Source organism: Jaculus jaculus, chromosome 4 (assembly GCF_020740685.1).
Source record: "Jaculus jaculus isolate mJacJac1 chromosome 4, mJacJac1.mat.Y.cur, whole genome shotgun sequence".
NCBI classification, from domain to species: domain Eukaryota; kingdom Metazoa; phylum Chordata; class Mammalia; order Rodentia; family Dipodidae; genus Jaculus; species Jaculus jaculus.
The window spans coordinates 170,561,890-170,706,068 of record NC_059105.1 but is presented as its reverse complement, the minus strand read 5'-3'; the positions used below and the strand labels follow the sequence as shown (position 1 = coordinate 170,706,068).

The window sequence follows — 144,179 nt, the reverse complement described above, 5'->3', positions numbered from 1 at the left end:
TTTTAAACTGAGGATATGCTTTGCATAGACAGTACATTGTTACTATGCTATGGTGCTCAGTAGGTTTCTGTTTATCAACAAGTAAAATGTTTTCACAATATAATCCCATGAAGAGAGATCATTGTCCATCATCCTCAGTGAGTAATCATCTGTCAGCAGAGGTCAGGACTGACAGCTTCAGGGATCAGGTCTCTTTAGCACCAGGCCAAAGTGAGTAACTGGGTTGGAGAGGGCTGGATGGTGACTAGTAATCTTATGAATTTTCTTTTTTCTTTTTTTTTTCCTTTTCAATTTTTTTCTATTAACAACTTCCATGATTATAAAAAGTCAAAACTAAATTTTATGTCAGCAAAGTAAGAAAGATCATATGTAAAAGAATGTGAAAAATAACATGACCTAATGTACTAAGGTTTGATAGTCATGAAGTGCCAAAATATCTTTCTGTAGAACATGCTAGTCAATGACAGACCACATATACCTCCCATGAACTTATAATGGAGCTGGAAAACACCTATTTTCTGCTGAATCTGTGGCCATAATAAGATTGTGGTACAATATCAGACAGACAGAAAAACTTCTGTACTGCAATCATGCAAAACTACCACCCATGTAACTTTGCACAGTGCATAATAGTGGCAAAAAACGTTACAGGCTTGTATTCTTACTGTGGTACATATTTTTAGTATTAGCATGTAGTCCTTATATTCCTATTTATGTAAGAAAAGGTTACAGGAAAACAGCATGCCATGTTATAATCATTGCCACATCACACATCTTGTGTTTGCCAAGTCCTTTGATGACATCCAGAAGTTATGTTGAGTCACTGACCTAAACTTGTGGAAAACACTGCCTGAGGTTTCCACAATGATAAAATCCCATAACTTTTTTGTTTGTTCATTTTGTTTGTTTTATTGTTTTTTCCAGGTAGGGTCTCATTCTAGCCCAGTTCACTATGTAGTCTCAGAGTAGCCAAGAACTCATGGCAATCCTCATACCTCTGCCTCCTGAGTGCTGGGATTAAAGGCATGTGCCACCACGCCCAGTTTACAATATCATTTTTATTAAATATTTCCAGAATTAAAATCCTATTTAATCCTCAAAATCTTATTTTCTTTTCAATGAAAAACAAATGTATGTGAAACATATTCCTCACCTTGGTGGCAATGACTTCTGCTATTTCAGATCATATTCTCATATTCCAAGAGTCTGCACCATCACCCACGCTACTCTCTATTCATGCTCCTCTCCCATACAATATGGTTCCTTTCCTTACTCTCTTCCATCTTCCATCTGCCAAAATCTGTAGCTTCACACTGGCATTTACATTTTCTTCTATATTCTTACATTTAAAAATACTTTCCAGGATCTGTTTTACTTTATTAATGGATTCTGCTTTTAATAATTCACCAAAGGCATTTATCATAAACAACTTTGATTTCTTCTAGGCTATAACATATTCAATCACTTATATAAAGTCCCCATTTATCTCAGAAACCTAGTTTCTACTGTCATAGTGAAGGTTTATAGTAAGTGTTCGTGAAAATATAAACTCAAACTGATTAGATTTGGTTTTGGCCCTACTAGTTAGCAATGAATTTATATATTATAGTATTGTTTCTGTAAAAGTTTCTTAGCTACTTAGAAGATTCCTCCAAGGTAAATCCCATTTTTGTGTTTATATCATCTGCTGTAGTATTAACTATGGTTGTTTAAAAACAGTAGGCAAGTTGTACATGTACCGTTAAGAATTGGAGGAAAGTGGGGGGCTCGGGACTGTGGTGGTTTGGATGTAAAATGCCCCGTAGCGTCACGTGTTTGAATACACTGGGTGAGGAGGCTGTGAAGTCGCTGGGAGGCGGAACCGCACTCCAGGAGGTGGGCCGCTGAGGTTCTGGTGTCGTGGCCCAGCCCTCCTGGCTTCTCTCAGCCTGCTCTTGCAACTTCCTCCCTGCCTGTGTGAAGCTGCGGGCTCCTGTCATGCTTTCTCTGCCGTGACAACACCCCCATTGAAACTAACACAAAAATGAGCACTTTCCTTCCATAAACGACTTCTGTGCGGAAGTGTTGCCACAGCAGTGAGAAGGTGACCACAGTGGGGATGTGGCTCACGCTTAGCTTGAACTATGTGTTCAATCCCTAACGCTACGAAGATTTTTTTTTTTAAGACAGTCAGTTGTTCTGGCTTTTAATAGTCTACATAATTATGAAGGTCATTTGACATGGATCTTTTCTACTGTTGTTTAGCTTGGTTTCTTTTGATTTGCTTTATTTTGATTTGGCTTCATTTGGTTTGGTCAGTTGAGATAGGATCTTACTTTATATGAGACTGGTACTAAAATCATGGCAATCCTCCTGCCTCCGCTTCTCAAGTGCCAGGCATAGGCATTATTAGTACTATTTTTAACTATATGAACACTATTTTATTTAATAAATGCCTTGTATTTTAATAAGTTATCTGGAAAATACTTTTCCAATATGCTCCATTTTCTTTAAACTTCTGCTCTAACTCACAAGCATTAGCAAACGAAGCGGTTTCTCTAGTGTGTGTACTCAGGCCTTTGTCCTGGCCCTGTCTGCAGGGCTTGTGTTAAGCTAATCCATCCTGGCTGCATGCTGGCATCTTTATGAACACAGTTCAGGAGCATGCTAATAATTAAGGATGTGTCCTTTACCACGAGCCGAGTGCATGTAAATAAAAGTGTATCACTTTCTCCTCTGTAGAAACATTGCAGATTCTAAATTATTACGTAATTTTCCAGAGCCATTTCAAAATATGAACTTTTATAATGTTTATCAATTTTCAAGGAGGCAAGTAAAAAAAGAGTAAGATTGTATATTTTTATTAACCTCTTAATTTTGAGATACTTTTAGATTCTCATGCAGCTATCTGAAATAATACAGAGAGCTCTTCATTAGATTTTTGTAGCATTGTCCCCAATATAACACCTGGCACAACTGCGCTACAACATTACAAAGTTAAAAATAACATTAACACAATTCACTAACCGCATCTTGAGTTCACTATCCTAATTGTGCTTGGTGTGCATATGAGCATTAGTTCAGTGCAGTTTTTTATGTATGTACATTCATGTGCCTATCAACAAAGTCAGCACACAGAACAATACTATCTTGATAACCATTGCTTTTGTTTTCTAAATACTGTAGCTACATTTCAGCTATGGTTCCTTGTTCCAACTCCAGGTGCAGTTAAGCAAAATGTAGTGGGCTTAATTGCAACTGAAATAATCTTTTAAATCTTAAATAATTGTATCAATAAGAACAACACTAATATGAGTAACTAATTTATAACATTACACCTTCTTAAAAGCACATTATTTACAATTTAAGATTTAGGAGGCAGGTTTCCTGCAGGCATCTCTTGCATATAGCATCCAATCACCTTTAAACATAACAGCAAGCAGCTCTTAGTTACCATGAGATTTTTGTAGAATATATACTTGTATATTTTAAAACTTATCAAGAATTTGTGTGTAGCTTTGAAAACTCTTTAGGGGAAAAATATTACAAATTTGTTTCCAGTTCTCCTTTTTCTCTTTAATCAAGACATGAAGAGCTATATCTTAACCTGAACTCTCTTACAGTCCTTTTCCATGAGGCGTTACCCACCAGGCACCCCTCCCACTTAATTCAGAACTCCCTACCCCCACCCCAAGACAAGCATAAAGGCAAGAAATTAAAGAACACATGATGCTGCTGGTCTGCATGAAAAAACCATGATTATCTTTGTCTAATCAGATGGGAGTAATCTTGCTCTCCACCGACTAATTTTCTCCACTCTTTCCCCCTCCCAGTAGGCATCTAGCTGCTCAATGTTTACAGATTAATTTGCATAGAGTGGTCCCATAGCAACAATCACTCACAGGATCAAATTCCTCTGCTCTTTGACAGAGGCTTTTCTCTTCTGACCATACACCTGCTTCTTGAAGATTTAAAACCAAATCCAAATTCCAGAATTTAGCCTACACAGTCCAGTTTTTGAAAGCAATTTTTAAATGCTTATTTTCAGGCTGATACAAAGTGTTTTTATACTCCAGAATGTCTTATGGTAAAGTTTATGTAGGGGTAATGACTTTAAAAATTGCAGTTATGGACACTGGGGAGATGGCTCTATTGTTTAGGGGTGCTTGTTCCACAAACAAAGACCATCTGGGTCCCCCACATCCACGTAAAGCCAGACAAACAGCGGCATTGGTCAGTAATTCCAATGTACCCATGGCAATAGGAGACGAGTCAGGAGCATCCTGAGGCTCACGGATCAGCTAATCTGGCCTTCCCCGCGATGCTGAGGGCCCTATGTGATTAGAGCTCCCACACCAGCAGGTTTCAAGCCAAGAATTGAGAACACAGACTCACAAGAAGTAGAAATTACAAAATTCATCTTAGGGAGAGTTAGGATTAAGAGGGAAGGTAAACAGAAAAGCTGAAGCCAAGAGAAATTGTCCACCTACTCAGGCTGGTGAGGAAAAGGTAGGGGAGACCAAAAAAAATTCCTCTCACACTGGGGGAGAGCAAAGATGGGTAAGGGGTTAAGAGAGAGCAGAGAGACTTACACGGGGGTTTCAGGCCCATTAGTGTGATTCAAACATCCAGTTAGAATTGGTCTCCTCACCAGACTCAAATGTGTAGGGAGAAGCATGATCGGTTGGTGGGCTCAAGAGGAACATTGACTCAGGAATGCCCCACCCAGGGGGCTTAGCCCTCAAACACGAGGAAATATCAGGAAAGTGTTGCTGAGTGGAGATCAGAAGGTTGTTGTAGCCCTCCTAGATGACACTGGATCACACGTTGGTTCTAGTCCTACCAGGGCAGGAAGGAGTCATCCATGCTTCTGTGGACCAATCCCTAGCTACCTAATTACCAGAAAAATGGCTACTTTGTTCTGTAACACCAGTGGCAAACAAGAAAGACCCTGTCACAAACAAGGTGGAAAGAGAGGAACACTCTGAGGTTGTCCTCTGAACTCCACATGCATGCTGTCCATGTCCATATGTTCTTATGCACACAAGGGTGCCCACAGCACACACACACAAACACACACAACAAAAATAACAAGAAGGGGGAACAGAGACAGCCACACCCTGCCGTCAGTGTGGTGTCACCAGGTCACCAGAGTTCTCTGTGTGTCTCTCTCCAAGTCTGATCCCATTCCCACCAGGATGAAGTGACTGATGTTGGGAAAAGTCACAGGGAGAGGAGTAGTGGGCACCGCCTGCAGAAATGAGCTGACCATTTCTACCACAGATGTCTCTGTGCTTTTATGAAACACGTGGCAGTTCAAAGCATTAGCCTCCAGCTCAAATGATTACCCTACTAACATCGTTTACCAGTTGGTTCTAATTCAGAATAATTGTCAATAGAAGGTTATGAAAGACTGGTGCAAAAGCATCCTCAGAACCACATACATAGGCACTGGGACAAAAATGGTGAGTATTTTGCTCTTGGCAAGAAGGAGGTACTTGGTGGAAGCGTGGGTCAGAGAGTCCTAGATTTTGCCTCCGGCCACCACAGCCATGGAGGCCCTTCAGCCACTGTGCACAGCTCAGTCACCAGTTACTGGTTTTGCCAGGAATCCATGATTTTGTTAACCTAATTCCCAGTAAATTAGAGTTTACCGGAAGATTGTTTTAATGTAGTTGTTTCTTGATAATTGATTTTGTTGTAAAAAAAAAAAATGTTCATTTAATGTTTCCAAATAGGTCAAGTTTCATGTAAATTTGTTTTCTAAGAAACAGATGGGTCACCTTTCTGAAGGACTAGAATTAGAGGGTTCTTACAAGAACGAGGTAGTGCCAGTGCTCCCGTGGGCCAAGCTCACACAATTTCACCTAAAGACACTTGTCCTTCAACTGCGTTGTCTCAGTGCTAAGAGTTCCTTTGAGCAGTGGGAAGGAGCACTAGGCGATCTTCACTACCACCATGCATTACCTAGGATACTTACAGGTGTGGGACTTTCTCACACCTACGTACTCCATGCCACAGTCAAGGTGGTACATAAACATTAATCTGCACACTGTTATTTCAACATATGCCTGAGATACTCACCTTTAGAAACTTCTGCAACCCTTCAATCTATTCTGTGTACTTCATATTTACTGATAATAAACCTGGGTTGACAGAGAGGCCAGCAGAGGGATTGTATGACTATTTTGCCTACTTGTAATATATGGTATCACATTCCTAGAGAAAATATTGTTTGGCATAATCCACAGTGCCATCATCTTTCAGATTAATTGTTCTGACCTTGGTCTATAGGCATAAACAGAAATGCATTTCAGATAATGTTAGTTTCATCCATAATTAAATTCTGTGCACATTCAGGTGGAGAGAAGTTAAGAAGCATCTGTGTCTGCCAGCAGGAGCAAGAAACCTTGAACCAAAAGTAAATGCATAAATCTCACACTAGATAGGAAGCTGGGTATTAGATGAACCCTGGTCATCAATACAGTGATGTGCAACTGCAAATCTCCGTCCACCAAACTAGAGCACCCATAAGACAGATTACCATCATCCCCAGCCTACAAAATGGATCATCTGACTTGGCTTGAAAACCTTTGTAGAATTACCTCTGCTCAGTGCTGGATATGATAAACATCTTTTAATATGTTCTAAAAGTTGCCACAGGCTTTCCAGTGTTAAACAAAAACAACTATGGAAAGATTGTGTTGTAGAACTATGAGTCATTGCACTCATCATAAAAACATCCTAAAAATAATAATAATTCTATTTTGGAGACAACCTAAAACAGTGATGACCTGTGATAGTTGAAAATAAAATTAATAAAAGTAACTTTGCAATTTATGAATATTTGACTCCTAAATCTTCACCTGACTTGCTATATATAAGAAATCAATATACAGGTGATTTAAAAAATTCTGCTTGCATGCTTATTTAAAATGTTTATTAAAAATAATCTAACTTGGAAAGGTGGTAAGAACTTTTCAGCTTTCAGAAAACTAAGGGGATGACTGTGGGAAGATTAGCAAAAATAATAATCTAGCAGAGAAAAGTTTTCACGAGACTTGACACAACCAAGAAAGTCCATGAACAAGAAGAATTTTGTTGTTGCTGCTGCTGCTGCTACTGTTGCAGTAGTACTTAACTTTTTACTATTGAGAAAAGAAAAGAAGAGAGATAGAAACACAAACAACACACACACACACACACCCCCCAAGACATGGATAAGAAGGAGAAACTACATATGCCAAGAGTCTCACTTTTTCCCCTTGCAAGGCCTCATTAAAGCAGAAGGCAAATCAAAACTATGTTTCTAAAACTAGTTATCTTAAAACTTTTTTTATTTTCCTAAAATATAAAGATGACTGCAGCATCTAAAAAGACATTTCATTGCAAAGGGTGAAAGGCACAGGAAAAATCAAGTGGAGTTCTGTGTGGACATAAAATTAAATGGGTGAGAAAAGTAAAACACATTTTCATGGGTGAAAATAAAACCCACTATTTAGCTAAGCAATTATTGATAATGCTGTTTCAGTGAGTACACAAGTCATCATTATACTTAGATGCTGGTCTTTAACGTGTACATTGCACTGAATTCTTTCATCCATCAATGTAAGATATGTAGATTTTCTACTACTATTTCACAAGAAAATTTAATTTCAACTTCTCAGTTATATGAGTAATTTATGCATCTTCATACGTAAATCATTCTTCCCTAATATTCACTTCTGAAAAAAAAAAACAGAGGGAATTTCTAAGGGAAAAAATAACCAATTTCTACTAAGCTATTTTGCATTTCTAAGCATGCTAAGTCTCTTTTAGGATACTTTATGTCACATGCAAATTAGACCTAGTTGAAACCAGCTTAAATAAAAAGGAACTGACGGAGTCTTTCTATAACTAGGATTCCAAAAGTAGAATTCAGACATGAGCACACCGAGGGGCTTACTGGCTCGCCACGTGTCATCAGTCGTACTTCCCCGTGCTGCTTGGAGGTTTGCCTCACCCTCTCCCCTGACAGTCTGATTCTCCCTACAGGAAAAGTTATAGGATGGCTCAAACACGTATCTTTACTGCTTCCAACTCAAAAGAAAAGTTCTTTTAATACCCATTGTGGTGTAACCTTTTCATTTCTGGGTTGGAACACCTGAATGGGAGGAAAGGGTTTATTTTGGCTTGCAATCTCAAGGGGAAGTCTCACCGTGACAGGAAGCATGACAGGAGCAGAAGCTAGGCATCATCTCTTGCCACATCAGCAGAGATCAGACAGCAAGAGAGTGACCTGAGCTCTGGCAAGGGGGGCTGAGTTAAAACACCTGGAACCACCCTCAGCAGCGCACCTCCTCCAGGTGGGCTCCACCTCCCAAAGTGCCACCAGCAGGGAACAAGTACTCAAAACACATGAATCTGTGGTAGCATCTGATTCAAACCACCACAACATGTACAGAAATATCATGAACAGGTTCCTAGTGGTCCTGTTACAGACATTTCCATGGCACCAGCACTTAAAAACCGTCATCCACGTACAGAAGTCTGAGCATGGGGTGCAGTGACTGGAAGAGGAGCAATGCCAGCAGAATGGTTTACCACATTTGTTATGTGGTTAAAGAAGACATTTCCCATTGAAAAGAAGACATTGGGAAGGGAAGTCACTACTTTAATTTACAAAAAAAAAAAAAATCCAGGATAAATTAGTTATGTTAATATCTCACTTGACTCCAAATCTTTAGGTTTTATAGGTTTAGGCAATTAGGTTTCAAAATAATGAAGATCGTTACCAGTTATTGAGAACATCATATCAGCCACATGAAGAGTTGTAAGAGAAAGTGAAAATGTTTCCCTTAATGACCCTATGACCTATGAAACTGCCATTGAAAGAAATACTGAAATGAATTTGCATCAAAAATAGTTACATTATAATAAAAAATACCTTTGCAAATAGGTTTTATCACCTTCCACAAAATCAGTCAAAGATCATACACAAACAGAATATTCTCCTTTATAACTATTCAATTTTTTTATTGATAGACAATTAGCTCCCTTCCCTGGAGTTTCAATTGGCAAATTAGCATACCAGGATGTTGAATGGTATTCAGATGATCTGAGAGAATTTAGGTACCTTTCAATTTCTCTGAAAATCAATTTACCCCAAGGTGATCTAATTAAGTAAGTTTCTAAACACTCCCAAGAAAGGCTCATGTTGTCACCAGACAGAAAGCTGTAATACAGGATTCTCTTAAGCAGACCATTGCCCTGTTGGCGTACATAAATTTCCAATCAGTGGAAAACCATGCAAGAATATCCAAGACCAAATGATATCAGTGTAAAAATTCAAACGGCATACCCGAACATATACTTTTTCAACACCATTCTTGCTGCATGTGGTGGTTAGATTAGGTGTCCCCTGTCAACTCATATATTCTGAATGCTAGGTTCTCAGCTGATAGCAACTGGGAAATTTAAGCTTTACTAGGGGAGGGGTGTTGTTGGGGTGGGGTTAGGGGTGGCATTAGGGGCGTTATAACCAGCTTCCCCTTGCCAGTGTTTGGCACACCTTCCTGATGCTCTTGTTCACCTGATGTTGGCCAAGGAGTGATGTCCACCCTCTGCTCATGCCAGCGTTTTCCCCTGATATCATGGAACTTCCCCTCAAGTCTCTAAACCAAAATAAACCCTTTCTTCCCACCATCTTCTTTTGGTCATGGCTTTACGACAGCAACATGAAGTTGGCTGCAACACTTACCTACCTTCTTTCATTAGCCTCTGGACTATGGACTTTTTAAAAGTGACTATTTACCAATATATCAGTAAGTTGCTTAAGTCAGTTATATTTCTCTATCTCTCTCCATCTCTCCATATAATTTTCTTTGTTTCTTTTCTTTCCAAATTGAAATAGAAGGTCATGTCAGAAATTAAAGTACTATCAGGAGAAAATATTTGGACTATAAACTGTTCTGTACTATTGGAGAAAATATTGAAGCAAACATATTACCCACAGAGAAGTCCTGGTGAGCTATCCAGAACAGCTTTTACAAAAATATAATTATCAGGGCTACAAACATATCACCTTAATGGCTGGTACTACACCAACAATTATTAGCACTCCAATTACCTGATGCACAAATACAGCAACAAAGGGCACTGACAGAAGAGGGTTTTTCTTGTCAGTTCTCAATGAGTTCCAGCCATGACTGTTATCTCAGTAATGGAGAGGCCATTAGCCTCATGTCGGTCCACAACCAATCCACACATCAAGTGCCTCTGAGCCCTCCACAACTGTCCCATCACTCTTTTTGTTTTGCCTTTTCTGCCCAGTCGAGTTGTTTTTACTGCTTTTCAAACTTAAAAGTACCAAATGAAGCCACAAGCAACCAGCTAAAATTCTTTTAATTAAAAACCTTCCTTTTAGGGACTTAATAGTCAGAGGAGAAATCAGAAAGGTTAACATTTCTAATGGACATAAATCTCAGCCCAAATGAGTTGGTATCATTAGAGATAACATAGTAAGCACATCTAAATTTGCAAACTTAGGGTCCAAAGTAAATTACTAACAGAAAAAAATAGGCAAATTGTGCAAGACAAAAGATTATGAGCTGACAGTCCCTTCACTACAAGTCCAATGTGTTTCAGATATCCGATCTCTTCAGTGCATCATGGATTGCATGAGCCCCTCCCCTAGCAGGTTGTGGACTAACTTTTGCAATCAAACACTTCCGCAATCTCCATGGAAAGCTATAACTATGCCAGAGGTTCAGATAAGGAAACTGGGGAGAGGTGCATCAGGTTGCTTAAGACTATTCCACCAAATGTGCTTGCAGAAATCCCTCAAAACAGTCTTCGTTTCAGAGCTTTTTCAGTTTGGGATGCAAAACAGGCAAGAGGGCTGTTCAGCTTAGCCAACCTGGTTCCCTTCTGTGCATAGACCTCATTCCAAGGAGTCCAGCTCTGTTAACTGGCTTCTACCTAAACTTGCCTGCATTACAGCCGCCGCCACAGTTCTCTGTCAAACTGGGAATCCTAGTGTACATGTGAGATCTGAGGGAAGTGCTCATTAAATGTGTAAAGCCACCAACCACATCTGTTATAATTTGTGTTAAATCTCCCTGCAGTTTTTATGTTTATCTTTTCACTGATACATTTCATATGCATATATAATGTATTTTGATAATAATCTCTGCCATTACATTCTTTTCCCCCTCTCCACCATCCCTGCAGTTCTTGTATTAATTCCATCCAAAATATCATCAAATAGGAAGTTATGCCCTGTGAATATTCCAGATGAGAGAAGTGAATTCAGAGAAGTGTTACCAAGTTCCTCACTGTTGCCACCATTCGTGACACACAGCCAGTACCCCTGTGCATTTTATACTTTGTGTTCATTGGCCCAAAGGCAGTCGGAGAGCCTAAAAGTAAACACATAAAGCAGACCAGTGGTTATTGACACAGTAACATGCTGAATCAATTCTGAACTTTGAAACAAAACCAGAGAAAAAGGAAATTTATGTGAATAAAGCAGCGAGCTGTGTGGCCATGTTAAGTTAGTCAGCCCGTGTGATCATGACGAGGGAAAGAACTCTTGGTTCCCTTGGCAGGCTTGCACTCCATGGTCCCACATGCACATGTGTGCTGTGGTTATTCTAACACTAGTGTTTAAAGTTACTAGATTTCTTGGTCTGTTTGTGTCATGTAGCTTATAAAAATAAGCCAGCTACTTCATCTTTTGTGCCCTTGGAGAAACAGGAAGGAGAGGCTGGGAAGATGGCTTGGCCAGTAAGAGTGTTTGTCATGCAAGCATGAGGGACTGAGAGAGGCCATAACTGCCCTGAGTCCCATTCCCCAGCACCTTTGTAATTAACCATATATGGCTATGCATGCCTAAAACCCCAGTCCTTGGGGGAATGGAGAATAGAGATTTGCTGGAGCTCACTGGCCACCCAGACTGACCTATTAAACAGGTTCCTGGTTCCCTGAGAGACTGTGTCTCAAGGAAACACGTGGATGTGCAATAGAGGAGGACATCCAATGCTCAACTCTGACTTCCATACATGTACTGCAGGAGTGTACATCTGGACACACATGCGCATGCAACAAGCACACATGCCGCATCATGCATAACATACACACAAAAACATTAAAATACAGCAATGGGTAGGCATTACATGCACTTGTATCTTATTTCTCTGTTTGCACACATCCAAATAATCTTACTGGAACACAGATTCATCCTCAAGTTACTATTCTCATTAAGACTATCAAGGAATGAATCATGGGGATACCAACATCCTTTTGCACAAATTCAGTCATAAATCTGATGTATGAAATAACTTGTGATTTTCTTCCCAATTCTTGGTTACTAACATTAGTTTGGATTGATTCTAGCTTCATGTTTTCTTGGAATTTATGTGAAATACTTTCTTGAGAATTCATCCTTTATAATGTATGCATAATAAGCATTGTCTCAATACCATTAGTCACTTCCTTCAGGTGATATGTGTGAAATCTAGAACATTTTCTTAGTAATGTGGAAAGGGCCAGGGCAAGAGACACAGATATAGTTTACCCACATTGCCTTCAGAACAAACCTTTCAAAATTTAAATGCCTCTGAAGAAAATTCTATTTTCTGTTCCAGAGCAGTTTCATAAGGCCTAATATCTTCTAATACCAAGAAATTCTCTCATATTGTCCAATCTCTCCATATTTTTTTGGCATCATTGTTTTCCCAACTACCCAAGCTTTTGAAACTATTAAGAAAGTTTGAAATGTTAAATGAAGCTACCAAAATAAATAGATAAAACCAAATAAGTTAAGCTAAGATAAGCTTGAGAATATATTATTTTATTTTTGTGGAATGGTAACAATATGTAACTCCTAAACAATATATAAAAATATGATACACTTCTCCTTTTTTTTGTTTTAAAGCAGGTTCTCACTATATAGCCCAGGCTGGCCTAGAATTTGCAGTGAACCTCCAAAATGCTGAGATTATAGAGCTGTGTCACTATGACTAGCAGAAGATGGGCTAATGCTTTACACCTGAAAATATTTTTCATAAGTCTCATCAGATAACTTTTCAAATAGAAGCTCAATTTCCTATAAAGCATTATAATACTAATTTCTCTTTAGTACAAAACAGCTTTTTTTTTGCCTGTATGACATGCCTCTTGGACCCCATACATGACTTTAATTAAGATCTAACTTATTCATGACTATAATTCAGATCTAACAACCAGTCGAGTCAGATCAGGGTAATTAGTCCCAGAGGGTATTGTAAGAGAGCTCATTTTTCTTTTCATCTTTATATTTTGCAAACAAGTTGGTATGCTGGTTCATCTAGAGAATTCTACAATAATTCAGAGAACTTGAAAATGTGGGAGTGAAAAGCTAAGTAAATTATTTTAAAGTGGTTCTTATAAAGAGGTCATATGCTGCTTGATTTGGTTCGTGTGACTTTACTGTTTCCAGAAGAGAAAGAGTGAGGATGATTAACCAGCATCAAGCTCATAAACCCTTAACAGCCCATCACCAAGTTTATTACAAAATTTAAAGGCAAGAAGTTAACCCTTACATGCCAGTCGCTGACTTGAGTTTCATTGGCTTTGAAACTGTTTGTCTCACTCTGATGTCCATTTTTGTTATTGAGGATTTTATTAAGAACTTACTTTTTCAGTGAACTGGAAAGATCAAACATCTTCTACAAATCAGAATGTTAAAAAGCTAAACTATTTTCCCATGTAAACCATTGCTAGCACTCTTTTTTGTTTGTTTGTTTGTTTGTTTGTTTGTTTGTTTGTTTGTTTGTTTTGAGGTAGTGTCTCACTCTAGCCCAGTCTGACTATGTAGTCTCAGGGTGCCCTTGAACTCATGGCGATCCTCCTACCTTCTACCAGCCTCCCAAGTGCTGGTATGAAAGGTGTGCACCACCACACCCAGCCAGTTTTCTTTTTCTCTGCCTTTATCTGATGATGTGTAACATCTGAACTTATTCTTACTATTCACTGTACCAGAAGCCACCTTCAACATTACAGAAACCTCCTTCTTCCCTTTGTTATTCATCTATCACTCATATTTTACCCTTACTTGGTAGCACCTTATCACAGAAACTTTGAATATTATAACCTAAAATTTTTCAGGTTCACAGAAATGGAAAATTTTAGCTTATTAAATTCCTAACCTATGGGTGCAGTGGCTCAGGCCTGTAATCCCAGAACTTGGTAGGGCTGAGATAGGATGATCACAAGTTCAAGGCCAGCAATGGCTATGTAACAATTTGGAGGCCAGCTTGGACTACAGGAGACCCTATCTCAAAAAAAAAAAAAAATCAGCCTAACATCTAGCTTAGGCTATTCTGCTTCATCCAGTTTAATAAATTTTAAAGAATAAAACATTTAACTGATAATGATTTTAAGGTCCATATGTGTGCATGTTGTTTATTCTATACAAGTAGTAAAAAAAAAATACAAGATTTTTAATAATTTCCAAGAAAAATATACTGAATGAAGCCATGTGCCAAATTAATCGAGTATATAGCCTTTTAAGAAGTGGCCAATGATGGTCACTACCAAAACAAGCAAGGCAAGTGTCTTCTCACCCAAAAGAAGGCATCCAAACACAATATGGAGAGAACACTAGACAGTAAATCAGGAAACCACAATTATCCTCTCAATAACATCTTGATCCCATTTACCTCTTACCGTACTCTAATATGGCATTAACCAGAGATGCTGTTAAAAGTGATAGATTCTGAGTCTTAAAAGCTTGGATTCAATTTTTAGCTCTATTATTTTATTAGTTGTGCAACCTTGGAAATGCTATTTACTTTGTGAGTGTTCTGCTCTTCAAAATGAAATGGAAATAATAATTCCCACATCATAGAATTCTAGCAAGGAACAAATGAGATTATGTTTGCTGATTTTGAAAGAGTAGCTTGAGGAGCTTTCTTCATCCTTACTTCTCTTTTCCCTGTACTTCAGTCTTTGACTCCAAATGGGTACCACTGATTGATTAGCAGCTTATAAATGTGGATTAAAGAGGTTATCTCTCTGAAAAATAAAATTGAGAGGTACATCCCCTTTCTGCATCCCTCCTCAATTTAGTTTTCCACACCAAATTACAAAAATTAATAATAGCCAGCCTCGTTGACAATAAAAACTAAGTCAATAGTTACCTAAATTGTGTTAATTATTATTTATTATAGTAGACAAAGGTGAGTCTCCTAGTGAGGTAAAGATATTCAGAAGCTTGGCATAAATGAGTAGGAACGTTCAGGGAATGGAGAGGGGCCCAGAGTTGTATGACAGTGAGGAAACAAGAAGTACATAGAGATGAATGAGGCAGAGTAGATTGGCTAAGAGCAAATGGAGGGGGTTTTCATGTCCTATAATTCAAGATTTCCTATGCATTAACTGAACCCGTCCTAACAGTTGATCCCCAGAAATAACTTTATTCTGCTCTCATCCAGAAAAAAAAAAAGTTAGTTTCACAAGTATGAAAAAAAAAATTTCACCATATATAATAGACTAATCAGTCAGACACTTCACAAGGATCTTATAATAAAAGTTATCAGATTATAGATAGCAGAATTTATTTCCATATAAATAGGCATACATCTGATAATTCATGACACAGTTAATCACACCTTCATGATAATTTTGTTACTAAAGTAGGATAATTATTTTTGTTTTATTCAGAATTGAGAATTGATTATATCCTAACTTCTATTCATTCTGAAAAAGATCAAGTAATCAGGCATAGAACCTGATCGTAGTAGAGTTTTCATTCGTGTTTAATTGTTAGAAACTCCTATTGTGACAGATCTAAACTTTGAGCCTAGGCAGAAAATGGAGCCTTCTTACTCAGGGAGTCCTGACTTTCATTTCTAGACACTTAATGTAGATTTCTTTCAGTGTCGTCCACGTCTGCAGTCCTATGACCACTCTGCTGGTCAGCACTGCTCACTGGCTTCTGAGCCTACCTTACCATTTCTTACTCTCCAGCCCCCATACATGCCACCTCCTCTACCTGCTCACTAGGAAAAGCCAACTATCAAATTTGAGCTGTGCAACATGAACACAATTAATGTGAAATATTGGTTTGCGTGCCCTGAGTCAGAAATATGACGAAAATACTGCTAGGAAGCATATGTGATATAGGTTAGTTAGAGTTAGTTCCCATATATATTCCTTGGTGCCAGTGCTCAAATACTTAGGAAAAAGTCTTACTATAGAACATTTGTCCTTTCCACTTAGAACTAACTGAATGCCCTGGCCTGTCCATGGCTTTATCTATGCCTTTTCCAAGTATAAGGCTGGATTTTTGCATTTACAGCACTGCTCATTTCTTTATCAAGTTCAGTGCCCCTATTTTACTGGATAAAGAATCTGAAATTCAAAACTTTTCAGTGACTTGTCTAAAGCCATGTACCCAAAAACGAGTAGCAAACCAGGCCTATGTTGAAAACATTCTGATTTCTTGTTATTCTCTTTCCTAAAAATTTGAAAATTGTGCTTGGTAAAATACTTGCCTCTTTGCATGCTTGTGGATCCCACTGCATCAGGACTTTTATCAAATAGGTTTGGGAAATTCTGAATTAAACAGAGCTAGATTTATTGGCTAAGAAGCCTGCAGTATGATAATGTATATTGACGAACCAAATTAGCAATGCATCTAGTCATCATGCACTGTTTCCCGAGCTCCTGTGAAATCAAATCGTACTTGTCTGAAGGCAGTGGTCAGCAATAGAGAACTTAGTATGCATCTTATAATGAAAGCACAGTGTATTGGTTAAAGCAAATGGTGTACGTTCAAATGTCAAACTTTGCTATAATGTATGACTTTTGACAAGTTTCACTTCTATGCTTTAGCATGCATACATAGAATAAAGTAACAAATCCAGCGCAGAGTCTCTGTGAGAATTTTGGGTGCTGTAGATGTAAGTCCCACAGATATTGCCTGTCACACAGAAAGTGGTCAATAATAGTTACCTACTCTTACAGAAAAGAGAAAATTGCATCCAGGTAGTAGGTATCTTAAAAAGTTCTAATTAATATTTTACCTTTTCCCCAAATACCTTCTTAGCTCTGCCCACCAGCCTATGGCATTTTCCATGTTTCTCTGATACACAGTGCCCTCAGCCAGTAAGTCATTCCCCTTTTTCTTTTTCTTTTTCTTTTTCTTTTTCTTTTTCTTTTTCTTTTTCTTTTTCTTTTTCTTTACTCTGCTAGAAACTTAGGTGCCTGCCAATCTTGTCTTCACTATTAACTAATTTATCCATAGCCTCATTTTAAGAAAAAAAGGAGGACCATCTCCTCATTTTGTCTCTACATAATGGAATTCTCCAAAACCTCTTTAAAAGATAACTTTTCTTTAATAAACATGAAAAGTTTTCATATTTGCGATCCTCAAAGGGCAAGTCTTCAGAAAGTACTGTCTCTCGAAGCACATGCTCCATAGTTAAAATGTGTAATTCCCATTCACATGTATAGGCCATATTCCACGTTGAGGCTGGTGATATTATTTCCAACACCATTTAGACAAAGAGACTTAGAAGATTCAAGCTTAAATAAGATAAGAATTGGCTTCCATCTGATATTCAGGTCAGCATAGTCATTCTGAAACTATTTTGACCCATCAGCAGAGATAAGAAGCCAGGTTCCTTTTCTGTTTCTCTGTGTCTCTTTGAGTGTGTGCGTGTAAGAGACACATGTGTGAGAGGGAAAGAGAGAGATGTAAGAATGTGAGTGTATGAATGAGGGCAAGTGCCTACCACATTACACTTATGGGGCCCACAGGACAAGTACAGCTGTCAGCCTTTGCCTTCCACTTTGTCTGAAGCAGGATCTCCTTCCTCACTGAGTGCTCCAGGCAAGCTGGGCTGCAGGCTTGTGAAGAACCTCCGGCCCACACCCGCCACCTAGTCATGGCGTGTCGGGGCTGCTTCGCCTTGTGGCTTCATATGGGATCTAAGGAGCCTGACTGAGGTCACGCTTACATGACAAGTACTTTCTCTGCTGAGCCATCTCCCCAGCCCATACCACACTCTCTACCTCTTTAAAACGTAGCTTGTCTGGGGCCCACAATGGCTGCTTCAGTCCTACTATCATATTCACATCCTACCCCAAACAGGAAGCGAAAAGCAAGGGAAGAGGACATGCATGTTCTCCATTACAGCATGGCCAAAGAGTAGACACATCCCATGACCCAATCCATATCTGAGGAGGATGTGGTAAGTGCCATGATTCTACTATATGAGTGTAAGATGGAAAGGCTCTACTAATGGACAAAAGCAGACTCCACCATGTCTGACTGATACAAACTGATACTTCTATGACTGACAGTCTGCCCAGCCTGTCCCAGCAGCAGTCCTAGGGTCCCCACCCCACGCCCCTTGTCCCTGAGGGTCCCCACACCTCTAGCCTCAGCGGAAATTTCCAACCTGTGCTGCCTACACTGATCACACCACACCATACCACTGGCCAACACCACATACCTAAGTCCCCTCACCATCCACCTCCTTCTATCACCATCAGCCTGTCCTGGATCCCAAGTCCCAGCCACATCTCCACCTGTCTTTCACTTTCCCATCACCTGCCTCGGCCTACCAGTTCCCTAGATAGGGAGCCCTCGAATATCTGGCAACTACCCAGCAGAGGGTACCAGTGCACCCTCCACAACCTGCTCAGCTGGGGTGCGGCAGGGCAACAAGGGCAAGTACTACTGCTGCTGAGCCCCGCGGGCAAGACGCTGCTAGAATGTGGGCTGAAGAGGTTCCAGCCTCCAACTACAGCTCTTGCATAGGCCACCAGCCCAGAGTTGCTGGCATACTTGCAACCTCAACAACCTTTGCATCTGTAGACATAATGCCATCACACTGTAATTCCGTTCAAACCCAAAACACTCACTGAAGATCCTATAAGAGGATATTTCTACTTTCTCCTTGGAAAAAAAAAAAAAAACAAACAAAACTAAAACCCTTTTAGCAGAGATGGGTAGACAACACACATGCACACAACACACACACACATGCATTCAACAACAGCAACAGCAAACTGAGATATCTCCACCAAGATTGCCTAGTCCCACAATGGATGTCTCCAGTGAAATTAAAATATAGAGGCAGGGGCTGGACAGATGGCTTAGTGGTTAAGCACTTGTGTGTGAAGCCTAAGGACCCTGGTTCAAGGCTCTAATACCCAGGACCCACATAAGCCAGATGCACAAGGGGGTGCATTCATCATCTGGGGTTCATTTGCAGTGGCTGGAGGCCCTTGCATGCCCATTCTCTCTCTCTCTCTCTCTCTCCCTCTCTCTCTCTCTCTCTCTCTCTCTCTTTCTGTCTGTATGTGACTCTCAAATAAATAAATAAAAATTTTTAAAAGTAAAATTTAAAAAAATAAAAATATAGAGGCAACAACAGACATAGAACCCTAAAATGAAAGCATAATAAAAACTATGTGACCCTGACCAAGTGAACTGCTGAACTGGAAACAAATCATCAAACACTGGACAGTTGCATAAATGAAATGCACACAGTTTTCATCACTAGGCTTAACATAATGATGGCAATACAGAGAGCCCTCACAAGAGAGAGAAATGAATTGAAGGTGAGTCAACAAATAGAGGATCTTAATAACCAGCTGATCAAGTTTAATGAAGATATGATTAAATGAAAGAATGAATCCCAAGAAGCATCAAGAAAATCAAAACATGACTTGAAATTGTAACGTGACAAAGGGATGAATATGATATAGAAAAATGCAACAAAAATCAAAAGTCAAATAGAGCTTATAAAGGACTCTCTGGAACCCTCACTAACAGACTTAGTCATGTGAAGGACAGAACCTCATATCTGAAAGGCAAGACAGAAGAAATTTTGGGGGAGCCCCAAGAATTTGATAAGTTCAAAAACTCATGTGAACAGAATATGAGGGAATTGCAGAATACCCTAAAATTAACAAACATCTGAATCATGGGTATGCCAGAAGGGGAAGAAATTCATGCCAAAGGCATGGTGAACATAATCAACAAAATTATTGAAGAAAATGTTCCCACCCTCTCAAAAGAATGACCCATTAAGATATGAGATGCTCACACAATACCAAACAGACTGGATCAAAGAAACTCTCCAAGGTACATCATAGTTAAAACTGTAAATAACAAAAACAAATAGAGAGTGCTAAAAGCTGTAACTTTCGGCATCATATTGAACAATAATTCATCAAAGCTAGAAATTAACAAGAGAAACAGCAGAAATGAGACCAGTTCCTGGAGATTGAACAACACTCTATTAAATGATGAATGGGTCATGTAAGAAATCAAAAAGGAAATTGTAAAATTTCTAGAGATGGATGATAATGAAAATACAACATACCAAAAGTTATGGGACATAATGAAGGCAGACCTAAGGGGAAATTTCATAACACTTCATAACAAAGACTGAGAGATCTCAAATTTGTAACCTAACCATCTACCTAAAGGCATTGGGAAAAAAATCCAACTCTAAGAGTTCCACATGGAAAGAAATAACTAAGATCAGCACAGAAACTAATGAATTGGAAACTAAGAAAACAATTAGGAAAATTGATGAAACCAATATGTGATTCTTTGAAAAAATAAACAAGATTGATAAAACCTGGGTCGATCTGAGCAAATGAAAAGAAGTATTAAACCAACAAAATTAGAAATGGAAAGGGAAAGGTTAAAACAGATATCAATGAAGTTGGAAGAATTGTCAGGATGTATTTCCAGAAACTCTACTCCACAAAATTGGATAATATGGAAGAAATGGATGAATTCATAGACACATGCCACCTACCAAAACTAAATTAAGAGCAGATAAATCTCCTAAACAAGCCTATTACATCCATTGAGATTGAAAATGTAATCAAAACCTCCCCAAAAAGAAAAGTCCAGGAATGATAGACTTTCAGCCAAATTCTGCCAAAACTTTATCTGAAAACTGAAACCAGGTTTTCTAAAGCTTTTTCATATAATTGGAGAACAGGGAATGCTCCCCGACTCCTTTATGAAGTTAACATCACTCTAGTACCAAAACCAGACACACATACAACAGAAAACCATATACCGATATCTCTGATGGACTTTGATGCAAAAATCCTGAACAAAATCCTAGCAAACTGAATACAACACATCAAAAGCATTATCCACCTGATCAAGGAGGCTTCATCCCAAGGACGCAGGATGGGTCAACACATGGAAATTGATTAAGGTAGTATACCACATAAATAATCTTAAAGACAAGAACCACATGATCACTTCAGTAAATGCAGAGAAGGCCTGCAACAAAATCCAACATCATTTCATGATTAAAATGCTGGAGAGAATAGGGATGGAGGGTTTATATCTCAAGATAAGAAAGGTTATAAACAAAACACCTAAAGCCCAAATCATCCCTAATGGGGAAACACTCAAGGAGTTCCCATTAATGTCAAGAACAAGACAGGGCTGCCCACTCTTAGCACTGCTCCTCAACATAGTACTAGAAGTCCTAGCCCAAGCAATAAGGCAGGAGAATGACATAAAAGGGTTACAAACTGGAAAGGAAAAAGTCAAACTAGCCCTATTTGCAGATGACATGACCCTGTACATAAGTGACCTGAAAGACTAGACCATAAAACTTCTAAAGGTGATAAATTCCTTCAGCAAAGTGGAAGTATGCAAAATTAACACACAAAATCCAATAGCCTTCCTATATGCAAAGTACATATATAGAGAGAGAAAGAAATCAGAAAGGCTGAATTGTTTTCAATAGCCACACACACAAAAGAAAAACCAAGCCAGGTGTGGTGGGACATACCTTTAATCCCAGCACTTGAAAGGTTGAGGTAAAAGGATCACTTTGAATGCTAGGCTACCCTAAAAGTAATTCCATGTCAGCCTGGGCTAGAGCAAGACCCACCTTGAAATACCAAGAAAAAACAACATCAACAACAAAAAATCAAATACCTTGGAATAACACTAACCAAGGAGGTGAAAGACCTATATAATGAAAACATAAAAACACCCAATAAAGAAATTGAGGAGGACATGAGAAGATGGAAAGACCTCCCATGTTCCTGGATAAGTAGAATTAATATTGTGAAAATGGAAATTCTAGATAAAACAATACAGAGATTCAGTGCAATAAAAACTCCTGCACCATTCTTTACAGAAACAGAAAATATAATATGAAAATTCATATGGAAAGCAGCAGGTCTCAGATATCCAAAAATATGCTCAGCAAAAGAAATACCTCGGGAGGTATCACCATATAGGATCTAAAGCTGTATTACAAGCCATAGCAACAAAACAGCATAGTACTGACATGAAAACAGACATATAGTCCAATGGAATAGAACTGAAGACCCAACCCTTAGTTCAAGTAACTTCAGCTACTTGAACTTTGACAAATGTGCCAACAATTTACACTGGAGAAAAGACAGTATCTTTAACAATGGTGCTGCACAAATTGGATCACCACATGAGAAAAATGAAACTAGACCCACTCCTCTCGCCATGCACAAGAATCAACTCCAAAGGGATTAGGTACCTCAATATAAGACCTGAATCTCTCAAACTACTGGAAGAAAAAATAGAGGGAACTCTGCATGATATAGGAGAGGGAACGACTTCCTGAACAAAATCCCAGTAGCCCAGGAAATTAAACAATTGCTCAACCAGTGGGATCTCATAAAGCTAAAAAGCTTTTGTACAGACAAACATACCATAAACAGAGCTAACAGACTACCCACCAAATGGGAGAAAATCTTCACCACCTATACCACTGGCAGAGCCGAAATATCCAGAATTCACAAACAACTCAAAAAAAATAAGCAATAAAAAATCAAAAAAATCCACTCAAAAAATGGGGCAGAGAACTGAATAGAGAATTCACAATAGAAAAAATACAAAAGGCTAATACTCACCTAAGAAAATATTCAACATCCTTACCCATCAGGGAAATGCAAATTAAAACAACTATGAGATTACACTTTACACAAGAAAGGATGGCAATAGTTAAAAAAAAAAAAAAATCAAATGACAATAAATGTTGGCCATGATGTGGGGAAAGAGGAGCCCTCATTCACTTCTGGCAGGAATACAACTTCATTCAACCGCTATGGAGAGCAATATGGAGACTCCTGAAAAAGATGAAATAGAGCTACCAACTGACCCAGCTCTTCTTCTATTGGGGATCTACCCTAAAGGCTCCACTCTTCACTGCAGAGATATTTGTTCAACAATGTCTCTGGTTAATCAATTCACAATAGCTAAGAACTTGCATCAACCCAGATGCCCCTCATTTAATGAACAGAAAATGGATACATGCAATGGAATTCTAATTAATAGCAAGGAAAAAATTATATAATGAAATTTATAGAAAATTGGATGGACTTGGTTCATATAATACTAAGCGAACTCATGCAAGCACAGAAAGACAAACACCACATGTTTTCCCTCTTCTTTGGTTCCTAAACTAAAAAAGCTTGAGTTGCAGGCATTCCTGAGAGAAACTGGAGGGACAGATAAGAGAGATGGACAGATTTGGGGAAGAGGAACAGGAGTAAGGGGGGAGATATAAACAAAACTAAATCTGAAATTAATTGATACCATAGAAACCTTCCTCCTGGATAGCAGACTAGAAGATATAATCCTCAGTAGAAGCATGGAGGGATCATCTGCTAAGAAGGGCCCTGGAGAAAATGGGATAAAGCCTAACCCTAAAACATTTGGCTCTGGCTTGTAACTCCTAACATGATTAATTGGCTATAATCTCCTTTGAGCTGTTGATTGGAGAGACTTACGAGGTCCCCAAAACCAGAGAGGCATATGTCAAAGCACTTGATTACCTGCCTCTGGTAAATGGTGAGACCTTATTGCTAAAGATACAACATGCTGCTGACACGGAACATTGAGAGTTCTGGCTGAATCTGGAGGAAGCCAGTTCCCAGATGGTTGGCCCATATAATATGGAAAAGCTGGGAAAATGGCCAAAATCATTGTGATCATGCAAGGGAGCCTGCTATATGAAAGCAACCAACCTGACAAGCTATACACACCTGTGCAATGGTGGCTCCCAGCCTTGGTGGGTAACCAATGGCCCTCTGATGGGGAAAGTGATCTGCTTAGCGGAAGGAACCCATGTCTGGGTTTCCATAACTGGAAGCCAGATCAGAATCCTATGTAGACAAGACTGTGCTCTCCAATGACAAGCTGCCACTACTCTTTGTCCAAAAGTGAAGCCATACCCATCAAAATCTCTCTAAATTAACAATGCTTAACCCCTTTAACCTATCCAGATCTCACTGTCCTCTGGAGAATCTGTTTTATCTTTTTCAGAAAGCAGCAAGAACCAAGAACAACTGAAATTTATCAGTAAGACACAAATAGATATCTGACTCCCTGGGAGGAGACGAACCACCCCTCACACAGCAGCTAACACGGAGGAACTCGCAAGATGAGCAAGAGTGCTGCTTCCACAGCTGCCTGCAGCGGGGGTTTGGGGACAGACGCTCAGAACATGCCAAAACAGAAAGCCAGAAGCCGCTGGGTGCTGACACTAAAATCGTCTTAGAGCACACCCACCAAGGCTGTAAGGATTTTGCGGGGTGAAAAGAATGTAAGAGCCACAGGATGGGAGGGAATATCCAGAGACATTCCTCCCCCCCCCCCAAAAAAAACATGACAGACTGCTCTCACAACACGTACCCCACAACTCTATGGTGAACACCAGCAATCTCTCTAAGGAGGGCCTTCGGTGGAGTGGGGACAAGGAGTAGGGAATGGTTCCAACATATGATGTGTCCATATTAATAAAAATAAGATGTGTGTATGTGTATGTGTGTGCATGTGTGCATGTATGTATCCCCAGGGTAAGTGATCAAGCTTTTAGTTCAAATATCCACTGCATAAGGAATTTTAAAAATGAGCATGTTTAAAATAACAGAAAAGTACACACCTGGATTTTTTAAGCAGGACTTTCAATTTAGTATTTTTATTTTATGATTCTAATAATTCTTCTTGAAGAAGAATGGGGACTAAGCCTTGTCTTTTACTAGGAAGAAATGAAAATAGAGAGGACAAGATATTGCACTAACACATAGCTAAGAGTTTTCATTTAAGAGTGGCAAATAAAGGTGGGCATGGTCTAAAGAAATTGTTTCCCAAGGATAAGTAACAGAGATTCACAGGTGGGGATTCTCAGTCATCTTCATTTCTAAAATGGGGCTGATGACTTTTAACCACAGGTGAACAGGGACATGGAAGCTTGGGCTGAATACCGCATGCAAAAGGCTTGTGCAGGCAACATATGGGTGGGTTGCATGTGTGAATGTTTGAGAAGATGCTAGAAGAATGACTAACCAGAGGAGAGCAGAGCCCAGCGCCAGGCTGAGGCTGGTTCCTGGGAATGTATTTCTATTTTGATTTACTAGGTGGCGATATAATCTTAAAAATAAGCACTCACTTTCCTGCAAAAGTTTCTGCTCCTTTTTTTGTTGTTGTTGCTGTAGTTTTCATTTTCAGCTTTTCCTTTCTCTTACTTTTATTTCTGCTGTTTTCCCCTGAGAATATGTGCCATCTCCTCCATCCTAATAACAGAAAAGTTACTAAACAACACAAAGTGGCTTAAGGAAAAGAAGTTTGAAATTCCTCTCTAGTATGGCTTGATATAGGCATAGATTGTTCAGTCTTGTTCAGATACTGCAGGCTGACATTCTCGTTCATTTCTTGTATCTTTCATTCTCTACCACTGAAAAATTAGAGAAGTAATTTCATCTACTAGTACAAATAACCTTGATTCATTACAAAAAAATAGGATTCTTTGGGACCAATTTAAAGTAATTTGTCATTAGCATTTCAGAAAATCTGAATCCTCTATTTCTATACCCCCATCTAGTCTTTTGTCCCTCCATCTATTCTGTCTTCAGAGGTCACACTTCAAGCCTGAAAGTGGATAGACACTTGAAGCCTCTAGTGTAGTTCACTTCTAAATGAGCTTATGATATTACAGATAAGTAATTACCAGTGCTTATTAAGCATTGAATGGAATAATAACAAAGGTCAAAGTAGGAACTATTTTACCTAGCAATGCTTTCTTCAGTTGTCCTGAGAAAATGTCATTCCCGGACCTATACATGATAATCTAGAAAATAGCCACACTTCAGGTTCATAAAACTTGTCTGGTCAGCACTGTCCTAGGTATTATGACACTGTGCATGTAAGGGAAAAGAGAAGGTAAGTCACAATATCTAACCTCAAAATCCATATAAACATTAGTGAAATTAGTCCTGACACAATACATCAGTGATCAGGGCTCAGAGTAAGAAAGAGTAGAGAGAGTAGGAATAAGGTAAATAAAAGCAATAGCGATTTCGAACATTGAACACATCCTAGAGTAATGGTAGAGATACTAATATTTATGAAGGAGGAGACAAGAAGGTGAAAATTCCAAAGAGATGGCCCTCCTCACTCATGAGCCACCACAGAGAGGTCACGCAGAGAGGAGCACGGAGACAACACGGAAGAGGAGAGAGGCCCAAGCCACACCAGCACCTACAACAAGCCCCAAGATAAATCTGCCCTACAAAGGCTACAGGGGTGGACTTGATTCACTTGTATCCACAAGACACAAACAAGTTATGCAATGGTTTGTTGAGCAAAAAAAACAATAAAGTGCTCATATGTACACTCCAGACAGCTCAGAGCAGGTTGACTCCACGATGAGTAGCCGTAGATAGCTTGGGTTTTACTTTTTGGCAAGAGTTTATATAAGAATTTATGAGACTGGTAGCACCATTATGGGAGAAAAGTAATCCTTTTTCCCATCTAATTCATGGTTGACTGTATCACTATTTTAGAGATACCCTCCCCATGATCCTCTTGAACGGCCCACAAAGGGGATGAAAACCACAATGCACATGACATTACAATACCCATGGTGTTTCAACGATGAGGACCCCTCATTGGAGCACCTGTGCGGAAAGTGTGCGGCACAGCGCTTTGATGTTTGTAGAGCAGGAAGAATCTAAACGTAGCCTCAAAGACATACAACAAGTGGACATCTGACTATCGTCACAGCTGCCAAGAGTCACTTGCAGTTTCTTTGGTTATCTTACATCTAACTCTCTGCCTACCCGGCCTCACAGATAGGCACCATCGCACTGAAACCACTTGGGCAAACTCTAGCTAGTGAAGCAGAGTATTGTCGAGCAGAATACATTGAAGCCATGGGAATGTGGAAGTATAAAAGATGTTAAAAATGACTTTAGTGTTAAACGACTGTCTTGCAGTAACACCTGCCCCTGTGCGGAATGGTGCATCATGCTTTATAAACCCAAACACTCAGCTGTCTGACCACTGAGCGCAGAAGCTTCCAAGCACAGCATTTACAGGAAGCCAGAAATGGCTACGGCAGCTTGGTGAAGGATTTTGGGAACAAGAGGACAACACAAAAATGAGAGGAGAATGTAGCTATACAGGAGGTGAGAGAGTACTATAGGGAAAGGGAATTTCCCTTATTGAAATTAAACTGCAGGCGTCTTGGATTTTCTACAAAGGAAAATAACCAAGCCCATAGTTCCTATATTCTTCTTGTGAATCCTTCTTCCCTCTTAGGATTCTCTCATTTCAAATACTCTGGTTACCATCTCTCTGTCTCAGGAGGTATGTTAACACAGTCAATTAGAATTTTAAAGGCTCTTTCACCAAATGTGGGGGTAGAGAATGGGCTACAGACACAGATGAACACCTAATGGACCCATTATTCAAAGAGTCGGCTATCTACTCTGATTCCAGAGGGCTGACTAAATTTAAAGGTACCTCTCTGAGGCCCCTCACTCCCTTCTTGTTTTCTGGCTTGCCCAGTTTAATCATTGTAGGAACACTGGATTCTCGTAGGTATCAGACACAGGTAACCACCACAAATTTGCAAGTAAAAGATACAATTTGTATGCATATGTAGCTTACAAATAAATAGGGAATTGTGGTGGTTCATACTGTCAAGAATAGATTGAGAAATGCCTAGGGGATTAGTAAAGCATATCTCTGAGTGTGTGGGTTTCCAGACAGAGTTAACTAAAGGGGAGGAACCATCTTGAATGTAGGTGATGCCATCAATAGTCTGGGTGCCCAGGAGGGATAAAAAAGCAAGAAGGAAAACACCCAGTAGCACATGCATCCCCTCTCTCTGCTTCCTGATCAACATGAGGTACGTGGCTTTGCCCCAGTATGGTCCTACTTCCGTAATATTCTGCCTTACCTCAGTCCCAAAGAAATTGATATAGAAAACCTTGCACTGTAACTTCTTAAAACCATGAGACAAAACAAATCTTTCAGGCTGGAGGGATGGCTTAGAATTAAGGGATTTGCCTGCAAAGCCAAAGGACCCAGGTTTGATTCTCCAAGACCCATGTTAGCCAGATGCACAAGGTGGTACATGCATCTGGAGTTCGTTTGCAGTGCCTGGAGTCCTGTGTGTGCCCATTCTCTTTCTCTTTTTCTTTCTGGCAAGTAAATAAATAAAAATAAAATATTTTTAAAAATTCTTTCCTCCTATGAAATAGTGTCACAGCAATAAAATGGAAACCAAGACAGTGATGACCAGAATTTATAGGGTATAAGAATATGGATCCACATATAAAGAGTCTTTAGAAGTGTAGCAGTCAGGGTGCAGGAGTTTAAAATATTGGAGAAATAATGTATGATAAAGCCAGAGTAAAAAGATGACATCTCAGAGGTAGTCAGAAGCATAGGGCAGAAGTGTTTGAGGTGCGAACGTCTAATGCACTGGCTTTTCTTCAGGACAGTGTGACTGAAGAAGCTGTCACAGACAAGTGCCGTAAGAGACACTCCCCAGTTCTTGTAGGAAAGGCCACAGGGAAGGGAGAGTGCCACACAAAGTGTCCATGACTGCTAAATTTTCTATCCTGCATATCATGTGTTTGGTTAAGACCAAGAAAGACAGCTACAAATCCCAAAGGCCATCTGAGGTAGATGACCAGGAACTTCTGTCTCAGCTCCTGCACACAGAGATTCCATAGCAAGAACTACCACATTTAGCAAACAACTTATTCATGGGTATTGGCAATTCTCACCCAACCCATAGATAAACAATTCAGTTTAGGTTAAATTAAACATCACAACCATCATGATGAGGAGAACCAAGCAGTACTTGGCACTGCCAGCGCTGAGGAGAAGCCATGTCCGGCTGGCAGGCTCACTGTGCTCATCCGGGACAGCTGTGATCATAACCATGGCAGAGATCAGAAAGTTCACCTCTTGTATACTTTTTCTGTGAGGGAAAAGAAACAGAAACAGGGCTATCTGTTGATGATTTCCTCTAAGCAAGCACGGGACAAAGTTGCATTTCTTCCGTGGCCATGTACACAGAGGAAACCAGGAATAACTCACAGCACGCAATGCAGAATGCATCAGAGCCGTGCCTCTCCAAAGCTTGTCCATGCTTCCTGTGGTAGAAAATGCTCTCTTCACAAAACTCTAACCCAGAGGTGCTTCCCACCTCTATTCATACAGGTCTTCACTGTAAGAAAATTGGTATGCTAGGCCATGTAAAACAAGCACTGGACAAGCAAATTTCATAATCTCTTTCTTTTCTTTTTCTTTTTTGGTTTATTTTTAGTTGTTTATGTGAGAGCAACAGACAGAAAAAAGAGGCAGATAGAGAGAGAGAGAGAGAGAATGGGTGTGACAGGGCCTCCATCCACTGAAAATGAACTCCAGATGTGTTCGCCCCCTTGTGCATCTGACTAACATGGGTCATGGGTCCTGGGGAATCCAGCCTTGAACCTAAGTCCTTAGGCTTCACAGGCATTCACTTAACAGCTAAGCCATCTCTCCAGCCCTCTTAATCTCTTTCTAATCTAAGCTCTGGTCACTGGTTAACTTCAGGAAATTTGAGCAACAGATTGAACTTTTGAAGTTGGTATATGCTTTGTCCCACCTACACAAATGTGTACCATCCTCCCAGAACTGGCAGCCTATTGTTCTACAAGCAGAAGAAAAATAAAAATCAGATATGGGGCTGGAAAGATGGTTTAGCAGTTAAGGTGTTTGCCTGCAAAGCCAAAGATCCCAGTTTGACTCTCCAAGACCCACATAAGCCACATGCACAAGGTGGTGCATGCATCTGAAATTGGTTTGTGATGGCTGGAGGCCCTGACTCACCCATTCTCTCTCTCTCTCTCTTTTTCTCTGTCTGTCTCTCTTTCTCTTCCTCTCTGCCTTTTTCTCTCTGAAGTAAATAAGTAAGATATATTTATAAAAAATAGACATATGGGCTGGAGAGATTGCTTAGTGGTTAGGTACTTGCCTGTGAAGCCTAAGGACCTGGTTTGAGGCTTGATTCCCCAGGACCCACGTTAGCCACATGCACAAGGGGACGCACATATTTAGAGTTCATTTGCAGTGGCTGGAGGCCCTGGCTTGCCCATTCTCTCTCTGTCTCTCTGCCTTTTTCTCCCTCTGTCTGTCGTTCTCAAATAAATAAATAAAAATAAACAAAATTTAAAAAAACACAAATATATGTTTTCATTTCCCTCCCAGTGGAACAGAAGTTTGCTGATTGTGACCCAGAAGCCTTGGTAACTTACAAAGAGCAGTCAAGGATCAACAGGGCACACTCCAAATGGGTTCTTCCCCAATGGCAAACACTCATTTCTTAGCTCACCTTTAAGAAACAAATAATGAATATAATTTGAATTGGGAACATCTCCACCACTTAAGAAGATAGGAACTGAACCACCTTGTAGAGATATATTTTTTCTTAAAGCGCCTGTCATCCATAAACCATTCATCTTTAGGACCCCTTCCCTGGAGTGCTATGGCCCGACACTTCCAAGCTCAGTTCATTTTTTTTCTTACGTGACGTGAGGTACAAAGTGGGGCAAAGGACTTAATGGAAGTTTGGAACATTTAAATATTTATACCCTGAGGAAAATAATGTCAATTTGATATGGTAATATTCTAAATGAAATGCTAATATACAAATCACTGTGTAATCTTACACTCTCCTACAACAAACATTTAACAAACTCCATGGTTTAATGTGGAGGACCAAATTCTGAAGGACAGCCTTTTGTGGTTCTTGATAAAGCAAACATGAAATCCCAGTTGGACTGTGGCTATGTCGACTCGTCGCAGCACTCCTCTCTGCCTGTGTTCACAGAACCCAGGTGACGCACCATGTAAGGGCAGCCAGAAGGTGCAGTGGGGTGCAGAGGGCTACAGACTTCAGCACCAGCCCCAAGACTGGTGAGGACAGAAGACCAGGGTAAAATAAGGCTCTCTGACAACAAGCTGTTTAAAACTGACCTGCTCACCTTGGAGGATAACCAAGAGGCTGATGGTTCCCCTGCACTCTACAGCTGTGAACGGCGAGGAGAAACAATGTCAGACCAGCAAGCTCAGGCAGTCCACAGGGACAGCTGTGATCCCATCCATGGCCGATATCGAACGTTCACCTGCTCACCACAGTGCTACCCACAGACCTTTGCTAACGGAGGACACAGCACTTACAGGAACTTACATTTTTCTTCCTTCAAACAAACCAGACCTAAGCTTCCATGCAATTTTAGACAAAGCCCTTTTCTTTGCAAGCCAACTTGGAAAAGGGACATGTACATTCGATTGCAGTTTTCCAGATGACAACATTGCTGTCCGCCCATACACAGCTTGGGTTGGGACAGAACATCAAAAAGAGCAGACAGAATTTTAAAGTCCCCAATGAATGGGCAGATGAAAGAAAGAAAACCAAATGCTTCTTGTTTTCTCCCAAAGGACAATGAGACAAAACCTTTCTTCCAAGGAAGCCAATAACTGCATTATAAATTATAAATTTCAGAGTTAGATTGAAATTTGGAGCCATAATGAACCTTGTGTTCAATTCCTTTATTTCACAAATAAGGGAAATAGAGTTCAGAAAGTACCTATTTTTTTTTTTTTTCCAAAGACACTAAGCTCATAGAACTGGATTCTAGCCTTGACCAGCCCTTCTAATTTCAACTCCAGTTCTCTTGTACCATATTGCTACACTGCCAATTTGAGATGAAATCATGTGTGAGGCATTTCTATGAGCCTGGGTGATTCATTTTAATCAAGTCAAGATCCCTCCAGATGAATTATGTGGGCTATTATTCACTCTACTGATTTCTGGATTAGAAAAATAATAATCATTGAATTGTATTTGAAGCTTTCAGGAGCCCAAACAATGAGCTTGAAAGAGGTGTTCCTGCATAGGTAATTAATGATCCATCAACAGACTTGGAACTAGAGTATTCCTTCTGCCCAAGTGTCCACAACTTCCTGTAGGAGAACCCTCAAAATTAATCCTGACAAAAGCTCACCGTGCTAAACACTGCCCACTGCCACCATCACATGCCTAAAGATCTATAGAATTCCCCTAGACAAAAACATTCATGCCCATGTTGCTGAACAATGTATTCATTGACCTTCACCAAAGAGACAGTAGTGTTCTCTCTAAACTTTCCCCAAGAAAACATAGGCTAGTCTGTGCTTGGGTTCCACCCTTTAACAATGAAACAGCAGAAACATGGGAATGGAAGATAGGATTCTCCTCTGGCATATGAATCTGTCACAGTCATGATCACACGCATTTCTTCTCATTGAAAAGCTGAGGAAGCTGGGTGTGGTGGCACATGCCTTTAATCCTAGCACTCAGGAGGGAGAGGTAGGAGGATTGCCAGGAGTTCAAGCCCACCCTGAGACTATATGGTGAATTCCAGGTCAGCCTGGGCTAGAGCAAGACCCTACCTCAAAAAAAACAAAAGAAGGGCTGGAGAGATGGCTTAGCGGTTAAGCGCTTGCCTGTGAAGCCTAAGGACCCCGGTTCGAGGCTCGGTTCCCCAGGTGCCACGTTAGCCAGATGCACAAGGGGGCGCACGCGTCTGGAGTTCGTTTGCAGTGGCTGGAGGCCCTGGCACGCCCATTCTCTCTCTCTCCCTCTATCTATCTTTCTCTCTGTGTCTGTTGCTCTCAAATAAATAAATTAAAAAAAAATGAATAAAAAATTTAAAAAAAAATTAAGAAAAAACAAAAGAGGAAGGTTAATGTTGAGGTAGCAACACAACAGAAATTATCAAAAAGAAATAGATGTTCTGACATATATTTTTTACTTTTTATAAATCCATGGGAGTTAGAATATCCTATGCATTGTAATAATGCCACTATTTTGTGGTATAGGGATTGTCTAGTCACATTTTCTGTGTTCATTTTCTAAGGACTAAGTCTTCATGAGTATTTCTCCAAATGAGAAGGCAAAAACAATTATAACATTTCTATTTCATTTCAGCTTACCTAATAAAGGAGAAATAAGAGAATTTAAAATTAATTGCAAAAACTAGGCTAGTGAGTAGCTTTTATGAACTGTAACTTTTATTATTTATTTGTTCAATTAATTATTTATTATGTGCCTTGGATATGACCAATGTGTAATAGCCTTCTGGATGCATTTAAAGCTATAATTACCACCACACACACCAAAAAAAGTGAGCCTTGCCCTTACGACTTATAACCTAATCAGACTCAGGAAGGCAGAGCATTCACACATGGAGCTCTCTCTCAAAATGAGATTTTCAAAGGAATTTCTTTTCACTCAATGAGAAGCAGTTAATTTAGTCACCTATCATTTGTAGAGTGCTGTGATGAGAGGATGAGGCAGATGAGGAAGAAAAGAAGACTCAATAAACATATCCCCAAGACAAGGAAAAGTAGCATGAGTGGGGTGAATGTCCTCCAAAGATTCGTAGGTAAAACGTGGACTCCAGGGTGACAGTATTGGTTGGGGCTGAGATTCGTAGGGGGAAGGACTTAGTGGTGTCATGCCCTCAAAAGGAATTGTGGAACCACAGCTGGATCCTTCTCTCCTCTCCTCCACTATCCACCATGAGCCCCTTTTCACACAAACATATACACAGTTTTTAGTGGGTGATGTAAAAACTCATTTGATTACCTTGGTTTTGTATTTAAATATCCCAACAGTAAGCCAAATAAGCCTTTGCTCTCTATACGTTTCTTGTCCCCAGCATTTTCTTTGAGAGATAGAAGGGTGATTAATGCATTAGCAGTGACTATCTGCACGTATCTCCTTCCCAAGCTACACGTCGAAGCCCCACAGGCCTCACTCCCTGTTCCCCATTCTACCTAGGGAAGTGCTAATCGGTAGCTTAAGTTTTAAGTGCTACTCATCAGTGTTTCTCTACCAGATGTACTAACCTAGAGATATGGCTTTCCCACTTTAGGTGATCTTTGGAAAATTAACTTGCCACTATAATGGTGAAAAGAACTCTTTTATATGGTTTTTAATATTTTATTATCAAGAAAAATTCATATAATGTAAAGTAGTCATTTTAAAGTGTTTAATTTGGTAATTTCAGTCTATATGACTTTCAAGAAGCCTAATTTAAGAATTACTGTGTTTCATAATTTCAGACCTTCTTTTGTAACTTTATATTTTATTCTACAAACTATTTCATAATACAAAATGCTGGAGTTGACAAAAATTTATTTTTTGAAAAAGCTGAATTCAGATAATTCATATATAAGAACATGTAGCTTAAACATGTATAAAACTATATGTCTTTTTTTTTTGTTTTTTGTTTTCTCTTTTTGTTTTTGTTTTTCAAGGTAGGGTCTCACTCTAGCACAGGCTGACCTGGAACTCACTATGTAGTCTCAGACTGGCCTTGATCTCACAATGATACTCTGCCTGAGCGCTGAAATTAGGGTATAAGCCACCATGTCCAGCACTATGTCTTCTTCAATTATTAAAATTGCTCTCAGTGCACTGAACACCGAAGACCCTACTGAGAGGGCCCTCGGGGAAATGGGGACCAGGGCTGAAGGGCTACAAGACATATATACATGAAACAGCAACAACTGTGGTATAGTGCTCATATGTATGGAAGGTATTGATAAAAAGTTTTTAAAAAGCAACAGCAAAAACAAAGTAGGAAAATTAAATATACCAAGCATATCATTAGACATTTGTCAAAGAGATGTGAAACCTTGTGTCTATGCAAAGCCTAGAATGTCATCTTTCATAGCAGTGCTACCTGTGAAAAACAAATATTGGAAACAAATAAGAGCTCCTTCAAAAATTAATGGTTCCATAAGAAAAAAATATTCTTGTGGACTGAAGAAGTGGCTAAGTCCTTAAATGTGCTTTTTTGCAAAGCCTGATGACCTGGTCCAAGTTAAGCTATTTGCAAAAGTGGCACATGCATCTGGAGTTTGTTTGCAGGAGCAGGTCATGGATAACCATATTTTCTCTCTCTCTCTCTGATCTACCTTTCAAGTCAATAAATAAATAAAACATTAAAAACATTTTTTAAAAATTTCTTAGAAAGTACTATAATAAGAGTGAAACTTTTCCAATGACATGTAAAACAAGTTGTAGAATCTGAGTCAAGTAGCAGATGACCCAGACAAAATCAAGTTCAATTAATGAAAATGAGAATTTTCTGAAAAAGTTAAACTAAGTTGCTTTTGACATTCTGTTTTATAACCATATAATTGATCTATGTTTTGTCTTTAAAAAAATGCATGCGCATTCCTCTCTTGTACAATCAGTTTAGTGAATTCTTTGACACACATACACCATATATAGATAGATATGTTTCAGGTATTTTCTATAAAAAGCCTGTTCTAAATATATCCTGGCTAATTTGTATTTTCACATGAGTAGTGGTAAACAGTTATGTCAATAATGTATCACTTTATTGTGACCTATTTATCCAAAGAACAAAATGGCCCATGTTATTTAAATATTCATGGTCAATCCTTTCTCAGCTAATTCCTTCCTTGATCTTGTTACCATTCATAGCTTCAACTGGAAGCAGAAATTTGCATTTATTTCTGGCAAATTCCTGCATTCAAACACAGTGGCTATCTCCTGTGTTTACTTCTAAGATGTCTAGTTAGTCAGTACCGTAGACATCTACTTAGTAAGTACACATCTATGCAAGGTGATCCTGAAGATTTTAAACTACTGAATACACCAATGTGGATATTTATTGGCCAAAACAGAAGCTCAAAGGTGGAGCTGGTAAAATTTGGTAATTCCCCTTCTGATAAGGCTGGTCATTGTGGGAGCGACTTTTCTCTCTCCAGGGTGCCGTGTGCTCTATTTCATAACAGGTGCACAGCATTCCCACTAGTCTGCCTGTCCTACCCAGCATTACTCAGTGAAGTCTTGTTCCAAGTCTTTCTTTTTTTTTTTTACAATGGAATCTTTTTCAAATGTTGCATAAAGGGCACATTTTTTTTCCTGATTTTTATATAATGGTCTTTCCTGGCTGTATTGGAAAATATCATTGCACACTGTTTAAACAATGAATTTCTTATTTAGAGATTTACAAAAATAATATCACCCTTCCCATTAACACATACACACCTATATGCGTGCAAAGCTAAACCTTGAATTCTTAAAAGTCTTGTTCCTTTAATGAAGCCGCACTGCTTTTAATGTTTTGTCAGAACAAATGCTGACAGTGAGTAAGAGGTTGCATTAAAGATTTATGATTTATGATGTCTTCACTGGCTAAGCTTAGGGTACCTCCGCCTGCCCTGCCCTGTAGAATTTCCTATCTCTGCCAGACTATGTAGATAAGCCCCTTGCTTCAACTCATCACTGTGCCGCAGTAAGCAGTCTTGACAAATCCAGAACTCCTACAGGAGTCATAAGATGTCCCTAAGCTTTGTCCAGTAAGATTTGCTCAACTGACATTCTTCCAATCTGCTCAGCCTTGGTAGTGGGAGCAGAGTGGCAAAGGCCCTTTCTTATTATGTTAACATTCCTGTTCTTCTCATTCTTCCTCTTGTTCCATCTCAAGCCATTCATCAAATAATAGCCACTGGATTTTCCAAACAAGTACTAGAAAAGGACACAGCATGAGAGAAACCACCACAATTATAATTGTGGCATCTCATCCTGAACAGCTTAAACATTACGAGCAACGAAATCATCTGAGATGTAAGCTATCCAGCAAGGCATAGATGGATCATAGTCTCATGTTAATTTCTGTTACAGTACATGTGATTAACTTATTTCTTACTTATGTGATAACAGCTAATGGTGACACAAAGTGTAATAATGGTAACCAGAGGTCAGAAATTCGAAGTCTATAGCCAGTTATGTGTCTAATGAGCCCCCAAGGTTAGCCAGGAAACCTTCTTAGGTATAGGCAATCAAAAACAGGCTAAGACCAACTCATATCTCAGCAATGCACCAACAGCCCCTAAATAACAGAAACCCTTCCTCTTGCTAATAATGTTTATGAGGGAAACACAATGGTTCAGTCTAGCAAGCATACATTTAGGAAATGAGGTTGCTCACGAAGGCAGGTTGTCAGATAAGAACTTGTACTCAATGAACAGGATGTGCTTGAAATGCTTCTGAGCCGGTATCAGCCTGGTGGCCAAGCTGACTTCAGAACTGTGGACTCTCCTGGAGTGCTTAGAGGGACAGCTGGACATGCTGTGGCAAAGCATCCCAGGATGAAAACCTGGTATTTTTCAGAATGTAGAAAGCCAATAAGGTTGGAGTGAAAGGAGTGAGTGAAGAGCAGCCAGAACTGGTTTGGAAAAACAAGCCAGAGTTCTACCCCTGCACTTCATGAGATTCTCTGTCCTATGGGAAAGCTCTGGCAGTTTGCACCCTCCAGCTGCTGTGTGTAGAACGGATTGGAAGACAATGACGAGGGGCACGGCGGGGGGGGGGGGCACATGCATAAGCTATGCCTAGCCCATGGCAAGCCAGTACTGTTGTCAGGTGTTACTACGTCAACTAACACTCAGCTCTTTCATGAAGAGTACCTAGCTGCTTTCTCATTGCTCAGAGTAAAGCAGTCTTTTTGATATGGCCCCTCTTTCAGTTGACATAATATATATTTTGGTGTGTGTGAGAGACCCTGGTGGGTACATGTCACTGCACAAGTGTGTAGAAGTTCTTTGACTTCAAGTGCTGGTCCTCACTTTCTACCCTGTTTGGGGCAGGTTTTCTCATTGCTGTTCACTGTTGTTTTCTCCAGGCAAGCTGATCCAGGAACTCCAAGGAAATTCTCCTATCTGCCTTCCTTCTACCATAGGTGTGGTAAGACTGCAGATATCTGACACAGCATCCAAATACTTTTTAAATATTTTATTATTTTATTTATTTCAGAAACAGTGGATGTGCCAGGGCCTTCAGCCACTGCAAATGAACTCCAGATGCATGCACTACCTTGTATATCTGGCTTTACATGGGAACTGGGGAATAGAATCCAGGTTTGTAGACTTTGCAGGCAAGCACCTTAACTGCTGAGCCATTTCTCCAGCCCCAGGTTTTTATATGATATATTTTATAGATAGCTGCAATAAGCAGGTACTTACCACTGCACTTGACACAAAATAATTGTGAAATTGGTTTCTTCTTTCTCCTGAGCTATGCAGTCACTCTTAATTTTCTCTCTGCTGCAGAGAAGACTCCTGAATATTACTTTAATTAGAAATTACAAATAATGCATCTATCAAGGGGACTTATCGAGCATGGTCAATTAAACAAAAGTGGAAGTTGGGAAATGTTTAAAAAATGCAGTGCCAATCATAGACACTAAAAGCCAAGTAAACAACCTCGCTTTGACACGACAAGGAAACAAGAGCTTTTAGGCCAGTCAAAAAAGAATGGGGAAAATGATCTATTATGAATTCTTGAACCAGATATGTTTAAGTGATTTTAAAAGATATAAACAGTGCCAGTACTTTCTTCACTGATACATTTTCATGCCACAGCTAAGTTCTAGATAGGGAGGAGCACTAAAAGTAATGGTATTGCATGATGATAAGTATCAGAGACTTCAGGAAAAGGCAAGCGCATAAGCTGAGGTACAAGTGTGACTCTCTTGAGGAGAGGATTATAATGCTCATAGAAAATTGGTTCTGCATGGCTTTGTGTTACATGGAGAATTAGAATGTGGCCTGAGATTATCCATAACTCAAATGAACATCATAAACATAAACAGAAAATAATGGTCATTGCTTGACTTTTTTTAGAATGTTGAGGAGGAAGACAAGGTATGTTTTACACAGAGAATGCGGCATAGTCCACTGGGTAGACTAAGGACAAAGATAGCAGTGAGTACTTTTGAACTGCACCAGCAAAATGCTTCAGATCTCATGTGACTTGAATCTTTGAAGCATTTGCTTGTATTCTAAGCCCCTCCACCCTTGCCTAGGCATTATCCTTTGAAGTTTCAGCTGTTGGCATAAATGCAGTGCCCAAACCCTTCTCTCTCCAAAAATCTAAGCATTTGAGCCCAAGGTCAAATGGCCCATTGAACAATTTAGTGAATGATTCTTCCAATTTCTGATACAATTTGAAATCCATTCAGAGACTAATTATAGGAACACTACAATTAAATAGAGAAAAAATAGCTGAAGTTCCAATACCCACGAAGTATAATAATCCTTTAAGTACTTTCTCAAATCCTTCCTAAGCCAAACTCAAACAACAGGAACTCTGTATATGAAAACCTCGCTTGTGCCTGGTCCACACTGCGGGGTTACTAGCTGAAGAAGTCAAGGAAGATGCTCTACTTACATGTTTCATCACATATCAGGTAACAGAACACCTGACAGATGCATGAGGAGATCAGGGGTTCACAGTTCAGGGGGCACTGCTCATCATGGTGGGGAAGTCATCAGCTCCTGTCCGTGGCAAAAAAGGGAGGAGCAGCTGCTCACTGTTGGCACTGACCAGAGAGATCTGGCCAGAGACAGGGCTGTTCACATCTCTGTGGTCTGTCCCTACACCCACTATATCTCTATGTCTGCCAGCCCAGCCTCACGGCCAAGAGGCTCCTCAAACTCCCAAAGCAGTGTCACTAGGCGGGAAGCATGTGTTCAAACACATGAGCTCGTGAGGAACATTTTCTTTGCATTCAAACCATAACAAAAGGCAATTGTAAAAGGTGGGTTTTCAACCTTGACACAACCACACGCAGGTAAGATTGAATGTAGTCCAGGAATCAGAAACTATTGTGACTGGGGAGAGTCTAGCGTATGGGGTTAGGTGACTGCGTACTCTCAGGAGGAGGATTTTTCTGGTTTTGACAAGGCTTCATGTCGGTGTATGGTGGTAACTGAAGATCCATGCCAGAGTTTGGCACGCTGTACCCCATCGGTGAAAAGTAGATTTTCAGCTTATAATCATTCCCCTTCAATCAATTTCACCCCGCCTTCTCTCACACATTCCAAGGTTTATAGAAGACAACCAAAATTTTAGCACAAAGGATAAATAATCAAAACAAAGTAAAAACGTTTTGGGAGTAAATCACACAGGATGCTTTCATAAACTGACCTTATATAGGTTGATCTTGAATCTATTTTTTGCAGACACATGCTTTTGTTTTCATTTCCCAATAATGTAGAAAAACTAGATAGAGATAAATATGGCCCAGAGAGCGAGGATAGAGAGGGAGGATAAGGATATAGTGCTGGGAAATGTGGGTGGATCACTTGATCCTCAACAGAAATCAGCCTTTTGTTTCTCCTCATGACCTAAGGTCTCCACTTCCCAGCTCACCTAAAACACTGAGACATAAATTAGATACCAGAACCCTCAATATATAATAATTTTCTTATTAAATTCATGAGTAATAAAGAATTTGAATATACACTTGTACTTGCTAGTTTTTACCATGATGGGTGACATTATTTATTTCACTTTGCTAGTTGAAGGCATACAGTTTCTTAACTGCCTTGCCTGAATCTAGTTCCATAAACATTCATTGTAAGTCTTATTTTCAAAGCTCTGGTGTTTTCCTTCCCCTAACCAAGCTATAAAACTTGACTCTGCCTTGTTTAATGCATCTTCTCATCTCATTACCATATCCTGTTCATATAAACAGTATAAATAAAATTTTTAAAGGAAAGATTATATTTATGGTTTTGCAAAAGTTTTCTTTTAAATATAACTAATTAATATGCATTAAACTTGAATATGTTATGTCTTCCTCATGCTAATGAACACGATTCTTTTTCAAGTTCTATTTGAGAATTGAAATGGTTTATGTGGCAATGTCAACCCGAATTTTAATTATTTTTTATAAAGATAGGTAATGTAACCATTAACTGCCTTCAACTCCTGAATAGGAAATAGCAAGTCTAAGTTCCATTAAGTAATGATGAATTTGATAATCAGTAACCACCTTAATTCTTTCACTCCATATGTAGAGATAAAATTGATATGCTATAAATAGCTGAGATCTAAACATTTTTCATAAGGTTATGAACAAAATAAATTTTAGAATAAGCATCTTGAGTGTGTAAAGTCTTAAAGATTTTAATCAAATAAACTCCCAATCCATAGTGTAAAGGGTGCAAGATGTTTTTTGGAAGTAGAGCTGGTGACCACGCACAGCTAAGAGCACTTTCTAGACCTAGCTACATTTTTCTCTTTTCTGCAGTTTCATCTTCGGTGGTTGAGTTACCTGTTCTCAATTCATCAAATGAGTTTTAAGAATTTTAAGTGGAAAATCTCAGAAATAAATAAATTTAAATTATGTACTTATCTATATAGTATGATAAAACTTGTTGTCCTGTTTCCCTCACTGACAATGTGAACTTGTTAGGCCTTTATCCAGCATATCCAAATTATAGATGTTTCCCCTTAGTCACTTAGTAGCCATCCCAGTTACATCCATTGTGAAAGTATTTCTATAGAGTTCGTGTTCAAGTAATCCTTATGTAAAATAGTGACTCCCCCAAAAGTACAGAAATAATGATGCTGGCAATGTGAATATTCCAAAAAGCTATAAAGGGTGTTATTTAGGGGAAAATATGAAAATGCTTAATTTAATAAGAAATGAAAAATATGGGCTGGAGAGATGGTTTAGCGGTTAAGCGCTTGCCTGTGAAGGCTAAGGACCCCGGTTCAAGGCTCGGTTCCCCAGGTCCCACGTTAGCCAGATGCACAAGGGGGCGCACGCGTCTGGAGTTCGTTTGCAGTGGCTGGAAGCCCTGGCACGTCCTTTCTCAATCTCTCTCTCCCTGTCTCTTTCTCTCTCTCTGTCACTCTCAAATAAATTAATAAAAATTGAACAAAAAAAATTTTAAAAAAAGGAAATGAAAAATATCTATTCTGATTACTAAGATCTTGGCAAGAATCAATAGGAGAGAAGCCTAACATATCTGTGTCTCAGTGCTGCAGGCACACACTGGTGGTGTCAGAAGGTCCCCAGGAGAAAGCTAGGACTACTGTGCTTATTAATAAGTTAAATAAAGTCTGAAAAATACAAAATATATAAACATTTTCAAAATAAGACCTATATTATACAAATTTTTAAAGGGTATGAGTAAGAATAAAAATAAACTTTAATAACGCACTCAATATTAGTACCATTAGGTAAAACAGCAAGAAACAAGGTAAGTTCTGGAAAAAGAAATCTAACCAGCAAATTGTAAATTGCCCTATTCACACTAACTAAATTCTCTTGAATCAGTGTTCATTTCCCTCACTCATTTATTGTCAGTAATAGTTAATATTCTTCTTGTGACAAGTGACAAGACCCAGATTAAACTAACAAGATGGAAAATAGCAATGGCACTGAACCAGCAAACAGCACCGCAAGCAAAGGATGCTGAACACTAAAGTTGGATTCTTGAACATAGCAGGGAGTTTCCATCTCCTCTCCTCTTTCTGTCTCAGTCTTTCTATCCTCTTACCTCTCCATGTCTATAAGGGCCATCTCATTCTTCAATATACATAGCAGAACTAAAAACACATCTCTGTTTAGTATCATGTAAATACCCCTTACATACAGTGGTAAATCTGCTGTCATTATAATTAAATGCGAAGTTCTGTTTGTTTTGCTAACCCCCACAAATTTGAAACCCTCTTCTATTGCTCTATCTCGACCATTGTGGAGGATCCCTATTGTGACTTTGATTGATATGAGGATACAATCAAGACTCCTCATACACTTGAGAAACAGTAATACTATGCAAAAAAAACCAATAAATTCAACCAAGAGAAAAATGACACCTGCGTTACTAGAACAAGGAAAGCAGGATTTTTAAATAAAATCTTGGGCATTTGTGCAGTAATATTATTTTATGAATTAAGTGGGAGACTTAATACTTCTATATATGATGAGGTAGCTTATATTAATCTTTCTTGACATAAATAATTATAAAAATAGAAAAAAATGTATGGAAAATATGTTTTTATACATTGTTTATCAGGAAGTATAATACTGTAATCCTTAAGGGAAAGTAAAGACCCCAAAGTGGACCTCAAGATTTCCCCAGTTTTCTTTATATTTGGTGATAATTTGAAACAGAATCCAGACAAAACATGGAAGGTAGAAATGGGGGTGTCAGGATAGTTGAAGCTGCCAGAATCTGAGACCTAGGGCATCAGAAGTAAGAAGCTGGGTGGGGGAAGCCTGCTGGAGGCTCCCAGAAAGTCCTCATCTTGGATTAGGCTGCACATATGCAAAGTGAAACTTTATCAGCAAGGCCAAGAAACAGGTGCTACAATATTCAGAGCTCAACATTAGAGGCTAAACAGTACTGGAAGATAGACTTCTTGCTGCAGTTACTTTTCCTTTGCTGGAACAAGCACAAGAACAGCAACAATTTCACTTCCGTATACCAATTCTCTTCCTATAGTTTACCTTTGCATTGCCGGGACAATCTCCCAACCATAAGCAGGGTATGGGAGGAAAGGGATTATTTTGATTTACAGACTCAAGGGGAAGACCCATAATGGCAGGGGAAACATGACATGGGCAGAGTTAGGACATCACCTCCCAGCCAACAGCAGGTGGACAACAGGAGCAAGACAGTGTGCCAAACACTGACAAGGGGAAGCTGGCTGTAACACCCATATGCCTGCCATCAACAACACACCTCCTCCAGCAAAGCTCCAACTCCCAAACTGCCACTAGCTGGGGACTCAATATTCAGAACATATGAGTTTATGGAGGATACCTAATTCAAACCACCACATTCCACCCCCGGCCCCCATAAATTGCTAACCGTGATGTAAAATGTAACGCATTCAGTCCAATTTTAACAACCCCCATATACTTTACCAATCCCCATATTGTTCAAATCTCCCCATAGTCCAAGCTCTTTGAGCTATTAGCCTGTAGCACCAAAATGGTAATGACATAGAATAAACATTTATACTGAAAAACATGGAATTACAAAGAAATTAATGCAAGATCTAAAATGAACAGAGAAAGTACCAAATCCTGCAACTCTAAGTCTGACAATCTCTCACTAGTAACAAAGTCTCAAGAACTCTCATTCCACTCCTTCAGATGGATTGCTCACAACCTGGCGAACAATAAATCACAAGCCATCAGATCTCCTTGGTGGCCATTGAAAAGTCCTAGGGTCTCTACTGCAACCCACAATTCATCCTCATGATTCCATCGAGCCTCCACACACAGACTTCGAACAACCCTGCTTCACATTGCCCATGGTCTTTTCCACAGCACATAACTGCATTGCAAATCCAATAACCCTTCCTTTCCTGAATTTGTTATATCCAGAGTACCTAATAGGGTACCAATTTGTTAAACCAGTGGGGAAAAAAGATAATTTTGAAGAGCAGGACATCTTCAGCATTCAGGTCACCTACCTTCAAAAGACTCAGCATTTTTCCTACTGTCCCACTGCAGAAAAGCTGGCTCAGTCCCAATGGTGGCACTCTCTCAAACAATTGCAGCTGAATTGACGCTGTCTGTCTCCAGGCTGAAACATTCATTTCTTTCTGTGCCATATCCATGTGCTCACAGCAGTCCGTTTCTTTACATTCAAACCTTGCACAAGTTCTCAGGACATAGGCAGGCAGAACATACCAAAGCATCTTATACAAACTGCTTCTAGACCACTTCCAACAAAGTACTTTCTACCTTCATGAGCCAAACCTCACATTCCATAGTTCTCATTGTGTTCAGGTCTTTCAACTCTAACCAGAAAGGTCCAACAAACTCTGACTTCAGTATTGAAGACATCCCTTAGACCAAGGTTTCAAATAACTTCATATTCCTCCCACAAATCATGTCCAAAAGGCCAAAAGCAACATAATCATGTTTCTAGCAGCAACAACTCCATTTCTCCATACTGCTTTTCCTGTTATAGTTTATAGCAGATAATGGGAGCAAAGAGATTATTTTGGCTTATTGACTTGAGGGGAAGCTCCATGATGGCCGGATAAACATGGTATGTGCAGAGGCTGGGCATCTCCTTCTGGCCAAAACCAGGTGGGCAATAAGAGCAGGAGGATGTGCCAAACATTGTCAAAGGTGAACTGGCTCTAACACCCATAACTCACCTCTGACAGTATACTTCTAGCAAGGCTCTAAATCCCAAATTGCTGCCATCTGGTCCTAGCATTCAGGACATAGAAATTTATGGGGGACACATAATTCAAACCACCATACCTCTTGACTGTGTGAAGAACCCTAAGAAACCAGGTGAAACTTCCACCACAGGGTATTTAACAGAATACTACAGACTTGATAAATAAAATCAAAAGGAACGCCTAAGAAGCTGTGTTGATTAGATAGGTGAAGGAACTCAAGTCATTGCAAAGGTGTGCCTTGAGAAAACTATTATGTTGTCAAAGATACACTTTCTAAGTGAGAACCACGCTCATTCAGATTTAAGGTATTTAAAGAATAATGAAATATCTTGCTAGCCTGAGCATGATGACTCTTGGAGAAATATAGCAAGAGCTCATATTATTTACAATGTATTGTTCAAAATGTTAGTGTTCAATGAAAACTGGAAAATATATAACCTATGAAAAAATGTGTGTCCTAACCATTAGGGAAATGCAAATTAAAACAACTATGAGATTCCACCTTACTCCAGTAAGGATGACAATTATTAAAAAACCATATAACAACAAATGTTGGAGAGGATGGGAAGAAATAGGAACCCTCATCCACTATTGGTGGGAATATAAACTTGTAAAACCACTATGGAAATCAATATGGAGATTCCTGAAAAGGATGTACATAGAGCTACCAACTGACCCAGTTATTCCTTTGCTGGACATTTACCCTAAATGTTCCATGCTTCACTACACAGATACTTGCTCAATAACACTTATAGCTGCACAATTCATAATAGCTAACAACTGGAATCAACCCAGGTGCCTATTATTGGCTGAATGAATAACAAAGTACATTTACACAATAGAATTCTACTTGACAGTAAGAAAAAAGTGTTATAATGAAATTTGTATAAAGATGAACAGACTTAGAACAGATCATACTCCTCGATTAACTCACACAGTCACAGAAAGACCAACACCACATAGTCTCACTCATCTATGGTTCCTAACCTGGACCAACTTGAGTTGCTAACATATCTGATAGACAACTCAAGGCTCACACAATAAGGCTGGAAGGGTTTGGGGGGAAGGGAAGAGGAGGGTGGGGGAACACAAACACAAAACTAAATCCAAAATGAACTGCTAACATATAAACCTTTATTGTTAAAGATAGTTAAGGATATTTGTCCACTATTGGTATTTATTACCCTTCATCCCTTTTTGTTTGCTTATTTGTATTTGTTTCTTTCTTTCCTTATTCCTTCCTTTCTTCTCTCTTTCTTTCTTTCATTTCTCTCCCTCCCTTCCTTCCTTCCTTGATGTTCTCTCCTCCTGCCACCTCTGGCTAGGGAGCTCTGCAGCAGGCAAGCACACAGGGCACCATATGGGCACACACAAGTGCAAGCATTCCTGGCCCCCACATTGCACACAACAAGAAAAGTATCTCAATGCTAGCAAAAGCTGTAAAAATCACATATAAATTCTTGAAAACTGAGAAAAAGAGACACATTGTCTACAGAGGGGAAAATGCAATTGGCTAGCCAACAGGCATGTTCTATCTGCACCCACAGGCTGCATGCATCCTTGGATAGTTATGAATGTGACCCAACATGTTTATAGATGACACTCGCATGCCAAAGGTCTGGGCAACCCTGGATCATAGGTGATATCTCATGAGAAATCTGGATGTCAGAAACAGTGAAATAACATTTTGAGGGGTATTTGTTTGTTTGTTTTGTTTTCTATGTAGGGTCTCACTGTAGTGCAGTCTGACCTGGAACTCACTATGTAGTCTTGGGAATGGCCTTGAACTCATGGTGATCCTTCTAAGTGCTCCCAAGTGCTGGGATTAAAGGTGTACACCACCATGCCTGCCTGAAATAACAGTTTTAAAGTACTACAAAGCAAAGAAAAAATAATTCTATATGTAGAATTCTATTCTGTCACTATGACTTTAAGTAATACAAAAGTTTTCTTTGAATGAATATAAAACTAGGTGAAAATTCAGGTCTGTAGAAAGGAATGAAGAACACTAGATGTGGTTGATATCAAGTAAATTTTGCTTCCCCTTTTACAAGTCATATTTTATTTCTGGTTTTTCGAGGTAGGGTCTCACTCCAGCCCAGGCTGACCTGGAATTCACTATGGAGTCTCAACGAGTCATATTTTCTTTAAAGACCACTTACTTACTGAAGACCTGCTTTCATAAATATCTGTCCTCTCACTGAATCCCTCATGGCGAAGAGCAAGGAGCTGATTCTGCTCATGAAGGCTCTGTGCTTAAGGTCTCATCTCTTCTCTAAGGCCACACCTGCACACGGACTCACACTAGGGCTAAGGATTTCAGAATATGAATTTGGGAGACCTATAAACTTTCAATATATGGCAATATTAAATGTCAAACATCATGTTTTCCATCATACTTTTTGAAGAAAAAGTAATTTGAAAAAAGCAATAAAGATTAGTAAGTAGTTAAATGAGGTTATAGCACTATATATTTATCAAGTAGAAAAATGGGTAAAAATATAAATTCTGAAATGAAATGTGGAAAGTAGAGAGTCATACAATATTAACTTTACATAGACTCTTTTTTTTCTCAATTTTTATTAACATCTTCCATGACTAGAAAAAATATCGCGTGGTAATACCCTCCCTCCCCCCACTTTCCCCTTTCAAATTCCATTCTCTATCATATTCCCTCCCCATCTCAATCAGTCTCTCTTTTATTTGGATGTCATGATCTTTTCCTCCTCTTATGATGGTCTTGTGTAGGTAGTGTCAGGCACTTTGAGGCCATGGATACCCAGGGCATTTTATGTCTGGAGGGAGCACATTGTAAGGAGTCCTACCCTTCCTTTGGCTCTTACATTCTTTCCACCATCTCTTCCACATACTCTTATATTAATGCTACTCTCACTTTGGGTAAAGACTCTTCTCTTTTCAGATGACAGTGACCCTGGGATGACTCAGAAGGTACCAAGGTGCTGGAAAGAAGTGACTTGACTACTGAGTAAGAGTTAGATCACATATTTTTCAGACTAGAACAATAATAGAGTGAAAAAAATGAAAAGGTATATATTGTTCACAAAGGAAGCAAAGTGGAAATAAAGTAAAACTTCCAACTAAAATTTAATTAATTTTACAGAATGGAAGAAAGGAATAAAAATAGACATAAACTAGTCAAAAGGGATAAATGTAGAATGGCAAAAGTTTTGACATAAATACAATGCCATATCAATGCCAAATGTAAATTAACTGAGCATTACAAATCGCTGCTGAGATGTCTCTCTGAATAAAAAGTTATTCCCAACTAATATTAGCTCCAAGTAATGCTCTCTCTATATAACTGTATATGTATATGTACAGAGGTTAGGTAATATATATTAAATATACATAATATGATATATATTTAAAGAACAAGGGGAAGGGCATCACAAATACACACTAAATTTAAGGAAGTTACAAGAAAATATTAGCAACAAAGAATATTACAAAAAAATAACTGTAGATACATAAGTTCTCACAGGTATTTAAAAATTGAATTTATGAAGATATATTATGTGCTACATAAAGATGCTTTGCCAGTGACAGATACAGTGGTGGTCCTATAGTGGACTTGAAAATACTCTATCACTTAATGAGGTTGTCAGACTCATAATGTCATACAAAGCATGTTGTCCACATATTCATAGCGATGCTATTGCAAAAAATCCTACTGCACATCCACGTATAAATGTGCACCCAAACAATCATGCATAATGCCTAATTATAAAGAAATAATGCAAAATATTTAGTGGTTCATTTACTGAAAGATATTTATAAAATATTATCAATGAAAACACTAGAAAAAAGAATGATATAAATACAGTAAAATATATATATATTTATTAGTAGAATCAGTATTGTTAGGATCTCAGTCTTGCTTAACTTGAACTATAGATTCAACATAATCATAAATATAATCCCAAGGGAGTTTATTTGTAAACACTGCAATTTTAATTCTAGATTAATATGTAAATACAAAAACCTAGAAAATGCAAAACCATCCTAAAAGCAAACAAAACTGGGTAACTTTGATTTCAAGGTATAATTATCAAAATGGTGGCATGTAGATCAATGAAAGAGAAAACAAAGCAAAAATATAGCTGGGCGTGGTGGCACATGCCTTTAATCCCATTACTAGAGAGGAAGAGATAGGAGGATCATCATGAGTTTGAAGCCACCCTGAGATTACATAGTGAATTCCAAGTCAGCCTGAGCCAGAGTGAGACCTTACCTCAAAAAACCAAAATTATTTAATTAATTAACTAAAAAAATAAACTGACCTATACATATAACATCAACTTATTTCAACAGACATCACCCCAATTACTGCAATTAAAATACTCCTTAATGAAGGAATATGGATAATTTTCCAAGTACCAGCAGGGAAGAGTAGGAAGTAAAAGAACCCCTTTCAAATCCCCAAATTCTACAGGGACCCGTGTAACTGCAAAGAGGTCAGTTTTCTGCCCTGGGTTTCATTCACTGAATCACTCTGTTCCTGTATTTAATTTCAAGTATCATATTAAACATTCTCTAATTGAGTGTAGACAACCACATTGCAGGTTTATTAAAGGAAACCACATACATAGACTAAGAAAGGGAAGGAAATTTATTTTTATTAATCAGATGGATTTAGATTACACCTATCTACTTCCTTGTTTGATAATAGGACTTCCCGGAACAAAAAAATTCCAAAATAGTGTTTCCATTAATTAGGTCAAACCTGATACAGTTTTGCGTGAAGGACCCTTAACAGAAAATTGCTTTTTGTTTCATACAAAACATAAGTCCAAATAAAATGTATTCTTTTTCAAATAGATTATCTCTGATCTAAGTTATTTTTAATTGCAGAAGCTCATTTTGGTAGAATCACTTCCTAATGAGATTTAGCTTGATTTGAGTATGAAAAAAAAATGCTACATAAACGCCTCATTTGTTCCTGCTCATTTGAATAACAGCCAAAGTAATATTGTCTCAAAGAGATATTTTCAAGTGTGTTTTACGTGACAATAAGTTATTGATGTTAACAGTTTCAGTCATCATTACTACAAAGCTAAATATCATCAAAACCCATTCAAAACTATTTGACACACAGGATGTGATCAAGGTTTGGAGGCCCTAGATCGAACTTAATACATTTTCTTTTTATCTCCACATAAACACCGTGCATTTCTGTTATCACTGTATTGCATTTTGGTGCTGTATTTTCTTCAACGCCCTTATTCCTAATCAACTGAGGCACAGAAGCTGAGCAGAGGACACTTGTGTTGTCCCTGAGTGCTTTCGAAACACAAAGGCCTCTCTTGGTGGCAGATGGAGTTCTGTTCTGAGAGCTTCATCTCCTCCTCCATCTCTTGCCAGAACAAAACTAAGTGAGGCTTTCATAATCAAACATTTTACTGAGTTTGGATTGTGAAAAAAATCTAATTTGGACCTTGGATCCTTTGGCGTTTATTATCCATGAGCGATAAAGGTGGATGCTTTCGACTGAACTGTGCTAACAATCTTCAAAGCCGTTTGAAGAGATGAACGCAAATCCTCCAAAATAACCGATCCCTCCGGACAAGGCAGGGATTCCATGATTTACCGACACCATCTTGCCAAATATGTAAATAAAAGCTTTGAATACTTTTCATCTTTACTCATCACTGTGAAAAATTTAGCTTAATCAGAATCACATTGAATTCAGTAGTAATTGTTCCAATTATTTTACTTTTCCTTGATACACATCATGGAATTGGGGAGGAAAGTGGAATAGATGAGGAGCCCATTGTATATACCACTGTAGTGTTGAAAACACTGCTTCTTCAAACCTGGGTTCTGTTTGTCTCTGTGATCCCCACATCACTTACGGACCATGAGTCCTTATCATTGGAAGAACCCAGGTCAAGAAGGAACATTCCCAGGTGCCTACAGGAAAGGACTCAATCCTTGGAGCCACTGAATTCCAAATATTGGCCAATGCAAGTATTTGTGGGCATATCAATGGGTAGATCACACAGAAGTTATCAATGTCACCACAACTAGATTGTATTGGACATTACCCTTTATGAACTTCCTAACTGGAGGGAAACTATTTTAAGATACTCTAATGTAAGAGTGGAAATTCTGTGTGTAACTCAGAAGAAACTCGACCTTTAAGACAACAAACTGTCATCATCTGAACTTTACCCTTTGCTGTAACAGGCATCTCATGGATGTGTGAAAAGGGATTTTCTGCACTGCTGAACTGATCCTCACACTGCTGACATCTACGGGTGTTCAATCTGTCCCTGGTTCTGCTGCAAGTAAACTGGACTTGAGGCACAGTGGACTGGACTTACGGCTGCAGAAAGCTTACTTACTCTGCCCGAGAAAGTCCTTTGGTGTTTAACAAAGGAGTGTGTTGTGTGATTTGTAGAAAAAAGTCAGGAAAAGAGACAAGTTAATTCCACCTCAGGACTTGGTTCCTATTCATTTCTGAACCTTTAGTGGTAACACAAACAGTGATCATCCTCAAAGTACAGCCAGGAAGGTCCAGGAGGTCAAATACTTTACCCTCTGAGTAATATTGACTTACTTTTATCTCCTGTTATAAAACATAGCAGACAGGGACTATGTTGTTTTTACTGTTTTTCTTTTGTTTTGTTTTGTTTTGTTTTGTTTTGTTTTGTTTTGTTTTGTTTTGTGGCGGTGGGAATTGAACCTAAGGGACTTGCTCATATGAGGAAGTACTCTCAGCCACTCCACAATATCCACAGCCTTCAGTTGTAAGGTTTTTCTTTTCTTTTTTTTCGAGGTAGGGTCTCACTCTAGCCCAGGCTGACCTGGAATTCACTGTGGAGTCTCAGGGTGCACTTGAACTCATGGCAATCCTCCTACCTCTGCCTCCCAAGTGCTGGGATTAAAGGCGTGTGCTACCATGCCTGGCTAATCAGTTGGTTTTTATTTGGTTTCTTTTAGGATCCAAGCACCAGAACACGGGTGAATCCTTTGTAGTTCCCATTTGTAATGTTTTTTTTGTTTTGTTTTGCTTTGCTTTGCTTTGTTTTATTTTTGTTTTCTTTTGTTTCTTTTCCTTTTGTTCCTTAAGTTATATAGTTCTACCCTAGTACATGTCTGTCTCTCATCTACTGACAGCTGAAGCAAAGCAAGAACGATAAATCCTTTTAGATCTTCAGGAATTCTAGACAGATATGTTGCCTGCCATTTATTAATGCCAGACCAGTTACAAGATTGCGGGTATAAATGCCTTTATGTTTTTGGACACCTATGTATAAATCTTATTTTAGATATGCCTCCAAGGGCTCTTTGAAACCTACAGGTATTTTCTTCATGAAAACAAGCATGAAATGAAATTAATTCCCATCTAATTGTTTTGTTACATGATTTGAAGTTGAAGTGATATTTTCTAAAATAAGGTTGTATTTCTTATGTCATAAAAGCAAATCATGTCTTCCAAGATGCATACTTCTAATATTATTTTCATATTCTTCCACAGAAGTAAGACTGGAAAAGCAATCATCACATTCGTCAAGCTTACAATGAATAGCCATGTCCCATGTATCAGTTTGCTTCCGTGATGATCCACTATAGCTGTGGCAGGGCCAAGTTGAAGGTGCTGCGTGTTAATGTTCCCAGAGTTACTGAGACGTCATACTGCTGCAGTTATTAGGTCTGGTATACACAATGTGACAGTGTCAGCAATGCTGATGTTGGCTCACAAGCTGTTCAAATTAGCATTGCTCATGGTATTTTTATATAACAAGATGTTACTCATAATGGCAATATTGAAGAAAATGCTTCTTCTATAGGTGTCCCATAACCCCCTAAGCTGTCAACAAGGCAGATTAAGTAGAATTTAAAGTCAGATTCTGGAAAACAAAGGGATGAAGCATTAGGAATTATGCGATCATTTACAAATGACTGCTCCAAAATGCCTCCATTTATGTCGTTACTGCAATTTTAGGCTGTGTTTACATTATGAAGATGTAACTCCTGTGTATTCTGTTGGGTTTTATAGAGGATTTTTTCAGACACTTGCATTAGGAATTCAGTTTTGAAATAAAAGTCATTCTCAAATTAGGCTGACATTGTATATTAAAATTAAATTCATACCAGCCCCCAAATGGCTCAATTGTAATTCACTAGAATCAAGTACTAGCATCCTGCAATTTTTAAAAACCAAGCTGACAATTAATTTTTTAAAAGGAGACAGTCACCTAACACAGATAAAATTTTAATGCACTTACTTAAGCTGCCACCATTTCAAAAGCTTTGTCAAACATGCCCTCCTTCCTTGGTAGAGGAGCAGCCTCGCACATTTCGGAGAGCCCTCTCTGCCGCAACATGTACTTGGCTATGCTTATTTACAACAGCTCTTTACTTCCAAAAGCTCATTGCATCTTATAATGTAATCTAATTTTAGTAATTATGTCATCCCTCTAACACTGGCATGTGGAAAAATAGCATCCCCATTTTTCCGACCGAGTAGCTGTGTAAATATTAAAGAAGGCAAGTCATTCTTCTCAGGTCACATGTTGAGAAAACGCACAAATATGTAAACAGAATCTATAGCACAAACTCCTGGGATTCTGAAAAAAATATGTATATCTGATGACTTTCTAAGTCTTCTTGTCCATGGCTGTGTATAAAAATCCTACCATTAAGCCAGGCATGGGGGCACATGTCTTTAATCCCAGCACTCGGGAGGCAGAGGGAGGAGGATCACCATGAGTTCGAGGCTACCCTGAGACTAGCTAGTGAATTGCAGGTCAGCCTGGGCTAGAGTGAGACCCTACCTCGAAAAACAAAACAAAACAAAAAAATCCTACCATTATACAGCACGCAATGTTTGCAAAGAATTTTGACATGTACTATCACATAAAGTCCCCACAGCACTGTGAAGACAGGTATTTTTATTCCGCCTCACTTGTGGGGTTAAATAGACCCCTCCCAAATATCGCTCTGGTAATTGGTGTGGCCAGGACAGGACTTCAGAAGCGGCACCCTTCTCCCTCGCAGCTCCCACAAGCACAAAGCTCATTCCATCCTGGAAGACTTGTCTGAGCATGATGCCCCACAGAATTCTTGCTCTAGGAGGTTTGCACAGATATCTTGTATGCATTTTATTCATTTTTGGATTTATTATTATTATTATTAACAAGATTTTGCCTCAGGCAGGTAATTAAGTGCTTTGACAGAAACCTGTCGTGTTTTGGGGACCTCATAGATCTCCCCTATCAACAGCTTATTGGGGTAGCAACTGATTTCTGGTACTATGAGTTACAGGCCAGAGGGGAAACAACTAAGCTTAGGCTTCATTCCACCCTCTCTAGTGTGTCCAGTTGTACGTGGGATCTTCCTACGTGTGGGGTAGCAGTGAAAGGCATGTGCTAGCGCTCCTTACACACAGCAGTTGATCAAACATCACTGAGAGAACAAAAAGAAGGATAGATTAAGGCATGCATGAATGAATGAATTCAGAACATTGTTTTACATAACAGGTAATATTCTAAACATGGTTGATAACATTTATAATACTTATCTGGTTCAATTTTGGCCCAAGCATAAGGAAAGGCAAGGGTAATAGCCAGCTGTGGCAAAGACCAAAGTGAGAGCCAAGTCCAACTCACAGGCAGGGCGAGTCTTGTCCCACGCGAGGGGACTCCCATCCAAGGGACTGGCCTCGTCCTCAAAACCCAGAGTGAAGGCTCATAGCGGGAAATCTCAAAGTCCCTGAGAGCTTGTGCACTCTAGTTACAAAACCAGACTGGTACCCTTTCTTGTGGACACAAACATGCTTCTCTTGCCTTACCAACTCATCCAGAGCATTTCTTGCATAAGTTCCCTTTTGCACTCTTAGCTGGGGAGAAATTAAGAAATTAAAGATTTCCAGGCTCATGGCCTAGGTGCTAAGTTCTTTGAGAGACAGACCAGTCCCTTATCTGGCATTTGGTTCCATTACAAAGCAAGCCATGCACTTTGGACTTACTTCCACTTTCTCAAACATGGAAACCCTGGGGTGCTATAGAGTGGAGGGGGTCCCTATGGCAGCCTAGTCTGTTCTCCCCAGGATATTGTGCAGAGGGACATTTTCTCATGTTTTCCATAGTATAGCATCTTGCTCTTATCTCCAAAGAGATGAAACCTGATTTGTCAGCTTACACCATGAGCTGTCTCTCAGATATAGAATAACATTAACAAAATTCACAAAATTGGTGCATAAAACTCTTTACAGCTGATTAATTTTAGTGTAAAAAGTGCTTGATTTAATTTCCTCAATTCTAGCCAGCACATTATCTCTCTGAAGACAAAAGCCTATAAAAATTCAAATTGTACTCTAAAGGTAGCTGGGTGAGATGACAATGAAAGTTGGACGACTGAGTGATGTCACCATCCTGTAAGTGTGACTTTGATCCAGAGGCAGGAGTAGGTATCACTGTCCAGTGGTCTTCTCCACTCACTGGACTGTGCCAGCTTAGCTGTGGTCTTCTGTTAACATGATAACTTTTCTTTGTGCCGTCCTGGACTCTGCTAATGTTCTTTTGAATGGATTCATTTTTTGTTTTGCTTTAAAATAATCTGCATTAGCATAGTTCATCTAGTTACTATCTAGTCTTTCAGGCCCCAGAGCTATTTTCTCTCTGGAAATTTCATGCTTATCTCAACTCTATTGACTTTAAAGTTCAATTCTCAGAGCAGGTACGGCAATTAGATTTTCTTCATCTCAAAGTCCCTTGGAGAAGCTCTATTGTATCACAATGTCATAATAATTAGATAACAAACAATTAATAAAATGGAAAAGTCTCCCAGAAGACCCTGCTGAGTAGACAGCCAACCTCCTTCAATGTTAAGAGGAGCCGAACAGCTCTTGGGTCTTATCTGGGTCCACACTTCTCTCCTGGGCCAAAAGTAATGAGTGCTTACTTGACCTGCAATGCAGACCCAGCTCATCTAGGTCTGTGTTCATAGGTAAAGATTTTGCCCCCACATACCAGGATTCCAAATCAAGGGTCCTTGTTTAGCCACAGAATTGCTGTAATAATGAAATAAGCTACTTCATGAAAATATATTTCACAATGCACCTGCTATTCAGCTATCATTGTTACTGGTGTAATTATTTTTACAACTACTATCCTAATCCACCTAAAGTATATTCAAGGAGTCACTGAATAATCCTGGAAGCTAAATCTGATCTTCCTAAGGACAACATCCTATTCATGAGCCCTGGTTTGAGTCCAGTGCCTTCTTACCTGATATTCCAAGTGATCAAGACTGAATCATTGTCTCCTTGCTTCCCAGATTCCTCACAAATGAGCTCTACCACCATTGCTACATTTGTGGCTTCATAGATAAGCAGTGCTTTTCTGACCTACTGAATGATAAGCAGTTCTCACCTAATTTACAGTCTTCTTGACACAAGAGTAGAATGGAGATAGAGATAGGGTTAACCCTTATGTTTGATATTTTCTAATGTCATTGTTCTCAACTAGTTACAGTTAATATAGTCATATTCCAAGAATGACAAGGACAAGAGGGGTTTTTAATGTCTTAGTATATTATACAGTACCATATGCATTACCGTAGCATTTAAGAGTGACATTTACAGAATGAAAAGATGCACCATTAGGAATTATGGGTCTGTATACAAATGAATACAAATGCAAACACAAAATGCCTCAGTCATTCCCTATTTCCTTCCCAAGTCTGTAGTTTATGGGTGAAAGCTTCATTGGCCACAGAAACCATTTTGGAAGGATCATTACCAATTGCATAAAAGTTTGATAGTCAAAAGATATTAGGTGACTGTTGGCCATAACTTACAGAAAATACAAGCATAAGCAGAGCAGAGCTGAGATGGGGAGACTGTTCCGGGACTCTGAATGCCACCAATATATTTGCATCCAGTAATTTACTGTTGCCAGCTTCATATGGCTCCAAGAAGCACTTCAAACTCCATTACTAGCTGGATTGGCCGTTTGATGGGTGAGAGGCTTTTGTTTTATTTTCTAATGTGTTTAGTATTTACTTTCCTTGTCAACAAGACCCCATGGTTTGCCTTTCTGTATCCATATAGTCCTCTCTCCTTTTTGCCATCTGAGGTGCTAGCAGATAAAGTACCTAAGGGACATGATTCATACCCCAGGAGGCCTTCGCATATCTTAATTTGTTATGCTCCAAATGTTTGGTTTAGCATGGTACATTTCATATATGGAAGATAAAGCTACAAGAATATAATTGGGAGTACATAAATAGTGTGTCTGTCTGTGCGAGAAGGTCATCAAGAGATGTAGCATTTCCTTCCAGCCTGCATATTTCTTCCTCAGACACAGCATATGCCTTTGTCAAGCTACAAATGTATCCCTTAAAGTTAGTCAGCCAGGAAATAATAATTATCAATTGTATTACTGCTGTGACTACTGAGGTAAAATCCTTTGAAAAATAAAATGGCTTTATAATTTAAAAGACTATGAACTTTTTTTAAATAAGATGGTGCTTGGGTCCTCAGATTCAGAGGAAATCTGCTACTCCACTCATTTGCCAGTATCTTGGTGAACTATGTGGCCTTCCTTAACCTGTTGATTGCTGGTAATGGAACAATCACCTGCACATAGTGGTATACCCAAGATGCATGCACTTGTGCTGCTTCTTGTGACTGAAATGTGGCATCCAGGGTGAAGTGTCTTCTTAAGCCCTTAAATTTGCTCCTCATATAGTGGTGTGAGATACTGAGGTACTGTGAAAGGATGGAGCCCTCAAATTTACCCCTCAACTATAAATAAAAGGTATACATACAATGACCTAATAGTTTCATGTAATTATTAAACTATGAGATTCTAGGACACGTAAATTTGCCCAAGAGTGGCAAGACAGTCAAATAAGATCATGTCTATTCTCAACTTCATGCAAACATATTTCTAATTTTAACAATTATGCACTGAGTTTTTGGCTGAAAATGTTAACACTCCAGTCTCTTCATGAGCTAAAAATGTTCTTCCTAGATACATTATTATCAGTTTTAAATGAAATACAGAGTGCCAATATTACTTTTGTAAATATCTGAAAACCATTTGTTCCTGCCTCTACAATCCTGGACATTAGGTTTCTTTCATATTGCTCATCAATTTTCAGAGATTATCTACATATAATTCAGTGCTCATGTATGATATAAGTGGTGGTATAAACCAAGATACTCAATTCTTATTCAGATGTCAGTATGCTTTGGAACATGCCCCTCCAGCACTTGTTATACTTGAAGACTCCCTAGCTCAAAGACACTCAACACTACAATGATCTCCACAGCCTATAAGACATATCCTAGACTTACACATCTACTCGTTATGGATGCTGAATGATAGACTGTGATTTATTTATTTATTTATTTGAGAGCAACAGACAGAGAGAAAGAGGCAGACAGAGAGAGGGAGAGAATGGGCATGCCAGGGCTTCCAGCCACTGCAAACAAACTCCAGACGCGTGCGCCCCCTTGTGCATCTGGCTAACGTGGGTCCTGGGGAATTGAGCCTCGAACCAGGGTCTTTAGGCTTCACAGGCAAGCGCTTAACCACTAAGCCATCTCTCCAGCCCTAGACTGTGATTTTTCTGACCTTTTTTTAGATTCTTTTCTCCTGAGACACTTGAACATAAGGCAAAGAGAGATTCAGTAGATGCAATAGTACAGATAAGAGTAGGGACTTTGCAGTGAACACAGCTATTTCACATGAGTGCACAGAGCCAGCACATAGCTCAAGTCCTAATCCGTAACAGAGACAGACGCAGAGAAAGGATTTCAGGAAGGGAGAGGGAAACTGTGTTGCAGGCAGGATCCATTAGTGAAAATGTTATTGTGCCACTGGAGGAGTTTGAATGCTTGATGAGTTCTGGTTCTCCATGCAGCTTGGTCAGGCACAAGCTGAGGCTTTTCCCAAATGCTTCCTGACTCCTGTGTCAGAATTCTGATCCATCCTCATACTGCCTGAAGTAGCCTGGGAACCCACTGGCATTTTGTAACTTGAAAGAAGCTAGCTAATGTAAGTATGCATCAGAAAAAGCCATCTTCTGGTATGTGGCCCCAAAAGAGCTTAGTACTACATTGGCAAAATTCTGGTGAAGCTCTGTCAGAGCAGACGTAAGAGAGCAACAGTAAAGTCTAGCCACATCAGTCTGTTTTATTTCAGCTTTCAGAAAGATGATAAGTGGTCAAGTCGCCACAGACTGTAAGTTTATGTAAGTAGCATGGGGAAATTGCATTTGCCCACTCTACCTATCTTCATCATTCCTCATACTGCCCACAGTGGAGGTGTGATAAGACACCCATGAATGAAGTCTTGTTAGTGTTATCATCGCTTTCCTGAGTGCCTGGCATTAGCAGAATGGTTTATCACTCCCTGCCAGAGCATGTCAAAAGGATTGTATAAATTAGACGACATAATGCTTACCCTGTCTGCTACTTGTTGAAGTATTTATCAGTGTGCTAATTAGAGCCTTGTTTATGAGGCTGAAAGAGCTCAGGGCCAATTTCTCACATAGCTGCTGTTGGTGGGCACAGTTCACAGAGAAGCATGGTTACATCTGGTGCACATGTTGTTGCTCAGCATTGATATTTTATTCATTTTTGTAGCTAGCAGCAGTTTTCAGGCAGTATCTGTTTGAAACAGACGACACAATACAAACACCAATATAGCTATAATATGGCTGCTCTGTGATATCAAATAAGAAATTTTAAAAAGAAAACCTAGGTCATTTAAATACTTAATGTACCTTTAACTAAAGAATTATCATAGAAATCAAAGCAGTCAGAGCATGTTTCTAATTGATCTCATGCAAGGTAAAAATTCATGTGATGTCAAGAGAATCAAAGTCTCTTAAGAGAATCATTTCAGGAACAGAACACACACACACACACACACACACACGCAAAAACAAAACAAAAGAAAAGAAAAACAGAATTTCAGTTCACCACCCTACTTAAAAAAAAAAAAAACCAAAATAATAAATAAATAAATAAAAACAAATTAATTTGAAAAAGAAATGTGTGGAAGTGTCACTCTGGTCCCTGTTATCTGTGGTCCTGAAATGACTGTCTTCTGATTCAGGATGTCAGTCAGGCAATCCGCCAAGAACAAGGGCATTTGCTCTGCCCACCATAGTTACTAATTTTAGGATGAATATACTTTATTTTTTCCTTCAGTTCATCTATTTTTATGATTAAATCAGGATTCAAATCAGAAGTTATTGAGATCCTGCATTGCTCACATTGACTAGTTTTCATTGTTCATAGGCTTAAGAGACATCCAACATTGTCTGCTGACCAGTTTCACCCATTTATTTAGAAAATAGGTGACTGATATTGGTTGAATTTTTTTATAGTTAAAGGGATAACACTATATTGTTAATCACTATACCAAAGATATGGCCTTTCATGATCACAGTCTCTTGTCTATAACACGGTCAACAACATGGTCCCTAAATCTTTCAGCTGCCTCATTCACCCAGCTAAACACTGTGGACTGTCACATGCAGGAAGGAAGGAAAAGTATCTGAGAGTTCTCTAGTAGATCTCACATACTTCTTTATTGGCAGAGATCATAAGCACAAATAACTATGCCCCTTGGTGATGATAAAAGCCAAGGAAACATTTTCCAACTGTTCTTCAATTTCAACATCTCCCAGAAAAGCAACTTACAAATAAAGAGAAGTATAAAAATATTGAGGTATAAATGGAATGCAAAAAATGCTAATGACCACTGACGAAATGCCATTGTGTTCTGTGATGCATTTTCACCTTACTCTGAATAGCAAACTGACCAAGTCAAGCTAATAAAGGTTGTCATTGAAGACATGAACAGGAAGATCAAGGAATTAGGGATATGCTTTTTGTTGCTGTTGGAGAATGAGTGAGGATTTGTTATAGGTCTTATAAAACACTTCAGAAGGAAGATTTGAATCTATCTGGACACAGAGAAACTGTTTCTCCCTCTGTCTTCCGCTAACATTTTTATCTTTCTGAATTCTGGCTAAAATAAATATCAAACGAATGAACAGCCTAAGAGAAGAACATTAAAAACATCAGGGAGCATCAAAGGCAACCTTGTCCCCTCTGGGCATGTGGATTTTTTAAAAATCTGATTGTCCTCTATCTTTTGTTCCTTTTATTTTCTTACTGTAGCTCAGTTTTAGAGATGTCATCTATGTAGAAGAAAAAGAATAGCTTTTTCTCCTGAATAATCACCTGTGATAGTTTGAATGTGTAGACTCAGTTATTTTTGATTAAACTTTCTACTTGAGCTCCCAGCAGATAGATCCCTGCTATTGGGGAAGAGGTATGTCACTGGGGGCAGACCTTAGAGTCCAGCCCTAAGGTGTGTTGGGAGCTGATCTGAACTCCAGCCCAGAGGCTTGGAGAGGGCAGAGTGAGCTCCCACAGGGCTTGCTTGCTGCAAGTTTGCTCTCTGCTTGCATGAAGAGAAGGAAGCGGCTTCTCCTCCCTTAAGAGAGTTCCTACGGACCTGTCAGCCTGCAATGAGCATCTTCCCCCCATAAGCTGGTTCTGGTTGGTTGTTTATTCCAGTAAAGTGGATCCGACTACAACAGCACCTTCTTTGTGAAAAACGTACCACTGGGCATGCTGAGAGGGGAAAATGGCCACCCAGTCGTTACTCTCTGGCCTTCTTAGAATATGTTGACAATGTCAGATGAAGAGATGGAAGATGAATATATTAAGTAAAAGCAAAAGAAAACTAAGTGAAGAAGAAACTGACTTCCATCTGAAATATCTGAGAACACTACTTAAAATCCAAAACAAAACAAAATAAGGGATTAATTCCAAAGGGCAAGAATGGTGGAAAAGGAGGCATGTGAAAATTTTCAGTCAATATTTTTTTACCTAAGGAGTTAAGTACTTCCAGAAGGCAAGAAAGGTTGGCACAAATTTAGAGGAGTGTTTCTTCCGGAAATGCTGGAAAACATTACCATTAATTATTAATCAATATTATATATCATTATATTATATATTATATATATTATTAAAAATGGAATGGAGCCTATAATGCCAAGAGTTAGAGACATCAATTGATTAACTGATATTACTATAGTTCTAGCAGTTTTCAACAAATGCTATAAGTCACCAAAAATTCTATAGTGTTAGACTTTGCAAAATCTTGTGACACATTCTCTCATTTGACTAGGACCTGACCTAGGGCATAGATGTGAGACCTTAGAGGAACTCACTTGAGTGATCTGTCTATGATTTACATATAAAAAAGCTGTCAAAAATTTTAGCCTTAGCTATTCAGCTTCATCACCAGTGACATGCTGAGGACGCATTAAACCTTGTGCTGTGAATTTATTCCAAATGACCTTGTTGATTCCTCAACACAATATTATGAGGCCCTTCCCCTGAAGGAAGTGAGTAAACTGAGACGTGGAGGGTATTAAGAATTTTTTCTCTGGTCCACAAGCTAGTCAACAACAGAGCCGAGATCTGACTGGGAAGCTGTAAACCCTTAACCTGCAGTGCCTTCCACCATCCTGGTTGATGGTGAGCATAAGAGCAATTCCTCTCTTTCTACATGTTTGTGTAAGACATGTGGGTTTATATTTATATCTTCATGTGGTTTATATCTTCATGCTCTATGTGTGACATGCAGGTCTTATGGAAACACTCTTATAGTTGGATTCAAAATAGACATTGCTTTTCTTTTTCATTGATGAGCCAGGAGCTGTCAGAGCTGCAAAGAAAGGAAATGGAGCCCATCTAAAGAAAGGTGTCAGTCTCTTTCAGCACTGGACTTTAATCACCAAGGTGTCCATACAATGGTAGGCCTTCCTTCCAAGATGCTAGGGCATGGTCATAGAGCCACTTTCACTCGCTGACGCTGCTACATCAACGATGCTGAGTTTATACAGGACTATGGAGATGGCATCCCTGCTAACAATGATTGCTTGCAAAGCCCACCAGCCCTGCTTTAACTTGAATTTGCAAGCCACCTAAAGATTTTTGCATTGCTTTGCTATCAGCAAGAAGACCTAGGGTACACACGCACATACACACACATGCACACACACACACACATACACACACACACACACCTGAATGTAAATTCAAAAAATTGGGCTTGGAGAGATAGTTTAGTGGTTAAGCACTTTCCTGTGAAGCCTAAGGACCCCAGTTCAAGGCTCAATTTCCCAGGACCCACATAAGCCAGATGCACAAGGGGGAGCATGCATCTGGAGTTTGTTTGCAGTGGCTGAAGGCCCTGGCGCACCCATTCTCTCTCTCTGTCTCTCTCTCTCCCTCCCTCTTTCTCCTCTGTCTGTCACTTTCAAATAAATAAATAAAAATAAACAAAAGTTAAAAAAATTATATCCCCAACTTATGTAACAAAACCATTGTCTTCTTATCATTCAGTCATATATAACAATATTTTCACTCAAACTTATTAGATACAGTCAAAGAACTGATTTCCAACATACTTGACTTTTAGGTTCGCTACATAAATTGCCATGGAATTCTTTTGAAGCCCAACATAAATCTTTTAGGCCACTGGGACCACTTAGAAGGTCACTGCTTTGATGCACTAAGTGGGCCTGTGGTGGCCAGAAGTGATTAGTGAGCTGTCCAGAGATGCCTGGCAGAGGCTTAAACACAGGGTAAGAATGAAGAGCTGCTTCTCTCTCCACAAGGTACTGTTATGTAAACATACACATGCACAGTCAGATTCTATATATGATTTCTGTGCACCTTGTGATGGAAATAATGCCACAACTGTCAAGGATCTCTGTGCGCACTACATTTAATTACACAATTATACAGCCTCAAGAAAAGTTGTTTTTTTAGTAACCCTTTGGAAAAAGGTTTAAAGGTGCAGTTTAATTCATATGAGAATGTAGGCTTCTAGTTCTAATGCAAAAGCCTCCTACTCACAAATATTAAACAAATGTTTGTTTTTCCTCACGAAGTGACTATTATCATATTTTCTAGCTGTCCCATGGACTTTATTTCATCATAAATTTGTTCAGAAGTAAGAAAAAAGAAATAAAGAAACTTGATAAAAGCCATTGTTTTAATAGGGAAAGCACTAAGAGGAAGAGGTCTATTTAAAGAGTGTTGTCTCTGGTTAAGCAGGGAATGAATCTCCTACAGGGCTGTACGAGTCTCTCTCTGACAGAACTGATGGTAATTAAAAATCTAATGGTAAAATCTCGCCATTTAAATTGCAATTTAAATTGGCCAAATGGGATTGATATCAGAATACTCAACAACCTTACAATGGGACTAAAAGAGATTCTCTGTGTGCATGTAAAATATTTTGCTTACTATGGATTCAAATTAACATTACAGTTCTGAAAGAAAATAGTTTCTAAATTTATATGACTTTTCATTTATTAGTAATAAAAAGATTCTTTTAAAGATTTGCATCTTACAATATATGATAACAAAGACCAACTGTCAGAAAATTACCAGCTTCCAATAACAAACAAATGATGATTAGATATTTGATCATTATGAGATCCTACTTTCTCAGCACATATAGTTGATTATATAAACTCTGAAATGAGATTTTTTTTAAACTGTTAAATTGTATTTATTGTTGGCTTAACATAAACTTAAGGCTATGTGGTTAATCCAAAATATTGTTCTCTCTACAAATATATAAAACTTAAAATATACATATATATATTCCTTTTGTGTAACTATACTATTTCTATTAAACTATGGTTTGACATATTAGCTAGTAAAACTATTATTTACATTTCTTACAAAACTATTAGATTTTATAATAATAATAACTCTGCTGGTATTCTAGAGAAAATATGATTTATCAGATGCATATAGTTCTTTTAACTTTTGCTCAGCATTTTGTGCTATATCATGAATTCTTACTTATACACATGACTTAAGGCCCTGAGTACATTTCTTTTTTATGTTGACTACAAGATGTCCACTGTTGTTGAGGACATGGTCTACTATCCATATTGTCATAATGCAGAGGACCGCTGAAAGATTCCAGTTTTACTGGTCAAATAAAGTCTCAACCTTTGGAGATGGAGAATTACCTCAGCAGTTAAAATTGCTTGTTTGCAAAGCCTAATGGCTGGGGTTTGATTCCCCACATAAAACCAGATATACAAAGTGTCACATGCATCTGGAATTCATTTGCAGGAGCAGAAGGAAGCTCTCGTTCTCTTGCTCTCTCTCTCTCTCCAACACACACACATACACACACACACGCACACATAAATAAATAAATAAAATATTGTAAGTCTGATCTTTGAAAGGCTATATGTTGAAAAGCCTCTGATAGATAAATGGCCACCACACTGACAATAAGAGGCAACTACAAGTGTCTTCACTTCATGTTCTGTTTCAATAACTTTTATTCTGATTGAAATTATTTTCTAAGGGATGTTGAAGAGCTGCAATACATTTATACATGTAGTACTCACACACTCACACATCCTAACTTTAATTTCCTGAGAATTTTCTATCTCAAGGAAATAGGAGTTTAGCTCATAGTAAAGGATTCATAGTATAACCACATAGTTGCAAAAAAAAAAATAAATCATTATTCCAAAGAATGAACACAAGAAGAGAAAAAGATGTTGTCAATAAAAAGAGATCTTGGGTTTCTGTCCATTAGCTTCATTGAAATTATAGATAAGATATTCATGAAAGGCAATACTTATGTATTTTCCCATAGAAACAATGTTAAAATTGAGAGCTCTGTACATGACAAGACACTTGTCGTAAAAATAAGCTTAACTTAGACCAATGATATCATAAAAACAACCATAAACTTCTTCCATATATTTAATGGTAAAATTATGCTCAGGGCCCAATAAAATGAGCATAAATATCTTATACACATTGATTATACAGGAGGGCACTCTACACTATAAAGTATACATGCTGCTCATAAATAAAATTGTACTTTCCTATAAATTAAAACTACTTAAAATTAATATGCTAGCTATAATAAAAATTAAACATTTAATTAATAATATTTTTGCTTGCCTTCATAGAAATTTTATGAGTTGAATGGCCCGGATCTCTTACATTGCTGTCTAGGGATGTTTGAAATGACATTTTCTGTTGAAAAGATGCCCAGCTTTAGCCACATAAACCAAGCTATTAGTTGTTAGAGATTCTGAGCATGCTCAGCAGACCACATCATAAGAGAAGCTGAGCATAGGCACACAGAGGAATTCTTCTCCCTTCACCTAACCTCGGGCTGGAGAGATGGCTTAGTAGTGAAGGCATTCACCTGCAAAGCCAAAGGACCTCAGTTTGATACGCCAGAGCACACATAAGCCAGATGCACAAAGTGGCACATGCATCTGGAGTTCATTTGTAGGGGCCTGAAGGCCTTGGACCCCCCCTTCTCTCTCTCTCCTCTCTCTCTCCCACATTCCCCAACAAGGAGGGTTGAGGGGGGAGGGCAGAGAGGAGGCTAACGATGGTACCAACATGGCTGTATATACATTATGTACATAACTAATAAAAAAATTTTAATTTAAAAAATAACTAACCTTAGACATACTTAAATATAAAACTCCAGAAGAAAGAGGTGATAGATATGAAACAAAAGAGGAATCTCCCAACATTGGCAGCGTTTTTGGTTCAGAACTTGGTTTACCAAAGCCTGGGTACCAACTGATAGAAACGGGCAGAGAAAAGGGCTACACAAATTGTCAGAACGGAAAGTCAGAGGCCAGAACTACATTAAATTATGACAAGTGATGGTAATAAAAATTAATACAACTCGAGGGACATCCAAGAAATTCCCAGAGAGACAATGGTATTGGGCCTGGGAGGCAGCAATGCAGAATCAAGACCTTGTCATCCCCTTTGATGGAGAAAGGTATCCCGAAACATAATCCAGCCCGTCTTCTGGTTACACTCTCTCTGAAATAGCATGCAGTTAGGCAATTCAAGCCAGGGATACACTGGAATGTCCTCCAATAGACAGGAGCTCAAGTGACCTAGTGGTGATCAAAACAGAATTCCTGACTTCAGAGTATGATAGACTATGAGCCAATTTTGCCTGTTATACCAAAAAGTGCTATAAATTCACCATGCATAAACAAAAGAAATATAGTTTTCATAGTGTAGAGCCTGAAAAGTAGCGAAAGAGAGCTCCTCTGATTCAGTGTCTGATGAGGGCCCATTTGCTCACACGTAAGGTTTTCTCTCGACGTTCTAACTGTAGGGAAAGCAAGCACATTACCTGCCCCTCGCCCACCTCAGTAATATTCTTTTTTCCTTGTTATTAGCACACAAAGAATCAGATTTCATTATGGTGCTTTACAAGCAAATTTTGTTTCCCTTCCCCCGCTTTTTCCCATTTCCTTCCACCCCGTCCCTGCCTCCTACCATAGTTCTACTTTCAGATACTTACATATAATTAACCTTAGTCTTTCCCACCCACCTTTCTCATCTTCCAGACTGGGCATGTGACCCAGTGGCAGAGGACTTTCTTAGCGTGCATGAGGCTCTCTGTTCCATCTTCAGTTCCATATACAAATAAAAACAACATTGGTGATATATTGATCAAGAAGGCATCACTTCATGAATCTCTTCTAAACACATTACTACTCAATATCATTACTTCAAAATTAAATTTTAAGAGGACATAAGCATTCAGACTATAGAAAACTTGACCATGTATAAAATAACCATGGTAAATATAGTAGATTGAACCATTACCTTGAAAGGCCCAAGAATCCAGAAGCCCAGAAATACTATCATGCTCCAAAAGGAGCTTAAGCAGGCCCCTGCATACCTCAAATTCCAGGCTCTACTCTCTGTTGGAAGTAAATAAAGAATCCCTCTTCTCATTATATCAGAGCCCGCTCCTAATATAAAACTAGGTAAAAAGGGCGTGAGATAGCCCTCAAGGATGGGAAATGAGTAATGGAGTAAACTGCTTATTTGGTTTCTGTAAATAGCCTGCACCATAAGCCTTAATAATTGCCCACACTGTAAGCCTTAGTAGCCAGCACCGTAAGCCGTAGCAGCCTGCCTCAGACCACACTTTGCTACCCCAACCCAAGGACCCATGCAAATGCTGACCACTGAGGTCATAGGAAACTGATTGGTCCACAGGGGGGCTTGAGTAATTTAAACTAATTGGCTTAGAAACTATGGAGTGGCATAAACTGACTGGCTCGCACCACGCAGGCTCCTGATGTTAAAAAATGATTGGCCTAATGCACAGGCTTTGTTAGCAATCCTACAAAAACTGTCCCGTTCCTGCATTCGGGGCTCTGCAGTCCTCTACCCCTGCATGGTGTACGACTGTGGGCCCCAGCACGCTTGGAATAAAAATCCTCTTGCAGTTTGCATCAAGACTGCTTCTCCTGAGTGATTTGGGGTGTCGCCATATTTGGGCAGAGCGTGGGGTCCCCGTTTTGGGGGTCCTACAACCTAAGCTTTAAACTTCTTAAAGAATAGCCTGTTCTGGTGGTTCTCCTACTACTCCACTTTCTCCTTTGTGAAATCATTCACTTCCTCCCCTTATCTCATTCCGCCCAGAGCACTAAGATTGCCATAGCAACTGTAAACCGTATCAGGCAAGTGCTGGTGGAAAGGAAGATCCAGAGCTCTGCTCGTCTGCACTTCATGTGTTTTGATATGCAGATATGTTGATGGGACAGTTTTCTACCTGATTGGAGGCTTAGTATCACAGAACTCTAATATATGTACCAAAGGAATTACCCTTTTGCATATTAAGAAACTAACCTATGGAGGTATAAAGTAAATGCTAATCTGTGCTTCTAATCAGCTAGGCAATGGGTCTATCCAGGCTGAAGTCTTCTTACATGGTGTGGTGGTTTGAATAGAATAGATGGCCCCCAATATATTCAGTTGTTTGTTTGTAGTTTGCATCTGCTGGCTACCTGGCTGGAGGCAATGTCACTGGGTGATCTTAAGGTGTGGTGGTGGGTTTCAGATTTCAGTCTAAAGATTTGCAAAGTGTGCCTAGCTGGAGTTCCTGAAGTGTGCTGTGGCTTTTGAACTTTAGGCTTGTACTTCTCTCTCTCTGCTTGGGCCTGTGAAGGCAGGCCAGCTTCTTCTGCCATCATGGAACTTCCCCCGGATCTGTAAGCTTCAATAAATCCCTTCCTCCAAAACTGTGCCTGGTCTGAAAGTTCATCTCAATGAACCTGAAGCTGTCTGTTACACATTTGGTAAGTCTGCAAAAGCCTGTGTTGATTGAGTAAATTAATTAATTAGGTTTTGTTCACTAAAGGACTTTGTTCTAAGGGATGAGAAGTGAAATAATAACAGAGTTAATGTGCTGGGCATTTGATAAACATCTTTTACTAATTTAGTCCTTAAAGGAATTTACAAAAATGAGTAATATTGTTTTGCTCTTAGTACATATGAGGAAACCACAGGATGACTTAGAGCTGCAACTGAACCTGACATAGCCTGTACAGCCCATTCTCTAAACTCCGCTTGCTCGACACACAACAATGAAGTCTAAAGTCTGAATCACGGCAAAGAGAAGGTGCGACGGTAAGAAGTCAGACAGAATGGAAAGGTGGTTCTGGTGAGCACAGGATCTTAAACTAGCTGTTTCTCCTGGATTGCCTCTCATGCTCACACTGACACTAAGGGTTGGTGAGATTCACCTCGTGATGAAGAAGGGGACGTTCTCAGAGCTTAACTGACCTTATCAAGGTTGTGTGCCTAACGCATGATAAATCTGATTCACATCAGTTTCAACTCCAAACTGCACAATCTTTTCTTCTACACATGACTATCATAATAGGAAGAAAAGATCATGACATTAAAATAAAAGAGAGACTGATTGAGAGGGGGAGGAGGTATGATGGAGAATGGAGTTTCAAAGGGGAGGGCGGGGGAAGGGAGGGCATTACCATGAGATACTGTTTATAATCATGGAAGTTGTTAATAAAAAAATTTGAAAATAAAACAATTGCTTAGTTTTGTTTCATGATCCATACATTTACTTTTTATTAAACTTGTTAATGATTTAAAAAAAAAAGAGTTGTTAAAAGACAAATCTCTACGATCTTGACCATAGACATTTCTATTGTTAGGAGAACTTTCTGTTCCTAAGGAATGTGGTACAGAACACAGAGTAATTCACATACATGTGTACTTTACTCAAACCTTTTCCAGTCTGTGTTTATTATTTATTTATTGGTTTATTATTCATTTGTTTATTTATTTATGCCTTCAGTGAATAAACAAAGAGCTATGAGAGCAAAGCAAACACTTGTCCTTCCCAATGAGCTGAACCAGCTTTCATGATCAGGATCACAAATAAATTGAATCAATAAGGTTAAAATTGTGAGTAGATTGAACTCACAAAGGAGGCAGATTTCTAGGTTTGGACACTTTTGTGGGATATAGATAGATGGTACCACATGGCTATGGTGATCTGGTGTCTTGCTTTCTGGAGTAGTTGTGTGTTTATTTTATTAGTTTTATTTTTTAACTTTAAGTATCAGTGTGTGTGTGTGTGTGTGTGTGTGTGTGTGTGTGTGTGTGCGTGTGTGTATAGTACCAGGGCCTCTTGTTGCTGCAAACAAACACCAGACATATGTACCACTTTTTGTATCTGGCTAACATGGGTGGCTTAGGAACTAAACCCTGACCAGCAGGCTTTGAAAGCAAAAGTCTTTAACCACTGAGAAATCTTCTCAGCCCCTAATTTTGTTATGTGCATGTTTGTGTTTGGATATGCATGAGCACCACAGTGGAGATCACAGAACAGATCCCGGGTCCCAGCCCATCCCCCATGGAGGGGAGGCTTGCACTCGGGAAGCTCACCACTGCCCCGAGCTTCCACGGCCTCCTCCTGCCTCTGCTTCCCATCTTGGTACCAGCACCAGTGTGTTGAGGTTACAGACCTCGCCCATGACTTCCATTGTGATTATTATTTTCTTCTTTTTAAATGAGGTTAGCAACATTTATTTTTTTATTTTTCTTTTCTTCTTCATCTTTATGTTTATTTTCATTGTCTCTCTTGTTTTCCAGGACCAGTGATCTGGGCAGAAGTGGGTGACACCATTAAAGTGGTCTTCTACAACTGTGCTTCCCAGCCATTCAGCATACAGCCCCATGGGTCTTTTATGAGAAAGACTATGAGGGCACTGTGTACAATGATGGTGAGCTGAAAGATTTCTAATGGTTGTTGGCTTCAGCTGATAGCAGGTGGCTCCCCTCCCCATTGGCCCCTCCTTGTTGAGGTATATGGGTCATGCATTGTGGAGTTAGCCCACAGTTATGGGTAAGATAAATGTCTCTGCATATCGTGACCCAACATGTGGCTCTGTCATTCTTTCCGCCCTCTCTTATGCAAAATTTCCCTGAGCCATGTTGGGTTCAATTTGGTCTGCTTCAGTGATGAGGTGTTGGGGGCCTCTGAGGCTCTGGCTCTCTGATTTGGCAGGAGTTAATTTTTCTCTGTGTTGGTCTTCTTCCCCCTTGTGCTGGTATCTGGTTCACCAGGAAAACAGCACCCTTGCTGGTTTTGCCAACTTTTCTTAGTTTCATCCTGGGCCCTTTTGAGGTATGATGGGGTGGCTCTCTCCTTAGGATCTATATCTATCTGAAAAAGAGAAGCAGTTCTCCTACAGAGAGTGAGATAGCACCAGGTCAAATGAGATAACCCTTACTTTTTTATAGACAATTTAATAGGTGTCGGCCCTCTTGTACCTCATGATTGATGGTAGCTTGATATTGGAGAGTGGGCTTATGTTTGGATATGGTTCTGACTTACCAGCTCCAGCTATGGGTCCCATACCACTGAGGGGATCAGTTAGCCAAATCAAGAGCAGTTGGTTCCCCACCATGGCTATGTGCCACTATTGCACTTGTGTGGGCATCACAACAGGTTATTTGCTATTAAGTAAGTTAGACCATGAGTTGCTTGGACAGATATTGGTCATTTTCCCCCAGTTGCCCATGTAGCACCTTCTGGCACTAGACACGCTGACTGTCTGGGGACTGACTCTCTTCTAGCTTCCAGCCATGCCATCCATTTTACGTGTCAAATGCATATGGTTTCTTCAGCAGTAGGGTCTTACCACTAACCTTTGGTGGGTCATCAAGTACTCTGACAGAAATTTGTCTGTCTTTTAGGAAACCTTGTAGGTCTCTCTGATCAAAAGCTCATTGTGGATGATAGCCCCATGCTGGTACTAGGAGTTACAGGTCAGTGCCCACTAAGAAAATGAGGGAAAAGATAACTAATATAGAATAGTTAGAGAGAAGGGGGGGGGGGACAGGGAGAGGGAGGGAGGGAAGATGTAGAAGATTAAGCTTAGCCTTGAGCCTGCCTTCTCCAGTATCTTGCGGTTCAGGTGATTATTAGTTTCTGTTTTAAGGAAGGCAGAGTTTACTTTGGCTTTCAGCTCCGGGGTAAGATTCCATCCTGGCAGGGAGTGCACGTTAGCAGGAGTGGGAGTCCACTGTTGCAGTGCAGCCACACTCAGGAAGAGAGAGAGAGAGCAGGGAATGAAGCCAGAGCACAGAAACTGAAAGCCTATCCCAGAGAGCCTCACACAAGTTCCACAAACTTCCCAAGCAGCACCCTTGCTACGAACCGAGTGTTCAAACACATGAGCTCATGGAGGACATTTTACCTTCCAACCACAACAGGGACATTTGAAGGATGACTCGTCTTTTTGTGGCTATTTCAGTTTCTCTGTGAGAGTCACTCATCTGTATGTAGGGGACTATGACTTTATAGCGATTGTTTTTGAATTTGTAAGTTTAATTAATTTATTTTAGAGACATAGAGAAAGAGGTACATAAAGAGAGGGAGAAATTTACATGCCAGGGCCTTCAGCCACTCCAAATGAACTCCAAACACATGTACCACCTTATGCATCTGGCTTACGTGGGTCCTGGAGAATCAAACCTGGGTCCTCTGGCTTTGCAGGCAAGTGCCATAACCTCGAAGCCATCTCTCTGGCCCTCATTGTGATTGTTTTTTAAACATGAGGCCTAAGTATCATACTCAAGTACTCCACGTTACTGGAGAGTGTTTTAGCCAAATAGCCATCTTCACAGCTCATCATTATTTTATATCAGTGATTCTCAAATTGTAGCACACAACAGAATTATAAGTGAATGCAATGTGTTCCCATCCTAACAAGATTGGGTGGATTTAGAATGGTATATAGTTCAATTCAGATGAGTATAAAGTCAAAAGCCATATAGCCAAGATGTAAAAGAGTGGTGAGAGCTATTACTTGTAGTAGATATGGAGAACAGAGAGTTGTTTCTAAGTAAAGGCCTCCCTGAAAAAGTGAAGTGAAGCCTGGGGTTTTAGTTGGGAAGAGTATGAATACGCATGCAGGAAAGTGCTTTAAGGACTAGCCACATTTCTAAGTATGCCCAGTTAAACGCATTACTGAACACGTTAAGGTTAACCTTACAGTTCAAGAAGAAAAGATGGCAGACACGATTTTGGGCATGCACAGTTCAAGGTCATGGTACACATACTAGGAAGGTAAATATGGTAGACAGGAAACTTTGAGATGTGTTCAGTTTGTGTCTTAAAGAATGTTTTAGGCATGCTTCAAATGGTTTTAGCTGAAAAATAAAGGACATATTAAATGTATATTAATATAGGATTTGTCTCTTAAATTGCCTATGTTATTTAGCAGCTACCAGAATATATTGGAATATGTATCAGTCAGAAAATATGAAATTCCTGAGTTTCATTTCTAACCAGTTCCCAGACGTACTGATGAAGAAAAACATGAACTTGTTCTTTAGAGCTATAATATGGTGGGACTGTTGGGCCCTGAAAGGCCCAGGCGTGAGGCCTAGTGGAACTTCCTGAGCCTAGCTAAAGTTTGGCGACCTGTCTCTGGCCAGCTATGACTCAGCAAGACACCTAATGGTTTAGGGCCTACTACCTCCACGTGGTAATTGTAATTACCATTTCAATAGTTACAGTTTACTATTGGCCCTTACCTCTTCCCCCACCCTAAAATCCCTGCCTTCATCCCCAACATGATATAGGCAACTGCTCAGAGTAATAAAGCGAGTTGTTTCTGCGAGTTCCTGCATCGAAAAGACTTCCAACTCAGTGTGGTTTTTCCCAGGTGGCCAGGAGAGGTTTCTGAGTCGTCCGACGCTCATCATCCCCTCAACCCCTAGGGAGGAACCAGCAGGCCTGGTCCTTCCCTCGGCACTACCTGACCGGGAAGGTGACCAGCATGGGACTAGACTTTTGTTTTCTTATTTTGTTTTTTCAAGGTAGGGTCTCACACTAGCTCAGGCTGACCTGGAATTCACTATGTCGTTTCAGGGTAGCTTCGAACTCACAGCAATCCTCCTACCTCTGCCTCTCAAGTGCTGGGATTAAAGACATGTGCCACCATGCCCAGCCCAGGACTAGACATATTTTAAGACAGGATTTCCCTAACCCTGGCTGGCCTGAAACTTGCTATGTAGATCTGGATGACCCCAATCTTTCAGTAATACTGCCTCCCAAATACTAGGATTACAGGTGTGAGCTGTCATTTTCAATCCAGTATATAAATAAATATATATATATATATATGTATATATATATATATATATATGCATATATATATATGTATATATATATATACACAAATACATATACATATATATATGTGCACATATAATGTACTATATATAATGTGTATATATATATATATATATATATATATATATATACATGATGTAAATTTCTACTTATTTTTCTTTACTCAAGATCAATGCTAGCCATTATTTAATATCAGTCACCAGGAATAAACAACATGCTTTGTAAGCAAGTGCTCAGCTCCTTAATGTAAGTATGTTGACACACATAGCACATACATTTCATAGGAAGTCCATGTTTTTCCTGATCTCGGGAAGTACAGTCACAGATGACAAGTACAGTAAAAGAGGAAAACAATAATGTCCATGACTTTTCAGTACAGGCATTGGTGCTACATAGTTTAAGTTCTTTGGACCAGGTCTGTATAATTAATGCAATCCAGGGAGCTCCATCTCCTCTTTATATTATAAAACCTAGTCACTAGCTTGGCAGCAATCAAATAAGAATAAGGTTTGCTCATGATTTGCAAATGATTTTTAAAAAATAATTTTTTTCACTTCACTGTAAGCTTAAGACTTTATAGCTGTCAAATCTGAGGCAGGGAAAGCTATGACTTTCACTTTGACAGTTCCTTCAGAACAATTATTTAATGTGAACATTATTTAAATGTGAGAGGAGAATGAATCTATCGTACTGTGGTTTTCAAATTTTAGCCTCAACATCTTATCTTCCGTCTACATTTAAAGCAGCACATTATTCTTGGATTGCTGGCTTCCATTTAGAGGGAGCACAGAGCTTAGATATTGGGAGAAGCAATTTTGACTAAAGAGTAAAAGATAAACACATTGTTGTGCTATCCTGACTCTGTTACTCTACTAATCCCATCAGAGGAGGAGAAATTCTGATTTAAAATGGAAGCAAAATGTGATCGTTTTTTATCAGTACACCTGACAATGGGGAAACTCATGCAGTCTTCCCAGAGCCCTCTTTCCCTCCCTAGGCATCTGCGTTACCTTCACTGGTTGTGGTTCTAAGAAAAGATGGTCACGTGACCAGAAGTAAATGGAAGAAGCTGACACCACCTGTGGGTTCAGGCTGGCAAGACAACTTACGTTACAACAGAGTTATGGACTCTTGTTCTATGTACCACGGATCTCTGGATAGATCTTTGAAGAAATAACTAATAGGTACTGGTGAGCATATTGTGAGCTGACACAGCAGTTGTCATTGTTCTGACAGGAAGATGAAGTGAGGTGAAATGTATTGGAAATAGTTACTTATTTCAAAAAATGGATTATGTTTCATGGGCATGTATAACCTGTGTCTTTTATGCATGCCATTTCTCTTTAGTCAGCAGGCAGTGGTGAGATAGTCATTCTGGAAATTGCCTTTATTTACAAATAGCATTCATTACAGCCAGATTTCCTTAGCTCTAAAGGACAGAGAGAACACAGGCTATTTGTACGATAAATACACAAACAAACCATCACCAGCATGGAGACCTTTCTCTCAGTGACAGGGAAAGTGCCGGGCTGTTTTCGACATTCCAGTCCTCACCTCCTGAGAACATGGGCAAACATAGCTCTCACTGTTGATATAATGAAAACAACCGCCCTTTTCAACAGTTTCCCAGACACAACTCATGCTCTGTGTGTGCCTGGTTACATGACCATGACACACGCTGGGGGTGTGGGGCACACTAACCTACAGATGAAAAACCGGTGAGTTAAACAGCCCACTCGTGGCTGTCAGCAGGAACCAGAGTTCCCAACTCTGTTTCCTATGCTGCCGCTGTGTCATTTGAAGGACAGTGCAGGTCATTTGTACACTGACTAAAACATTTAAATAAACAAATAAACAAAGCATTTTGACTACTTCTCAGAAAAAAATTCAAGAGTGCAGGACCAGATGGCTTCTCAGCTGAATTCTATCAAACATTGATAGAAGAACTGAAACCAATTTTTCTCAAACTGCGCCACACAATCAGAGAACAGAGAAAGCTCCCCAACTCCTCCAGTGAAGCTACTATCACCCTAGTACCAAAACTAGGCAGAGATGCCTCAAGTAAAAAAAACTACAGGCCTATTTCCCTGATGAACTTAGACACAAAGATCCTGAACAAAATCCTCACAAATCAACTTCAACAACACATCAAAAGCACTATTCACCTTGATCAGGTGGGATTCATCCCAGGAATGCAGGCGTGGTTCAACATACGGAAATCTGTCAATGTAATACACCACAAAAACAAGGTTAAACACAAAGAACACATGATTATTTCGATAGATGCAAGAAAAGGCCTTTGACAAAATGCAACATCACTTCATGATCAAAACACTGGAGAGAATTGGCATGGACAGTTTATATCTCAACATAATAAAGGGTATATACAAAGCTCCTAAGGCCCAAATAATACTTAATGGGGAGAGACTGAAGGAATTCCCATTGAGATCAGGAGCAAGACAGGGATGTCCACTCTCACCTCTGCTCTTCAATATAGTACTGGAAGTCCTAGCTCAAGCAATAAGACAGGAGAAAGAAATAAAGGATACAAGTTGTAAAGGAAGAAATTAAGTTAGCTCTATTTGCAGACAACATGACTCTATACATAAGAGACCTGAGAACCTCCATCTCTTAACTCCTTAAGCAAAGTAGCAGAATACAAAAATCAGTAGCCTTTTTATATGCAAAAGACAGGAATACAGAGAAAGAAATATGTAACAATGTCCCATTTCCAATAGCAACAAAAAATACTTTGGAATAATATTAACCAAGGATGTGAAAGATCTATACAATGAAAACATAAAAACACTCAAAAAAGAAATTGAGGACTTGAGAAAATGGAAAGACCGCCCATGCTCCTGGATAGGCTGAATTAACATTGTGACAATGGCAATGTTACCAAAGGCAATATACATATTTAATGCAATAATAATCAAAATCCCAGCATTGTTCTTCATAGAGATAGAAAAAATGATCTCAAAATTTATATGGAAAGGCAGCAGGCCTCAGATATCCATGCATATCCTCAGCAAAAGAAACACTTCTGGAGGCCTCACCATACCTGATCTAAAGCTATATTACAAAGCCATAGTAAAAAAATAAATAAATAAAATAAAATAAAATAAAACAGCATGGTACTGGCATAAAAACAGTATAGACCAATGGAAAAGAATTGAGGACCTGGATTTTGGGCCAAGTAATGATAGCTATTTGACATTTGACAAAGCTATCCAACTGACAGAGGCCTAATTTCTAGAATCTACAAAGAACTCAAAAACCTAATGAATAGTACATTAATTTTAATTCCCAAGGAGTAAATAATCACTAAAAGCAGTATTTCCTCTAAGGTAAATTTTCATGTCAGTTAATTGTGTGCAGATTAAAAAATAAGTTACAAAACAGCATAGAGAAAAAGAAATGGTTCTAGGACCTTTATAACTTTGCATTAGAGTTGCATAATATATTCTAGTCACAGTTCTCTCAGGACTTTCAGTGGTGAGTTGTTTAATCAAACGAGCAGGATTATTTAGTACTGGATTCCCCTTTGTTTGATGCTGAAACAACTATGATCCCAGTGAAGCCTAACCTTAAAACCTGGGCTGTGCTGTCTTGAACCAAAGCTCCATGGTGAGAAGGGACTATTCTCTTCTACATGAGAAACTAAAGAGTATTGAGCTAGTAGAGTTAATCATACGAGAGGAAAAGCCAGCATCCAGAATTGGAAGTTTGAACTATGCAGATCAACAATTCAAGGAATTCATTTCACCAATAATACAATTTTCTAAAGGTATTTATAAACACACATATATATAAAATTCTGAGCAAATATTTCCAAATATTGTGTCTACTACAATTGAACAGAAGCCTTCCCTCAGCCCTCCCAGAAAGAAATTATTTCCTTCTGTCTGAGCTAAAAGTTGCATTATCCAAGGCTACTTTAGTTCTCCTGTGTTACTCAAAACTGCAGACTGATCCTGGTTGCCTATAAGATAGCAGAGAAGACATTCTCACACATCTGGAGATTAGATAGATAGATAGATAGATAGATAGATAGATAGATAGACAGACAGATAGATATGTATATACATATTGTAATTTCCACTCAGCTGAGCCTTTCGCAGAGACTGGCTGCATCATGCAGCTGATAGGTGACAGCTATTCCGGGTTCTAGTTCCATCCCTTTGAGAAACTACTTTCTTCTAACACATGGCCTCATGGCCTGGCTGCCTCATGTCCAGCTCTTCGTTATTGAATTTGCTCCCAATTATCTCTGTTTCTATGATGGGTGCTTCTAACTACTTTGACCTGTTTGTTGTCACTGTTAAGACATGGTTCATCTGGCTACCAGCAGCCTCAATACAAAGCAAATAGGATGTGGATCCAGAGAGTACTTCAAGGCAAGACCACTTTGTGCGCTACTTCTCCTCATGCTAGGGGATAATTTGGCACATTTTAAGAGCTCACTCCGCGCACCTGCTCATGGTACAGTATCATTTCCCCGGGATCCATATTACCCAGTGAACATGAAATAGTCCCTCTGCTCATGACCCCTTGCCTCTACATTCTAAATATTTCAAAGTGACTTCAATTGTTGTGTTACAGTGTCTAGCACTTAGTTCTCATGCCCTACTGTGGCCAGACTAAGGAAGAAGTTTTGCTATTAAACAGTGTGATACATACAATCAGTCGAGAGACTGGCCAGAACCAAACCACTGACCTCTGGTTAACCAGAGTGATGTTTCCTTCCCAGCTACCTGTCAATGAACTTAGACAACTTGCCTTTGACTTGAACTGACATGTCACTTCTTCCTGGGTCTCAACCCTTCCTGCTTTCAGCATAGAGCTATGCCATCACTGCTCCTGGCAGTTGCCTTCAATACAGCAGGTTTTGTGACTTGTTCTATTTCCATCACTATGGGCACCCATTCCTTAATATATAAATTTATAATATATTTTATGCATTAAATGTTATTGTATCCTTATTTTGTATATATGTATATGTATCCTTATTTGCTGAATAATATTTACATTGATTCTTCTTCCCCATAGAATACTGAACTGAATGCCAGCTCACTCACATATTTGTTTGGTTTACTACCCAGGTATTATTGTTAAAGTGCTCTTCCAAATTATAAATTTGTATTGTTTTGTGTTAACAATGCCTTTACTTATAGATAATTGAACATTCTTACTACCAAAAGCAATGGGTCTTTGATCAGCTTCCTCATTTTTTATAAGTATTCACTTAAAGTGTATTCCTAGGTCTTCTATCCCATTGTGATTATCCCCTGTCAAGTGCTCTGAGCATTTCTCAAACTAGACACATTTATGTTCACAAGTAAATGCCCCCCATGAACTCCTGTGGCTCATGTCTTCGCTCTGCAGTTTGCTGTCTTTGAGGCTGCAAAGTGGCCTTATGCATTCCTCAGGTGACAGTGGCCCTCTCAGACACTTAAGTTGTGGTGCACCTGGAGCTAACTGTTGACTTAATGCTTAACTGTTGAGGTCTGTGAATTCAGAAAGGAGTTCTTGTCAACATTGTTGCTGCAGCTACTTTTTTGTTGCTAGACAAACACCTGACCAGAAGCAGCTTATGGGAGAAAGAGGCCTTAGCTCATGCTTACTGAGCCCACAGGAAGCCCTGTCAGTGGTGGTAAAAGCTGAATCACTTCCATAGATGCAGTCACAGCAGAAAGAGAAAAGCACCATGCTCAGGCACCCATAGCCACAGCTCTGAACTTGCTGCCAGCACACCTTAGGGCTGGACTGAAGATCCATCTGCCTCCAGTTACACACTCTTCCCCAGCAGGTTTCTTCCCACTGGATAGTCAAGTTGCAAGATCAATCATCATCATCATCATCATCATCATCATCATCATCATAATAATAATAAAAACATAGGGGTCTATGGGGCCATATATCAAAGCTATCACAACTGTGTTGTTTCCCCAACTCACCATTCCCCAGGATGTGGGGCATAAATGATAGGCAGACTGACCCTACTGGAACTTTTATTCTGCACAGAAGCTGAGCTCATTTGCATATCAGCATTTATTGCATGAACTACCAGTTGAAAGTCACAGGCCATTTTTGTCAGAGCTTAAGCTTTAAGGAAAGGGTAATTCCTTGCCTTAGCTGACCCTCGGGTATCTCTCAAACACAGGTCCTTCATTCTGAGTTGAGAGGACAGATTTCATCCACTTTCTACACAGCCTTCCATCTTGTAGCTTATTTTACATTAAATGTTTCCCATCATTCATTAAATGATGATTAAATTACTGAGTAGGGAGAATAATACCCTTTCACATAAACAAGGTAACATCAAAATATTCATTTGTAATTGTTTTATTGAACAACCATTCATTTTACATGTCATCAGACCTTATCTCTGAAGTGTAAAAAAAATGTTTGAGGTATTAAAACTTAAAGGACATTTGCACATATTTGTAAGTTTTTTATATTATAATAACCAGAAAATTCAGCAACACTAAATGCTACCTTCAGCTACAGGTTTATAGACGAAGCTGAATGAAACAAACCTGGTTTATCTCTTCAAAACTTTGCTACTTTCATGATGAAAAGCTGGCAAAAACTATCTACATTCATTATTCAGCTCTACAAAGTATAGTATAGAATTTAAGAGGTCAACAGCTGAAACAGCAGCCAGCCAAATGTATAACAGTCAAACAGACGAGTCAGCTCCAGTGGCTTAATAGCGTCTTCACAGACCTTCATCTTGTACCCACGGTGATTCACCTAAGACATCTTGGATAGGCTTGCCCCAATATTTCAGCACTGTGCATGTGCACAGAGGGCCATATTATCGTGAGGCTCAGCTCATCATGTTAACACGGATGAAGTTTAAAATGGTTCCTTCAAAGTTCTTTTGAGATAATGTAGGCTGTTTAAAGTGATTTAATATTTTTAATATTGAAGAAATTATGCAGAGATTTTCCAATTCTTATTTCACTTTGTCTATACCTTGAAATAGAAAAGCTGGGGTAATTATATAGCTAATCAATGTAATAGAAACACTTGATCCTGAGATGGTCAAGCAAATTGAGGGAAAGGTGGTCTTTTAACTTGATGACTAATTTAATTATTAATTTTCAGTGTGGATACATGACTTGAAACAAATCTGAAATTGGATATTAACTTACATGTTTCATATTATAATAAGTCCGGAATATTGGATCACAAAAGTTGCTGGTTGCTACAGCAATTTGTACATTTAATGGAGCATTTTTTGCAGGCTAGGTTTTGTTTTTATCTTGAATTGTTTTACTTATTTAGTAGTGTGGGCAGCTTGAACAAAAATAAAACAGTATTTTGTTTTTGCTTTTAGTTGGTATAAAAGAACATGGGTTGCTTGAACATTGGCCTTAAAAATCTTATACAGCTTCAAATGTCTCATAGTTTATTACTGGAGAAAAATACTGTTTATTCTATTGAGAGTAGGACCTAAAGTGTTTTTTAATCATTTCACCCACTGGCATCAAAAATACAGGACAGAGGAGCATTTTTTTTTTAATGTGGACTCCAGAGAAGTTCAACAAAGTAGACTTAATCTTAATTTTCTCTTTTTTTTTTTTTTTTTTTTTTGCTGTAGGATAAAAGGAAACTTAGTTTGTTAAAAATAAATGAAAGGCCCTCATGGGATCATCATGCTTATGTGGTAGGAACAATGTCTCCTCACAAAGTGAGTATATTCACGTAATGATTTTTGAATTAAGAATAATCTTTGCACAGTTCTCTCACTGCTGGAAACACTGCAGCTGAGTTGCTGACCCACGAGGAGAGCTGACCTAGGCTGATGTTCTCACATGACAACCCCCTCTATTCCTATCCAGAGGAAGAGTGATGTGGGGACACGTTAGAAGTTAGAGGTATTCTCACTACTTGCTATTCCCATGTCATGATGCATTTCCCAGAACTTATTTTTGGATTTTTCTGTTTGTTTTATATGAATGTCATCAAACATAAAAATCAACCAAAAACACAGCAGGTCATAGAATTTATGATTAAATCTCAACTGTACCATTAATGTCCATTCTCAAACTGGGATTACTTGGGGTAAAATGAACAATAACTTTTATTTTAGAACCAGATATACAGTTCTAATGCCATTGCATTGGCACTAATGCTTACAGGAAAATGTACCTATTTCCTTTTTCTTCATGTTCACCCTTTACCTTTTAAACCAAAAATTAAAAAGGAAATTGAAACACTATAAAAAATAACTTATCCTGTAAAATCTAAGTCCCCAAAGGTTTTTTTTTTTTTTTTTAATCAATATGCCCATTGCTGCTAGGAAAATATGGTTGGCCACAAACATCACTGACAATAGAAATATTATCAGAACTCATTCATTATCATGCTGATGAGCTACAATGTGAAGTCTATGAAAGCTACCAATATCAAATGCAACCAGTTTCAACTCGCATGGAACACTGACTGTAGTCACACGTGGTGTAGCCAGTGAAGTCTTCACCCAAGAGCAAAACCTGTTACAGTCACTCAAAGACGGGATTTCTTGTGCCATTCAACACTAAGCTGGTGGGCCCCTTCCTATGCAGAAGGGCCAGGGAGCACAAGAGAAGGGAAAAACTCATGACTCCCAGAATGACCATTCCTGATATCAGGGCACTGGTGAGGGTGTTGAGCTGGAAAGAAGGCACATTCAGAGAACCTGCAAGAAACAGCACATAGCTGAGCTGTAGAAGCCTCATAGCATATCTGTCTCACCATCTCCCCATTCGCACCTGCAGAACATCCCTCTCCATACTCACACATGACACTGGAGTCTGCTATATTCAATTTAACTGTAATGCAACTCAATACCTAAATGATGGTATGGACTAGAAGCCTGATATCTCATAGACAACCAAACCAAAAAGAAAAACTACAACAGATTATATATGAGTTCAAAAATCCTCACTGAACTGTTATTTCAAATATAGCAAACTTGGGCTGGAGAGATGGCTTAGCGGTTAAGCGCTTGCCTGTGAAGCCTAAGGACCCCAGTTCGAGGCTCGGTTCCTCAGGTCCCACGTTAGCCAGATGCACAAGGGGGCGCACGCGTCTGGAGTTCGTTTGCAGAGGCTGGAAGCCCTGGCGCGCCCATTCTCTCCCTGTCCTTCTCTCTGTCTTTCTCTCTGTGTCTGTCGCTCTCAAATAAATAAATAAATAAAATTTTTTAAAAAAATGTATAGCAAACTTGTGAAATTAGAGCTCATTATATTTAGTTGATCATGGTTTTGTAGCAGATCACCAAAACATTTGTAAACATAGCATATTTATTTGTTAATTATCTTACCAAGCTGTGAATTGTTGGTTGGAGTCTCATCTGAGGAAAGAAAACAGGAAGAGAGAAGTGACGATGTTTCTCCAAATATTTGCCTCTGTTTATTTTAATTCCACAATAGCTTTTGACTACATCTCCATTTACCCCTCCCCCAGGAAACACAGCAAAGGTATGGATTGAAAGCCTCCCTACACCCTGCTCTTTTCCTATTTCATCCACCACATGTTCCTGAAGCCAATATTCTGCCGCTGTCCTGAGTACACAAATATAATTGCAAAATATATTGTGTTGTATGCTTTCCTGACAATTTTGTTTCATCATTTTCTCTGCAGTCAGGTTAGTAAGGGCAGTAATTGTTAAAAGCTATTACAGTTTTTTTATGGGCCTGTAACTTGCCATTTGTTATTCTGTTACAGAGAAATATTCATTATTTAGTGTCACTCTATTTTAACCGTTGCCAATTTGCCTAACGTAATCTCCAAAAACATCATGTTAATTTCCAGAAAGATAAATTCACACTTAATGAGTAAATGAAAGGCAAACATGATTCCTGAGCCCAAGTTGTGGTTTTATTTGTAATTGTTAAGTAGAAGATTGAAGATGTTGATTTTTCACTTTTCCTTGGCAAACATAATAGATATAATGAACATATTCACTTAGACAGTTCCTGCCTATTTTGCAGTCATATAGTGGTTAACTGTTAGCCTTATACAACTAGTGAAATGTGCATGTATGTTTGTGACTATTATTTGAATCGTATAATACGCATGGTTGACTATTTCTGGACTACACACATCTTGTGCAGTTTCTGTATGTGTAATGCCGTGCTGTTCATAGAGCACTCTTTCATGCCATCACATCTAACCTTCATTGTAGCCCTAAGGTTTAGATATAACTGCTCCCTCCATTCTACAGATGAGAAGACTTCCATCTGTCATTGCCTGTATGGCAAAGCAAATACATGTGGAAAATCAATGCTTTGTTCAAAAGTCTGCTTTCTAAAATAATATAAACTTGCCAAATGCGAAAATACAATTTTAAGTTTATAAATTTGTGTGTGTGTGTGTCCTTGTGTAAATCCCAGCACACGTGTCACAGCACATATGTGGATGTCAAAGAACTACTTTTGTATCAGCCCTCACTTTTTTACCTAATTTGAAGTAGGGTTTCTATCCCTGGATTCTCATTCTGCTGTCCTCGGCTACAGTCTTCAGAAGCTTTCTGGGAAAATTTTTGGTTCCATTTTACTATCAGCATTAGCTTTCTGGAATTACTGAAGCCTGCAATGGCTTCCATCATTTTTTATTAGTTTGTGTTTAATTTCATTTATTTATTTGAGAGAGCAAGACAGGAAAAGAGGCCTACAGAGAGAGAGAGAGAGAGAAAGAAAGAAAGAGAGAGAAAGGGAGAGAATGGGCATGCCAGGGCCTCTAGCCACTGCTAATGAACTCCAGACACATGTGCCACCTTATGAAGCTGGCTTATGTGGGTCCTAGGAAATTGAACTGAGGTCCTTTGGCTTTTCAGACAAATGCCTTAACCACTAAGCTATCTCTCCAGCCCCTATCATGTTTTTGACATGAGGTTTAAAGACTGAACTTGGGCATTCCTGCTTGAGCAGAGTTCTTTATCCATTTAACTATATCCTCAGTCCATGAAAATTTTTTCTTGATTACGAAGATTAATCCCTCAAGCTATGAACTCCAATCTAAGTATTTGAAACAATTAGTGAAAACACTTGTTGAGATATTTTAAAATAGCTGATGCCAATTATTTTCAGACACATGAGTAGAACTTGACATTTCTGCTACCAGGTTCTATAGTATAATGTTCAAAATGAATATGATATACTCATAGAGTTCTTCAGGAAGATGTCATTCATTGAAATAAGGCACAAAAGATAAGTGGCTCTCATAGGAACATCCTAACCCCCTTTATCATGGAAATAAATGGAATGAATGGACTTTGACCAGCTCATCCAAAAGACATGTGTGTCCTTTCCTTAAGACAAACTACCTCATTGGAATTCCTTTGGAAAGTTTTTTTTTTTTTTTTTTTAGAAATTATATCTGGGCTGGAGAGATGGCTTAGCAGTTAAGCTCTTGCCTATGAAGCCTAAGGACCTAGGTTCAAGGCTCGATTCCCCAGGACCCAGATAGCAAGATGCACAAGGGGGCACCCTGTTATGCTCATTCTCTCTCTCTATCTGCCTCTTTCTCTCTCTCTCTCTCTCTGTTGCTCTCAAATAAATAAATAAAATTAAACAAAAATTTTAAAAAAAAATTATACCTAATTCCTTAAAGTGCAGAAAGTCACTTCCTACAAATTATCCCCAAAATGGAGAACTGTCGCTATTCCCTGCAGCTACTAAATACCAGAATATTCCTCCACTGCCTACACCACCACCAACAACTATGGAAGGAACAATACCCTAGATGTTGCCGTAAGGCCTGGGATTTATGCCACATCCCTTTGTGTAGAGGGACCAACTCTGTCATGTCAATAAGCACAGTGGATTTAGGCTCCAGGGCAGAGAAACTGATAATGAGGTAGCATTGGAGATAGCAGAAATCAAAACAGGTTCTACTTGAATACTGTTTGGAATTATAGTTGAAGGTAGGTACATGTAGAAATAACTTCTTTTCTGGCTGCCACACTTTCCAGAAATCTCTATCACCATACACTTCAGTGTTCCCTCAACTCCACTTGGCTTTTATGTGGAAATATATGCTAAGAGCATGAAACATTTTGGAACTAGAATAAGTTGGACTACTAAACTTGGTGAGCTCTTCAAAGAAGATACAGCTAGCTGTCAGAAGTTTTGTAGCAGAAAGGCAATAGTAGCAGTTTCACAGCTCTCTTAAGCCAGAAGTGCCACATAAATTGTTATGTACTTTCTGCTCATAGAAAAAGTTGTACTAAATGGAAAATGTACACATAACTCAATGCAAAGATATATACAAAATAAATATTTTCTTTTACCTGTAGCAAACTTTAAAAATCTTTATCAATGTAGTGTATTAACCCTATATTTTACACTTTAAAAAAACAACACAACTTTTTTCCACTGTCAGTGTTTGTTAATAGTCTACCCCTGTATTCCAAGACTCCCAAGGGCCAGGTCTGAGGCTCAGTTCCCAACTGAGTGCCTGACCCACGTAGGGAATACAAAAATATTAACTACGCAAACATCGTAACAGTAGCATGACTATGTAGTCTCAGGGTGGCCTTGAACTCATAGCGATCCTCCTACCTCTGCCTCCCAAGTGCTAGGATTAAAGGCATATGCCACCACACCTGGCTTGGGATTCTTTATAGCAATTTATGTTAGCAAAACAATTAGGTATTATTGTTTCCATTGTTATGCCACCATTACAACCTGTACTCATTTCCGACCTAAGAAGTTTTAACACACAATGGTATAGGAATTTTGAACATTTTGCATTTTTTAACGTGAAAATTTTTATAAATCAAAAAACAAAATTATTAACATTGTAGGTTACAAAAAATAGCCAGAGTAGATTTGATTTTGTTAAACAGCAAAATAAAACAGAATTTCTGAGGTATTACAACTTTCAGCCTAAACCAGACATCTGGGGGAAAGAAGTGAACTAGTTCAATGAATTAACCAGAACAGAACCTCCAGGCACAAGTTTCCTTGGATAGAGAAAACCAATACTGAAATTGGAATTGTTTATGCAAAATCTAGGACATAGGGAAATAAATTGTAGCTGAGCAAAGCAAAAACTATGGTGGGGCAAAGAAAAAAAGAAGAGCCCTGGTCATGTAGCTGAGCACAAAGCACCGGGCTGGCCTGTGGGCAGACACGGTTTGCGTTTTGAGTTCTATGGTCACGGCAAGTTGCTTGAACTACATGAATGTTATCACAGTGTTATCACAGCAGTATATAGAGCTGTAAGCTGGGAAGCTAGTATGATCATTAGCCATGAAAATATTTTTTTTTAATGAACTGAAGGCTCAAGGGGATGAACAAGGTTGCTGATGACCCCACAGGGCTCTTGCAGTGCAGAAAGCTGAGCGACTCTCAAACTGGCAAGGAGCTCCGAGCTCCTTACGGTATTGTATGATATGATATCCTCTGATATCACATTAGAGGTCCTGACTTGGTCTCTGAGGCTCCAGAATAGATATATTGAGCAGCTAGATATGAAACAGATGAGATCTACATGTTTTCAATAGCTACATTTGGAATATAGAATTTAATAACTATTCTAGAATTAGATTTCTACTTATAACATTTACTAGGATTTGAAAGATTTAGAATTTTTTTTTTAAAGTTTGCTTTTAAAACATTATCCTATACTAATAATATGTAAAATTTATACCATTTAGTTGTTTGGGGCCAGGTAAGAAAGAATCTACCCAAGATGGACAAATAAAATATCACTTTCAAAAGTCTTTTCTAATAACAAAGTGATTCTAGATACACTCCATAGATACAAAATAGTTTTAATTTCTGATCCCAAAGCATTCCTAATTATGACAATAAGAGCTAAATTTCCACCTCATGTAGATCTATGAGCCATTCTCATAACTAAATAGAAATAAGAGTTGGGTCATTCGCAAACCCCAAACCAGTGATTTGCAAACCTAAAACGTCCTAGCACAGACCCTTCCTGGCCCCCTTCCCATCTAATTCCTGGTTGGATTTGACCAGTGGATGTCGTTATCCAAGGCTGGCCAGGCACAGAAGCGTAAAGTCCTCATTGCTCCTATAAGATGAGTTTCTGTATAAAGCTACATTTTTCTAGGTTTGGGGAAGCCTTCCCTCATCCCAGTGCCCAGGAAACATGACTTTCTTTTATGAACTTACCCATCTTTTAAACAGTCCCATTTAATGTTGCTTTAAGTACTATTTGTTTCCTCCCTTGCTTGCCCTATCTAGAGCATCTGTCTGTGCCTTATGTGAATAGATGGGTGTAGCTATGTAACAAATATTTGTGTACATATATGTACGCACAAAACCATACAGACTCTACAGAAAGATACAGATTTAAGTCAGTGTGGAACTAAAGACATCCAAATTTGGCTGCTTAAAACACACAATAAAACCACTGAAAGTTAATCTGGAAAAACTTGGTTCTAAGTCTAGCTTTTGTTGTAAGGGGGGAAAGAAGCATTTCCAGAAGCGCACACGTGCGTACATGTGTAAAATCTGTGCTATTTTGGAAACACTGAAGTCTCCTTAGAGGCCAAGTAACCAAGTATTTTAGAATCCTCTGTTGCTACATGCAAAGGAAGGATCACTCCTACCACTCCGCGTGATGATGGGACCAGCAGAGAGGACCGCGTTTCCGGAAGTGCTCTGTGGGCTCCAAGTGGTCCGGCTCCCAGCATCTCTCCTTTTTCTGTTGCCACAAATCTGAGGTGTTAATGAAAACAAATGAAATTCCACACTAGCGCGAAATTGTTTCTTTATGGCCATTTGGAAAGCAGATTCTTTGGGAAGGGACAGCACATGTTTCGTTTTATTCATTTCCTTCTGTGCATTTATTTAATTACTTTGCATATAACTGGTACAATGTTTCTCATCCTGGCTCCGGCCACATTTCTTATTTCCTCCTCCTGTAATTATGCACTGCCTCATTAAGTTACATAGTTCGATGGCTCTCCTGAAAAAGAGCTGTGTTTATCAAACTCTGGTACTTTTATTTCTCTCAAGCCCTTAATAAATTCTTCATGAAAACGTTGGTCAGCACAGTGCATGGTATGTGTACTCTGCACTTACCTGCGTCTGATGCAGCAAATTAAGACAAGCGCAATCAATGAGTTGAAGAAATAGCTTCCTGCTTATGCATGGATTGGGTATAAATATAAACATATTAAAAAACTACTTCACATTTTAAAAATCGACTGCTTTTGTTCTCAGGTTAATATCCATGTAACCTTAGGGAACGTATCAGAATAGCATTTTAATTATTTTTATAATTCACAACTAATCAGATCTATATATTTTTTCTTTCACTTTTTGTCATTAGGACCTTGAGCCACTGCAAACAAACTCCAGACACATACACCACCTTTTGCATCTGGCTTTATGTGGGTATTAGGGAACTGAACCTGAGTCTTCTAGCTTTGTAGGCAAGCACCTTAACCACTAAGCCATCTCTCCAGCCCCAATCTATATTTTGGTGGTGACTGGCTACATGCAATTCATTCCATGCCTTCTAAAGCACAGGATTCCTGAGCTGTCAAGCACTGTTCTATCTCCTAGTACTAGTTTCTCCCTCTTCTCAGGCCACCCGTGATGTGTGTCTGTACCTCTGAGGCTTTTTTGGTTTCATCACTCACACTTTTTATTCCTATTCTATCTTCTTCATGATTCTCACAATACTGCTTCTAAGTATAACCCATATTCTTATTTTTTGCACTCCATTATTTTTGCTTTGCTTTTTTCCTGTTATTTTTTTAATCCTAAGTAGATAAACCAAATGAATCTAGAATCCATAGTAGCTTTCTCTCTGTATCCCCAGATTGGCACAAAGTAGCCATTAACAAATCTGTACTGGGTGAAAATGAACAAACAAATCCAACTTGACACTAACCTATGGCTTGCCACATGTAAATAAGCTCCTTGTATATGAAAGCCTCCCAGCCTAGAGTAAGTGTGCTTATTGAACATACTGGCATGAGGAAGGCGCAGTCATCCGCTCTGCAGAGCTTGGTGACGCAGTGCAGGAACACGGTAGACATTTTCTGATTCTTGTGCTTCACGAACCGGAACACTTCAAATGAAAACCGGCCCCGCTGGCTTCTGCCATTTTCAATGACAGTCGTTTGAGGATCTTTGTCACAGCTACATTTGAAGAAATGTGAAAATAGAACATCACTGGAGAAGCACTGACCTACTGGGACTTGTAGATTACTTGCAAGCATTATGGGGACAAGCCACCAAATTATAGTCAAACAGAGTCATGCAATGTTGCACATAACTAATGAAGTCATAACCAATCAGATAATTGTGACAAGAGGAGCCTGGATTATGAAATTTAAGCAGAACAGTTTCTGATTACAATATTACTATCAACTTTTAGGAAGACCCGTGTAACATGAAATAAGAATCATGAAAAGCCTCCCCTCACTGTATCACATCAACATGGAAACTTCACAAAAGTGGCTAGTCTTTTATTGTTGCATGCCCCAGAAGAAGAGAAAATAGAAACAGAAGAATTTATCCTTACTGTCTCTCCATTTTTTTTTTAACTTTAGCGTGTACTGTAGGAGTCTTTCCATATCAGCATTTAGGCAGCATCCTCATTCTTTGTAAACAACTACAGTGTTCCAGTGTGTATGTGTCGTAAAGTTTATTTAAACAGTTCCTCATTTCTGTGCACTTGCATTGATTTTTTAATTACTTGCTCTTTATAACCAAAAAAATAAGGAATATTCAGGAAATATATCATTGTGACATGTACAAAATATTATCTGCAAAACATATCTTGAAAATAATTCAATATATATTATCAAATTGCCCTCTATAAATGTTCCATTTTGGATTTCACCAGCAACTTATGAAAAATCTTTATGTCCTGACAGGTTCATCAGCAATGTGTATTGATTAAATCTTGGGTTGTTACCTGCTTGATGGCAAAGATAAAGTATCATCACATCACTTCAATGTATAGCTCTCATCACATGAAGGAGCTTGTCTATCTTCTCTTACACACTAGAGTCATTTGTTGGGCTGTCATCTAAATAGCTGCTGCATGCCCCTGCCTAAATTCTGCTGCAACATTTCTCTTTTTGATCCTACAAGTCCTTCATGTGTAAACAGGAATGATTCCTTATTTGCTACATAAATTTCAACTTGTCTTACTTTCTTGTTTATTTGTATTCCAAAATTTTAAAGAGTTTATTCAAAATTGTTTTCTACCACTTCTAAGATTGATTCTTTATTTCACTTAAACTATTATCTACTTAGAGTTTACCATGTTGTATTGACTATTGTAAGAATGGAAATACTTCTAACTATATGTACTATTAGAACAGGAGTGTGTGTATTTACACACACACACACGCACACACACACTGTGGTTGTTTGGATATAAGATGTCCCTATCTCCTCATGTGTTTGAATACTTAATTCCTAGCACACGGTGCTGTTCAGTGAGGTTATGGAGCTTTTGGGAAGTGTGCCTTGCTGGAGGAAGAACGTCACTGGAGGCGGGCCTCTGGGTGTTGCCTCCAGCCTGCTTGCCACACTCAGCTCACTCTTCTTGCTCTTATGTGAAAAGATGATGTCTGCTGTCTGCTCCTGCCATGCTTCCCTGCTATGATGAAACGTCCCCTCAAAACTGTAACCCAGAAATAAACCCTTCATACCATAAGCTGATTTGAGTCAGGTGGTTTGTCCCAGCAACAAGAAAGTGACTGCTACATAAACATTATCTCTGTATCTCATACTTTAATTTCTTTCATCTTTTAATTTGCATTTATCATTTTTATGTTTCACATGTTATGCTCAGCTTTATGATTGTGGCTTTACTCTTTTGAATATTTTCTAGTTGAATCTGCCTTTCTATATTTCTTCTATTTCAATCTCATTTTACATCCTCATTTCTTTACTGTTTGTTTTCCTAGTTTTGCTTTAGTGAGTTCTTTTCTAAATATATTTTATTGAATTTATTTGAGAGAGAGAAAGAGGGAAAGAGAGACAGAGAACGGGTGTTCCAGAGCCTCCAGCCACTGCAAACAAACCCTAGGTGCATGCACACCCTTGTGCATCTGGCTTATGTGGGTCCTGGAGACTAGAACCAAGAACCTTTGGCTTTGCAGGCAAACACCTTAACCACTAAGCCATCTGTCCATAAGTCTATCATAATTGAATTACTTTTCAATTATTTTTAAAGTTAGTGATGGATTATTTAATCACAAATGTTTTCTATTGTATGACTATATTTATTTCTGATGAATTTATCTTTAAAACTTTATTTCTGCAATTTTCACCATTTTTTCTTACAGTAATTTGCAGCACAGCAAGAAGTGTCTACCTTTGTTTAGCATTCATATCTGCAATATTTATATTCACTTAGATATGGTACCTGTAGGGGACTCCTAAAATGAAATGGAATGGTAATAACCTTCCTCAGGTTTTTCCCAAGTCAAATATCCCCTTCTGTTTTGCTATTATAAACTGTTCAGATGTGAATGATTCAGGTAGCTGAGTTTTCATTGCCTGTCTGAACTTTAAGACAATGAGAGGATTTATTCATCAGCCCCACGTTCCTCAGATTCATTTAATCCTCCTTGCAAGGATCGGAACCAGCATTCCCTGAGGAGTCCTTTGCCTTTACAAAGCAGTCTCTTTCTTGCCACTTCATGAAAGCTCTCACTATAGAGACTCTGGAAACTTTCCTGCTCAGCACGGTACTCCCCGGATATGGCAGCTGTTGCTTCTCAGCACAGTTCCTAATTTCTCCTACATAGAAAGGAGACGTCTGCGCATTCCTCAGAGTTGTTCCTGGTCTGCTACCAACCACATCTCTGTCTTGCCCTGTGGAATTTCCAGTAAAATAATTGAAAAAATTCAGAACTAAGCTGCCACTACAATCATTCCAGTCACCTGATGATCTCATTGCATATTATCAATTCATGATCATTATAGAGGTTTTGTAAAACAAAAATGCAACATGATACATAGTACTGACATATATTAATACTGGGAAACTTTGAGTGCTTTTCCTTAGAGTGTTTTCTTTTATATAAGTAAATCCCTTTAGATATGTATTTACGTATGATCTTTCTTAATCTTCATGTCTCAAGAGCCTTAAATTGTTAAAGTTTCAAAGCATAGAAGTTAGAAGTACCAATAAGACCAAAGGGAAAAAGGTAAAGTAGAATTACCTATTATTTCCATTTAATAAATATCCCTATGATTGTGGTACCTGTGTCAACTCTGAAGTTACTAGCTCTCTATCATTCATTTAGTCATTTTCTTATTTCTGAATAAATAGGATGTTCTGTTAGTTTACAACTTAAAAAAAATTGAACTAGATTATCATAAATAAAATTGTAAAATACACTTTTCAATTGGAAAAATTGAATCAAATATGAAGCCCTCTAAGGATTTTGACAAACTGACATGTTTTCCACATAATCTTACTTAGATTAACATTTCCAGCACAAGGATCTATAAGAAGTGTCAGTTTGACCATACCCACTAAACATCAGCCTAACCTTGATTAGCCAGTGAAACATTCTTTTGCCTTCCAATTTATACTACTCCTATTGTGCATCAACTGAAATGATTTGATCATGCTGTATTTTATAAGCATGTGAAAAGACATTGCTTAACTCTCACGTCTGTTCTGCTGTCAGACGAAAATGCTGACAGGGAACTGGCATGATTGAATTGTCTCATGATCAATGTCTCCTTTCCCCAAATTTAGATTGCATTCACTCTATCACTGTCTATTGGGGAATAAAGTTGAAGTTATTAGCTCTGATAAAAACAGAGTGGTAGGCTGTATGACACTTTCATATTAAATACTGATTAATGAACAAAAGCATCCTGAGCACACTGAGGTGTATAGCTACTAATAAGCAATACTCTCCAGTGGACTTTCTCTTATTGCACTTGCAAACCCTGACATGCTATATAAATAAATAAATACATGCACATATATATATATGGCCATGATATTTCCAAGACAATGAACATGAACAAGGTATCATTGGTGGGCTGAACAGTTACTTCTCTCATTCCACAGTAGCCTTAACAGCATTCTGTGTTAATAACTGTTCTCAAATGTACTCCCGCCTTCACAAGAACTAAAAGTATGAGATGTAAAAGCTTAAATTCAAAAGATCCAGCTTTGCCTTACAATTTGCTTATCTGGACTACATTGTCCTTCTCAGTTATCTAGAACTGGGTCTTTAGTATCAATGCAAGACGTAGACACCTACCTAAGGAAAAGATCGTACCGAATATCATCACTTGGGTTCCCTGAGGGGGTCGTATAGCAATAGTCCATTAGAACATTCCATCTGTAGAGAGAGGCAAACATAATCTAGTCTTAGAGTCCTCATGGGGATCTGGTTATGAGTCCAAAGGAAGTAAGTGCTGACAAACTTCTTATCCTATGGAATATAGTTTCATACTTGTTAATCACAAGCTTTTTGTTTGTTAAAACTTGCTTCTAAGATCAGCATGTTTAAAAATTACTCTCAATAAAGTTTCAAACCCATATTAAATGGAAATGGGATTCATGCCACACCCAAAATAGGAGATAACTCAAGGTAATGGTAAAGATCTAAGGAACAACACTTCAAAATGAGCTGCACAGACAAAGCGAAGCTTATCTGTCTCACTGTGAACACTGTCCTTTTGTTTTCAGAAGTTACTACTTCAAATACAAAGAAACATATTGTAATCCTAAACACAGCAAAGGAATTGAGTTCAAGACTTTTGCACAGCACTACATGGGGCAGAGTTCCTGGTGAACACTTCAGCAGGTGGAAGGAGGGCAGGCCGATGGGCAGCACGCCTGCACAGGCTCAGTGAGGACACTGTCTCCATGCCAACTCTTCCTTGTGTACAAGAAATACTTCCATGGGGCGTGGGTGTCAATGACCTGAGAGAAGCCCTCCGTGTAGCAAAATGGTTTTAACTATTCACACAGAGCTTAATCCATGACCAAGCAGAAGGGAGACGGTAAAGAAGAATCTCATTCTAGGATGTACTGATTTCCTCGAGATGCAAAGTTTTAATAATTCCCTTAATAAAAGTAGGAAGTTTATTTAATTCTTGTTAAACTTTTTCATGACAACTTCCATAATTAGACAATAAACCATGATAATTCCCTCCATTCCTTCACTTTCCCTTCACAAATTCACATCCCCTCCCTCTCTCAGTTGTCTATCTTTTATTTTGATGTCATCATCTCAACATTTGAGTTCTCATTCAGAACTTTTTTTTTCTTGTTTGAAACTGTCTTAATATGTACTCAAGCCTGACATAAAACCTGAGATATCTACCACTGACTCCTGAGTGAGGAGAACACTTTCTGTTTTGATCTTTCTGAATTTTCCATATCATATAGAAAATAACTAAATTCAAATTTTTCAGAGATGTTTCTGTGAACTATTTCATATAATTTCATTACAGATGCTCACAATGCCAGGCTTTTGTTTTTGTTTAATAAATAACAAGAAACACACAGAAAAACATACACAATAATCATCAAATGATATCTGACTTACATCTTTCTCAAAAAGAAATAGAACATTCTGGCATTTTCCAGTCATTAACCCCTCTCCATTATGAGAAGCTTGTTTTTCAATTAATGATATAAAATGTGTTCCACCCTTTAAACTTTATAATTTGTTAGCTGCTTTGGTTAGCATAACTAAGTAACATGACAATCACAGCATATTTCAAAATAAATTCAAAAATGAATGAAGTAGCATTATGACTCAGGAGGCTTAACTGTTTTAGCCAGTAAGAAGTCAGTGTGAACTTACCTGTTGTCCAGGTTAGTAGCTTGCACAGCTGCAAATACTTTGGTTTTCAAAGGTAACCCAATACTTGGGATAATTAACTGCTCTCTGTAGGTTGAATCCTAATGATGAAATAGTAAATGTCAGTCTACAATTACCTCCCCAACAATAGCACATTTATCATGTAGAACGGTGCTAAAGAGAAAAGGACTAAATCCATCAACATAAAACTACATAACCAACTCTGAAAAGGGTTGAATTTATCCTGTGATTCTTGGCAGGACCTCTGTGAAGCCATATCCATGCAGCAAATTGATTTCAACACACTTATCATGCTTGTTTCCATGGTATAAACACATGCGGTAGCTAATGTTCACTATATGTCAATTAATTTCAGTTGCCATGGGTTAATATTAACTTTGTTTAGGATTCAATGCCAATGTCCAATTCATTTAAATTAGGATTTCATTTATTGAAATTACATTAGTGACTAACTTCAGTTCACTTAAATTATATATCCTTTAATTATGCCCTTAAATATTAGAGTGCCAGGTGTTAATTTCGTTATCATTCATTTATCCAAAACCACTTATCTGGCAGTTTGAAGTCAACAAAATTTAACTGAAAGCCAAAGAAGGGAACAACATGTCCTCTGATTTGCCAAAGTTTCTTATCATAGAAGTTCTGTTCCAAATTTCTTTTTCTTCATTTAAGACCATGTGGTGGCTTGATTCAGGTGTCTCCCATAAACTCAGGTGTTCTAAATGCTAGGTTCCCAGCTGATGGAGATTTGGGAATTAACACCTCCTGGAGGCAGTGTATTGTTGGGGGCGGGCTTATGGGTGTTATAGCCAGTTTCCCCTTGCCAGTGTTTAGTACACTTTCTTGTTGCTGTGGTCCACCTTATGTTGGCCAGGGGTTGATGTCCTCCCTCTGCTCATGCCATCATTTTCCCCTGCCATAATGGAGCTTCACCTTGAGCATATAAGCCAAAATAAACCTCTTTTTTCCCACGAGCTGCTCTTGGTTGGTTGATTTCTACCAGCAATGCAAACCTGACTGAAACAGACCAATTCTCGAGAATTTATTCATATTACATCCCTCACTGCAATATATTAAACCTGGGGATTAAAAATTAAAATATATACCTATAGTTTAATGAAGAAGAAATATACAGAATGCAAAAATAAAAACAAAGAAGAAGACTTGGAGATGGCCTGAGGACTTTGAATCCCAGAGTCCACTTAGAAGCCTGCATGGCAGTGTTCCTATAATCCCAGCAATGAGAAAATAGACACAGGAGGATCCATGGGGCTTGTGGCTAGCGAGTCTAGCTGAATTGCTGAGTCAGTAATCTCTAGGTTCAGTGAATGATCCTGTCTCACAAATAAGATGGAGAGCAATTGAGAAAGAAACCCAGTGTCAATCTCTGTCCTTCACGTGCACCTGCACAAAATAGTAACTAAAGAAATTGCTGGGCTGTTGAGATGGCTCAGCAGTGGATAAAAGTATTCATTATATAGGAAGTGAGTTCAAGTTCAATCTGCAGCACTCAATTAAAAAGATAGCCATAGGCTAGAAATATGGCTTACCAGTTATGGTGCTTGCCTGTGACACCTACAGACCCATGTTCGACTCTCCAGGTCCCACATAAGCCAGACATACAATGCAAACACAAGGTCACACATGTGTACAAGGTGGCACACGTGTCTGGAGTTCGCTTGCAGTGGCTGGAGGCCCTGGTGTGCCAATTCTCTCCCACTCTCTCTTGCTTTCTCTATTGTAATTTATTTTGTTCTTTTTACAAAAGATAGGCATGGCCCTGCACACCTGTAATTCCTACAGTGAGTGGCTGCGAGACAGGTGAATTTATAGAATTTCCTTGTCAGCAAGTCTAACTGTGAAGAATTACAAGCAGCCTGCAGATTCAGTGAGAGACCCTGTCTCAGGAAATAAGGCAGAAGACATCCTCTTCTGTCTTTGCACATATGTACATGGGAGACACATCACACATACATACACTCACAAACACCATACACACACACACCAAAAAAAGTGATGTTTTGCAAGAAAAAAATGTAATGCTCACTGTGAAATAAAGTCATCAAAGACAGGCAAACTATACAACCTATTATACTTATAAGGCTCTAAAGAAACATTAGGAATTTGTAAAACTAAAACAATAAGAGTTTGGACATCTTACTCTTGGGAAAATTGTATTCATGTGGGAGCATTTCATTCTCTAGTAAAGCCCATCAAAGGATGGATTATATACTTTACTTAGAAATTATTACCCTCTGTATTTCTAATTATTTTCTATATTTCTGTGATAAATGATAATAGCTTCTATAACCATAGATAGATAGTATTTTCACTTAATGCACTTTCTGGATTGCCTTTCCAATGTCCTCAAGTAAATTCTAATTCTTTGACTTTACTGATCCTTAGTCTTATGTTTGCATCAAGAGAGTCCCAAAAAATGTTTACTGTCTTCACAAGACATAAGGGAGTAAGTCATTTACAAATGACACATGACCCATCATTCAGTTATAATAAATAATATTGAACCCAAACCAGTCACTTAAAATCTATTTCAGGGAGCTTACACATGTAAGGTGCCAGAGAAACTACCCAGTTTAAGGACATTTTATATGTATTTCTCACAAAAATAAAAAATATGCAGCCATATTGAGAGTAAGTGTTAGCATACACCTTTGCTTAGTATAACAGAACCAAGTAAACTGGCAGCTTCTCTTTGCAGAAGAAAGTTTAGAAATGACAGAAAGTCAATCTTGATTCCAACACATTTTAATGTGTTGTTTAGGACTCCATAGTGTCAGACTACAAACTAGTAAACATGACTTTTTTCAGTACCTGTGGAAAATGTTCTACTACAATATTTATAGCTCATTATATGCAAAATATAAAGTCGACTTTTAAATCAGTTCCATGAATTATAACTGAGTGCCATGATGACATGAATAATAATGCAAAAAGAAAATTCATAATTTACAAAAATGTTGGCTGATAGATTGAAAAATTGATATTTAAATCAGGCATTTAAAATGTATGAATAAAATTTTTAATCAACATGAAAATATCATTTGGGGGATTAATGTTACAATTATAAATAGAAATCCATGTATTTTTCACATTTTGCTGCCACAGTCGATATTTGCATGACAAAAGTTTAGACAATGCTTTGTCATCAATTTAAATTATTTCAGATGTGTGACAGAATTGTCAGCTAAAATTGAAAATATTAACACATTCATCACCAAAAGTCTCATTAAGAAATGTCATTTACAGATAGTGTTGTACAGATCTTAACCCTGACTTTAGCTATACACACACACACACATACACACACACACATACTTACACAAATACATATATGCAAATAAATGTACATGGACCCTTGAAACAACAATTACAAAATCACTTTTCTGATATAAAATTTCAATCATTTATTATCTTATAGACAATTTAATAAAGCTTATAGCATACCTTTATGACTAAGATGTATGAATACAAAAGTAAAGATGGATAAATGTTACTCAAGAACAGCAGGGTTAATGTGACTCTCAGTAGATTTTTATATAAAGCTATTCACCTAAATGGCTCCTCACAATAGTGAAAGGGAAAATAGCATCTTTCAACCATCAACTTACATTATAAAGGAGCAAGTTCAAAGTGCTGACAAATGTTCCATTGTTCTCTCTCACAGAAATAGCAGCTGAGGACCTAAAACAGATTTGGACAAGGAAAGGCATTGATGATATTTTAAATCTTTAAAGTTTTAGTTGTGCCTGGATGCTGGATTTCAGGCAATGAACTTAAATAATTTGGCATGCTTCTAACTAGGCCTGAAGTAGGTGCACTGCCTAAATTTCCAAAAGGATATAATATCCAAAAACAAAGGGACTCAAGTACAGACAGACAGCTATTTAGGATTATTTCCTTTATAATGCCAACTCCTTTTACTTGGCATTATCTGTGTAAGATTTTTGTGGGCAAATTCATATCATAAGTCCTTGAAACGGGTGCAATGCAGCTTCATCAACACCATAGGAAGTTCAATGAGGTCAGACTTGGTTCTACTTTGTTGACTGCTGAGCAAACGTTGCATGGTAAGTAGTAGATGTGTAATAAATATTGATTGAATGAATGAATAAATTCCTTAGATACTAAAGGAGTTTGCAAACTACATGGCACAGAGGACAGAATGAGAGATGTTTCCCTCAGAATCTGTGTGCTTTGGATCAAGTTCTTACCACAGCAAAGTTTTGCTTTTGACCAAAATGCATATCATTTCTGTGCTGCTAAAATCAATTGCATATTTCTTACCTAATACAGTGTGGCCTCTATGTTTCCTCATATCTATGATTAAACAGTAACTTTAATTTTATAATAACAAACCCTAAAATTTGAGAGGGAAAACTTTCACTCAATCACCCCATTTTGACAAAAATAGTTAACAAAATATCTAGAGCTTTGATGTGGTTATAACCATGTCTTGGAGTATGTATTTGGGAAATAATCAATGAAGACATGACTCTTGAACCTCTGTCCTTATCTAGAGTTCTTTGGTTCTGGTCATGCCACCTTTCCTAGACAGTCACAAACATCTGTGATCCTCTGTAGAAGTCACAGGGACTTGGGTTCCAGAGAAACAGAATCCAACAGTGAGATCACATGGCAATACAGGACAGACTGGACACAGTAACTCAGTGACTGCGCGCTCTACAAAGGAGAAACAGTGCAAGGCTTTTAGAGCTGCTGAAGTACTCTTGGCTCTTAGGCAGAAATATCAAGGAGAATCCAAGGCAAATGAGAGGGCAGAGAGTACAAGAGACAGAGATATTAGATTTAATATGGCTCCCATTATATTCAGTTTGCCTATAAGTCTCTCAAAAATAAGAAATTACTCAAATGTAAAGACAATGTGAGAAAACAAAAGTATGAACTTACGAAGCCAGCTGGGTATTATTAACCAGGTACTCCAATGGGTAACTACAACTAAACTTGTACAGAAGACCAGGAAGATAGCTGATGACTGCTGGCGGGTCTGGAGTATCAATATATCCTGAAATATTTCCTATTTGCATTGAAGTTGCATTTCCATAACCACTGACACCAGGAACTGTGGATACCTGTGAGAACAGTAGACCAAGCTCAATCATTAGTGCCTGTATATATGTGTGTGTGTGTGTGTGTGTGTGTGTGTGTGTGTGTGTGTGTGTGTGTATACACTCATCTAGGAACCTCACATGCACATAAACATTAGACCAGATCTTTTTCCATGCTTTGGGTCAACCATAAAGGACCATAATTTTGAAACTATACACATATAAAGCTATATATGAGTGACTATACATCTTTTAATATTTGAATCATATTTCATGGATAATGATAACATGCCCATAGGGCTACATTAACAATTAAAGTAAAACTCAGGGATAAAGTGCAACTTTTCTGAAATATCTTTAAAGACTTAGTAAATTGTAATTAAGTCTTAATTAGTAATTTGGCCCTGTTTACCACATTAGTTTCATATCTCCAAGTTGTTAGTCTTAAGAAAATTCTCCTTCTTGGACTTGGAGAGATGGCTTGGCAGTTAAGTGCTTGCCTAAGGACCTTGGTTCAAGGCTTGATTCCCCAGAACCCACATAAGCCAGATGCACAAGGGAGCACATGCATCTGGAGTTTGTTTTCAGTGACTGGAGGCCCTGGTGCGCCCATTCTCTCTCTATCTACCTGCCTCTTTCTCTCTCTGTCTGATGCTCTCAAAAAATAAATAAAAAATTTAAAAATGCTCCTTCTCCAGCGTCCTTCTTCTGGCCTCTGTATATGTCCACTGCACTGCCTTTCTCCTCCACACCTCATAGCCATCTGTGTTCCCCTTCATAGGATCTCATCCTCCTGGTAACCTTCCTCTGACTCACACAAATCCAGCATCCATCTCTGTCTCCATCTTTGAGCACAGAAGAGCTGTATTGGCATCCCTCAGCCATCTTCAGAATTCTGTGGGGTGAAGCATCTGGATCTTATTTTGTTATTTCCTCTACATAGCACCAGCATCATGGGCCTCACAACTAACTTTTTTAACAAATAACTGAAAGTCACAAATATTCTAAGGATTCAGTTTCCTAGGGTCTTGTCAGGAGATTCCCATCCTCATTAAGGAGATAAGAGGTCATGAGCTTCCAGAAATTAGGAGAGAAATGTTTTCTATGTGTGCTGGTTACCTTTCACTGGATTCTCCAATGCAACTCAAACTAATTCGTCACCTTAGGAATAATATTGATGATCTCCATAAAACCAAAATAGATACAAATTGTCTTCCTACCATGCCTAGTATGACATGGTATTTACTAAATACTTCTAGGAGATATTTCTGAGACTTGTAACAATTTTCAACAACAGAATAAATTTATGCATGAACCTAAACAGCACCCAGGCAGAGCTAAGACAATCATCTAGTTACTCGACAAATGAGGCAACTTCATTTTGCTCATGTAGGAATGTCCTCAAGAGCAGACGCCAAAGCTCGTGGAATCCAAGGTAAAATGTGGGAAATAAACAGACCTTCTCCTCCTACCATCTGTGGGTACAATACACATAGAGAAGTTTTTTATATATATATATAAAAGTTATTCAGCTCTCTGAAAGTGAAAAGCACATACATGCAGAGAAACACTTTTCCTGGCTTATTTTTCAAGCCAGGTGAAATGACTTTGCATTGTAAAGAGGCTTTGGGCAAGATGGGAGGAGGGGACATTCTGCTGTTCTCATCTGAGCTCCTTCCCTCCACTAGGAAATATGACAGGCAATAATCAACCACCTCACTCTCTGTTAGGCCTATTTCATAACCTCTGTGCACATAACTCAGGGAGATGAATGAGCATTTTTAATGAAAAAGAGTCAACAGTACACAACCTGAAGGTTTGGCAATGGTGGTGAGCACAATGTTCTAACTGCTTTTTGGGAAAAAAGAAGATTTAAATAAATCTCTTTCCTTGCCCTTCTAGCCTCCTCCAAATCTTAGAAATTGTAGCCTTGGTACAGTCCACTTCCTTCTTCATCACAAGCAATAATTTGTGAAAAGTGAAGACTCATCTCTCCTTCTTTTCTGGGGTCAGTGACCATGCATGTCATATTTCTTTTTTGCTAGGATTTATCAATAAGATTTTATTTTAATAAGCTAAATAACAAATGGGAGCATAATACCCCACTAAAACATGTCAATATCAATTAATTTTAACTCATTGGAGATTAAACTTCTTCCTCAATTCTATTTTTTGGTACTCAATGAATTAATTAAAAATTAATTAATTAAAAAATAATTAATGGTGTAGACCATGAGATCTCACTCAGTGTAGAAATGTTCAAAGCACTGCTTTGATTTTCAAAATGATTACGTGGGTGTGTTTCTTGGGCACACTCAATAAGATTGAGTATGATCAACATTTTGAAATGCAGTCCCACACAATGAAGAACTTCACATCAGAAACAAAGTCAGCCTTCTTTACAAAGCATTCATGTTGATCATTCAATAGAAATATGGACAAAGATTCCAAGTTTCCCATTCTATATTTAATCATGCTTTCTGAATGTGGCCACTGAAGTATTAGGCTTAGGAGTGTACAACCTAACTCAATGGAACAGTATGCGATCAGAATTTTCCATGCAAGCATAAAAGATGTGACTAGTGTGAACTGACATGTCAAACAGAAGAAAGTCACTTAGAGGAGTACAGTTGACCACAGGCCTGTCTACAGAATAGCTGCCAGCAACACACCGTTACAGGAAGATAGAATTGTATATTTGGGAATGCCTACTTCAAACAAGAAAAGAAAGCAATCTGTTTGGTTTTATTATATCTTTTTCCTTGAAAAATAGATTGGGCACCTGATTATTTCATGGAATGGAGGATATATATATATATATATATATATATATATATATATATATATATATATATATATATTCCCAGTCCTAGCACACAATTTCACACTAATCTTACCACTAAATTGTTTCCACAGCCCTCCAAGGTGCTGAGATTGATGATAAAAATGACCACTGCTGGAAAGGTGTTGTTATTGATGAACCCCCTGCAGTGGGAATCCCCATGCCTTCCGTTCAGAGCCAGATCTGTTTCAGAATAACCCGAGAAAAGGACTGTGCAAAAATTAATCTTCATTGTAATGGCCTGCACCCCACAGTAGACACTGATGTCTCTTTCAGCTGAAACAAAATACATAGAAAGCAAATGTAAGTCATAAAAGCCCAGTAAAGAGAAGACAAACAACTTTTACACCCCCTGACATATTTATCATCCCGTTATTTTAACTCATTTCTTGAGTACAGCATAATCCAATGGGCAAGTTATTAAGAAAAGTAGCCAAGAAAAAATTCTTTGATTTGGTTATGTAAAGAGAAAGCTTTGCAAATTTGTGAGGCATCCTGTTTCCTTGAGCCTGCTCTTCAGAGAATGTGCAAGAAATGTCAGTATAGTATCATTGGACGATAGAATTGAGTGAGGGGAAATCAGGTTATTGAGGAAATTTAAAAGCACAGTAACTGAATTATTCAGATCTATCTAAAGTGACACTCAGAAAAAAAAAAAAAATGATGCATTTTCCCAAGTGTTTGGGAAGAAGCAGTAAAAATCTACCCTAGACCAAATTACTCAGAGCTTTGGCACTTGGTAACTCATCATACCCAGAATGTAGAAACAGAAGGCATGCTGAAGACTGACATTTTCTTTGCCTGTATTAAGCCACATTACAGGGAAAATGAAAAACAGTGTACTGGTCTTATGAACAAGAGTTCTAGGTTGAGGCTGGGGAGACGGTTCTGTGTTTAAGAGCGCGTCCCACACAGCGGGGGCCTGGATGGGCTGCTTGAGCTTGGTTGCAAGCAACCATGAAATAGCAGGATGCGGCCATGCACATCCTGTGGGGAGCAGACAGTGGAAAATCTCTATGCCTTACAAAAATGGCAAGCTCAAGAATCACTTAAGAGACTCTGTCTGAAGGAAGCATGGTGATTAATGATGGAGGGGGACACCAACGTTCTCCTCGGGCTTCCCCAAATGCATGCACTGTACATGCATATGCACATATACCCCATGTACCACATATACTACACACACACACACACACACACACACACACACACACTTGCACATGCACGTCTCATAGCTTACTTCATGAAAATTTTGACAATTGACTGTGCGTGTGTAGGAGAAAGCAAAATATAGCTCATATGGTACTCCATGGGCCTGTGATCTTTGAAACACCCTATGTCTGTAGAAGTGAGTGCACTCACACGCATGCACATATACACTCAATGTTTTTATACCTCTGTGTTGACTTTCTGTTTATGCTGAAGAAAATAATTTAGTAAAGAGGTAATTTCCTTGTATCAGATGTCTTCCCCTACCCAAAGTATTGTGGTGCCCTAACCCCTATGGCTCCAGACTTTTCAACATGAGATTGTTAGAAATTTAATTAGCTAAGTGTGGATGAGGTCTCTCCGGAGTAGAGTGGGCTGCCAATCGAGTATGACTGATGTCCTGATTAAAGGAGCATATTGTGAAGCTACAGAGACACGGGAAAATGAGGGCTGAGGAAGATTAAAGTGATGCACTTAGATTCCAAGGCAAATCATGACTACCCAAGTGCCATCCAACATAAGTAGAAACCAGCAAGGACACGTCCTAGACTCAGATGAACCATGACCTTGGCTTGCTTTTGAATTGCTGGCCTTCAGATTGCCAAGAAAATCAATGCCCATTGTTTAAAATCACCCCAGGAGCCAATAGGTGTCTTTAAATCACCCTCTGTGTATGGTACTTAATTATAGCCATGATAGGAAATGAATGCAAGTAACTTTATTTTTAACACTGTTCCACAAATCAAATGCAAATCTTAAGGGAGAATCAGGTTTGCAAAGTGTGGAAACAAGCAAACAAGAACTGATCATGCTTGCTGGAGCAATTACCTTAATTGTTAAAAAAAAAAAAAAAACAGAAAACCAAACAAAATAAATTTCACTTTTGGCAACTAATAGGATGTTCATCTAAGAAATAAACATATCACTTAAAATTTTCAACAATGAGCCAATTTGTTTAAATAACTTGGTCCTAATTTAAGAGTACAAGTTCTCAGTAATAAATCTCTCTAAATATTTATTCTTTTTTCATTTTTTAAATATATATATATATATATATATATATATATATGTAAACAACTTCCATTAATTTATTCTTTATACTTTTTTTTTTTTCTTCTCTAGTAAAGGGAATCATACCTTGACTTTTTTGGTCTGAAAAGACTGAAAGGATTTTTTTTTTGAAGAAATACTAAGTAATTCATAGATTGAAAAATAAGGAGTTCCCTGTTGCCTCTAAAACATTACAAGCTATTACCAAGGCCCTTTGTTTCCTGTGAGATAGAGATGGTAAGACCCTACTGCTGAAACCTTCACGTGCCTGACTGGCAAAGTCACTGAGAAATCAAGCTGGTGCTGAGCAGAAAACTTTCTCCCTGTAGCACAGCCAACTGAAAGCAGGAAAAAGCTGCATTGCGTGCAGCCTTATGAGAGACACAAGTCATCAGCAGTGAAAACAGTGGACACTGGAAGCTTCAAGTTTGGCCAGAGAGGCCAAATGACCAAACGAGTACAATAGTGGCATGTATGCTCTGGGAGAAACTAACTGCTATTTAATTGAATTAAAGGCCCACTCTGTGGGAGGGAATTCATGCCTGGAACTGAAAACCTAATCAAAAGCCTATGTTAAGGGAGGTCATGAGCCTCACAGGTGTAAAGCCTCCTCTTATCTGGATAAATATATATATTATTCCCACCAAATTGTCCTGAAAACACTACACTTAATGTTCATATTCATATATTAATGCCACTCTCACTTCTGGTTAGATAAGCTTCTCTTTTCAGATGGTAATGACCTCTGGGATGACCGTAAAGGCAACATAGTGCTGAGAAGAAGGAATGGAGGAGTGTCCAGCACTGAAACATCTCACACCCTCGAAGGCTCAGGGTCCATTGCGGAAGAGGTGGCAGAAAGAATGTAAGAGCCAAGGAAGGGTACCACTTCTTATATGCAACTGTGCAGACAGAAATTGGCCTGACCTTGCAGTGCCTAGCACTATCTTCATGATAGGAAAAAAGATGATGGGCAAAATAAGAGACTAATGGAGAGAGGGAGGGGATATGATGGAGAGGAGAGTTATGAAGGGGAAAGTGTGGGAGGGGAAGGAAATGCCATAGTTTGTTGTCTGTAAGTACAGAAGTTGTTAACAATACATATGTGTGTGTGTGTGTGTGTGTGTGTGTGTGTGTGTGTGTGTGTGTGTATGAGAGAGAAGGGGGCACTGGGTAGAAGACTAGTTAAAGGAGTTTGCTTGCAAAGCTTGCTGGTCCAGATTTAATTCTCTAGCCATCCACATAAAACCAGCTGGACACTGATTTGCAACAGCAAGAGACCCTGGTACATGTGCAAATCACATAAGTGAAAACAGTACACACACTTGTGCAAATAACTTTTTTAAAAATTTAAAGAGATAAAAGGAGGCTAGAGAAAGGGGCTGCATAAACTGTCCTAGATCCGTTCTTTCTTGCACTTCTGCCTTCATCACAAGTGTCCTGTGTCCAGAGGCAAGAGTGGCTCTCTGGCTGCCAAGTCAGACCTCATCAACAGACATTGTGTGCAGTGGTTTACAAAGCAGACATAACCTATACCCTCAAGTCTGTGACCCAAGCAAAGCATCCTTCAAGCAATCACAGAGGCAGACACCTAAGACCGCAATGTTCCCGTCTGAGGAGCACCAGACACCCTGGGAGCTTGACTAGGAGGTCTGAGAGACTCTGGGGCTTGCAGGGAGCTTCCAGAAGGTCTGATGTTGGAGGCCAGACCTGGAAGAGGAGCCGGTGCCCCTCTAGGTGAGCAAGAGTCAGAACACATGGCCCAGAAAAGGTTGCAGAATGCATGCTGGGTGGACAGGGAGGAGTTTAGCATACCTAAAGAGCGAAACAGATCCATACGGGCAGAGCCCAGGGGGCAAAGAAAGTGTGAGGTAAGGTTTTGGTTATGCCAATTTTTGACTAATACCTTCTAAACTATATTGTTTGATGCGTGAAAGTTGAAAATTACCACATCTTCTCCATAAACAAAACTTTTATCAATATGTAAAACAGGCAACTACTAACCTAGCTGTTTGAAGAAATACTAAGTGATTCATAGACTGAAAAATAAGATAAATCAAAAGATTATTGCCACAATTTATGATAATAAGTACCATTGAAGTTAAGGAATATCTCTTGAGCAACATTAACTGTTTAAATGCAACCATAACTTCTTTGGTCAAGAAGAGTATGTGATATGTATACATGTATGTGAGTCTGTGTGTATGTGTCTCTGCATGTATGTGTGTGTGCAGGTGCTTGTGTGGGTAAGACAGATGTTGACATCAGTTGTCTCCCTCAGTCACTCTGTACCTTATTTAAAAATATGTATTTTAGGGCTGGAGAGATGGCTTAGCGGTTAAGCACTTTCCTGTGAAGCCTAAGGACCCCGGTTCGAATCTCGGTTCCCCAGGTCCCACGTTAGCCAGATGCACAAGGGGGCGCACGCGTCTGGAGTTCGTTTGCAGAGGCTGGAAGCCCTGGCGTGCCCATTCTCTCTCTCTCCCTCTATCTGTCTTTCTCTCTGTGTCTGTCGCTCTCAAATAAATAAATATATATATACATATATTTAATATGTATTAAATATGTATTAATTTATATATAATTTATTCATTACAGAGAGAAAAAGATGGGGGGGAAGGAGAGAGAATGAGTGTGCCAGGGCCTCTATCCACTGCACATGAACTCCAGATGCATGTGCCACCTTGTGCATCTAGCTTTACAGGGTCCTGGGGAATCAAACCTGAGATTTTGGGCTTTGCAGGCAAGCGCCTTAACTGCAAGGCCATCTCTCCAGCCCTCCATCTTATTTTTGGAGACAGTCTTGAACTGAACCTAGAGCTCTCTGAGTAAGCCCTAAAAGACCCTCCTGTCTCTGCATGCCCCAACCCCCACCCCACAGGCACCTGCTGTCATAATCACCATTTTTACACGGAGGCTGGCAATCCAAACCCAGGCCCTCGTGTTTGCAAGGCAAGCACTTGACCCATGGAGCATCTTGCCAGCCTGCAACCAGGACTTTTAAGTCATCTTCTTTCCTGGAATAAAACCTTTTACTTTATAAAGGTTCATTGAGTATCTATAAACTTCAAAATATATCTTAATTTTAGTGATTCTTCTCCATCCACATGCTGTTTCTTGGCTTGTGTTATCCTGGCTTTCCCTTAGAATACTGAATTGACCTACTGTCTCTTCACTTCAGCTGCTGCCCCTTCTACTGACTGACTTGGTAGCACTTTAATGCAGCATGCCATCTACCTGCCCCCACCTTTGGCACTCATTTCCCAAAGGCCCACCATACCTGGAGCCAGATCCTCAGGACTCTTGGGGGCAGGCCATACACCTCCCTCTACATTCTCCCGTATCATTCTTGCTCTCTACATTTGTTACACAGAATGTTTTTCTTTGTAATAGATGCCAGCATGTGTGGTTACCTCCTAGGATAGAATTTCTAGGGACATAAGGAATATTTAGGAGGCAAGAAGAAAAAATGTTCTCTGGCTTGATCTGGGGAGGTCATATAAATTTACACAAACTTTAAAATTACAAGCAACATTCTCGAGACTGGTTCATCTTCCTAGGTATAAATTACTCCTCAGTAAAAGTACTATGAGCATTGGAAAACCATAGCCCATTTGTACAGAATATTCAGTCAGTCTTTTCTTCTGCTTGCAGTGCTTCTCTTATGCCCAAGCTCCTATCTACAACTAAACCTTCAGCTCTCAAACTTCATGTCTTTTCCCAAAGATTTCCCTGATCCTAAACACAAAGTGTACCATTTTATTTTAAAACACGGTCAACTTGCTTTAAAATCACACATACATTTCTACATTTGCCCTACAAGCTCTAAGTGTTAGAAGGCAGCAGAATTGTTAGGTTTCCCAGCATAGCCTGGAGAGCGTTCGATTAATTGTACTAAGTGCTGGGAGCACTAGGGCCGCAGCAGGGGTTCAGAACGCAGCACCCCTGCTCTGGGTGCGTCAGTGCGCATTAGACCCCATCCCCGAGCACACTGACAGAAAACCTGCAGGAAGAGAAAGAGGCAAAACGAAAAGAAAAAAACAAAACAACTGGCCCAGGCCAACTGGGTAGAAATGGCTTCCTGGAGAAAGTGGCACCGAGCTTAGTTTTGAAGGGTCAGAAGGAGTTGGCTTTGCAAATGAGTGAAAATTTTATAGCACAGGAGGGATGGTGTGGATAATGAAATGTGTTCCGGCTGGTTGGGAGCCAGAGAGTTCCAGTTTCATTACAATTTAAAACACAAGGAAAAAGTGACAACAAACAAGGACTTGTAGCTCGCATGGAGATGATCATGGGAAACATTTACACGTGGTCTCTCTATAGCAGCAGAGTGTCCACCTATAGGTGGGGTGGATCTTCAACAAGTAACGAGTCATCTGAGATTGGCTTACACTCCAGGAACTAGGACAACTCCATTATTTGAAGTATCATAAGTGCACCAAAGTAACACAGATTAATATATATGCTACAAAAGACAGATATCCTTAACCCAGGCTATAAGCCAGTGAGCATCTTTAACATCCTAACCTCTGGTTGGGAGACTGAGTGACATTTAGAATACCTAAACAGGTAGAAATGGTCACTGTGTCCAGATGTAAGGCTCCTGGCTGTTTTCTGCTTACCTGTGAATGGGTCACCCCTGCAAGGAAATTAACTTCTCTACAAGCTGATCCCACTTGAAGATGTGGTGACAAATTAAAGGCTTTTGCAGTGTAGGAAAGGAGAGCTGTTCAAATCTGGTCTGGCATGGTTCTATAAAGACTTTCACTGTCCTCCAGAGAAACACATTTTTATTCTTTTTCATGGTTGCAGATTCTAAAGATATCCATTCACTCTACTTTACCATTCTGAGAATTATTTTTTGTTTGGGGGGAAATGATATTTCCAGTTGCTAAAGGACAATTTCTTCCAAAAAGCAGAGAGATTATTTATTTATTTATTTATTTATTTATTTATTTATTTATTTAATGGTATTGATTAGCAGTTCTCAACAACTAAATTCTTTTTGAAATTATTACTGTCTGTGACTGGCCTGAGTTGCAACATTTCTTTGTATGCTACTTGACTATTAAACAATCCAATGACTAATGAGCTAATGACAAAAAGTAAAGCAAGAAATGCCCTTCATGGATGACATTTTATGTTTTGTGCTTAAAATTCTGAATACATTAAAGCAACACACCTGCTTACATAGTTTATGTGCGGTTATATTGTCAAAATGCCAATGTGTGTCAGTGATATTTTAGCCAAGCTAAGTTTCACATAGAAATTTTAAATATATGTATAAAAGTAAGTCAAATTGGTAAAATATAATGTGCATTCTTCTCGTCTATCAGTCTGACTGTAGTTTAGTTTGTCTCATATTTACTGAATTAATGCATATTTTAAATATGGGGTCACCCTGCCAATCATCTAACTTCTCACATATAAATATTTTTAAGAAATGCCCTGATTAGGCATTCGTAGAATATGCTTATGATAGACATAGGATGAAAAGCATGATGTGCCTTGCCTATAAAAGTGAATAGATATGATACAACTTCTCTGCCACCAATAAAATTCCATTCCTAGATAACTTAATTAACCTTCATCAGGAGACAACACTTGCCATATATATATATATATATGGAGAGAGAGAGAGAAAGAGAAAGTATACCATACATACAATTAGTAAGTATATCAAACATTTTTCTCTCAACAAGTCAACTCAGTAGGAGATAAAACTAAATTTGCCTTCCTTGTGATAGAGTACCATTTTCATCTCACCTTAGTAATTTTAACCTATAGCACTTCATTTTCTTTCAGTATCACCAGATGACTTAATATTTTCTAATCATGTTGCAGATAATGACACAGATCAATGCAATTAATCAAATCACAGGTACATTTTTATCCTCCTTTACAAATAGCAAATATACCAAAATTTGGCCACAGGCTTGTGGTCAGCACTGCAGTGTCGTGGCTCAGAGATGCTCACTCACTGTTGGTGTGAAAAATAGGCATCTTTGTGAGACATGACTCTGGATATCAGTTGTTGTATGTTCTGAATTGGGGTAACTATGATTTGAACACAAATTTCATTGCTACCCTTGTTTTACTATGCCAGGAGCTGTTGGCTTTATTTATTTTCAAAATCTAAACTACATGCTATTCAGTGTCAACAACATCCAAAGAGAGCTTTTATTGTGTAAATATTCAGTATCAGTCCCCATTCTAGGCTGAAGATAAAAATATTAACAGTGAAAATAAACAATAAAATAAATCAATATAAACCATTAATAAAATGCACCATTACTATACACATTGCTTCAGGATCTTTGGTTTGTGCTTAAATAGAGGAGGCAGAAGAAAAAGTGGTCACTTCAACTTGGCCTGATGACATAGTAGAGCTTTGTGAACATTTCATAAAACCTTTTCCTGGTCAAGGAGAATTATTTGCACAAAGATTGATTGGGATGTGACATAGTTCTGATTGTCTAAATTTCATAAGAAGTTAATTCAATGACAAGAAGGAAGCAAGTTGTCATCCATGGTCACGGGGTCAGGCTTGCTTGTTCAATGTACCGGTCCCTGAGGTAAGTGGCTCTAAAAGGAAGGGGTGATTGGCTTAGGTTTGGGGAGGGTGAGATCTATTGAGTGGTTTTTTTTAAAGCCTGACATGCATATAATAACCATGGCATAGAAAACAGAGAGAAATATTAATTTGATAATATCATATATTCTGTATATTAATAGTAAGCTGTGGTTATAGCTGAAACTACATATGGGAGTATTCAGAAAAGAGAAACAAGCTGAAAAAAAAAATCACATCAAGTTAAACTTTGATGCAATTTTTACCCAGTTTTCCCAATGGGGTACAATTGTCCCAGTGCGCCCTAGTCCATATTGCTTTAACTGCAAGGCAACCAAATCACTTACATTATGTTTGGAAGTGGATATTTGCTTTTGCTTTCTCACTAAATTAAAAACTTATTTAGTGAACTTAACAATACTTAGAAAATATTTATTCAAATACACTTACTGCAATTCCTTCTCAAATAGCAGTCACGGTTTCTACTTAATTAACATCAAGTCCTAAGATTCACAAAGAAAATATATGACAATTTATGAGTCCATCTTGATTGTCCTGAACTAATATTTCTCTTTGTTTTGTTTTGTTTTGTTTTTGTTTTTGTTTTTCGAGATAGGATCTCACTCTAGTCCAGGCTGACCTGGAATTCACTATGTAGTCTCAGGGTGGCCTTGAACTCATGGCGATCCTCCTACCTCTGCCTCCCGAGTGCTGGGATTAAAGCATGCGCCACACCTGGCTCAGAACAACATTTCTATCTGTACCACCTCTACCTGAGGTGACAGCTCTGCTAGCATAGTTTCAGTGAATGTCAATATCCTCAGTGTCAATAGTAATTAGCTGATTTCTCTTTTTTTATTTATATGCAAGCAGGGAAAGAGATGGATAGAAGAGAGACAGACAGAGAGAGAATGGGCATGCCAGGGCCTCCAGCCACTGCAAATGAATACCAGATGCTTGTGCTCCTTGTGCATCTGGCTTACATGGGTACTGGGGAATCAAAGCTGGGTCCTTTGACTTCACAGGCAAACACCTTAGCCATTAAGCTATTTCTCCAGCACTAGATAGATGATTTCAAATTGAGAAAACATAAATCATTACATGGCAAGAAACCCATAATTTCTTTTGCAATTTGTCTAGGTATTTTACAAATCTTTTTAAGTGTCCCATTCTTGTTGAGCATCTAACCTCCTTTCTAATAATACAACTAAAAGTTTTCTCCTCTGAAAAATGGCATATATTCGGATGAGTTATTTTGTCTAGTACGTGTATGATGGCCACCCTGGCATGATGTAAGCATGATGGCTTCAAAACATAAAATCATCAATATTATCACGAGCTCTCTGTTCCACGCATGCTTCCTTCTACATTATGCACTGATGAGCTGAAAGGCAGATTTTGCCTCAGTAAATTTGAAGTAGGCCATGATTTTTTACATTTCCCATAAGTTCCCAGGGGAGGCATGTATTACAGTGTTACAAGTCTCCCAGTCAAGTCAATGGCTAAGTCACAACTATGCATTAGACAGAAGCTCTTAGATAGAGTCCATTTGGAGGAATTACGTTCCGCCAATTATCTATTCATATGCTGTACATGCTACAAGAGGGAAAAGTTCAAATATAAAGTAGCAAGGGGGAGAGAAACGAAAACTGTATACAACTCCATTTTTAATCTGAGGAAATAACTGGTTTTGAATCTCACTGAATCTTACGGAAATCTCTGTGAGACAACCTGTGTCTGCTTTAGGGCCCAGAGACAACCCAACGAGATAGAGCTGGAAAAGAACTAGAACCTTCCTCTCTCCCACCTTTACCCCATTCCACAACCATAGGACAGACCGCTTTAGAAGTCAACTGTGCTGGGGAAAGCGGTGTTCCCACTTTTACCAAAGGTGGTATCTATGGTACTGGAGTTAAAGGATTGAGAGGAAAATATCTACTTTCTTACCACATGTAAGATTTGTCCTGGGGACCCCAAAATGATTAGAGGAGATGTGGGTGAGATGTATGGTCCCTAGTGAGTAGGCAAACACTATGCATGATTCCAATGAAAGGATCATGTGACCACAATCATACATACATACACAGGCTAATTTGTATTCACTTAAAAAATATGGGTGTAAACCTGATAGTATAAACAAAACTGTGTTCAATTGAGTAGAAGGAATATTTTACGTATGCAAAAGAATGCTGTGGGTGTGGGGGGGTGGCTCGGTTTATAAAGCGCTTGCAGTACAAGTGTGAGGAGCAGACTTTGGATCCACAGCACCTGTAGAAATCCCAGGAGGGTATCCTGTAATCCCAAGATCCTTGGGGCCAGCTGCCTAGCTCGACTAGCTGGATCAATAAGCTCTGAGTTCAAGTGAAATAAGGTGAAGTCAATCAAGGAAGACACCCACCATCAATCTCCGGTCTCCACACATTGACACACAGTCATGCATGCACAGCCATACATATATGAACATGCATATGCACACGCCTGCATATGCGCACATGCATACGTATTTTAAAAAGAGGAAGCTGGCTGTCATGGAGGGCATACTAAAGAAGACCACTACTGGCCTGGTAAGATAGGCAATATGTGGCACCCCACATGAAAGATTCCGAGTATTGCACACAAAGATTCTTGATGTTCCTGACCAAATCCCTAAAATACAGAATACAGGCAATAGACAGAACAGATTACAACTGAGAAGGTAGATATGGTTAGACTGGAACCAGAAGTTAAAAACTAGAGGACCAGCTTCAGGGTGGCCAAGGAGAAGTGATCTTCAGGCTGAGATGGAACTGAGTCCTGCCGGAGAAGTGCTACAGTGGACCATGGGAGCCGCTGGTGGAAGGCCCCCTGCCAACTGGTGCAAAGGGCCAATGTAACCACAACTGCATGTCTTTGACAGGTTGATAAGATATGGATGTAATTCAATGTCTTTTGATAAAAGTGTGTCCCTATTGTGGGGCCCTTATAATCATGAAAGCTAATAAATGGGAAGGATATTGTGAGTCAGTTTTTGTTTGCATAATATTCACTAAAATTATGTCAAAAGTGACATTTGAGCTGGAGAGATGGCTTAGTGGTTAAGGTACTTGCCTGTGAAGCCTAAGGACCCAGGTTTGATTCCCTAGGACCTACATAAACCACATGCACAAGGTGGCTTATATGACTGGAGTTTGTTTGCAGTGGCTAGAGGCCCTGGTGTGTCTATCCTCTCTCTGTGTCTTTCTCTTAAATAAATAAATATTTATTTTTAAAAGCGACATTCATTTGAAGAAAAAGTTTGTGGGAAGATTGAAAGTTAAAAACATTCCTACAGGGCTTTAGGCATAGCTCGGTAGTTCATACACTTGTCTGCAAAGCCTAATAACCTGGGTTCAATTACCCAGTACTCACATAAAGTCAGGTGCATAAAGTGGCACATGCATCTGGAGTATGTTTGCAGCAGTTAGAGGCCCTGGCATGCCCATTCTCCACACAAACACACACCTCTTTTCTGTCTGTCTGTCTGTCTGTCTGTCTGTCTGTCTCCCCTAGAAAATTAAAGAAAGAAAGAAAGAAATAAGAGGGGTTTTTTTAAATTTTTTTTGTTTATTTATTTATTTATTTGTGAGCGACAGAGAGGAGGAGGAGAGAGAGACTGAGAGAGAGAGAGAGAGAGAGAGAATGGGCGCGCCAGGGCTTCCAGCCACTGCAAACGAACTCCAGACGCGAGTGCCCCCTTGTGCATCTGGCTAACGTGGGACCTGGGGAACCGAGCCTCGAACCGGGGTCCTTAGGCTTCACAGGCAAGTGCTGAACCACTAAGCCATCTCTCCAGCCCAGAAATAAGAGTTTTTAAAAGACATTCCTGCATGGCAGAGGCTATGATGGAAGGCGAAGTGTCTGCAGTGTTGTCCAGAATGTTAGTGAATTTCTTTTTATTACTTTGTGAAAAAGAAAAGGTACTTTGTTATTATTGTATAAAAATTTATTGATCATTTTGAACTCATTCATGTGAATTATGTTCAGCTGAGAAAAATGGCAAAATAGTTTGTGATAAAATTTTAAATTACAGTTAAACTGCTGATCTTATGTATGAAATAAAATTTAAATATGAAAAGAAAAAGAGAAAGCTCAGTCTGGAAATAACTTACTCTCTGGTCTCCAATAAATAACCTAATACTAATTCATACTGTTTTAGTAGATTCAAAGGCTAATTTACATATTGTCTCTGCTTCGTTTATTTCTAATTAGAGTGATACTGCTCTTCACCTAAGAGCTTATAAACTGCCTGGAGAACAGATGCAGTGTATGTTTTTAACTCATATTTAAAGTTATATTTCCTCTCCCAAAGTTTTTATACAGGAATAAGGCTTTGGGGCTGGAGGGATGGCTTAGCAGTTAAGGTGCTTGCCTGCAAAGCCAAAGGACCCAGGTTCAATTACTCCAGACTCACATAAGCCAGATGCACAAGGTGGCGCAAGCATCTGGAGTTTGCTTGCAGCAGCTGGAGGCCCTGGTGCACCCGTTCTCTCTCTCTCTCTTTCTCTCTCTCTCTCTGCCTCTTTCTTGCTGTCAAATAAATAAAATATATTTTAAACGAAGATTAAGGCTTTGGTACTAACACAGCAAGAAGTCCTCAAGGGTAATGATATTTCATCTATGTAAAATACCAACAGCTGACGAGGAATTTAAAGTGGATTAGGAATTCAAGTTTGTTTTCTACATTGAACAGGTTTCTTGCCACCTTATTTTTTTCCTCATCACAACATCTGTTTCTCACTAGCAAATACAGACTACTGCTTCCTTTGTGGGAGAAGATTCATAATAGCCTACGGCAAGCTTTATGGGCTCATAGTCCCATTTAATGCTACATGTTCTACAGAATCAGAAGAGTCGGGTCAATTTTTTAAGTCTACAAAATCTTATATAGGTTTTACTTGTACAAAGAGTGGAAGATTTCGTATGATGAATAATTTTCTGATAAAGAAGCACGTGGCTCCAGAGTCACTTGGCCCCTGCACTCGCTGAGTGGCTGTTCTCTTGTCCACTGCCCTTTGTCGCTGCAATCAGAGTATTATCAGCAGTCACTGCCACACTCAGGTCTTCTGTCTGATCTGCTCTGCAGTTTTGGTCCCAGGTGCCCAGCAGGAAGCAGGCAGCCCCTGACAAACGGAAGAGCAGAACCCTACTCCTGAGAGAAGGATGGGAGACGTATTCTTTCTTATCTTCACGTAGGGCTGGAGCATCTCATCTGAGATAATTTCCCACTGTTGCTTGTCACTGGGCACAGAACAATGCAACAATGGTTGGCAAAACCCAACATAGAGTTCATTTTGTTTCACTCACCCATCAATTCTATCAATTAAGTAAGTCATTCTTCATTTTATTTCCTATGGAGCACAGAAAATCGTCATTGAGTATTATTGAAATATTATTAGATACTATAAGAAAATAAGATTACTTAGCAATCAGGCCTTGAAACAAATATGCCCACCATATGACTTTTCAGACTCTTTAATGGGATAGATGTCTTTGTGATTATACACCCTCACACAATGATTTTGTATGTGGTGTAGTGTGTGTGTGTGTGTGTGTGTGTGTTATATGCATGTGGGAAAGGGTCCACACAAATACACGCACAGGCAGAGGACAAAAAAGGATGCCCATTATCCTCCTCCATTGCTCTTTAAGAGCACCATTTTTCTTTCTTTCCTTCTCTTCTCTCTCTCTCTCTCTCTCTCTCTCTCTCTCTCTCTCTCTTTCTCTCTCTCTCTCTCTCTTTCTTTCTTTCTTTCTTTCTTTCTTTCTTTCTTTCTTTCTTTCTGCTAGACTGACTGAGAAATGATCCCCAGTAATCCTCCACTCTTGCCCTGACTCAGGGTTGTAATGATCAGACACGAACCTTCATGATCACCTTTCTTTCACCAGGCAGCCAGAGACTGAACTGGGCCCCCACACTGGTGTGGCAAGCACCTTTACCCACTGCATCACCTCCTCAGCTCCACTCTACCACCATTTTCTAAAATTCATTTTTTATTAGTGATGGACATACGTTGTATGTAAACAACACATATTGCTGCCATCCGTTCCCTAATCCCTGTTTTAACTGACTGTTCAAAGTTCATTTTTAGGAGTCAGCCTTTGCTATAAACCTAGCTTAAGATCTATGACAATTTCTAGCTTTTCAGTATTAAAAAATTCTAATCCTATTTTCCTATAGTAAAGCTAAAAATAATTTTGCCTCCTTGTTTAGTTTTCTTGTTGCAAGAAATTAAAGAGAAATGTTCCTAGCAGCCAGTGTGTGGAATATACATTCAGTGATTGAAAAATGCTATCCTTACTAGTGTTTTACAGGTTAGAAAAACTGACTTATATTGATTTCCCCTAATTCTTTAGTTCTCATACTATAACACAAATGTTCTAGTGCCCAGTGATCTCCTCGGTTGTGCCTTCATCATTAAAGACTTCTTTAAAAGCCTGTAAGTTTAGCCTCACCCTTACAGAGTACATGCTTTAAAAACCAGGGACTAATTACAAAAGATATCCTTCAATCTCAGAGGCCTATGCATTTACCCACAGGTTTCAACTGGCTGAGTATGGCATTTTGGCATCTTAGTGTCTACCATGTGTTGAGTCTTATTCGGGGAGAACTACAAGTATCACTGCAGTGGTCCCATGAGCCTTCTACTTACTAAGTAGCCTGAGTAACCAAGAGTTAACAACCTTTAAGTTTATATGGTGTCCCTTTAAACTATGGCCATGGTGGCCCTAGAATAAATTCCATGAAATTAAAGAGTTATAATGTCATGACACAGCCAAGGTGAGAGAGGGCGAGAAGATTAACTTCACCATTATTAAGGTTGCTTTGCATTTAGACAGGCCTCTGTCACAAGGCTCCTTCTCACTCCATCTCAGTATGGAGGGTTTCAGCAACTGGTGGGGCTCCTCATGCCACCAAGGATGGTCTTGATGTGCAAAAGAAACAAAAGCTGAGGGGCAATGAGCAATTAACCTTTCGCCTTTATTTGCTCACTCTATTCTTCTGAAAAGGACTTGTGAAAAAATGAATATTAAAGAATGGCCACCAAATCTTAAAGTCCCTCCTGGTACTTCTGCTTTATTTGTGTTTTAGTATGTTTTAAAAACACAAATATTCAATTTTAATCATAGATATGTAGGAATATATGAATGCACATTTAGAAAGCTTTGATATCTTTCACCTATCCCAGATGATACTAAAACTGCTAGCATTTGGAGAATTGACAAAAGACACCTAACCCTCCCTGTGGAAACTCACAGAGTTTTCCTCCCTTCCTTTTCTTACAGTATTTACCTTAAAGAACTTGTAATTGTGAGCACTTGTTCCTCTCTTGTAAATGTTTACACAATCTCTTGAAAAATAGGTAGGACTTTTGTAAACTTTATGACCAGGTATGTCTTTTAAAAGGACCGGGAAGCTTCTCTGAGATATACACAGCAATAGAGATCACATCTCCATGCCCTTGTTTCTGTTAGAAGGTTAGGAGCCTAACTTGGGTGTGGACCATAGTTAAAGTTACAAAAGTACTTCCTGCCATGAGAGGAGGAGAAGTTAACTTTTCCGCTGATGAACTAATGCAAGTGGCCACCCATTCATTAACCTGCCGGCATCAGGACATGTGACAAACAGCACTGTCAAACTCTTCCTTGACAACTAGTTACTATTTGCTCTGGAAACATGCAGCGAGGCTTATCACCTGGGCTACAGAAAAAGTTAACGTTTCTTTATTCTTTGAAGTCTCCATTTCGCTGCCTGTGATGTACACCACATATTGAGTTTAATGTCTTGTGAATGGAAAATTTTCTTCTTTCTCGATTATAAGGGAGAGAGGATTTCTGGAGTAGGAGAGATTTTATTGTAGACTCCAGACCATACTCACACACACTGTCACTTGCTCTTAATCATGAATGTATATTAGACTCAACTGTAGCATGTAAAATGCGGATCTCCGTCAGTGTAGCAGAGATTGGGACACCGCGTGTTTGGGTTAGGTGGTGAGGGTGATTTCTCTTACCAGGGCTCAGTAGAGTCTATTGGAAATGGATATGCTCACAAAGCTCTTCTATTTTTATCACATGATAAATGTTTTTTTCTTGCTGTCCCAGTCACTTCTTGACAAAACAACACATTTCATTCCACTTATGAGTACTTATAACTTTACCAGGCCAATTGTCTCTACTAAGCAATCTTTTCCACAACTGAGCCTTCTTGCCTGCTCAAATAATGCACTGCAAGAGCCTTCTACTGAAGCCGCTGGTCCCTCAGCTTCCATGAAAACTACTGAGTGAGGAGGAAGAGCAATGAGCATCGCTGCCCTTTCCCTCCATGGGCTCATTCCTCCTCTCCTAAATCAAAGAAACAGCTGTTTACCAAGGCTGACTCTGTGTGTGCCATTCTCTTCTGTGTTTCTTTCTTCAGCTCATTGCTCACTTCCTGATTGGCATTTCCACTGTGAGTCCTTTCCTTTCTGAGAGCTCAGGGCTCTGTAGTTCAAAACACCCTTTTTTTCTTCACTTAAACTTCTCACTTAGCCTTCTTTCCCCTTCATTACAAAAAATTATCCAAATAGCAGTATTTTACAAATCTTTCATATACCTGTCCCCTGTTCCCTATATCCGCTCTAAGATCCAGGCCTATACTTTCTACGAGTGGATAGAAATACTACTATTCATTCTTTAAAAAGTCTCTATCCAATTACTCCCAAACTCAAACATTCTTACAAAAGCAGGCAAATGTCTATTTTCTCCCTTAGTGAACAGTAGTAACAGTCAGTTGCCCAAGACAAAAATATTATTTAGCCCTTGCCTTCTCCTACAAATCAAAGCAATCTTTAAGTTCTATTGAGTCCATCACAAAGTTAATTTTTGATAAAGTTGTCCTTTTCTATTGTTCCCTATGTCAATGATTTCTGGTACTTTCCTCTGCCTGTGCTCTCTTCTTACATTATTCCTTCTTTTTCCCAATATCTCTTTTCTAAAACAAAATGAGACCATATCAAGTCTTTCAAAACCAATGTTTCAAAAGATGCAATGCCTTTGCCATATCCATAAAATAAAACAGAACGTTTTCATTACACAATATAAGAGTGAAGCATTCTAGCAAAAGCAATTGCATCTGAATTTTCTCAAATCTCTAGCTCTTATCAGATCACAGTATGGGAAGGCCGAGGAAGGAGGAAGTGGCATGTCCAAAGTGTCATAATCCTACTGAACAAATGACCTTATTAGAAGTAACTTGGCTGAGAATCGAAGCATATCAAGGAATTATTAAATTTATTAAATATACATAAGTATAGTGATTTTAAAGTTCTCTTTTATTAAATATGTTTATTCACACATGAATAATCTTACTTTAAAGTATTCCAGGAGTAGGAACAGTAAGAAGAAAAGAGATAAAAACTATGAATGTTGATAATAACACTGCATAAGCAGTTTGAGTTCTTTTTATGAATATTTACTTTTGTATGTGTTTGAAAATTTTCATAATGAAAAGTGTAAAAAGAGATCATTTTTGTATATGATATTCAAAACCTTGGGAACTTTACTTCAACATACTTTAAAAACACACCTTCAGGTATTTGCTACCATGACCTATATACCTTACAGGCCGAGAACTTGGACATTAGGTTTGGGTTCATGAAGTCACTAGTCACACTCTAACTTTTATTTTGATGCACAACTCTCTCTTCAGCAACGGACTACCTACTGCTGATTGCTCTGCTCCTGTGTGCTGCCAGCCTAGCTTGCTCCTCAACCTGGAACCTGGCGGGTTTCGTGATGGGAAACCTGTCCATAGGTCTGCAGTTGGCACGATAGAGTTGGAAAAGAAATTTCTATTCTGCCAATCTTAGTTTGTAACTGTTAGGCCATGCTAATTGATAAAAAACAACAACACATAAGTGAACTATAGTGTACCCTCCCACTGAGAGCAGATATTAGTAACCTGTAAGACTTGTCCTTTAACAAGGCCAAAATCTCACATCTCTCATAGTATTGGGAGATTTTTGTGAAATCCATCCCAGAGTTTACTGGGGTGATGTTGACTATGATGAACATTGCTTTGGCATGGTATTTGAGGGGCTGAAGAGAGCTTATTTGGCAAAGTACATAGAGATCTAACTTCAATCCTCACTATCCATCTGAAATACTGGACATGGGAGTGCATGTCTGCAATCCCAGCACTGGAAGACGGCAACGGGAGGATTCCTGGGCTCTCTGGCCGGCTACTCTAGTCTTGTTGGTAATCTATCCAATGAGAGACCCTGCCGCAGAAAGAGGTGAATGATGTAGCTAAGAAACAACAGCCAAGGTTGCCCTCTGGGACACACACACACACACACACACACACACACACGGAATAGTATTTGGGAATATCACATAATAATTTGCAGTCATTTACTTGTACATTTTTTTCTAAATAAAACAACATTTCAGAGTTTTAATAGTCTGACTTAACCTGAGAAAAAAGTCAATTACTCACATTCTTGAGTGAAATTAGAGCCCCTAGAGTTTATTACCCATTAGCCAATATTTTTTACATTTGTGAACAGTCATTATAATAATATTAACTTTGATGAGCACTTTGTATGTTAATGTGGATATAAATTAAAACTCAAAGACTGTGTCTTCATCTGCCATTTTTAAATATCCACTTAATGTAAAGGGACAGACTCCCATTTTCCATATGTATTTAAATGATCTACTATTCAAACATAATCGTTCCTTGTAGAAGCAATTAGAGAATGGGTTACATTCACTTACCAGGAAATCTACTGTGGAGGTTCGCATCGCAGTTGTAACTGTTGAACTGAGCCGAGCCCGGGAGCACTCTCATAGTCAGCAGGAGCAGCAGCCATATCTGGTCCATTGCAAAACCTAGGAGAGAGGGATTGCCGTTCAGGCCTCTCCAGCCTTCACTCTTCCTTACTTTTGGGTAAGCAGAGCATATGTTCTCAAAGTCCAGGGACTGTAACAAGCAGTCACCAAAAGTGACGACAGAGATTTGGGTGGCAACATTTCAGTATTATTTTCATTATTTGGCTTCATTTTGATAATGGTATGGAAGTCATTATTTTGCAGGGGATGAGGTTTGTTTGTTTTTTTTTTTTTTTTTTGAAGGATGGTCTTACTATAGCCCAGGATGACCTGAATCTTACTCTTTAGTTCCAGGCTGTCATCAAATACACAGCAATCTTCTTACCTCTGCCTCCCAAGTACTTAGATTAAAGGCATATATCACTACTCCCAACCAAAAGTCATATATATATATTTGCATTAGAATATATTGTGTTTGAATCAAAAAGTTTTGCAAAAGAAAATGTTTTTCTTTTCTCAAAAGAAAAACATTGTGAATGGGAAGAACTTAATCCAAGCATCTGACAGATTTGAACACAGCTAAATACACTAACATGTAGAGACAACATTACACTTATAATAGCAACATGTAACTCTAGGGAATCAAAGCCTAAGGACCCATGTTCCACTCTCCAGATCCCATGTAAGCCAGATGCACAAAGGTGAGGCAAGTGCAAGGCCACACATGCCCACTAGGTGGCAAAAGTGTCTGGAGTTCAATTACAGTGGCTGAGGTCCTAGCAGGCCAATTCTCTCCCTCTCTCTCTCTCTCTCAAATAAAAATAAATATATTAACTGAAAGCAAACAACTTTAAAAAAAAATTTTTTTTGGTTTTTCACTCTAGCTCAGGCTGACCTGAAATTCACTATGTAGTCTCAGGGTGGCCTTGAACTCATGACAATCCTCCTGCCTCTTCCTCCCAAGTGCTAGGATTAGAGTCATGCACTACCACACCCAGCTAAAAAAAATTTTTTAAAGAAAATATTTATTTCAAAGAACAATTCTCGACCATTGCAATGCCTCAAAATCTATAGTTAGTATAATATTTCGCCAAGAAACATGATAAAGCAAAAAGTATAGTAAACTAGTATGTGTGTGAACACACTGTCATGCTCCCATGAAAGATTGTTCTTTGAGGGATATGAAAACTAATTCCTTTGCTTGAAAACTGAATTCTTAGGATAAAATAAAAGAAGTTGATTTGTCAGGTGTCAATGTGGGTAGGACAAATAAATAAAAATTGACTAGATGTTCAATACTGTTTTCCTAGATGCCCTCTTATTGGCATGATGAAGTAAAAATGCCTTCCAGAATGTCCAGTTTATTCTCACATGAAGTTTGTGCTCTGAAAAAAAATCTTTCAGGTAAGTGGTTTGGATCTATGTATAAAAAAAATGAAAATAAAGTTGTAAATGGTTACTCAAATAATATGGTACCTTTTAAAAGCCTGGGGCTTAGTGATAAAAATGGTGTTTTCACTGTCTTTAAAATCTCCCTTGGTGATTGATCAAGTCTTTAGCAAAAGGAAGGATATACATCCTGCTTCTGAATCATTTTAGAATGTCAAGCTCATGGTGAACAGAGTCACTTTAGTGAGGATGTGGGAAAGGAAGGCATGATTTTACTCTCAAAAATAGACTGAAAAATCATTTGAAAGGAGCACCCTTCCTTCAGCCTCATCACAAAACTAATGACTTAGAGGAGAGCAGCCAGAGATCTGGTTAGTTCTAATCCCTTAAATCCTTCTATCAACAAAAGGTTCACACAAACGGCTGACCCACACTCTGGGTTCCGTGGCCACGTCCATGCCATTATTGTTTGCACTTTGGAAACATGTGGAAACCAGCCAGGAGTTCTACTGTAAGCATTATTCCATGCCCCGTCACTGCCTTCTCATGGCGGGCCCTATTAAGTCCCAAGGTGGACACTGTAAGTCCCCACTGCTGTCTCTCAGAACATGAGGTGCTTCTTGTGGGCCCAGAACCAGGAATTTAAATTAGTGATTGACTTTTTTCAGATTGGAACACTTTCCAGCTTCCGATCTCTTCACAAGAGAAAAACAACGTTTGTTTTGTGCACTCTGCACTTGTGGGTACTGGTAACGTACCTGCAGTTTTCTAGTGACTTTCTATACAAGCACTGGGGAGGTTTGGATTATTATTTTATGTCCAAAGGAAGAACAATGAATCTTAGGAAGTGTAAGAGACATGAAAATCAAGCAGAGGAAATAGAATTCCACCCTGAAGTACTCTGATGGTGAAGTCTGCTGTGCAAGCTTTTCGGGTGTCATCTGCCACGGAGCCCCCGAGTGCTCCACTCATGTTCTTCATCGTCCGTTTCCCTTGGCTTTTTAAAGGCTGTGCTCTGATTTAATAGATATTTTGATCAGACTGCGAAAAAACAAATTCTTAGGTCATCCATGCAAATTAAAGCCTTTTTGCGGGAGGCTCTCCTTTCGTATTGTGGAAATAATGAAAACTATTAGATGGGATTGTCTGTGTCAGCAAACATGGATGAAAACTGATGCTAATTGAAACAGCCTACAGAGAACAGTAATTTTTGCTTGACAACTGAGGATCAAACCTGAGGTTGTCCACAATGGGCGTGTGGCCATCATTTCTGCTTTGGGATAAATGTAACAGCACTGTTTGTGGAGATTATATCAGCACACCTGAGATCAAATTCTTCTCAGCCATTCTTTAGATTTGAAAAACAAGATGCTATTCATAAGACTTTGTAAGTACAAAATTCATAAAGACCACCACATTGACTGAGCACACAAAAGGTATTGAGATCTCAACTTTCAGAACCACCACATACTGCTATGAAAGTTATTTCTAAGTGACAACACAGTGATTAGACCTGAGCTTCTTCATGGCAAAGCCATGTATTTGAGACCCACACCAGGACACACAGGTGTCCCATTGATAGGTGACAGATAGCCCTGATTACCTGAATCTATTTCCTGGTTTATAGTGATTCATTTTTATTTTTGGTATGTGTGTGAGGGATACACACACATACATTTTGTGTATGCATGTGTGAAGGCCAGAGGAGAATATTGGATGTCAACCCCTATCACTCTGCTTTGTTGTCTTGAGAATTCTCTGTTTGTGTGCTTCTTTGTTTGCTGATTATTTTGGTCTTTTCAAGGCAGGGTCTCAGCCTAGCCCAGGCTGACCTGGAACTCACTCTATATCCTCAAGCTGGCCATGAGCTCATTGTAATTTTCCTACCTTTAGGAGTCTCTAATTGTAACTGGGCTGCTGGTTTTTGGTCAGATTAGCTGACTAATGAGCCCCAGAAATTCTCCTGTTTCTGTCTCCATCAGGACTGGGTTACAGTTGTGAAGAGCTATACTCAGATTTTTTTAGACCCATTTTTTTTTTTAATTTGAGGCAGAGAGGGAGAGAGAGAGAGAGAGAGAGAGAGGGAGGGAGGGAGGGAGGGAGAGAGAGAGAGAGAGAATGCTCATGCCAGGGCCTCAGGCCACTGCAAACAAACTCCAGACATATGTGCCACCTTGTACTTCTGGCTTACATGGGACCTGGAGAATCAAACCTGGGTCCTTAGGCTTTATAGACATGTGCCTTAACAGCTAAGCCATCTCTCCAACCCTAGATCCCTATTTTTAAATAGATTCTGGAATTAAACTCAGATCTTCATGCTTGTGTAGAAAATGCTCATATCTACTAATTCATCTCACCAGGCCCTATAGAGATATTTGCACTGATCAGTCTTTTAATATTCAAATAGAGTAAGAGACTTTGAATATACCCACATCTCTTGTATAGGTAGATCCATATCTGGAATCCATATCATATCAGTAGTGCTTATAGCATTTTTAAATATTTCTAGAAGTATTTACTATTCTACCTTTAACTTCAAACAAAGCACTATTAACCTGGAAACTTTCCTTCCTATCTCTCTATCTCCATCATGACTTCTGCACAAACGTGAACATCAGCTCAGAGTCACAAGCATGGTAACACTAGCCTGCCAGAGTTCTTTCTGAAATGAAATTCATTGCTTGGGGTTTGGTAGCTCCATTAAGACTTTATGTTCATCAAAGAACAATGTCCTGGCTGCCTAGGCTCCCTAACTCTTGTACAGGGATCATTGCACACATGTGTCCCTATTGTAATAGGGTTAAAAATGTAAGCAGAAATCCAGAAGCTCCTGAGAGCAACACTAATGTAGACTTAGAACACACCACCAAGGCTCAGGGACTTGTGTAGAAGAGGAGGCAGAAAGATCGTTACAGCCCAAAGGTAGGAGGAAATTATCCAGAGGCATTCCCTCAACTCAATGACAGACAACTCATAACCCACAACCCCGTGGTGAGCACCAGCAATACTACTGAGGAGGGTCTTAATGAAATGGGCACAGGGAGGAGGGGAAAGATACTATCAACACATGATGTGTCCATACAAAGTTCCAAGAAAGAAAGAAAGAAAGAAAGAAGGGAGGGAGGGAGGGAGGGAGGGAGGGAGGGAGGGAGGGAGGGAGGGAGGGAGGGAGGGAGGGAAGAAGGAAGGAAGGAAGGAAGGAAGGAAGGAAGGAAGGAAGGAAGGAAGGAAGGAAGGAAGGAAGGAAGGAAGGAAGGAAGGAAGGAAGGAAGGAGAAAAGAAAAAGACCCTATGAAAAGATAGACTGATTCCTGTGGTTTACTCTAGGATGACCTGACATGTGTTTCTTCCCTCCGTGGCTTCCGCAAACTCCTGTTGGAGACTCTGCACAGACATCGCCCATCTTCTGTATCACATCTAAGGATAGCAACCTGCCCACCAAGCTGAGTGAGAACAGGGCTTTACAAGATGACCAACACCGACAATTTTACAGCTAACAGCGTCCTTAGACATTAATAAACTCAAAAGTACACATGCCCAAGAGATTTGTATCATACTTATCACCTTCAGACTTTAAATAGATGGTAGAGAAGAAAGATGAAGCGCTTGTATAAGATGCTGAATCTTAATGAAGCAAGAAGCTGGGTACAATGGTAAACACATGCAGTCCAAATGCCTTGGAGGCTAAGGCTTGGCGATCAGCATGAGTTCAAGGCTAGCCTGGACTAGAAAGCAAGACCTTAACTTAATTTAAAAAAAGTGTAAACAAGCAAACAAAAAAAAAAAAGAAGTCAGAAAACCAAGAGGGGAAAAGAAAAGATATTAGAAAAATAAAATTTGTCAGCACTTTCTGGTATTAACAGGCACTGTGATCTGCATTTAATAACACAATGGGAGATTTTATAATGTGCTTTGTGGTCAAATATGTTAATGCTCAGCACACTACAAGATTCTTCTAAAATTATAAATTTGTCCATAATATGAATTTCTAATTTGTTTTCTCTGAATTGATGGTGAAACCGGATAAGTACAAGTTTATTTTCACTTCTCTCTTGATTTTATAACAATTGATATATTTCTTTCATAAACAATGTTCTCTAGATTTCATGGTATTTTTGATCATTTCTACTGAGATTTGTTATGGGCCAAGCACAGAGCCATGTTTAACACTCAACAAGCAGAGAGTAAAATTCTCCCCAAGCTGAAGCTCAAAGACTCATCCAGGGTCACACATCTAGGAATGAAATAACAGTGCAGAAGTCAAAACTGAGCTGGACCTTACAATTTATTACATGACTATTTGATTTCATTGGACTTTGTTAAATAAATAAATAAAACAAATGTCCTACTACTTTACAGAGTGTAAATTAATAATACATGTTGTAAATGTGCTCTGAACAAATTGGTTCAGGTGATTAAGGCAAAATCTTTCTTAATATCTGAAATATTGTGACGACACTATATCATTTAGGCAGTGAAAGAATAAGAATATTGTTCTTTTCACAAATTAAGTTAGTGATAGTATGAGTTTTAAGGATTATGTTCCCAAATGTATCAAGCACCTCATACATGTAATAAATAATTTATTCTTCTTATTCTGGGGAAAGAAAATAAGGACACTGAAATGTTAAGTAATTGGCTCAGGAATAAATAGCCAGCTCATGTAAGAAGCAGGATTTATGCCTGGCACAACTCCAGAAACCACCCAGAGCCATTCCGTGATGCTGTCTTCCAGAAAATGATTCATGTAGAACAAAATCAGATGAAAATTTAGAATTCAATTAAAAGATTATGTCAGTGAAGATTTAAAATTGTTGAATGTTTATATGTATATGTCTGGTACTATCCGTCAGGGGTTGGTGTCTGAAATAGAGCAATTTAAAAAATTTAACCTGCATAGAACTTGGATTTTGTAAAATAAGTCAGAAAGAATCAAAATATGTGAGTTAAATGTAAAGTATCTGTTTGATAGGTGTTATAGGCATAAGTAGAGTTTTTTCCTCTATTTATATGAATTTCTGCAATAGTGAGGACTACCAAAAATTTATATGGTATAGTCAGAGTTGTAAACTCAATCTATATAAACAAACATATTTGCAAACAACCCAAACTATCAATTTTCCATTTATGCTTCACTTTTTTTATTTAGGAACTTCTCTAATTAAAAAAATACTTTTTAGTGAATAAATTACTCTCTAGAAATAACTTAGGCACTGAAAATCTGCATTAACCTTTTCACAAGTGTAAAGGTGACTACTTAAGTAATGCCACAGAGAAAAGTAATGTATTAAGCAGCACCTCTGTGACTTGAAAACAAAAAGTGAATGTGCTCAGAAGAGCCTTGATCTACTCTTAACAAACAACTTTTGCAAATAAGCAGACCCAACAATTTATCAAAGTTCCATGCTTTCTTAAATGGTATTCATTTAGTCCAGTCTATATGGTACTGTTATAGTTTGGAAGAAAAATAGAAAATCCAAATCAGATATTATTTCTTCTGATGTATAATCATTAATCTAAGATCAATCTCTTTCTACAAAATAAAGCTGATTTAAAAAAAATTAAACAGGGCTGGAGAGATGGCTTAGTGGTTAAGCGCTTGCCTGTGAAGCCTAAGGACCCTGGTTTGAGGCTCAGTTCCCCAGGACCCACGTTAGCCAGATGTACAAGGGGGCGCAGCATCTGGAGTTCATTTGCAGTGGCTGGAGGCCCTGGCGCGCCCATTCTCTCTCTCTCTCTCTCTCTCTCTCTCTGCTTCTTTCTCTCTCTGCACTCTCAAATAAATAAATAAATAAATAAAAATGAACAAAAAATTAAATAAGGGTATCATAATAGAATTAAAAATTATGAAAATTATTTTTTTATCACTGATGCCTCAAATCACCCTTCCTCTGCCCCATCTAACTTTGTTGCCCAGATGGCCCACTCTTGTGAACAGCCCTGCAGGGGGCACAAGCACATTCTCCAGGATTTGCACAGCCCATCCTGGCCTGCTTAAGGAAAAAATCAGTAACAGTCCACTTAGAAAATTCCCCAAAAAGCAGACATGGGGCACATGCCTTTAGCCCCAGCATTTAGGAGGCTCAGGACATCCTGGGGCAACATAGTAAGTTCCAGATCAGCCTAGGCTAGAGTTAGACCCTACCTTGAAAAGAAAAGAAAGTTCTCAGAGAAAGAGTAGAAAAGAAAGGTGCATATTTCAACAGAGGTCAAAGTTTGAGTTAAAGAAATGCAGGTCTACTCCTATCTCCGCAGCAGCTATTAGGAACTAGGAAAGGAGAACTAATGTTCTTAGGAAGGCCTGTTAACTGAGCTCCATCCAACTGCGACAGCCTTCCATGAGAAAAGAAAAAAAAAAAAGTACCAGGCTTGCTCTTCAAAATCACTGCTTTTAAAGTGCTACATACCATCATTCTTTAGTAAAGAAAGATCATTTTGGCAGGATATCTAGGCTGATGTTCTATATTTTTATACTTAGATGCTAGAGGCAACATATATATTAAAATGAAAATTAAAATTTAGAGCCTTCACCTAAATTATCCATTATCATGTACAAAGTGAGTGTTGATGTATTTTTCTTACCTCCATCCTTCATGTGTCTCTCTTTTGAATGTTTTCTCAAACAATCCAGTGATTAAATGATCCATAGTGCTTAGTTTGGACATTTATTCTAGTGCCTTAGTTTGGGGAAAGAAAGGGCACTGACAGATTGAGCTGAATCACTTTAAAAGATTTTTCTTAATAATTCATCAAGTTCCTTTGAGGATGTTTTCATACTTTATTATGCTTAAGTAGTTTTGAAGATATGTTAGTACATTGGTTCCTTCATCCTTATTATGATTACACAAAGAGTACTCATAATAAATTAGTAACATGATGATAATTTAATTGATTAGCAGTAAAGAATCACTTGCTTCTAGTCAGACAAATGACTATTAGTACAATTATTTCAGAATGAAAATATTTCTTTCTTGATAGAGAAAACTTACAAAATATTTATGACTAGATACAACACAGGAATCAGGCAATCAAGAGGATGTCATGTGGAGGTAATGTAATTGCCTATAGCTGACATCCCAGTAGTCAAAAGCATATCCATGGCAACAGTGATAAATAATGGAAGTACAGTAGTGGACCTTCAGGAACCCTTACCTAAGAGTACAAGAGGCCCTTTCTAATGGTACTTTAATGTTTGCGATTTCCGTGTGCATTCATTCATGATTAGTTCATTCTACATAATTTGATGTGCAGTCTCCCAGTTTTGGATTCAGAGTTTTAGGAGCCTGTGATGAGAAAAACAAGTATAGCTCTTATCTCCAAGGCATATTGACCAAAGAGGAGGACAGTTGTTACAGCAATAATCACACACATGAAAATATACCTTAAAATGCATCTGGTGATATGAGGGAAGGAAGATTTAAAAATGCTTCAGGAAGAATGACAGTATAACCTAATTTACCTGGGAAGTATCAGAAAAGAATGGTTCTGAAAAGTCCACAGTTTATCAGAACTAAAGGATTGATGGAGTTAGATGAAACTGGAAATGCTGTCTCTACATTGTCTAACTAAATGTCCAAAAGTGTAAAACAAAATAGTATTTTGTTAGACTTGAAACAAAACCCACTATCCTGAATGAGGAGGAAAGGAATAGAAAAAAGTCTGCAGCTGGACAGAGGCCCTGGTGCATCATTTCCCTAAATGGGATGAGAAACCAAGGCCTTTGAGTTGAGAACTAAAATTTAATTCCAGTGATGGCAAAAAAATTAAATACTATTTTAAACAGGATTTAAAAGTACATGAGAGAAAGGAATCATGGATGTCTTTTAAATTTATGTCCTGGTCAACTAGGTGGGCAGTAAAAAAATTGACTGACGTCCTTAACTGAATAGAATCAAAAGCAGCAATGAAGAAGGGACTAATGCATTAGTGGATTAGGGTCAAATGCATTGATGTCCTTTTTTCTAAACAGAAACTGAAGTATCATAAGAGAAAGAAAACATTAAGGAGTAGTATATCGATCTTATTTAAAGGTTTCAAGAGCAACCCTGTGTTGGTTTTTACATAAGGCCTTATATCACCAGAATATGTACTGGGAGAAGGCTATGAGATATTCAAACAAACCACATCTTCTTTTTTTAAGAATGACTCTATGCCATTCTTTTTTTTTAATTGTTTATTTTTATTTATTTATTTGAGAGAGACAGACAGAGAGAGAAAGAAGCAGATAAAGAGAGTGAGAGAGAGAGAATGGGCACGCCAGGGCCTCCAGCCACTGCAAATGAACTCCAGACATGTGCGCCCCTTGTGCATCTGGCTAACATGGGTTCTGGGGAATCGAACCTCAAACCGGGGTCCTTAGGCTTCACAGGCAAGTGCTTAACTGCTAAGCCATCTCTCCAGCCCACAAACCACATCTTAAAGAACTATTTGATTCTATGTCATGTAGTCAAAATTGCTCCTGAGTTCCTTAGCTTGTCCCCTCTTGTAGAAATCATATTTTGAATGCATCTCTGCTTTGTCACTTCTGCTGCCTCACAGTCTTTACCTCTTGAGGAAGATAAAATCAATATGAAAAGGAAAATGTTGCCTAATTGGACTTTTAAATTCTTACTTTAGGATCAAAGCAGAGAAAAAAAGTCATAAAATCCATAGTTTTAGACTACTTGAGATCAAGAAAAAATTGTCTTCCCAACCTCTGGGCTTTGACTTTAAGATCCAGACTTGGAGGAGTCAACAGAGAAATCACATTAAACCCCACATGGGTCTCCATGGATGAGCTTTCTGCTTCCCATGAAGGAGGTTAGAGAGGAATAGCAAAGCAACACTGACTAGACTCTGAAGTGGGTTTTCTTCCTGGCTTCTGCTATAGATGAAAATAACATGCTAGAAAAGCAGAATCTAGAAGCAAACGGGGTTGGTTGGACTTGTCTGAAACCGGCTAGAAAGCAGCTGAGTAGGGAGACACCAGTTGGCAACAGTGGTATGAAAGATGTAGACCGCTTGGGAACTTCCTACATAGCCTTTGAACTATCATGAGGAATATCTTTGAAAACTTCTATAACACTATAAGAGAGACAGGAAAACGAGTGAAAATTGAGATGTATCTTGCTGAGAACCCAGAACACAGTAGACAGCTGCAACATGGACATGCCCAAAGTCCAGAGATAGCTTGAAAATGCAGTAGAGTCAGAGGAGCAGCACTGCCAGCAAGAGATTGCGTGCATAGTCACAGAATGCAGTGGAAGTCACTGGAATGGCACGTGAACAATCTCTCTGTTGCACCACCATTTCCAAGACCATCATGTTAGCCATGAGCTCGAGTGATATTCAAAGCCTAACCAGATGTGAATTCTCCACAGAGGTTATTTACAAGCAACAGCAGACAACTAACCAATACGTTCTCCAATGTTAGTACAATAGATCTACAAAAACAAACAACAACAAAAAAGCCAGTGTACATGATGAACCCTACGTCAATGTCAGTATTCTAAGATATTCATCAATGCCACCTGCTGTTCATCACTGCAAACTTAGGAAATAGCTGTGATCACTTTCTCTGTTTCACAGCTGATGATGACATTGCTGCACAGAAGGGTGGCTTCGGGTCACTTAGGTAGGACTTGGCAAGGAGGCCCCTGGAACCCAGAAGATTGGTTCTAGAACCTGTCACTCAACCTGCACTCCACTGTCTCCCTGCCCTTCCTGACCCCATGTGAAACATGAGATAGAAAAGAAAGTGTGAGCAGACCACTGACCATCACTGAGCTACACTTTAAGCCAAAATTGTTTTGTCAATCTTAGTTGTTTTGTTTCTTTTTCCATGGGCAGTAAAGGAGGCTCTAGTAACTCAAGTTGATTTAAAAGAAATAAGAAAACATCATTTCAGTGAATTCATGGTATAAGCATATTTTATCTGCACAGTCTGTTGCAGAAGCCCATAGATTCTCATAACATCTTCACAGCTGGCTTTCCTCCTGCAATTAGGTCACTGTCTTTGGAAACTGAATCAGTATCATGAGTGTAACATTCACCAAAGCTGAAACCATCACAGTATAACATGGACTCGAGATACTGAGATTTCAATCAAAGGTTACTTTTCACACCTTTTGGTCTTATTCTATACATCGACCCCCCTGTTCAGTCATCTACCCACCCATGTGTCTTTCTGTGATGTTAGTGAAGTTACTTGAATCAAGTGAAAATAAATGGAGTTTAGACATTTTTGTCATTAATATTTTAGCATACATCTTATAAAGATGAAGATCTTCACATAACTATAGAATCATTGTGCATTTTAACTTCATATTAACTTCTCCAATTCATAAAAAGGATATAAAAAGCTATTTTCCCAATGACTGAAAAAGGTATAATACAACTAAAAACAATGATTCATTTAACATATTTTGTTGTTTTACCCTTTAGTCATTTGTGGTGCAGAAAAAAAAATCCACTGCTCAGAAATTATTTTATAATGGACTCTATATGGACTCTAAAGTCATTTCAACTAGAAAAAGATATAAAAAATGTACGAGTCTGTCAAAATCAAAAATACTTAGAGTTGGATGAAAAGATACTCAAATATCCTTAAAGGCAAGAAAATAATGAAATTTCAGATAAAAAAGTCATACTCTGGTTTCTCTTCAGATTGTATAAATCTGTCACCTTTTTAAAGACAGAAAATGTGGATGATGTGCAACTTAAATCTGAGGGACATGAAGACATGTATTAGATGAGCTAAGTTATGTTACTTGTAATAATGACACTAAGTTTTTTTTTAATTGACCAAATCCTTACAAATGCTATAAATAGTATAATGTTGAATCATAGCTGTCAAAAATAATTTAGGGGCTGGAGAGATGGCTTAGCGGTTAAGCGCTTGCCTGTGAAGCCTAAGGACCCCGGTTTGAGGCTCGGTTCCCCAGGTCCCATGTTAGCCAGATGCACAAGGGGGCGCACGCGTCTGGAGTTCGTTTGCAGAGGCTGGAAGCCCTGGCGCGCCCATTCTCTCTCTCTCCCTCTATCTGTCTTTCTCTCTGTGTCTGTCACTCTCAAATAAATAAATAAATAAAATTATTTAAAAAAAAAAAAAAAGAAGAATTTAGCAATTGTCCTAATCAAAACCTTTGACTGAACTGGTCTTGGTGGCACATGCCTTTAATCCCAGCTAGTGAGAAGCTGAGGTAGGTGAGTTCAAGGCAAGCCTGGGTTTGAGTGAAGCCTGAACCTTACATAGCAACACCAAGACATTTGCCTGGTAACTAGACACTGCTAAGAAGATGAAGGTGCCTTCACGAATCATAAAAGTTGGTCTTGGCCGCCTACCACCTCCTCCTAGATGCCGAGACATGCTTGCCTTAATCTTGTCTATGCACTTCGCAGAGTGTTGCAGATATGCCATGTCTTTGAGGAAACATAAAGATAAGCTTGGGCTCTGCCTGTCACTCTGCCACTAACTGTTGGTGTGGTCTGACGAAGGCAGACGCTGGAGCGCACGTCAGTTATGAAGACAGGGTCTTCGGGCTGATAGAGGCCACAGGCAGGTGTAAAGGCTCTGTGAGACCAGGATGTCTTCGCAGCTGCAGGAGAGGATGATGACGACTTCCCCAGGGCTCCCGTTCAATCGGTGCCTACATCTGTTACCCAGCGTCAAGCTTGACTGCCTGGGAGGCTCCAGTGAACTCCCTCTTCCTGCTCCAGCCACGGCAACTGACGAGGTGGTAGACGGTACGTCTAAAAGCCCCTCGTGTCTATATCGCCTTAAAGAAATAAAACGAGCATGAAGACTCACAGCCTATTCTCCATGATGCTAAAAAACAAAGTAAAACTCCTTCCACAGGCAAAAAAATAAATGGTAAAAATTTTTTAAAATCATGGTTTCATATTTTTAATATTTCTCCTTGTAACTGCATTTTTTTTGCTTTTGTGTTCTGAAGGTGTTTTAAGAAGCAATAATCATACAATAAAATAAGCTATTAATAATTTATACTAATTCTTTTTTTCAGCCTCCTACGCATGATCAACCCTGGTCTTTTTAGTGTTCATGAGTGTTTGCTTTTTTTGTGTGTTTGTTTGTTTTTGTAGGCTGGGTCTGGCTCTAGCCCACACTGACCTGGAATTTGCTATGTTGTCTCAGGTTAGCCTCGGACTCATGGTGATCCTTTCGCTTCTGCCTCCCAGGTGCTGGGATTAAGTAAAGGTGTGTGCCACCACGCCTAGCTCATGAGTTTTGACATTATTTGCTGAATTCTTTCAGGGTATGTAATGCTGGCCTTTGTGGCATCACTATGAAGAATACATCGGAGCAAACAAAGCCACCTTTGTTTTTGATGTGGAAATTGATGCCAAACAGCTAAAGGTGTGATTGCTGTAAGTGAAGTAAAGGATGACAGTGAAACCAGGTAGTGAAATGATAGTTTCTAAAGCCTTGAACTTAGCTGTGTGTTAATAGACCATTACATGCACGTGATGAAATGATGAGCACTACAAAGGCAGAGCCACAAAAGCTTTAGCCAATCAATCAAGAATCTCATGTACACAGATCTGGTGCTGAAACCAGAGTGAACCTGAGATTTGACCCTTATGTTTAAGCCTCTTAATAAGTAATATCATTTTCATTTTATAAATTTTTAAAAAAATCATTCATACATCAGTGGAGATTTACTAGTGTATCAAATGTTTATTCTAGAATCTAGTAACCAAAAGAAATAATTATTACTCTTGACCTTTAAATTTTATTTTATTGAGAATTTTATTATATTTACTTGTTTTTTTTTTACAGGAATTTTGGGCATCTTGTTGTCTTTAGTAATTCACGTCTTCAAATGTTAACATAACCAAACATTCTCCATTCTTTCTATGCTCTTGCTCATTAAATCAACATAGTTCTGTTTGCCATCTTAAAATATCTTGATGGGGTTTTTTTTTATTTTTTGAAATGCTTGCAACTTGCCCTGTTACTTCTGAGCTGTGTTTTTATTAGTTATGGACATACTCATTATGTAAACAGTACATATTGGTACCATCCTCACCCTCCCTTACCATTATACTACCCTGCCCTTCATCTACCACTTCCATTTTGCTGCATCCCGTTCTTGCCAAGTAATTCTTCCTCTGTTCTGAGGTCTCGTTCTTTTTTTCTTCTGGACTTTTAAGTATCAAATGTACTTCAGTTTTAAAATGGTAATCCAAAAGTAACTAGATAATAGAACTTTGCCAAATAGCATTTTATCCTTTAACTAGACTATACAAAGAAGCAGTAATCAGACCAACTGTTACAAGGTCAAGGACAAGAAATCAGGGGTTGGATAATGAAGGTTCTGTCAGCAGGCCAGGAAGGTTTTACTCCTTAAGGAGAAGGCTTCTGAATCTGGATGGGATGAGCATCGTCCTGACAAAAGCACGGTGCAGCCCTGCAGTGGTGAGAGCTGAGAATGTCACCAGTACCTCTAATGTCACTTATAGCTCCCATCTCATGACGAGCAGCAACCTCAGAGATCTGAAGCACTGAGCAAGCTCTAGAGATGGCGGTGAGTTGCTATGACCAGACCAGCTGTCCAAGCAAGGCTCTCAGTGGGAGGTAAAGAGAGCATGAGTGTAAACGGGAAGGAGATGAGCAAAGGACGCTCTGCTCTGAAGCAGACTGCAGATGGCACTGGGTTATAGCTTGTGTATGCATGAAGAGGAATTCGAGAAATGGAGATTCCACTTCTTTGGGAGACTGTACTTCACAACATTTTGGTAAATGTTCTATTAAGAATGGTATGAAAACCAAAGCTTAGCATGACAAACAAGGCTGTACTCATATTTACAACAATGATGTCCCTGACAGTAACTAATGGATGATCAAATGAATTCAATGACCTTACTTCGGTCCATTTATTGGAGAGCTCCCTGGTAACAAAATCTGAAGGAGAGTATGAATTAGGTCTTTGAAAAATCATAAATTATCTTGTCTTCTAATAAATGCAATTATTGTAAGGCTAAATAGATTATCTTTCTTTTTTTTTTGCAATTCTATTATTTTTAAGCTTTATTTTATCACTCTTATCCAACACACATCAGAAAGAATATCAACAGTGCATCTTATAGGAAGTCAGTTTACAACAAAACTGAACAAGGCAATTGTGTTTACGGAAAAAGTTTTCAGCAAAAAGTACGCAATACAGTCCATTGAAACGTAGTGTTCATACATTTTAGGTACATAGGAAAGTGTAAAGTAAAAGTCCTTTGCTTCTCAGCAAGAAAATGCAAGTTTGAAAGACTTAAATGAAAATCAGAAATTCATGTATTTGAGAAAAGAACCTCTTAGTACTTTCTTAATGAAAAACATAGGGATAATGTACAGTTCAATTTATTTGCCTTTCAAATTATCTATACATTCCTGATGAGGTTTGTTTTGCTTTTTGTTCTATGTTTTTTATCCCCTTAGGAGGATTTTCCGTCGGTCTTGCTGGGAACTATGGGTTTAGATTATAATAACCTTTGGTAATCAATACTGTGCTAGAATGTCAGTTAACCATTCACAAACAACATTTTTTCCTGAAAGAGAATAAGCTACAGGAATAGATAGTAAAGAATGGAATGAAAACGTTCTCATTGTGTATCTATCATTTCTGTGAAACACAAGTGTGCCGTGTATGTATGCATGGATATGCAGATATTAGGTCACAATGTAGAAGATGTACTGCAAGCAATATCATATAGGTAGGTAGTTACTGAGTACAAAATGAGGCCGAATATGGTACCCATGGGCAGACTCTTTCTACCCACAAGCAAGCTTTATAGGCCTGGTAAGAAGTAAGCCAGAAGAAATTAGTATTCTAGGACTGAACTATGTCATAAGAACAATGTTGAAGGAAAGTATATTTCCCAAGTTTTAGGTGAGAACTCAAAGTTGGGTTACAGAGTCCGATTCATTATTTATTTATTTGTTTATGTCCTGGGAGAAGGTTTGCTATAAATCTATAGTAAGGAAGTAGATAGGATAGATATAAGATGTGTGTTGTGAATTGATGGAGAAAAATAGATTTGTACCTTGAAGGGAGTTTGTTTCTAAAATAATGTTTTTTTGCTTTTTGTTTTTTAGCAGAGGGAAACTTCCATGGCACAGAACAAATGCAAAAGAAACTATTCAGAAGACTGGAGAGAAGAGGGTAATTCATAAGCATTGTATTTTCTATTTTGTCCCTGGTGCACTGTAATAATTAATCAGGATGGCCCTTCTTTCCTCTGTTTCCTGACAGAAAGATGAGGGAATTACCCCCTTTCCTAAAGCAAATAATTAACAACTATTTGTTAACTAAATAAAAAGATTAGGATTGACATTTTGGGCTATTTTTCTGAGCTGAATCAGCATCAAGAAATCAGTTTCTCTTATCTTACTTATACAAGACTCCTTCAATTTTGAAAACAGCTGCCTAGAGAGGGGTGTGTGACCTGAGGCCAAGGAATGGAACTGAGCTGTAAGATGACAGAGCCCCTCTGCCTTCCGTGCCCCTTACTCATCACCACCTGAACCAACATAGGCACCTCAACAATGCAAAACAAGACCTTTGAATAGCCCCACGTTTAAAACTATAGTTATCTCTGCCAGGTGAGTGAGACTCGCCCATCTTGTGAATTATGTAAGAAATAATCTACTTCTCATGTGTTCCATAATACTGTCAGAGTAAAAGCTCCTCTTTGAAAGTTGGTAAATTTTCATAAAACTGCAAGTTTTCAGTGGAATTAAATTTTAACTGGAGAAAAAATTTTAAAATAACCATTATACAGTGAGGTAAAAAGTGGAAGATTCATACTTTCCAGCTATGAAAGAATAAAATTTCCTGCATGAAAGTAACATGGTGGTCTCTACCCTCATGCAAATTGAAATTCCCAAAAGAATTTTAAGAAACATAAATCCAAGCCGGGCATGGTGGTGCACGCCTTTAATCCCAGCACTTGGGAAGCAGAGGTAGGAGGATCACCATGCATTCGAAGCAACCCTGAGGCTACATAGTGAATTCCAGGTCAGCCTGAGCTAGAGTGAGACCCAACCTCGAAAAAGAAAAAAAAAAAAAAGCATAAATCCCCATACACTTCCCACAATTTAAGAAATATAAATCCCCATACCTTTCCCATAATTCCTTCCAGAACTGAGGACCACTGAGACAGAAGAGCAAGGTTTTGCTATAATCGGGACTCTAGTTCTAATTGCTTTGTGTTGGTACTTTTTTAGTTGGAAAGCATGTTTTATTTTTCCCTACACACCTAGAATCTCAAAGTAGTACATCCAAGGACAGGGCTCTGTGCAGTTACAACTCAACTCTCAATCCTGCTGGAGTCAGCCAAAAAGCAACATCATACAGTTATGAATATACTGGAATAAATTAAGTTTAAATTCTCTAGTATCATTTTGACAAAAAATAAATGTTATTGAATCAAAAGCATAACATTTGGGATGGAGAGCTCACTTAGTGGTTAAGGCGTTTGCCATCGAAACCTAAGGAATCAGGTTCAATTCTCCAGATCCCATGTAAGCCAGATGCACATGGTAGAACATGCATCTGGAGTCCATTTTAAGTGACTAGAATGGTATGCCCATTCTCTCTCTCTCTTTCCCTCTCTCTCTCTCTAACAAGTTTGTTTGTTTTTTTTTTAAATCATGACATTTACAGGGAAACAAGTAGAGATCCTTCTTTCTCTCTGAGATGAAAATTTTCTGGGGCACTTCTCAGACATGGTGATATAAGATTTTGTATTTCTTTTATACTCATGACACTTCACACCAAGATTGGTGAAACCTATCAGTAGATTGCCTGATCATGTCCTGTCCCTGGCTAAACTCATCATTATTTCCACCACCTTTCAGAAGAAAACTTAAATTCTACAGTCTCCAGGACATGGCTAGATAATAGGGGTAGTCACCCTTGCTAACCCTTATTCTCAAAAACACAATCTTTATTCTTAAGAGGAAAATGGTACAATCATACTTGTATTTAGGACCTGGCAGAATCTGGCTACTGATTCTCAAAAGAAAGGAGGAAGGTTAAGTGAATGAGCTTTAATTCCCAATCAGGATGGTGCTTTGGCATTTTCAAACTTCACTGTTAATGAAATTAAAAATTTTAATTTTACTAAAACAATCAAATTAAACCCAGATCAGCTCATTCATAACTAGAATAATTTATATTAATTTAATATGTTTTAATGCAAAAAAGAAATAGGCTTTTAAGTATGGAAATTAAAGTCGTACATGCAAATATCATGAATTGAGATTACTTCAACTTGGGCTGGAAAGATGGCTTAGTGGTTAAGGCCTGCAAAGACTAAGTTCCCAGGCTTGATTACTTAGTACCCATATAAGCCAGATGCACAAGGTGATGCATGTGTCTGGAGTTCCTTTGCAGCAGCATGTCATTCTCTTTCTCTTTCTGTCTGTCTTCTCTCTCTCAAGTAAGTAAATAAAATACTTTTTAAAAGTACTTCAATTTAACTGATTAATTAATTTAGTTTTTTTTAATATCCCATTAGTACTTTTATGGTCTGCAATTTGGACTAATTAATATATTTTTTAAATGTTCAGCTAGCAGTTTATGCCCCATTAAATAATTTCAATATTTGTTTTCTTAAAAAAAATCAGTTGTAGCCAGGCATGGTAGCACATGCCTTTAATCCCAGAATTTGGGAGACAGATGTAGGAGGATCACCATGAGTTCAAGGCCACCCTGAGACTACATAGTAAATTCCAGGTCAGCCTGGACTAGACTGAAACCCTACCTCCAAGAAAACAACAAGATATAGTGTAGTTATATGAACTCTGGCCATTGTTCAGACGCATGCATTTGAAATGACATTATACTTTCAATTTGAGCATATCACATTAAGTCTTCATTCTTTGTCATGCTCTTGATACTAAAGCCTTATATTTAGTGATCAAAATGTTAGAGAAAGTTAGCCTCATTTTATAGACTCTTAACTACAAACAAAACCATCAATATTTTCATTTGCTCTCAACTGTCTTTTAACCAAAGTAAAAATACATTTTGCATTTTGAATCTTGATGTTTCACATACATAGCAACATAAATAAACATATTAATTTCACCTTAATGCCATTGTTTTTGTTGTTAACTTTTTTCAATTTGGTTTAATAAGTTTTAAAAACCTTTTTATTTTTCAAGAAAAAATTATCAAAATCCATGTATATAATTATATATATGTGTGTGTATATATATATATATATATATATATATATATACATATATATATATATGTTTGTTTGTTTGTTTGTTTTGAGGTAGGGTCTCACTGTGGCTCTGGCTGACCTGGATTTCACTATGAAGTCTCAGGGTGGCCTTGAACTCACAGAAATTCTCCTACCTCTGCCTCCCGGGTGCTGGGACTAAAGGAGTGTGCCACTATGCCCAGCTATAATTTTATAGTTTTATATTATTAGACATGATATTATATTGTAAGTTATAAACAATT

General features: G+C 38.7%; 1 protein-coding gene across 1 annotated transcript; it reads right to left on the bottom strand.

Annotated features, from left to right (window-relative positions):
• Positions 1 to 83,442: 83,442 nt before the first annotated feature.
• Positions 83,443 to 124,375, bottom strand: Zpld1 (zona pellucida like domain containing 1). The gene is made up of 10 exons (XM_004670446.3): positions 124,270 to 124,375; positions 104,719 to 104,939; positions 101,664 to 101,845; positions 100,364 to 100,436; positions 96,717 to 96,814; positions 95,160 to 95,240; positions 90,879 to 91,050; positions 89,508 to 89,616; positions 84,246 to 84,275; positions 83,443 to 83,618 (listed from the first exon to the last, which is right to left on the bottom strand). Exons 1-10 carry the CDS (start codon positions 124,373 to 124,375, stop codon positions 83,443 to 83,445), a joined length of 1,248 nt encoding a protein of 415 aa, XP_004670503.1.
• Positions 124,376 to 144,179: the final 19,804 nt, after the last annotated feature.

Excerpts from the sequence above, each read along its gene's own strand:
- Zpld1 (XM_004670446.3), bottom strand. The coding sequence starts at position 124,375 with ATGGACCAGATATGGCTGCTGCTCCTGCTGACTATGAGAGTGCTCCCG. Across the intron at positions 100,437-101,663 it reads AATAATACCCAGCTGGCTTC|GTCCTCAGCTGCTATTTCTG; the intron begins GTAAGTTCATAC and ends AATCTGTTTTAG. Across the intron at positions 84,276-89,507 it reads TCCCATCATCACGCGGAGTG|ATGAGACTCCAACCAACAAT; the intron begins GTAGGAGTGATC and ends TTCTTTCCTCAG.